Raw genomic sequence first — 144,179 nt, forward strand, 5'->3', positions numbered from 1 at the left:
AATATAGTTTTAGAATGTGATTATTCAGTTCTAAGCTCAACCTTGAAATATTTTATAAGGGAGTGCTATATTATACACTTGGGATATTGGAAAATAAGGTAAATAAAAATAGCTATGAGCCCATGTATTCTGCTCAATACCCCCCCAATTTTATTTTTATTTATTTATTTTTAAAGATTTTATTTATTTATTCATGACAGAGAGAGAGAGAGAGAGAGAGGCAGAGGCACAGGCAGAGGGAGAAGCAGGCTTTATGCAGGGAGCCTGATGGTGGGACTCGATTCGGGAACTCCAGGATCACATCCTGGGCCGAAGGCAGGCGCTAAACCGCTGAGCCCACCAGGGATCCCCCCCCAACTTTAATAGAACTATCCCATTTATAAATGTTATAAAAACCTAAAAACAATGAGATACAACTACTGGTCTATTATCATGATTAAAATTTAAAAAGCTAATAATACAAAGTGGTAGTGAAGATGCAAAGTAGTCAGAACTCTCATAGATTGCTGGTGGGAAAGCCAAATGGTACAGCCAGTTTGAAATTGTCTTATGAAGGTAAACATACCCTTTCCATATGACCCAGCAATCCCACTCCTGGGTATTTACCCTAGAGAAATGAAAACTTATGTTCACACAAAAACTTGTACTTAAACATTCACAGCAGCTCTGTTCACCAAAAGTAGAAACAACCTAAATGTTCTTTAGCAGATGAATGGGGAAACTATGGTACATACATCCAATGGAATACTACTTAGCAATAAAAAGGAACAAATATTGATATACACAACTGGATAAATTGAAAAAGTATTATGTTAAGTGAAAGAAGCCAGTCTTAAAAAGTTACATAGTGTATGATGCCATTTATTTGGCATTCTCCAAAAGACAACACTATAATGCCAGAGAAAGTGGTTGCTAATGGTTAGGTTTGGGCAGAGGGCATGACTACAAACAGATAGTATGAGGGAGTTTTTTGGGATGAGGAAATTGTTCTCTATTTTGATGGTAGTGATGGTTATATAAATCTATCCATGTGTAAAAATTCATAGAATTGCACATGAAGTAGAAAAAGAGTAGATTTTGTTAAGTGTTAATTTAGAAAATAAAATAAAAACCTAAACAATCATTAAGAACATGGGTTTGTCTGAGAAAAAAAGTGCAAATGTTTAAATTGATAGACAACAAAGAAAAATCTTAAAATCTTGATTGTAATGATTTCTGCATATAGTAAGTTGTTAGTTTTTCCAAGCTGAGAGGTCATCACCTTGATATGAATTCAGAAGGTACTATTTACTCTATAGCCAAGAAATTCTTATCTGTTAATGAAATATAATTAGATTCAGATAAAAATAAAAATTATAGCCACACTTTGAGCAGTTCAATTAACTAGCGCATGCTATATAGTGTTAAAGGTACTTCAAGGATTAAAAAATAAGATTTATTTTGGCTCCCAAGTAGCTCATGATCACATAGGGAGACTATGACAAGAAGACAAATAGCAATAATACAAGGCAGTTTAGGAGCTCAATTAAATAAGGTTGCCAAGAGAAACACAAAGCACAAAGTATCCCTGAATGTTGAAAGGAAGCAGAGGTCATATCAGAATGGGGATCCAAAGTCAAACTGAACTCTTCATTTACTCATCTTATTTTCTGTAGTCCGTGTTTGGGAGAAAGAAGTAAATAATAAGTTCATTTCAGAGATTTTATTAAAAAATAGAAAAGAATTATTCATACATACAGTATATTCAAGTAATTATGGAGTAAGCCCTATCTCCAGGGAAGATTGTTTTTCATGGACTATGTACTGGGCCTAAAACACTCTGAGTGATGCTTTATAAGGCTCAGATAACTTTCAAAATAGCTTTCTGAACATTTGGATCCTGGTGTGTATCAGGAGATAGGGAGGAGGTTTGGGCTAATGCTGAGGACTGATCCTTGCAAGATGGAGGGAAAGGGAAAATGGATCACTGGCTCAAAGATGGGAGAGAATGGTCCTCAGGAGGAACTATGCTCTCATGCCAACTTTGGCTCCATTTTGGAACATGGGTGGCTAGTTCTCTACTAGATTTTACAGCCTATAAGAATAAATTCACCTGTTTATTAAGCCTTCAACAAAGATGTTCATTCAATGGCTTCCCAGCTCTACCCTAGAACCAAAGAACTTGGGTTGGGATGAGCCTCAGAGGTCATCTAAGTATCTACACAGACCTCCCTTTAATTCAGACATTGTTTTGTGTCCAAATGAATTATCATCCTGCCTTTGCTTGAACATACCCAGGGCCATTATCTGCTTTTTGAGGCAACATATGTCATTGTTGGATAGCTCTGGTTATTAATACAAAGAACAGCTTTCTAAATTGAATTTTTCTGCCTTGTCTTTCATCTTTTGGGTCTCATCACACACTCAGGGCCATTATAGATGTCTATTCCTTCCTATAGGATAATGGGGAATTACTTCGTTTTTTTTGAAACTTACTTCTATAGAACCAGGGCAGAAATATCTTTAGGTATTTTGTGATGATTAATGAAGTAATATACATCAATCATCTAGCATGGTAGCTGATACAGCAGACATTCGATACATTTTAATTTCATCTCCCTCTCTTGACATAATAGCCTTTCAAATAGTCATTATTAGATGTCCATGTTTTCTCTCTGTAAGAGAATCTTTCCTTGTTCATTCATTCATTCATTCATTTATCCATCCAGGTATGCCATGGAGAGGAAGAAAGGAGGAACTTTTTCAGGTTCAAGTGTGTTAATTTCTTGAGGCTATTTTTTACAAATTACCATAAACTTTGTAGCTTAACCTAACATAAGTGGATTTTCTCATAGTTCTGGAGGCTGGAAATCTAGTTCGGCTGCTCTCCTTCTAGGGGTCATAAGGGAGAATCAGTTCCTCATCTCTTCCAGCTTCTGGCAGCTGCCTTGGCATTTCTGGGTTTGTGGCTACATCACTCCAACCCCTTCCTTCATCTCTCTCTCTCTCTCTCTCTCTCTCTCTCTCTCTCTCTCTATATATATATATATATATATATATATATATATATATAAAATCATGTTCCTTGCTGGTACATAAGTTTTTAACAGAGTGCTTTCTTGCTCTCATCTCCTTTCACACTGATTTTTTTTATCATGTCTACTCTTTCTTTTCTATATCCAAGTCATCAGCCATATTCCACCAACTTTGTGTAAAGAAAAATCAAATTCATTTCATTTATTACCCATATACTATGTATATGTGCATATAAATATCTGGTTGCATAAGTATTTTCATGAAACTTTTCCTATAGTCTCTTTATTCCCCTAGCTTAGACTACCTGATACACAAATGAGTAATAAATCTTGGTCAAGAAGGCAAGAGTTGGGGCAATACATCTAATTTCAGGTAGGTCTGTAGTGTATGAGTAGTCCTTGTAATTTTATGTCCAATTCAGACTAATCCCTCTTTTAGGACCAAATGAGGCTGGACAGAAACTAAACATAGTCAAGTGACTTTATTTAACAGGGAAGCACCTTGGACTCAACTATACTGGCTAGGAGGGGCTGTAGAGCAAAGGGGAGAAACAGGACTCATATCAGGCAGCCTTTCCTCCTTCCCCTTCCCTCCTGACCAGACTTGGTTTAAAGACTCTCTTTTGTTTTATAGACATAGTTTCAATAACCCTGAATTTTAAAAGCTTTAGGAAGACTGAGTTAGTGCAATTTCTTTTAATTTCAACTTTATTGGAGCCTGAGAACTGAGGAAGTCTATTGGACAAGTATTCAGTTACTCCAGATGATACAAATCAAGAAATGAGAAACATATTTTCTTTCCTTTTTCCTTCTTTCTGAAGGAAAAAAAAAACCACTGAAATTCTAGGATACCGCATTTTAATACGTTTTCAACGTATTTTCGGCTCACAAATAAATGCCTGTAATTGCTTTCCTTCCAGCAGACCCAGTTTAGTTCCTCATGCATTTCTAATGTTAAGTAGCAGCCCACAGTCAAGGATAGAATAAGTCTTATGTTTCTTCTGAACCCATTTAAGGACTTAGAACTGGGGGTGAATGTAGGTGGAAAGGTGAATGTAGGTGGAATGTAGGTGTAAAGGTGGAAAGGCAGAGGGTGTTTCTTCTTGGAGCCTCCCTCCTGCACTCCATGCTCACTATTCTGGGAATGAGAGAACATTTCTGAGGTGTTTTGTGTGTGTGACCAGGTGTGTGTGTGTGTGTGTGTGTGTGTGTCCATGGGAGTTATGACTTCATGTCAGAGTTGCTTTCACCTGTGAAGAGGTTGTGATGCAGGGGGTCTTAAGAGTAGTATTCTATTATTATTTAATTCATTTTTCAGCCCAAAGACATTGAAAGTTTCTTTCCATGGATATCTGGAACCCATTAAGGATCTTTTCCATATGTATATTGGAGGCTCAACAAGTGCTGTCAACTCTAATGCACTTTGGAGGCTGCAAATTCATAAGAGCAGCTGTGATCCTTAACAACATTCCTCCCAGCTTCCTAGTAAAAGTAGGGCTGTGTCCAGATCAAAATGGAAAGTTCTGATTTGGCATCCATATGTCTTTGCAATTTGATATTTCATATCTAGATTTTTAAGAAATCTAGGTGCATGACTGTTGGGATAGTTGTTTGATTTTTGATAACTGCCCAGAACCCCCAAAATATGTGAACTCAGACTGTTTACACTTTTAGAAAGGGTTTATTGCTGCCCTTGAAAAGCCACCATAATGGAAGGCAGTGATAGGGTGGATGGATACCTGAGTGTGCTGACTGACCAAAGGAAAGAAATGAAAAGAGGGCAGATAAGGAAGGAGGGGAGAATATAAAGCTGTGCTACTTTTACCCCCTGTCCTCTCAGAGATAATCGAAGTATTTCATTTATTTCTTACATGTGTATTCACTATTCAAAATGCTGATGACATTAAGACAAAAGTGACATGGTCCCTGCCTTTAAGGAATGGAATATGGGGGAGAAAACCTGAAAATGAACAAAGCCAATGGAGCACTGTGGATACTGATAGAAGTATCTATAGGTTACAGCAGTGGCAGAAGGAGTAATAAATCTATTGGGGGTGGAGATGAGGGAGGAGGGAAAAGTACTCATGGGAAAAGTAGGCACTTGTCCTTCAGGAAAATACTGGCAGACTGAGGACTGTTAGGAAGCAGCATTACTATGTATGAGAATCAGAGAACTTCCACGGTAGTTTTCAAAGAAGCCTATGTCTTCTGCAGTAGAAGGGAAGATATAGCTGAGAGGTAGACTAGATGTAGCTGAGAGGTAGATTGATGACCTACTCATTAGAGTCAAAGAGCTCTGAAGACATGTGAATGTTCAGCCAAGGAAGGTCTGTTATACAAAGGTTAGGGATCTGGTGGAAAAATGTGTAATACACATTGGAATAAATACACATTGGAAAAATACACATTGGAATAAATATGGAATAAAGACATCTGGATGGTGCCCTGAGGGTGTTGACTCTGAAGCCTTCCCAAATCCTCTGGGCTTGCAGAGGTGTCCCACCTTCAATAGTAAGGCTAGTGGTTCTATGGTGCTGGAATATGTTGTAGAAATCTCACCTCCAAAACAGGGCCACCTTCAGGACTGTTCCCTCTCCCCTTGCTAGTCAAGCCGTTAACTAGGGTTAAGATAGTGTACTATGGTTGAGGTTATGCTGGGCCTGGTAAGTAAAGAGACTCTATATCCAAAGAATTGCTACTATTAGTCATCATGTATTTCTAGGAGCTAAGGGAATACTGTGATTAGATTTTGAAGGTGCTTGATAAAGGGGTCTGGAATAGAAGATGGGGTAAGAAAGAATCAATTGACTCAAGAGATCTTTCTTGAGGGATGGAATTTAATACCCTAGTGAAGTTATTAGGGGATGGGACAAACTCATTGTTGGGGTGGCTCTTAGAAGGCTGGATAATGCAATTGCCAACACTCATGAAGTTGCCCTGGCATATGGAAAGGAAGGAATAAAGAAACTGAAGAGGTGGGCATGATGGAATGGATATATTCTATGAGACCAGAAGATCCATCAGAGGATAAGAAATGTGCTGGGAGAGGGGCACCAACATCACTGGTTGCTTCCTCTGTATACTAGAGATTATGGTAAGAGAGGTAGTCACAGTGCTGGGCTTGTTAACATTCTTAGGGATGATAGAACTCTGGAAAGCCATGCAAGTACAAGAAAAAACAAAGACAAGAGTGGAGGATCAGGAGGCTGAAGAAAATTACTCCCATAAAAAGTTGCAATCCTTCACTTGATTCCTCAACTTGATCCAATTTTCAGATCTGGAACTCACTGACAAAAGAGGTGGCCAGGTGATTAGGAAGATGGACTTTTTAGCACCATGCTATGAATATATTGTGACAATTCCATCGGTTCTTTTCCCAAGAGACTGTGTCCATTAATCCTCAGTATGTCTGGTTATCCCCCTTTCATCATTGGAGTAAGTGGTCATAAAGTTTGAGATGACCAATACTTGGAGTTGCAAAATATCATCATGGCACCCTTTGTTAGAGTGAGGGCCTATGGGGGCCAAGGGATAAATAGAGTCCTGGAGGATTACAAAATTGGCATTGTTATGTTTGGAAATTGGAGAAACCCCCACACAGGGTTATGGTCCATGGAATACGAGTTATCATTGGAAGACCAAGTAGAAACTTTTGAAATTTACCACCCCTCTTCCCCATCCAAGATAACAGATTCCAAAAATATCATATATTGGGGTGAAAGGATGGTAGAGATTAGTGCCATCATTAAAGATCTAAAGAATGCAGGTGTGGGATTCCTACCATGCCTCCATTTAATTCACCTGTCTAGTCCCTTCAGAAACTGGATAGATTCCAACAGTTCTATAGACTACCATAGTAATAGCAGTCTCAAGTACAGCTTCTGTGCCAGAATGGGAGTCATTCCTGGAGTAGACTGTAAGGTCTGAGGCTCATGGTATATAGCTATTGTCTTGATGAATACATTCTTTTTCATTCCAGTTAGAAAAGAGGATCAGAAATAGTTTGCATTCTCATGGGATGGAAAATAATACTCTTTTACAGTTTTGCCTCAGTTCTGTTTTTTCCCCTATGTTTTTCTTGTCCTCTGGTATGGTATAGTCTGCAAAGGCCTTGACCACCTGGACATTCCATAGAACATCACACTGATCTATTTCATAGATGACATCATGATGACATCATGACAGTTGAACAAGAGGTGGCTATTATGAGGGCTTTGATAAACTATGTATGTCCTAATAGGGGTGAAGATTCAGGGTCAGACACCTAAATGAAGATTTTAGGGGTCCTATGCTCAGAGAAATGCTGGAATAGCCCCTTCAAAGTGAAAGACAAATTATTGTATCTTGCATTTTCTATCACAACCACACACAAAAGAAAATGAAAAAAAAAAGAAGCAGTATTTGGTAGGCTTCTTTGAGTTCTAGAGGCAACACACCCCACATCAAAGATATTGCTCTCAGCTCTGTCTCAGGTTACATGGAAGGCTGATAGCTTTGAGCACAGTTCAGAGCAGAAAAGCATATTATGGCATGTCCAGAATGTGGTACAATCAGCCTTGTCACTTGGGTCATATGGCTCAGGAGGTCCTATGGTGTAGAAGGTATCAGTGGTGGCAAAAGATGCAGTATGGAGTTTATTACAAGCTCTAGCACGAGAATCATAATTCAGACTGCTGGGATTCTGGAGTAATTCATGGCATTTGCAGCATTACTCTTTGAGAAATAGCTTTTGGTTTGTTACTGGACTCCAAAAGATGTAGTGACTGTGCAGCTGAAACTGCCCATAATGAGCCTAGAGCCACCAGATTATAAAGTCACATGGCCCCAAATCAGTCTATCATAAAATGGGAATAGTATATCTGGGATTGAGCCTAAGAATAGCTAGCAGACATGAGTAAGCTGCTTGAGCAGACGGCCCAGATTCCGTGTCATCCACCACAGTTGTACCCGTGCCACTTTCCCAGCTTGTACCTACTGTCAAATGGGTGTTCCAATATGACCAGCTGAAAGGGGAAGAAAAAGCCAAAGTTTTGTTTATGGGTGGCTCTGCCTGGTACTTGGGTAAAGGCTGGATGTTGGCAGTGGCTACATTAGGGCTTCATTCAGGTATGGCCTTGAAAGATAGGGAGGAGGAGGGATTTTCCCAGTGCGCTGATCTGTGAGCCAGGCTCCCAGTCATTATTCTATGTGGAAGGAGAATTGGCCTAAAATGAAACTACAGATCCTGGGAAGTGGCCAATGTTCTGGGTATCTGATAAAGGACTTGGAAGGAAAGGATTGGAAGATTGGAGATAAGGAAGTCTGGGGAAGAATCTTGAAACTAAACATTTGGATGTGGGCACAAAGCATAAATATTTTGTTTCACACATTAATGTCCATATGAAAGCATTCACCATGAAAGGAGCACTGAACAACAAAGTGGATACAATTATTTGGCCAGTTGACGTTAACCAGACTTCATCATTGGTTACCCCAGCACTGGTACAATGGACACATGAATAGAGTAGAAAAGATGGAGTGAGATGTTGGTCCAGTAGTTTGGGCTTCTTACCAGGGCAGATCTAGCTAATTCTATCTATGAATGTCCAAATTTTTAGCAACACCGAGCCTTCCATATGGCACTATTCCTTTAAGAGACCAACTGGCTACCTGGGGACAAGGTGACTATACTGAGACCTTTCCATCCTGGAAGGGCTGGTGGTTCTTTCTCACAGAGACAGATACCTGCTATTAGGATAGACTTGCTATATCTGCCTGCAGAGCCCTATAACAGCACTACTATTCAGGGACTTCTAGAATGCCTGATCCACATGCGAATAATTCATTCTTAATATCATCTGACCAGAGGAACCACTTCACATCGAAGGTGGTGCCGGAATGGGCTCGTGTCCATTGCTTGTATCACATACTGTACCCATAGGCAGTCAGCCTCACAGAGTGCAGCAATGTCCTTTGAAAGCAGCAGCTGAACTGTCAGCTTGGAAAAAACACCCTGAGAGGATAGAGTGTCATCCTTTAGGATGCAATATATTTATTAAATCAGAGACTCCTTTATGGTCCTGTGTACCCAGTAGAAAGGGAACATGAATCAAGGAATGAAGGGGTGGAAGAAGAATTGAGCCCATTTACCATCACTCCCATTGACCCACTGGGAGGTTTTGTGCTTTTTGTCTCTGCTAATCAAGAAGAGCACATTTTTGCTAGAAGACACAGCAAGGCTCCCAAAGAACTACAGATCATGGCTGTCATGAGGATACCTTGGAAATCCTGTGTTCCCTAACCAGCTGGGAGGAAGAAGACTCATCACTCTAGTACAGGCAATTGACAAAGATCAGTGAGGGAGGTAGGGCTACTTCTACACAATGGGACAGGGAGGAATAGAGGTGGAACACAGATGATCTACTTGGATGTGTCCTGGTACTCTTGACCCACTGTAACTAAGAAAAAAAAAATGTGTTGTCACCCAGAGCTGTGAAGGATATGATTATCAAGGGCTCAGATCATCAGGAATGGAGATTTGGGTCACATCAAGAGGTAAGCCACCAAGATCTGCTGAGGTGATAGCTGAGGATATGGGGAAGAAATTTAGAATAGAGACTGGGGGAGGGAGAGGAAGAAGACTAGTTATGGTCTTGAGATGAACTGCAGTGGTGAGGGTTGTGGTTCATCCATTAACCTCCCTCATTTGAGTTTTTCCCTCAGGATGAAAGGCCTACAGGGAATGTGGAAGAGAAGCTGCCTGAACCTAAGTGAAGTGGGTATACATGGCACAAGGAGTAGGCTATGAGAATGAGCCTCATAACCCCCCTACCTTAAGGAGGGTAATGGACCAGGGATTCAGGCTGCTGCACTCTGACATCCATTGCCCTGTGCTGCTGAGGTCTTTCTTCCCATGACTAGCTCCTAGCCAATAACTGAGAGTGGTAGGAATTCTAAAGCAAGCTTGTTCCAGATGGTCCACCTTGGCTCAAGGACCCTTGACAGTCTTGCCAAACTTTTCTTAGACTGCATAGGGGTCTAGCATGCTTCCACCCAATCTTCCCTCCCACTCTCCTTCCCTTAGGGGTCAGATTTTCATAATGATCTGACAGTTCCTCTAGCTTTTCCTATCTCCCTTCCCATTTTCTTTCACGGATATTTCTCCTAATAAGACCCTTTCATGTTTAATCCCATTTTGGTCCAAAATGTCAATCGTCCTGAAGTTGAGAAACCCCGGCTTACAGAGATAATAACAGTGGGAATTGAGTATCAATATTGGCACAATTACTCAGTGATTGCCTGGAGTTAGAGCTCCTGGGGATTGGTCCAGATGGCAGATGCTACACCAAGGAAAATGATGTTTCTGAGAAGCACTTGGATGAACATTAACAGTATTCTGCTTCCAACGGGTTTGGTCAGAACTGATTTGCTCTGGGAATGCCTAGTCTTAACAACCCTTGTCTACTCTGGCTTCCTTCCTCCCATCCTACTTTCTTCTTTCATTCCTTCATCCTCCTGCCCCCTTCTCTCTTCTTCCTTCTCTTTTCTGGCCCCAGTGACTTTTAGTCTCTTGCCTCAGTATTGTATAGTTAGTAAATGGCAATGATTACTCAGTAGTTCCATCATGAAAACATAATTCTCATGCAAGCAGTCTATGAGGACTTTTAGTTTGAAATTTCTCATGGTTCAGTTTCGGATAAAAGGTAAATGTTCTTGGAAAGTTTGAACTTAATCAGAAAAGTTATTTTAGAATTATGATCTTAGAGTAATTGTTGGGCTTTTAGAACTGGAAATATTTTCTTACCAGTTATTGTCCACTCATTGCTAGGAGATTTGGGTTAATAAATTTATCACTTAATAATTTTTTCTTCCTCTTCAGTTCTTACACATTTGCACATATTTAGTTTCACTTCTACTGTTAGCACTGCACCCCAAAATTAAAGCCGATTTTAATCCAACCTAAGGTTCTAACTGGGTCAGGTTTGCTAAGAATCAAGCCCACTTTTATCAACTATTTTCATAAAATTGGTCTGGGTTTCAAGAACATAATGAAACCAGAATGTGGGGGAGTTTAGAATATAGTCTGGTCTCAATTTGTCTGCTCTTTGAAAACCACGGTCTGGTTTCAACCCAACTAAACTTGGATAGTTTAATTTAAAAAATAGTGACTAGAAAATCCCATCAATCCTTGGAATACAATAGCACCCTCCTAAGGACAATGAACCCAAAGGAAAAGCAAGTATGGCATATTTCATGTTAGGTTTGCCAATGAAGTAAAGTTATTCTAAAATAAAAGTATCAGAATTTATGAGTGCTAGCCTCTTCAGAACATGATCTTGGCATCCAATCAGCCCTATTTTTGTCTCATATCTCTATCTCGATCAGTTTTCTTCATCTGGGTTCCCAAATGTCTTGCTTCACCTGCAGGCCCTATTTTACCTCAGTCCTAACTAACGTTTTAAGCGTTTTTAAAATTTTCAGTCCTTCACTGAATGAGCCTTAGCGTTAGTCACTATCCAAGACTTAGAAATAATGAAGCTCTGACCACTGGACTCTCACCCTGGGAAATGGCTACTGGGCTCCTGTCATACTCAGGTAAGGTTTAGCATTCTTCCAAGTCCCTTTGCTGATATCTCAGAGGACTGAGTTTCTGCTTTGAGCCTGTTGAGTGTCTTGCTCTGTCTTACCTTCTCCTGAAGCCAGAAGCCCTTACCTGACCTCCATCTTTTTACTGTGGGGCCTGAGGCTCATCAGTCTGTCGCAGACCTTCTGAATAAATATCAGGCTACTATCTACCTAGATGCCTACTTTTTGTACTCTACTCATTGTGTACAATCTCTTTTCTTTGACTCAGTGCTGTTACTTAAATCGTGTCTTGTGAAGGTTTGGCATAACTCACCATCTGATCCCCCAGAGGCCTGAAACTCAGCTGTAGTTCTCCACTAGAAATGAATAATGAGAGAATCAGCCTTCTTCTCCACTTCCACTTACTTTGTGTGGCCATGGAGTAGGATCACACTGCCCACTCAAATCCAAGATGCCCATCCCTTGTTCTACTGCTGCCACCATTACTGAAAATGTTCTTGTATTCAAAGGCCTGTAGCACAATCCTTCCAACATCTCCAAAGGCAGTGCATATTTGTTGTTTGAGAATCTGATATCCCCACAACAACAATGTCCTCATTATCTGAGGAACGTTGGTCACCAAAACCAAGATATGATCATAAAGTAATAGGACACTGCATTTTTTCCCTCTTCCATAAAAATGAGAATTATTCCAAAGAGGCATCCCCAGGGATTTTCTGAATAATGACAGTATCACTGGAAAAATACAGTCTTCCAAGATGACATATTTAAAGTCCTGCAGTTATTTGAATTTGCAGTTTTATGTATGCTCACGTCCACATGAAGACAAATCAATTGAACCTTTCCCCACTGAAAGTTTTTGTTTTGTTTTGCTATTTAGCTATAATGGGCTGTGGGGAGTCAGTTAGCCTTACATTTTCTCGGGATTCTCCTTATGACACCTAGAGGCATCTTCTTTAGTGTAGAGCCTCCTGTGGGAAAGTAAAGCTGAACTTCTTTCTCTTGTTTCTTTCTGCCAGGGAATAGGCTGGGGTGGTTGGGAGCCTTCGACTGTACTCCTATAGCACAGAGAGAAAAGTACCTTGAAGGAGGAATATAATTCTGACAGAGAGGAATTGGCCAGATAATTTTAAAAATTTCTTAGAATTCATTCTTTGATTTTTCCACCTCTGTACTCTCAAGAATGTATCTAATTTGTATTACTGAATATGGGAATTTCTAGGAATCTCTGATATCTGATTTCAACAGGGTTTCCCTGTGATGCCTGAAATCCATCTTAAACTGAGAGTGATCTGTTTGAATGATCTCCTTGGTGTGTCTTGTGTGATTTCTGTCAGTTAGAAACCAAAGACATGCATTTAGAGAATGCAAAGTCTGCAGTGGATATGAAGCCAGGCATATCTATCTGCATGTGAGGATCAGTTTCTCCTTTTTACAATGAATCAGAGGTCAAAAGATGGACCTTAAAGTCCTGATTCCCATATTCAAGATCTCAGTGAATTAGGGCCTGCATAGCTCAACAACATTAAATAAACTTATCTTCCTCTTCTAAAATTTACCCCCTAACATCTCCCTCCCATATTGATCACATAATCCACTTATTTGCATCTCCAATAACCATGCACATAATATTACTTATCTCTGGGGAAAGGAATGTTTTTCTTAATGTGTACAATATTTTTCACAGTATTCTAGGGAAATTAACAAAGAAGTGCTTCAGATTATTGTGATGCCAGTGAGGTAACAAAAGTAGAGAAGCTGATGGTACAATATGTTGCACTGGTGAAATTGCTTCTTTGGTTGATATTTCAGAAAACTAGAGTTCTCTTATATACTCATCTTGGATTTCAAACCTCTGCTTGAGAAAGAAGAGGCTAAATTCATATCATATGGTCTTCAAACTTCCCCAAAACAGAAATGTTTGAGTTCTGATGAACTGATAGTGTTCTATAAATAAAAACACTTTAATGTTTATTGTTTGTAATATATAGTTTTCTAATCACAAATCATACACATACATTTAAAAGATGGAAAGTAGAGGTAGATAAAATAAAAAAAATAAAAATTCTATAATAATCAGTTAGCATGCTACTATATTTAATTCTGCATGTATTTTCACTTTATTTTTACAAAATGAATCATATTCTAAATATAATTTTCTAACCTGCTTTTTCCATTTACATTTCACAAAGGGGAAAATATACAGATGAGAAAATTAAACTCTAGTGAGATTATATGATTATATGATGAAAGTGATTTCCATTTAGGTAGCATTAGAGCTACATCTACAATTCAAAACTCTGAAATCCCATGTAACCATTTTATGCATTTTACTCTTTATTTGCCATAACCAAATCTGAAACAATAAATCAGAATTAGAGTGTGAAGAAAATCTTATCTTCCCCTGATGTGTTTTAGCTTGGCTGAATGTTTGGTAGGAAACAAAGTAGTAAAGATCTATTGGCTCAGAATTTACTGAAAATACCTCATAGAAAATGATTTGTAAATTTTACTGATTTGTTTTCAATCTTCAAATTGAAGTCTGCATGCAGGAAACAACCAGGTTTGAGGCATTGAATCTTGGTGACATCCCAAACTCCTATAAATCTATAAAAAAAAAAATCACTGTTTAACCCAGTGTCATTGAAATATGGTTAAATCTAAGAGTTTCCTGGCTTAAGTTGGTGACTTAAAAATAAAAAACATTTATGCTGCAGTAACTTGAGTTAAAGACTTTTTAAAAAGGTTCTAGGAGTCTTATCAATCACAATCATTTTATTTGCTAAATTTAGTACTGAGTGACATTATCTGTACATTCTTTGTATAAAAACATCTAGTAGAGCATCTTTTTTGGGTTTTGTGATTTCAAGAGGTTTTTGGAATTTTATGAAAGTTCCACCCACAATCAGAACCAATGTTGTCTTATGGCTGATTAATTCTGTCAGATGGGTCAGAATTGATATTTCTTTGAATATATGCAAATTATACTTCATTTAAAGTTTCTGTTTTGTCTTTCTCTCCTCCGTTTGCTTCTCATTTCCCTTCTTTCTTCTCATTTTCCTCTTTACTTCCATCCTCTTAAAATAAAAATCTTGACGATTTCCCCCCAGTTTTTCTTTGCTATGGGAGATACTGAATTCAATGAATGTATTCAGATTTACAGAGTACATTCACTTACATAGACATTTTATGATGCTAATTAAAAGAAGGCCTGGATATCTAGAGAGAGTCAGAGAATTTGGAAGTAATTTGTTTTTTCAAATAAAAACAGTGGTTACAAATGATAAGAAAAGAAATTGCATTTGCTCAACAATACTTACCACCATAAACTTACTGAATTTGTCCTGTAAATCAAAATAATAAATTCCAGTACCAAAGATTTAATTTTTTAAAAATCAGCTTCCTTTAGCTTTTTTGTATCATGAATTAAAAATTTCTAACAACCTCATATGTTCTTCAGTACACATTTGTCTATCTTATCCAAAGGGTGAAATGCAGGGCATGTAGTTAACTGATGCTTCTTGACCTGCTTATATTTTGTGAGAACAGGAAACAAATGTTTGTGGTATATTTTCCTTGTTGATATTTTTTAACCAAATAACACAAATGGCCAGAATTAAAAAGTTTGCACGAAGGGTAGGAACCTCATATGATCTAATGAACTTAAATAATGTTGAGAAATAACCAAAATACAAGCAATGCATTTTTTAGGATTTTAAAGTCAATATCATTTCTGTAACATGATTCTCTTAGATAAGCACAGAAGCTGGGTTCTATGTATGTGCCAGACAAAAACGGAAGACACGTTTTGTTTCAGTGCATTACTCTTACAGCCTTCAGCAGGTCCTGATGTGCTCATGTAAGTGAAATTATTTAGTTTCCTGCTCATGGTTGAGGCTCTGGGACAGAGATTTTCCTTTTAGAGCATAATCCATGATATGGGGCCTGCTAAGGAAAGCTGCTAAATGCAACCAGCTGCTCCTAAATTATATTCTCCTAAAACACACTTGAATAATACAGTTCACTGAGCCAAAATTTCCAACATGGCCTCTCTCCATCTCATTTAGTTATTCCACAACTGAGTAACCTGTTAGAAAATTGTGCCCAGGGAAAGGCAAAGCCAAATGATCCATATCTCAGATTCTGGCTGGTTATGATTCAGTGTGATGTGTGGTCAGAACTGTAGATGATGAGGAAAAACAAGAATGTTTCTCCCTTGCCTCAGCCAGTTAATGATGCATTTACCAGTTCATTCTTTTTATACTTGGAAAGAAGCCAACTTGGCTACAGATTTTGTCCAGATTACATTCAGAGAAGAGCAAAAAGCATGGCCAATACATATTGTAAGACCAACGGGATGCTTTCCAAGATTGCGAATGACAATTGAATCCATCAGTCTGACCATATTTGTGTGTGTGCGTATACATATAAAATTTACCATTTTAAACATTTTAAAGTATTTAATTTAGTGATATTTAGTATTCACTAAGTTGTACAACCATCATCACTATCTAATTCAAGAACATTTTTATCACCTGTACTCATCAAGTAGCCACTCACCATTCCTGCCCCTCCCCACAATCCCTGGCAATCAATAGTCTGCTTTCCATCTCTAAGGACTGGCTTATTTTAGATATTTCAAATATATGGAATCATATAATATGTGGCCTTTTGTGTCTGGTTTCTTTCACACAGCACAATGTTTTTAAGATTCATCTGTATTGAAGCAGGCATCAGTACATTCATTCCCTTTTATGGCTGTGTGATATTTCATTGTGTAGATATAGCACATTCTGTTTATCTATTCGTCAGTTGATGGACCCTGGGGTTGTTTCCAGCTTTTGGCTCTTGTGATTGGTGCTGCTATGAGACCATAAGTTTTAATTTTTACTCAAAATTTGATTTGCTGATTTGTGTTTGTAGGCACCTAAAACCTACCAGGAAGTTTGGTAGTGCTGGGTTTCAAGTTGCAAACTTGCAGGAAATTAGAGCCAGAAGCCATGTTAGTTTAAGAGGTCTTGGGAAGATTGTGAAAGATGGTGAAGTCAAGTGAGTAGAGAATTTGAGTTAAGGACTCTAGAGCCTCGTCTTGGTTCTGCCACCAACAGGCTGTGCATGTGATTTTGCATAGATCATTTCACCCTCCAACTTGGGCCTTCGTTTCTTCATTTACAAATGGGAGAACAAAGCTCACTAATGTCTCTTTTAGGATTCAATGCTTGTAATAGGCTGTGTGAACACACTGTGTTCCTTCTTATCCACATTTCTCCACCATCACAACTGCTACTGCTACTGCTCACACTGCAAAGGGGTAAAGATGTTTCTTTTGTATGCTTAAGGTGTGAATATAACAGTTTCCTATGAAATGGAGGCGTGGAGAAGGTCATGGCCTGAAATCATTCAAATGCTGCAGTAGCAGTAGGTCTAGAAATAATACGGTTCAAAATATGAAAACAGTGATTGTCTCTGTAACCAAGAAACTGAAATAAGTGCTTGAGGCTGAGATTATACCAGCCACAAATATCATGGGGAAAATAGATCCTGTCAAATGTTTGACACTTCCAGTGCTACTCTTTCGAGGGAGCATGTAACTCTTTGGTGTTGGGTAGGTTATTCAGCATTAAAGAAAATTTTTAATAACACTCCAAGCTTTCCTACTGCTTGTGCTAAGGCGAGTAAACAGACTTGTGACATTTGCTTTGTAAAGTAGAAATGATACTGGGCTAGCTCAACTTGTTCCAGATGGAAATCAGGTACACTCTGAGGGCACCATTCAAGTGGGGTGAGCTGGGGTGCATCACAGGTCAAATATCAGACTATTTACCTTTCCTTTTCTATTTCTTCATGATGATAAAGAAATAAGATCTAGAAGCACAGGAATAAAATCGAAATGTGTGAAATGTGTGATTCTTGGCAAGTCAATGAACTTCTCAGCATCAGTTTTCTGGTCTGTAAAATAAAGAGGTCACCAATTTTGAAAACACTTACTCTTGTGTTTTGATAAAGCTGCTCACCCCAATTATTCATGGCTGGCTATGTTGTAACAGGGGTGAAGGATTAAAGAATAAAATAGAATCCAACTTTAATTTTACTTTTACTTGTGGGAACCTGAGGAGATTGAGGGATAATGGCTAAAACCAGAAATATAATAAGAAACCATTATAGATAAATAGAAATAAGATATTCAAAAGGTTTTAAATTATATAAAGTAAGGAACTTAGACAAATAAAACACAGATTCCCCCTACAAACTCCTTAGACCACAGTTGACTTTGTCATATATTCATTCAAAAATATTTATTTTCATCTCTACATATGAAAAAAGCTCTGACAGGTGAGGATTAACCTTCAACTGAAGCAGCTTCAACATTTCATTTTGTCATTCAGATCAGCAAATAAAATTTAGCTTCCCTGACACCTCTTTCCATTTTCCTCCCAGCGAGGGGACAATGTAGACTGAAAGGCCAACAGGAATTGATTCTATTTCCCCACAAAGGGGTTGTTGGAAGGTCTACAGCTCAGAAGTATCCATTTTTACCTGATTTTATGATGTAGATGACAGTTCCTTAGGGATTGAAAATTAGTCTACCACGTTTATTTAAGTGAGTTCTTGTCCAGCCCATATTTTCACCCTTTAATGGCAATGAAGCTAAAATTTCTTTCCAGTCACTTTGCATATCATTTCCTTTCTCTTAGCTCTCTTTCGAAGTGAGATGATTGACAGGTCCTTCTTTAGCAATCACTTGGGTAGATGATTTTCTTTTTCCTTTGAAGTCGATTTTGAAAGGAGTTGTACTGTGATGAGCTAATTAGCACAAAAGCAGAGTATATAACCTTAATTAGGCATGATAATAGACTCAACGTAATGGGATGTCCTGAAACTGCATGCTATGCAAATATTAGACTTTTCATTCCTCCCATTACATCTGAAACCATCAAGCAAAGGATGTTTTGCAGTATGTACCACAGTCAATGCCAGGTGCATGTCTTTCAACAAAAGGTCGGTTTTTTGGGTGAACTCGCTGGGGAAAGGATAATATGAGGAGGTTTGGGGGGGAAATAAACTTAAAAAAACTGAAAAGTCCAATTAAGCTCAGAAAGAGCTTTAAAAATCCAGAGGAGTTATACAATTAAGTAAAAATAATCCAATTACTCTACCCAAACTATTTCTCATCTGGAATTCTAAACACACTTTACTGCTGGCATCACTGTAAATTATGCAAATCTCGAGAGATCATTCAAAGCCAGTAACCACTAAGAGTACTACAAAACCAGTCTGGGGTTTGCTCAAACTAGTAGGATATAGGAAGATAGCAATAGGAAGACAGGAAATGAAATCACAGTGAATCCTCAAGTCCTAATTTTAGCCAATTATTTTCATTTCCTTTACCACCAATCCCCTCCTTTTTTTTTTTATTAGAGTGGTAAAACTAAATAACAAAATTGACTTTCCCCTTTCTACCCTGAAATGAAAATATCCAAGGATGGAGTGCCCCTAGACATTTCAGAATTCAACCACTGAATAATTGAGAACTCACAATATATAATTCTCAGATTATGTCTAGAGTTGTGAGTTTTCAGAATCAAATAGCTTATTGGTAAGTTATTTGGTTTCAGATAGTGATCGGAATACTGATAGTAGCAAATAGTGTGTATTAGAATTGTCAATCCCTAACTTAAGTCTGATGTACCATCCCTTCATTAGAAATGATAATGAAAGGGTTTATATAACAGCTGAAGTTTGAAATCCATAGTTTTCTCTGTATTTAATATGTAAGTTAACATTTACCAAGCACACACTGCATTCTAGGCAGTTTTCAACATTTTATTGGCATAGTCTCATTGAATCATCACAGTAACTCTATAAGATAGCTAACCATAATTAGCTATATTTTACAGAGGAGCAAGCTCGGGATCAGAGAAGTTCAAAAGCTATATCCAAGATCATATATCTAGTAAGCAGTAGAGTCAGGATTTGAACTCATGTCTGACTCCAGCCATGCTCTTCACCACTGTGCTGGGCAATTAGTGTCTCAGTCTCCTGATCGAATCCTTATCATTTTCCCCAGAGCTGGAAGTGAGATGGAAGAAAAAGAAAAAGGATTGAGACCTAAATTAAAATGGAGAAATTCTTCACCACCTGTTATGTACAAAGGAGACCCTAGTTGGATGCTGTATGTGAGGGAGAAAGTATGAGTATTGTGGAAATAGAATTTGAAATAAGGGAGACAGAATTGCACACAGTTGACTGTAATTAATACAATATGTTATTACTGTACCTGAGATAATAGGGAAAAAATAAGTACTAAAATGGGAAGGAGACCAGGATTTAAATCCAGTTTTTGCCACTATCAGCTGTGGGGACTGGATCAATCAGGGATTTTGCAGGAAAACAGGTAGTTCAAATAAGAGATTCAGCAAAAGGACTATTTTAACAGGTATAAGGAGGGTGAGGAACAGAAAATATTAATGTACGCAGATGCTAGAAACACTGGAAGCTTGTCCACTCCCAGGGCTGAAAGGACCAAAGGAAGAAACAGTGAAAACTGGCTCATGGGAGGGGTAGGGGGTACCTGACAAGAGCTGTACTGTTACTGCCAGAGATAAGATCCTGAATCTGGGAGAGAGCAAGGAAGAAATACCCTGACCTCCTTCCCCTTGCCTTTGGATCTTCTTTGGGTACTTCCTATTTGCCGATCCCTCCCAGAAGCCAGTCTGCCAAGGAACCCAGTGGTCCACGGGGGTCTGTCTCCCGGGTGGAAAATAGATATAAGGAAGAGGGAATGGAGAATAGCCCTGAGCAAGTCACTTCTCTCTAAATTACATTTTGCTTATCTGTGGTATAGTGCCTACCATAACAATAGTGGCCTTACAATTTTTACTTTCAACTCTTTATTTCAATCTTAAAATAATTTATAAGAATAGTGCCATGAACACACAGATATACTCTTCACTTAGATTCATCAATTGTTAACATTTTGTCACTGTTAATTCTTTTTTTTTGTCAGTTAATTCTTTTTCTCTTTGTAATAACACAAACATACACACATAATCTTGCTGAGCCATTTGAGAGTTATTTGCTGACATCTTGAGACTTTACCCCTAAATACTTAAGTAAATATCATGTAAAAACAAGATGTTTCCCTATGTAACCCCAGTTTCATGATCACACCCAGAAAATTTAACAGCATAATGTTATGTAATTGTCAAATATAGTCTATATTCAAATTTCCCAAGTGTCTCAATTAACAATTCTAAGTTGTTTATTTTTTTAACTGAGGATCATACATTGCATTTTGATCTAGAACAATTTTCTAGTTTTTTTTAATCTTTCATGATATTAACATTTTTGAAAAATTATAGGCCCATTCTAAAGGCCAGTTATTTTGCAGAATGATCCCAATATAGATTTGCCTAATTGTTTTTTCCATGATTAGACTCAGTTAATGAATTTTGTCAGTCATACTACAGAGGTGTTGTATTCTCAGAATATTATATCTGGAGTCACATGATGTCAAAATGTCTCATCATGGGTAATCTTTAGCTTCAGCACTTGGTTAAGGCGGTATCTGCTAGATTTGTCTATTATCTTATCCCCTTTCTATTTATCAAGTAATCTATGGAATGATACATGTGAATATATCTTTTTCACCAACATTGTTTTTACCTAATGTTTTTCAAAATGATTGATTTTTCTTGCTATTGCAGAAATAGTTTCATGAAAGTGTAATTAGGGTACCTGGCACTTCTTTGAAAGTTTCTATTTCAACCCTCATGCTTTCTTATATTAAACTGTTTTCATTCATTTATTCATTTAACAAATCTTTATACAGTGTTAATCTGTGAAGACTGGCCTGTGAAATTTTCTTTTTTTTTTATTTTATAAATTAATTTTTATTGGTGTTCAATTTACCAACATACAGAATAACACCCAGTGCTCATCCCGTCAAGTGTCCCCCTCAGTGCCCGTCACCCATTCACCCCCACCCCCTGGCCTGTGAAATTTTCATCAGTGGCTTTATGGTTGCCTAAACTAATGTCTTTAGCTTAGATCTTTCTCCTGTGTTCCAGACTATATTGGCAATTATTTTTGAGTCTCTTCATCTTACCATCTCTATAAACTCAATGTGCCCAAATGGAACTCACCATCTTCACTTCCTGATCTGCTCTTCTTATGTTCCTTATTCTAGGAAACTGTACTTCTGTTTTCTCAATGACTCTAGAAATAAAAAGGACTCCTATTTCTTGAATGTCCAGATACCATAGTATATCTTTTATGCATGCTATATGAATTATCTCATTTAATCCTTGCAATAGCCTTCAGATATTGTCACTATTTTCTGTAGGACACTGGGCTCCGAGTCCTAGATCAACCTAGCAAAGTCTTCATGCTAGGATTCAAATCTAGTTCTCCTTGATCTTAAATTTTTTGCTTTAGTGTAGTAATTAACAGCATCACTGGCTTCAAACCCTGGCTCTACCACTGACTATGGGGGATTGGATAGATCTCAAGTCTCAGTGCCTTGGTTTTTTTCTTTCATAAATTGAGAAAAACCATAATCCCTGCCTTGTTGAGTTGTTTTGAGACTTGAGTGAGATAATATTGACAAACATTTGAACGATTCCTGGCAGCACCACAGTACCTTCCAAGCCATAAATCTGGTGTTCTCCATCTATTCATTTCTTTTGGATTAGTCCCCTCAGGAAATTTGTCATCACTGTTGTCATTGCCTTAGTTTTGACCAGGAATTGGCAAACCATGGTCTGCAGGCCAAATCCAGGCTTTACCTGTTTTTGTACATAATGTTTTTTTTAATTGGGGTATAATTGATATTGTGAATAATGTTTTATTGGAACAAAGCCATATCCATTCATTATGTATTTTCTGTGGTTGTTTTCACGCTACAACAGCAGAGTTGAATAGTGGCAACAGGGACCATAAGACCTGCAAAGCCTAATATATTTACTGTCTGCCCTTTTATGGGCCAACTCCTCATTGCCTGGTTTTCCTGGTTCTATCTACTCCTTTTCCTGTGTAAGGGGGGATTTTCCCTAGGATTTGAACTCAGACATGCTAATTTTCTCCTTTTGGTGCATTGGCCTTCAATGCTAAGAACATTAGCTTTCAACTACTATTGATTCCCATACTAGATTTGACCTCTGGCCACAACAAGTGCTTTATGCCCTTTCCAATCTTGACACATGCTATTCTTTTTGTCTCAATACCCACCCCTTGCTCTTGTCCTCATTAATAAGCTCAGGTTTTACTTTCTCTGAGACACACTTTCTGACTTCCATAGGCTAAACCAATGGCTTCTGCTCCTCAGTGGCTATGTGACATGCTTCAATTCCAGCATTTCTCTACTCTATCATGATCATGGGTTTACCTATCTGCCTCTGCTATTTCTGTAGGCTCCTCTCAAAGGCCTGAACATACATTTTCCAGTTTTGTATCTTCAGTGCCCTCTCTGGGATCTGGCCCTTAGTAAGATCCCATGGGTTGCTTTTGCCTGCTAACATTTCAGCTGGGTTTGAAGGCTTATATAAGATTGGGGGGAGGGGTATAAAAAAGGGCCTCAGGAGAAGCTCCTTGAGGAGCTGTCATATTAGTTAACTGCTGGAGGAGAAGAAGGAGGTTTGGATAGGATAATGGGAGAAAATAGGCATTGGAACAGCATGAGTAAAGTTGATGAGATCTGTAAGAGTTATGTTGGACAAAAAGAGGAAGGGGGCATGTGAAGAAATGCTGGAAGCCAGGCTAAAAAGAGAGGCATTAGGCCAGTATTCCACAGAGTGTCCTCTTCTGTGCTGAGCTATATGGACAGTGGGAAACCATAAAGGGCAGGAATAGGCAAACACCATATTCCATGCTGTAACTGTCTGTTTGCCTGTCAGTCTCCTAGAAGTCCCTTAAGGCATTAACTGCATTTTGTTCAGTCATCTTTCAATCTAAGTGCATATCCCATATCACTGGCATATCACAGGTTCTCAAGAAATGTCTCTTTCATTATTGAAGTATATAAAAACTCCTCAGTATTAAGTGAGGTAGTCCCCAATGTTTAGTATTCTCTTACAGGATGAACACTGGTCCTGTTTACAGTTTTCATAAATTTAAGAACTTCAGTCATATTTAGCCTGAACTCTTGGATTTTATGCTTGAAGAGTTCCCTTTAGAAAGAAAAACATGTCTCTCCTCTTATGGAAGGTTTGAATCTCTTGGATCATTTTGGCTGACTTTTTTTGGACCTTTTCCAACTCTATTTTGTCTTTGTTAAGGCTTTTAAGAATACCTGAATTCTTTCCTAATCTGCAAGCCAGAGGCAAATTCATTTATTTCCCATGATTTGGGTATTTTCTCTCAACAAAATGCTAAATGGAGCTTAGAGAAGTAAACTCTTATTTGTAAACCTGCCAGGGATGGTGAATGCAGAGCTTTTATTAATGATGTTTATGGACTAAAGCTGTCACGGGTCAAGGGCTCAGACCAGCAGCTTAGCAGCTTTGGAGATGTGAATGAAGTAAATTGGCTGGTTAAAGATGCCTAGATAATTGGACAAATTGGGACCTAGGAAGACTCCTGCACTCCAGGAAATTCTCCAAGTCTCCACTTATCCTCAAAGTGAACAAGAAGCTTCAGTTTCAAATTGAGTGCATTTTCCATCCATGGATTGGCTTGTTTTGTTCAGTTTTACTTTGAGTGTTTGAGGTTATCTTTTCGACGTAACAGCTAAACCCACGGCTTCCTTTCTCGTAAAACCAAAACAAAAAGGCTTTCTATTCAGGTGCCTTCTGTGTGTGCACATGTATAGTACATACCTGGGATCAAAGCCAGCTATATAAAGTCCTTGATTCTGTGTGGGTTCAAACACATTTCAAAGCTTCAGGATCCTGAAAGGTTTCACTCTGCTTCCTGAAGACCTGAACACTGCTCCATAAAGCCATGGCTGGCTTTGGATTCCGGAGGCATGGGGCTCAACCGGACCTGGCTTCTAGGACCTGGCCCTGCACTGCTCTGTTTTCTCTTCTCTTTATCCCCATCTTCTCCAAAGGTGAGTGAGGCTTTTGGAGGATGAGGTGGAGGAGGTGTTTCTCCCACCTGTGTTTCATTTCTTTCAGCAGTCAAGGACAGTGATTTATAACCAAGCCAGAAGCCAAAGGTAAGACTCCAGCCTCCTAGCTCGGATAGCTCTGTATTCTAGGGCAGGCAGGGAACAGCTGGCAGCAGTAAATAAGCAGAGATACATCTCATAAGGAGCACCAGGCATTGACGAGGAGCTTAATGAATATATCTGAGTTGGTTTGGGAGATGAGCAATTTCAGACATTTCTGTAAGATTGGGAAGAAAATACTGTAAAGTTAAGTGACTTAAGAGAGGAAAGGTATCCCTAGCCCTTCACACGTTTAAGTTTGGAATCAGGGTGAACTCAGGTATTTCCTTTTTGCAAAACATTGATTTAAGTGAATCTTTTAAGTTTCTTTCCTACCCAATTTAAGATTTTAAGATCTTCTAATTCACTTTTATAAATGAATCCGCTTGTTTAAAATTTAAGCCTTCTTTACCCGGTTCAAAGTTTTAAGGTCCTCAGTCAATTCTATAAAATAGTTCGCTAATTACTTAAAAAGAAAAACAGTTTGAAATTGTAAAACAAACAAACAAACAAAAGAAATAAGGGGAGAAAGAAAGAAAAACAAAGAAAGCCATCAGTCTGTTTGGCGTAGGACACTTAATTTCCATCTAACCTATCTGTGGACTTCAGATACAGATTCCCCAGGTTTCAGATGAAATAAAACTCTTTAGAGGTTGATGCCAGGTTTGCTATAGGACATAAATGATGAGCATTCTCACTGAATTTCAACCTTTACCTCTCTCTAGACCATCTCAGTTAAGAAACCATGTAGTTTATATGAAATATATTAGCTGCTCGAAAGATATTTGATGATTAAATTATTACCAGATAAGAAGTATTCATATACACTTTCCTATTCTATATGTTTTGAGCATGTAAAGATTAAATACTCTTAGAATAAATTATCTTTATTTTGTAGAAAATTTATCTCAACCTTTAACTTAGTTTCTCCCATTGAAAAATGAGTGTGACCAGATTTAGTGGTGATAACTGGGAACCTGCCTGGGGGGAGGGCAGGAAACTTGGGTCTTCAGGCTTAGCATCAATACAATAAAGACTATTGAGTGCTCATATGGGCAGGTTCTAATGGAGACTCCCAGGAGTTTATAAGCCAAAGGCAGATGTTGCAAGAGGTGTAATTAGTGCACAAAAAACTTTATTACAGGGTGGAACTTGATTAAATACTGCAATGGAGTTATAACAGTGTGAAGAATGCTCAGAGGATGCTCAAAGGATCCTCTAATAGACAGGGATGATATTTGGGGAAAAGACTGTTACCTATCCAGCCAGGGCTGCTGGATTAACACTCTCAATGGCTGCTACCGTACTATTCTCTCTTCCGAGGACAGATGTTGTCCAGTGCAGGTACTTGGGAGAAAGGACTAGTGATAGAGTGATTTCTATAGAGTGATTTATACACTCTAGAAACTCAGACTGGAGTGATAGGTTGGGATTGGATCATGGAGGACATAAAAAACACTTTATTTGTTTTTGCAATCAATGGTATGTAAAGCATCAAAGGGTTTGAGCAGAATGAGTGACATGGTTCATCCGAGTTTTGAGTGTCACTGTATGCTTGACTAGAGAGGGGCCAGGTTAGTTACAGGAAGGTAACTTGACACAGGCTATCATTTTTTAGATGACAGAAGCCTTTTTGAATGGAGAGCTGGCCTCCTTTGTCTTGTAGAAGCCAGGAGAAAGAACAAAGAAGTATGAAGGTGTTAGAGTGAAGAAGGGAGAGTGGCGGAAGAGGTGGTGGCGGTGGCAGGGGAAGCCCACAGAAGTTAGCAGCAGGGTTGCCTCAGCCTACAGAGGAAACGACCTGGTACCCTCTGCTCTGTGGCTCCCTTCATTTATTAGCATCCCTCCCCCTGATAATAATGCCTGGGAATGTAGCAGCTGGCACAATGATCCAGGGTTCAGCCACTGTGGCTGATAGGGGTACAGGGCCAAGGAAAATGTAGGCAGAGGTTTGTGAGGTATGCATTGAGGCAAGATTCTATACTTCAGCCTCCAAAATTTCCCCTACTACTCTTTTTTAATTTATTTTTTATTTTTATTTTTTATTTATTTATTTTCCCCTACTACTCTTTATAGTTCCTGTAATTCTATGATAACCCTAGAATACCAGAGGCGGAAGGCACCTGTTATCATCTGCCTACCTCCTACTGTGTGTGAGGGAAAATGAAGGTTACAGGGGAGGCATGACACATATTTCAAATCACATATTTCATGGGAGGGTCAGGCCTTCAGTTTGTCACATCAGAGTACTTTCTGCTATAGGAAACTCTTGTCCAATAAGAAAACGCCTTTTGGAGTTTAGCTGGAAGATAGCCAAGAGATTGAGGGGACAGGTGGGGGGAGAGGGAAAGGATGAGGAGTGCTTGTTGAAGGGAGAGAAGCGCTAAAGGTGAAGCTGGAGGGTACCCATCAAAGATCAACTTCTGCTAGCTGGAGATTTTGCTTGAGCCTGGTTGTGGGTGATCATGAATTTGCTGAGTTCCCTCTAATTTTCCTTTATTAGGGATGCATGTGGCTCAGCCTGCAGTGGTTCTGGCCAGCAGCCGGGGTGTTGCTAGCTTCGTGTGTGAATATGGGTCTTCAGGCAACGCAGCCGAGGTCCGGGTGACAGTGCTGCGGCAGGCTGGCAGCCAGATGACTGAAGTCTGTGCCGCGACATACACAGTGGAGGATGAGTTGGCCTTCCTGGATGATTCCACCTGCACCGGCACCTCCAGTGGAAACAAAGTAAACCTCACCATCCAAGGGTTGAGGGCCATGGACACGGGGCTCTACATCTGCAAGGTGGAGCTCATGTACCCACCACCCTACTATGTAGGCATGGGAAATGGAACCCAGATTTATGTCATCGGTGAGCAAAACCATATCACTAAGCTGACCATTTTGCTTTGCTGTCCTCTTTGCATGAAAACAGTTTTGTTCCTTCAGGTGGTTCATTTTTAGGATTATGGAAATTCTTTTTAAGAATTCTTTGCCATACCACACATAGTCTGGTTAACATGGGTGTCAACCCAAACAGCATTCTGACTAAAAATAAAATGGTTTGGGGATAGTGTTTTTTCTACTAGAGGTTGGGGCCCTCATTCTGGAATGATAATCATCGTGAAGTTTATCAAGGCCTTGGGGCATTGATAGGACATTCCTGGGGAAGTGACTCCCATTAGACAGACTTACCTGTGAACTAGCAATACTATTTAAAGGTGGACACCAAGGTTGGAAGCTCTTCTAGAACCTCTTCCTTTTCTCACCAATGGGGACAGGGAGTAGGGCCCTAAAGTTTAAAGAGTGTTTCAAGGAACCTCTGCTTTGTTTTCTGTCACAGATCCTGAACCTTGCCCAGATTCTGACTTCCTCCTCTGGATCCTTGCAGCAGTCAGTTCGGGCTTGTTTTTTTATAGTTTTCTTATCACAGCTGTTTCTTTGAGCAAAATGGTGAGTGCAGTGCTGACAACATACCACTTTTGGTGGGGATGCCTTTAGTGATAGCGACTGACCAAATGACGCTGTTGAGTTCAGTTTTCTTGAGATGAAGCAATAAATGAAGACCAGTGGTAAAGGAAGGACAGTGGTAAAGAACGCACTAGAACCCTTAGCATTGGCCTTTGAGGTTTCAGGATGACTAACATTTTAGATGAGTGTGTTTGACATTGAATGTTTGTGTGCTCCTCAACAGGGTTTCAGTTTGAGTAACCATTTGAACAACACAGGGCAGCTGTTTTGTTCTTTGTCTTCAAGACAATTGTACCTAATAACTCTGAAACATAAGATTAGGTTGGGCAAAATGCTGCTATAGAAGACCTCCTGGATGGATTTTATTCTCCCCCTTAACATCCCTCTACTTCCCCTGGAAGCCATCTCTTGGTGCTACCCTGCTTGTGCCACAATTATCAAAGCTAGAGTTGTCCACACCACACCAGGCCGGGGCTTCCTGTTATCCAGTCTGCTCAAATGGGAAGTCTTGCTTTCCCCTCCAGCCCAGTTTTTATTTATTTGCAGTTGCTTGTGGAAGAGATGTAGGTATGGAGTTAGGGATCCTGTCAGGCTTTCCTTCTGATGGTCCCTTTCAACCGCCTCTGCCTATGGTTGTCTTTTTCACCACAAACTCTCCTTCCTTGCCTCTCTTCTTCTCTTCCTCCACCTCCCCTCTCCCCCAACTCAATTCCAAGATCCTCTGCTCAACTGTTCTATTGCTGTAGATTCTTCCTACCTCATTTGCTAGAAACTGTCACATAGAACAGTAGACTAGAATCTCAATTTACTGAGGTGATAAAAATTGGGAACTAAGGCAGACAGACAAAAAAGTAATAAAAAGTATAGAAGGAGTGAAGATGAGAAATACAGCTCTAGAACAGAATAACTGAAGTTTATTATCTTATCAAGCTCTTCTCCTCACAGATAAGATGTAGTCATTTACCATAGATATTTTGGGTGTTCTTTCTAAAGCTTTCTCAAAGTCTCTTGCAGCAGTGAAAATGATTACTATTTTACATCAATAGCACAGAGTGATTTATCTAAAGTAAATTATAAAAGCTAAATCAAGAAAATCTCCTGGGGCTTATAATTCTGTACATGTGCATTCATTTTTTCCAAAGGAGTGGGGACCAATATTTGTTGAGTCCTGTTATAGCTAGAGACAGCTTCTGTATTTCTCAATAATAATTACTGCTTCTTTTTGTGTTTGGCAGCTAAAGAAAAGAAGCCCTCTTACCACAGGGGTCTATGTGAAAATGCCCCCAACTGAGCCAGAATGTGAAAAGCAATTTCAGCCTTATTTTATTCCCATCAATTGAGAGATCATTATGAAGAAGAAAGAATATTTTCCAATTTCCAGGAGCTGAGGCAATTCTAACTTTGTGCTATCCAGCTATGTGTACTCGTTTGTATATTTTGGGGCGGGGTTTCATCTCTCTTTAATATAAAGCTGGATGCAGAACCCAAATGAAGTGTACTACAAATTCAAAGCAAAGGTGCAAGAAAACAGAGCCAGGATGTTTCTGTCACATCAGATCCAATTTTAGTAAAAGTATCACTTGGGAGCAATATGGGGATGCAGCATTAGGACATGCGCTCAAGGATATAGGTTAGGGAGTGGTGCGGTCCAAAGAAAGCAAAGGAGAGAGAGTCAGGGAGAGGATGATATTGTACACACTTTGTATTTACATGTGAGAAGTTTATAGCTGAAGTGACGTTTTCAAGTTAAATTTTTGTGCTATGTTATTTTTCATAAATGTAAAATCACATGAAGACTTTAAAAATACTCACATGGCTATATTTTAGCCAGTGATTCCAAAGGTTGTATTGTACCAATATATATTTTTTTATCTGATAGTATTATGCATGGGGGCCACATGTGCTTTTGTGTATTTGCTGATGGTTTCAATATAAACACTATATGGCAGTGTCTTCCCACCAGGGGCTCAGGGGAAGTTTTATGGAGGGATTCAGGACACTAATACGCCAGGTAAAATACAAGGTCACTTGGTAACTGGCTTGGAAACTGGATGAGGTCATAGTTGATTCTTGTAGACGCGTTGGGCTAAATTGGTGTTGACATGTGCTTTGGGCTTTTATGTTAGCTCCTTTCAAAGATTTGTAAGGGAGTCAAAACTGGTATATCTGATTTAACTCCATAGAACACCATCGTCAAGTAAACGGCTCATTCCAGGAGTCTTGTTGGTATGAACTTCAAGGAAGGTCTAGTTTCACAAGGGCCCCAATTCCTCGCTCATGGTTAATGCCATGGGCAGAAAACAGCAGCAGGTGGCAGAACAGGGTGATGAAGGTTTCCGAAAACAAACACTGTTGGTGTTTTTTTAACTCACTATTTTCTGTGAAAATGTAACAACATGTATAATATTTTTAATTAAATAAAAATCTGTGGTGGTCATTTTCCAGAGTTGTTGTTATCTTCCTTGTATTTGAATATTGTCTTCGAGGTTGCTTTTAATGGATTCATCTGGCAGTTGATGGAGTCTCCATTATTATGAATACTGGGAACAAATTGACAAAAAGGCAAATAATGCTTCATAGGTCAGCTGCCACCAGCCATTACCAGCAAGCCATTTTTGGAAGGAACTGAACTCCTCCTCTGTCCTTTTGTTTCTTCACAACTATTTGAAATATAAAGCAGGTTTACTGCAGATAATAGCAGACCTTCAGAAGTCACAGAGCATTCTTTCTAGCACAAATTCTTCATCTCTTTCTTGCCTACAGATTTCTCAGCTCAACTCCTACAGTTGCCATGGCAACTCCTGTGTTGTCAATCACGTTCCTAGCAGCCATTTGATCTGCTTCCATGGTAAAAGGAGCTTTCCTTTACGGCTTCTCAATGGACTATTTCACACATGGGGGGGGGGGGGAATATACCCGTGGTCCTGTGTTGCTATCAGCTGACAAACCTGAGCCTGGCCCACTGAACCCTCTGTGATTCTTGGTTAACCAATATGTGACCTCAGGCTACTTGGTTTCCTTTCAAGTTTTCATATTCTTGACCTCTATATCCTGTTATTGTCTTGTGAAATGATTCTCAGTGTGGCCAGGGACCACCTATAACTGAATCAACTGGGTCACTTACTAAAAATGTTGATTCCAGTGCCTAACCTCAGATGCATTGAATCAGAAGCTTTGGGTTATGGGGCTCTCCCAACAAGTTTCCCAGTGCTTCTTATACTCATCAAATTTTGACAATCACTGGGTAGATAGCCCCCGCCCCTCTTGCTCACTATAGTGCACATGCACTCTCTCTCCCTTTTTTCCAGCAGGTGCTAACAAACAAATGAGACAGTACATAGTGAGCATTCCATAAAGATTTTTTAAATAAAAATGAATGTGTCTTTCAAAATACAGTAATCACAGTTACCTAGAAGGAGCTCCTACTCTGTAGAAGACTGTACCTCTTGCTCTCTTGGACTTTGATTAGAAGCCATGAAGAAACACACAATTTAGGAGCCCCAGTGGATAGTGTGATACCATTTCTACTTCTTTAAATATCTTTAGAGAGATAATCCTTTTCCATATTTGATGGAAAATGTAAATGACAGAGAGGGCCTTAGACAGAAGACCTCTCAGGTTTCTTTCAGACATCATTAGACAATGGACTACTTTGCATAAGGTTAATATCTCCTCTACTGCTCCCTGAAATTCTACCATTAGCTATTGAGGTAAGCATTGCCCTCTCTACTCATTATCAATTTTGATTGTTTTGTTTTTTAAAAAGATTTTATTTATTCATGAGAGAGAGAGAGAGAGAGAGAGAAGCAGGCTCCATGCAGGGAGCCCAATGTGGGACTTGATCCTGGGACCCTGGGATCACGCCCTGGGCCAAAGGCAGGTGCTCAACTGCTGAGCCACCCAGGGATCCCCACATTATCAATTTTGAAAAAAATATAATCTTGCTTAAAAAAGTTTCCCCTGTGGCAGAAGAAAAGGGCAAGAACGACTGTGACTTGGGCTTCCACTCAAAAAGGAGAAAGCAAGTGGGGGAGTTTCTGGGTACCAAATGAAAGCCTGTTCTGATCCCCATTTTCTTATGAGAATAGATCCTTTACCTGCAGTAATCAGAGAGAATCACTGTTCCCAAATCAGAGGAGCAACTTTTTCAGGGCATGTCAAGCTTCATCATTATTGTCAATTCTGGCACCAGGGTCCTAGGGAAGCCCAAAGATTCCACTCATCTAAATAGGGCTTAGTTCACCACGGAGAGGAAGGCTGGGCACCATTACCCTTCTCTCTGGAACCACTGGTATCAGATAGGAATGTGGATGACAAAGGGAACATGGTAGAGTGACTAGTGCTGCCTGAGTCAGCCTCTACTCCTACCAGTTCCCAGCACATATCTCTGCTCACCTCCCTTCTTCCAACATGGAACTCTCATTTCTGCCACTTTCTGTTTCCCTATTCCTCAGCTCCAAATATCTCCAGCCCTCATTTTCACATCCAACAAGACTCATCTCAAATTCTGCATCCAGCATCAGATCCACTGACATTTCAAGCCCACGTTGATCTCTCCCCTTCTGTTTCATAGCTATACTTGGTTTCATCCCTAATAATTTCAAATGTGCATGTCTTTTCTCCCTAGATTCAGTGGGAACTCCTCCAAAATAGGAATCATCACAGCTTTAGGCACAGAGAAGATGCTCAAATAATGTATTGAAAAGTTGGGGAGCTAGGACGCCTGGGACTGTCTTCTATGTAGAATCTGGCTGTGTTTTCTTGGTCTCAGTCTAATGTCTTGCTTATTTGATCAGCAGAACTATGTGTGGGTCAGTCTATCACTTGGCTGAAACCTTCAAGACTCTGGAATATGAACTCCAGCTGGCTACTCTACTTCACACATTTTGCTTTTATCTCAGTCCAGTCTTCCAATCTTTTTTTCTTTTATAATTTCTTTTGAGAAGGGAAAGGAGATGAATTCTCATTGTTACTCCCTTTCTCTTTTTTTTAAACCGTAGGTTGTTGCTAAAACTGACTATATTTTTATACTGAGGCTGAGCCTTCTTCCACCCTCACAGTGGATACCCAATTTACTTGAAACTGAACTTGCAAAATGTTGATGTCACTGTGCTGTAATTGGAGCCAAGCCAGTTAAGAAGTTTAAGAGTTTATAAATTTAAGTTATTGTTTTGGGAAGTCTCAAAGCAAAAGAGAAAATGGTTTTCTCTGGAAAGTTACTTCGATTGCCTCGCTTCTCTTTTTGCACCTGGTTAGATATGTGACTCAGGTGCCTTGGGGGCCTTGTTTTATTTATTTATTTTTTCTTATCTTAGGTCAATTTTATCCAGTCTGACCAGCAAGATGACATACCCTGTTGATGGAGAGAGAGGTAAGGTTTTTTTCCTTTCTCCTTTTTGTGACCTTGCCTGCAGGTTAGGATAGTAGTCTGTTGTAGGTAGGTTTGCCAGATTCAGCTTGCCACCCCCAAACAAAAAAAACCCCACAAAACCCAAAAAACAGGATGTCTTATATTTGATCTGACAACTCTATCAGCAAGAAAGTTAATACACCTAATGTGGTGTGAATAAAACATTCTGGAGACCCTCCCCAGAAGTTTCTGGGCAGGAATAGCCTGAGGGTTGCTGCTGTTTCCATTCTAACACATTTTCTAATTTTCCTGTTCCCATTCCTGGGTGTGTGGGGGTCTGATACCCAGTGTTGCTGGGGGCTAATGGGTCCCACAAAGGGGATAGCCATTAATTTTCTAAATATTTTTCTTAGGAGATTTCAACCTCCTCTGGTCTATATGGTTAGAAGTCTGGCATTCAGACCCTTCTTGAAAATCTTTGCTTTCCAGGGTATACTCTAGTATAGCTATTCTTACATTTATTGTGTACAGTAATTATTTGGAGTATTTGGAAAAAAATGCAGATTGAGGTGCCTCAGATCCAGAGCTTCTCATTTATAAAATTGGAAGCAAGATCTGGGGATTTAAATGCTCCAGTAAGTCTTTGGATCATATTTTTGGAAGCCCTGGTCTAACTCAGGAGCCTATCATCATAGACGATTAAGACTGGAGAAGAGATTTGGGAATTATTTTTACATTTTATAAGAAAATGAGGCTCAGAGACATTAGGTTTGATCAAGGCTGAGAATCAGGTCTCTAGATTTTCATATCAGGGCTGTGCAGTGGGTGACACTATGAAGCTTTCCACCCAGGGGCTGTCCTGCAATATCACCATTCCAGGCTACCCTAGAAAGTCTGCTTTTCTTCCCACCTCCACCCCAGCCACTTTGGGTGATCACTACCATTGTTTCTGGCCTGCTGTCAGCTGTATATCTTTTCTAGCTCTCCCTTAACTTTCCAGGACACTAGTGAGAGTTTCAGGTGATGTAGCCTGTCCTCAGCAAACCTACAGAAGAATGCTGCAGAGGAAAACAGAAAACAAACCACTGCCAAGAGTTTGCCAGCAATACCAGCAGTATGCTGAGAAAGCTTCCAGATTCTGCGGGAAGTCATGTAACAACTCAGTGAAATGATATGTGCTCTTTTTTATCACACACAATCAGGTTGCCATAGCAACCAACAATGTTTTAAAAACATGATATTAGTCCCACAAAAGAATATTATCTATTTGAACAAAAAGAGACTCTCTCTGGGAGAAATTGTAGGAAATATGCTTCAGGAAACCATTTCAAATTTTAAAAAGCAATACAAAATGATTTCTCGTGAACAGTACTTTTCCAAGGATGTTTCCTTTTTCTTCTTGCTTCACCTTGACAATACTTTAGTCCATGCTGCAGTCATCCCACTTTAGCTTATTTTTTTCCAACTTGTTGAAAATGAGTCTTGCTTTCCTTCAAGTTAACTTGAAATGCAGACAAAGTTTCTAGCTTCCTATAAACTTTTTTTTTCCCCTGACACATCAAAGTTACCACTAACCATGACTGGACTTCGAAGACAGGAAGTTTGGATTCGTGAACAAAGAGCAGCATTCTTTAGTATTGCTCTCCTGTTGAGAAAGCTGCCCGTGGTGGATATGGTTCATAAGGTCCTTATTCTGAGTGAAGAGGGAAAAGAAACCAACTTTCATACTGCATAGGGGATACATTAGCTAAAGTGATTTTCACAGTGTCCCTGCAGAAGAGGTATTGCCATCATCCTCATTTTACAGATGAGGAAATTGAGGTTCATAAAGGTTTTATTACTTGCCCAAAGCCACATGCTAGTAAGTGGCAGAGTCAGGATCAGAAATGATGTTGAATTCCAAAGCCCACTTTCAAACAACCATACCTTAATTCTGGGGGTTACCTGCAAAAGGAAGGGGACAGAATGGCAAGTGAGTGGGGATTGAGAGGTAGGTGAGTAAGGCATGTATCCTGGGGGCTACAAATAAGTGTTAGAATGAGTAAATACTCTTTGGACGAATGTTGTAAAAGGTTTTTGGGAGGTGCTCATTATGAGATTAGCTGTAGCAGTTGAGTTGTAATCAGAGTGAGAGGAAAACAGGAAGTCGAAGACATTTAACAGTGGACCTGTAGTTTCAAGCCACAGTTGTAGCAGTAGCTAATTTCCCATTCACCAGCTCTGAAGTTAAGTGTAGCGACACAGCTGGCTGGTTTCAGGTATTATAGCTTCTCACTCGGAAATGGGAGATGATGGGAACCATTCATTCATACAGCCCATGAGAAGAGTTGATCTTCATACAACCTGTAGGGTGCTCCCTGCAAATGGGGTCAATTCTGCATTCAAAACAGGCTGGTAATAGAAAGTAATGACCAGTGCAAGTCAGTAGGACCTACATAGTAGATACCTACTATGTATCTCTATGACCCTTGGAATGGGGCTAGTTTGTGAAAGAATACTAATCAGCCTGGAACAGAAGGGGAGGTTGGGGATGGGAGTAAAGAGAAAGGAGAGTCTCTGAGTTGAGGTTGAGGGATGCTGGAAAATAGCAACAAGTCCCTTGAGAAAAACAACAGACAGAGGCCTAAGGATCCCCTCCACCCCAAACCAGATGGCAAATGAAGTGGGCCAATAATCTGGGGCCAAAATTATAGTGCAAGGCCCAAAGCCACAGGCCACATGGAAGATTGAGAGAAGCTCAGGTCAGAACAAGGGCACTGTCTAGCCACGATTGTGATGGAGGTAGCTACATAATTTCTACCAGAAGTCAGTGTGTGCGAAAGCCTGAGCCCCGAAAGAGAAAAAGACTTTTCTTGCCAGGAGTGATATTAAGGGCAATGGTTCCACTCTGGATGGATGGTGATGGAGGCAGGTGTGTGTGGTGTGCGAGTAGGCACTGCACAGAGGTGAAAGCTTGTTATGGGAGAGCAGTGTCGGAGAGTATCACAAAGGAACTGCTAAGTGCTTCAGGCCTATACAAAGCTAAGTATCATGACTGTACTTGTGCCAATTTGAGTGTTTATAGTGTTTGTAATTTGTGCTTGAAGAGAAGGTTCAAGGAGGGCATGAGACATGTGTTCAAGATGTGAAGGGCTATTATATGAAAGAGGAATTAGATTTGCTGTATGGGCTTCCAGAGCATTCAGTGCTAGTGTTCCACAAGGGCATAATGATAGAAAGGGAGATTAGCATGATTTTTCTTCCTATATGTAGACTTGGGTTCAGAGCCAGGCAAAGGACATTTTATTGGATCATATTGCAGATTAGCTCAAGGCAGGGCCGCTGGATCCTCATCAACATTGGCTGGAGGGGAAGGGAAAGGATCAGGGCATTGGGTGGGGCAGGGGGTTGGGGAAATAGACCTGATCGAGGAACTATCTCCTGGCTGAGCAGACAACTCTCCTATGGACTGCATCTGAGACTTGTGATGGGTGCAGGCTTCATTCAGGCAGGTGTCACTCCCCATGGAAGCTAACTTGGCAGGTGAGTGCCATAGCACAATGTGATATGGTAGGAAATATCCAAAGCCAGATGGTCATTGCTGTTCTGGAGGGTCAGTTGGTTCACAGTAAGATTCCTACAGCCATTTGGAAGCAGAGAGATCAAGATCCCAAGGCTGGGGGTGGAGGGCTAGGAAGGGTGTCAGGGAGAACTGGCATGCTGGGCAGGCAAACTGGGGCCAGAGTGCAGTTGAACTTCATAAGTCAAGGAAGACCACATTCTTGTGGAATATTCTGCCTATAAGAATGGCCATAGACTAGGTCTGGGATTAACCCTACACTGCTGAATGCTTTTCAGCACAGTTTCCCACGGCAATCACAGTCATGACACATGGCACTCAAAACATCAATGATAATCCCAGGGGTTGTAGCCTCTTCTCCCTTTTCTAAGACCCAGCTCCAATGTTCCTTCCTCTGTAAAGCCTTCCTAAACCCCTTTCTTCACCATCACCAAACTAGTCCTTCCCCATTAGCTCTCACCTCTCTTCAGTATCAACACTTGTGTCTTCTCCAGATTGAGCTCAGAGGGAGCAGTGGGAGAGAGTCCTTCTTACATCTGTCTACCTCAACTTTGTATGATTTCCACTTTTTCCAAATAACTTGCCCAGTATTTCATCACAACAAGTGGCGGAGATGGATTTGAGTTCAAGTCAGTTCAAGGTGTTCCTTTCAGCACCTTGGCACTGGCTTAGGAGGAGAACAAAGCTGCCTTTGTGAGCCTAGACAGACCTATGATCAATTTCATGGCTGGAAGTAGAGTTCCCAGCTCCGCCCTCAGAAATACATCTCTGTTGGTGTATTATATACACTGGGATCAAAGAAGTTTGGATGAATTTGACTTCTGACAATCATCCTAACACCTTTATTCAGTCACAGCTGAACTATCTCTAATTGGCTGCCTAGCCTACAAATTTTTGCAAATCAGTTGTGTTTATGCCTAGTGAAACTGAAGAATTATTTTATAATCACACTCTCTGGAAAAAAAAAACTCAATGGAAATGTTTAATAAAAAAGAACGTGGTAGAAACACAATTTAAAGTCATGAATTGGAAAACATGTGGCAAAATTTTTATCCACGGAACTCTACAGTAGTCTGCGACCATATGTGGAGATTTATAGTATTAAATTAGATAAATGCTGGTTTTTCTGTTTGCAGAACACAACAGAAACCTAATTGAAAACCACACAGCAATATCATAAGACCAAATGTGATGTCTCTTCAAGGTCAAAATGCACGTGCAATGCAAAGAAAATCCTTTGCTTTGTCCTTGAACAAAAAGACCTCTCTGTTAATATTTGTATCAAGTATTGCATGTTTCTAAGAAAGTAAACATAATCATCCACTGTAAGTCTAACTTATATTCAAAAATGATGATAGAGACAAATGTGTAATGTACAAGGTTAGCCTAACTTTGCTTATATTCTGTTGTTTGAATGTTGTTCTGTGCATAGATTTACAAGTCTGTGTTCAGTCCCTTAAAAATACCAGTCACTGATTTTTCCACAGAATTATGAAGATGAGTGCAGAAAAATTGCTTCATTCAAGAAAAGAGCATATCAACTTATTGTGGTCTGGAAATGAGAAGCTGGCTAAGGGTGACCTCCTGGGGTCCTGTGGAGTGAAGAACCACATCCGTATTTTGGAGTCCTGTTCCCAAGGAAATGTTTATGGAGGCCCGAAAGGCAAATTGTCAAGGGCAAGGGGAGCTGGGAGGCCCAGGTTCTGCTCTTGGCTCTGCCCCAGCAGGTTTACAGTCGCTGAAAGCCATTTCAGGGTTAGGTGCTGTTTAATAGTCACCAGGTTGCTCCAGCCCCAGCTGAACCCCTATCCCTAGAACTCATTCTTGTGCTGTTTTGTACTGATGTAATTTATGAGGTAATTGTTGGTTAGCTCATGTAATTAAGTTTTCGTACATTAATATTCCTATCTCCCCAAATATATAATGAATCTCTCAGGGATTTCTTTTACCGCATAGAGGCAGTGTGGAGCAGTGGTGAAAGTACACGCTCTGCTGCCAGGCAACTGGGCCAATCCTACTCAATACTGAATGTCCCTGTTTCCTCACTTATAGAACAAGGTTGCAGATTCAATGAGTTGGTATATATAAAGTGCTTAGAATGGTCCTGGCATAGGCTAAACACTATATTATGTAGTGATATACCTAGTACGTATGTTGCTCCAGCGTGCTTTTATGATCTCTTTATGACCTGCAAAATACTTGGTGCAGTGCCTGGTACGGGACAGTTCTGTAGTTTTCCTGTTTGTTTTCTTTTACCTTTCCTTCCTTTCCCTTCAGCAAATATTTGTTAGGCAAATAAGATATATATTGGTTTAAATGGAGATGCTCATTTTAATGGCAATGTTGGGTGATTGAACTAACTATATCCATTAGTTAGTTCTTCTCCAGATCTACCCTCTATGCTCCCTGCTTTGCTATGTGGGGAGAAGCTGACATGAATGGATCACATCACCTGCCTTCCTTGCTCTCTGGCTTTTAGCTAGTGGAAGGCATCAGAAGGTGATGGGGGTGACTGGGGTATTTATTCCAGTCATCCCTGCTTTGACACAGCATCTAGGATAGAGTTGTGTCCTTCCTGGACTACAGCTCTGGTTGGGTGGCTCCTCTTTGTTTCTTGCTTTCACTGAACTCTGGTCACTATTTTTTTCCTTTTTTTCTGTAAGCTCTAGGGAAAGTAAAGAATTTTTGCTGTTGCTGGTTGCTGGGGATATCCACTGTTTTCCCTTAACTCTGTCCGCAACTCTGTAAGTATTCCCTTTATTCCAGTTTCCTTAGCTGAACCATCAGAAGTGAATTTTCTTTAGTGCTAAGATCTTAACTGATACATCATATATCCTTGGAAATGTCCTTGTAGATCTCCATGGGAGTTGATCAGACTATCTCCAAGGTCCCTTTGGAGAGCTTATAGAACTAGCATTAGAATTCAGAGTAACCTTGATAAACTGCAGAGGCTTTCAGATACAAACAAGATGAATTTCAATTAAGAACAAGTGTAGAGAAGCACATTTGGGAGGAAAAATAAATGATTGAAATGTCAGGTGATAAATGCCTGGCTGTGTGTGAGTACATCAGCAAAAAGACTCAGGGATGAGTAAGCAGTACATGATGCTGCTCAAATTGAGTAAATCTGGGGTATATACACAGTGCATGATTTGTAGGAAGTGCAAGGCAATCCCCCAGAGTACCTTGTCACTGTACAAATCAGACCTGGGTGCTGTGATTTGATTTGGCTCAGTAACTTAAAAGAGAAACTTAAGAGAATAGAGACTCAAAGGCATATTGGAGATGGAAAATGGCTTATACAAAAGTTAATTTCTTTTTTCTTCTTTCCTCCCTTTGTTAAAAGCCTGTAGGTAAAGAATTAGGGTGCAGTCCTCATTCATATGAAGGAACATCTCAAGTCCCTGTGCCCTGGATATGAACTATGTTGAACAAGTTGCAGCTTGGCTAATTTATGAGTATAACCTTAGACATAGATTGCAATGGTCAGGGATTTGTGCGTCATTAATGGGTTTGTCAGTGGTGATGGTAGGATCTTGAAACAGTTTTTCACACTGCCCATTTTTTCAACTGTAACAGACTGGACACTGAACAGTGACTGGCAAAGAGTAGGTTTTCAATGAATATCTCTAGTGGAATGAGTACCTGACCGAATACGAAAAAGGAGCTAAGCCGTTGAATGAATCTAACATCAGTATTAAAGAGAAACCCTCAAACATTTGGAGAGAATTGGAGGTAAGAACCTGCAACCTTCTTTTTTTTTAAAGATTTTATTTATTTTTTAATGAGAGACACAGAGAGAGAGAGGCAGAAACATAGGCAAAGGGAGAAGCAGGCTCTATGCAGGGAGCCCGACGTGGGACTCGATCCTCAAACTGGGATCCTGCCCTGAGCCAAAGGCAGATGCTCAACCACTGAGCCACCCAGGCGTCCCAACCTGCAACCTTCTACCCAGGAAATGATATAAGAATAAGTTGTATTCTGGAATTCTGCATTTTTAAAGAACAAGCCTCAAGTACAAAATTACATTAACAGATTCCTCAAGTGTCTGCAAGCAGACCTGTCTTATGGCACATGCCAGAGGAGGGGTTATGTAGAGCCGGGCGTGGGCAGAAACCTACATGCCTCCTTGGTGGATGACTTGGGGAGGAGTATGTCACTCACAGAGGGACAACCTAGGGCAGTGTCTAGGTGTTTCCCAAATGCTGGTTTCAAAGGAAGATATTCAGCTATTTTAGAGGATCCCTTGAATAGATTTGCTTTATATTTTGATGTTAAACTCTTTCAGTCCTTTTGGGTGGTAAAGGCCTGAATATAGTGCTTAGTCCTAAAGCATGTCTTTTAAATTGCTATCTTGGTTTCATGATTGGTTCAAAAGGTGAAATTGCAAAGGTAACAGCATCTAGGGAGGAAATACTGCTAAGTAACAAAGACAACTAGCTCTGAGTCCCAGAACCCCAGCACTAATTAGCTGCCAGTTTCATACAACTCATTTAACTTCTCCAGGTGTGAATTTTCTCAATATTGCCCATTTGAGGAATACATCTGTTCTGAAAGCATTTTTATATACATTGCTGAAATGTAGTAGTGAAGGAAATGGTAGTTCCTTTGACCATCATAACTGCTCTAAGAAGTAGGTAGTGTCAGACTGGTCATGACTTATTTAGACAGGAAGGACAAGGTTTAGGGATGTTAATTAACTTAGTTTAGCAACAGAGCCATATTAGGCCTAGACCTTCTTCTGGAATGTTTTTGTTGTTCAATCTGTTTTCAGCTTTATTTTATGGTAGTACTATTCCTGTGATATATTTGCAAAAGAATGTAAATGTTAATATGTTGTCTGGTAAGGTTTAAAACAAGTAAAATGTAGTAAACACAGGTTATAATCACAGTATCTTCTTGCTAGAATGTTAATTTTTATTATTGAATGAAAGGAAAGTCATGTGATTTTTAAAGTAATGTCTTCTTTCCCCCTTCTTCCCCACCTCTAAACCTCAGAGCTGTGCTTTCTGGAAAGAACTCAATACATAAGCTCCACAACACATTAGGCTCTCAACAAATTAGACCGCACACTTGGAACAGTAAGAATGGGTTTGGTGAGGTGTGCTCATCAAGAGAGGAAAGGAGCACAATTCATTTCTGAATTGGTTATCGAATTCTTCTTGTAAGTGACACGATTGAAACTGCCAATTGGCTTTGCAACCTGCTGAGTCCATATTTCTACATCTGTGAAAGCTCAGCAAATGAGCTCTTCTCAGCAAAGCAAGAGGGTTTCACCAGCAAGAAATTTGATGAGGTGTTGCACCCTGTGGCCAACCATTTCTCAAGAGACCTCTTTCTGTTTCACCCTAATGAATTCCTTTATGATTGACAGGCAGCTTTACTCATTACTTAGATTTTCCTTCATGTTATCTCCTTAGCAAATCTGGTCACCACAATACTTTTTAAAAACACAGTCACATTACTATTGTGGAATCATTCAACACTAGGGCCTGAAGTCATTCAGCTAAAGTCCCTTCTCTCATTCTGTTTTCCTATGTTGAACCTTTATCAGGTGAACCCAACCATCCTCTACATTTCTGTTGAAATAATCCATCAGGAAGTTCACTTAGTGCTGTTCATAATCTTAGGCTCCCTACACTACAAAATGATGACTTCAATGAAAAGATGTTCTACTAAAAACTATGATAACAAAGATATTGATTTCCTTTGAGCAGGAAGATTAGTCTTGTCATTTTTAGCATTTGGAGATGAACAGAACCATTATTCTGTATTCCATAAAGGTAAGGCATTATGCAAAGGTCTATCAATGTTTCAGTAATAAAGAATAGGAGCTCATCCACTTAGACTCAGTTTTGGGGTAGTCTTTTACTCTTCTGGTAACTACATCTTTCATAAAGATGTTCTGAGGAATAAAATGTATTTAATAGTTGTGTAGAGGGCAAAGAATATCAAGAAAAAAATGTTATATGCTTAATTTTTTGGTTGTCTGGGTGTTTTCCTTCCTTCCAGACATTAAAAGTCTGTTTCAAAGACACACTTCTAATAACAGAACAGCTACAGCTACATGAATAAACACATTGTCCATCTAAGAAAACACCATTCAGACTGCTGAAAACAGAGCCAAGTTAAACAATAGGTGCATAGAACCAATAGAGTGGCATTTTGCCACTTAATGAATTACAAGAAACAGATGTGAGGTTTTTTTTTTTAAAGGGATTCATAGCTTGAACTTGGCCCATTTGTCAAGAATTAGCAAAAGGATTTCAGATTCAGGATTCAGAGAAAAGTCATGGATTCATTTGTGTGTGCACGTGCATTTGATGATCCATCATATGGTTTGATGGCTTTTCTCATTCAAAGATCCATGTATAATTGGAGATACTTCATGCTTTTGCTAGGCTAGGGTTGGGAAAATGAGGAATTTGTTTGGTACCACTTATTGTCACCATATTATCCATAATATTATTAACCACATATAGAATTTACTGGTCATCTTCTTACAACATAGTAGGGTGGGAGTCTGTTGGTCCTAACAATAATTTCTAACTGGGAATTATAGTCTCCTTGCCATAAAAATCTACTGCTATCATAACCCCTGGTAGTCTGTTTAGCTTTAAGTCTCAGTATAAGAGAAGAAGGTAGAGAGAGAAGGGAAGAGATGAGCACGGGTTCGTTTTACTGAGATTTAGCCATGCATTGAGATTTCCTGGAACAGCTTCTACCAGCAAAGCTATACTTGAAAAGTCTTCAGCCACCTTCTCATTGATTATGCATCTAGTCGAAGAGCCTCAAATGGTCTCTGTCCAGCTGCAGAGTCAGCATTTTCTCTTGTTGCTGGTAGATTGGCAGATAGGACTTTCTCAGACTGAGAATGGGGGGATGACTTCTGGGTCAATGGGGGTAAGCTTACATTCAATTGTTATACCTATGAGTTTCCTGTTGACAAAGAAACAGTAAGTGAAATGGTGATCATAAAGGCTGCTCTGTCCAAGAAACTTCAGGGAAAATGATGGTGAACTCATAACACTAAGAGAAGACTGACAAAGAACATGTAATTAACCTACAGGTTCTAGAGCAATCATGATTATATCCATTGAAAATGGCATTTCTGGGCAGCCCAGGTGGCTCAGCGGTTTAGTGCCGCCTTCAGCCCAGGGCATGATCCTGGAGACCAGGGATCGAGTCCCACATCGGGCTCCCTGCATGGAGCCTACTTCTCCCTGTGCCTGTGTCTCTGCCTCTCTCTCTCTCTCTGTTTCTCTCATGAATAAATAAAGAAAATCTTAAAAAAAAAAAAAGGAAAATGGCATTTCTGTAATACTGGTGAGTGATATTTTTGTATTTGTGTGTGTTTAAGAAAAACCCATGAGTCTTCAGGGATAAAGATTTACAAATATTTAGTACTAGCTATGAACCAAAATGGTTTTAAATACTTAACATTGAATTATTTAATTTTCATATGATGAGGTAGGAACTACTATTACCTTCACTTGTAAGATAAGAATTGGAGCAGTGGCATCACAGAGACACCTAAGATCTGTGTGATTGCGTGGGCATTAAGGGAAAAGGGACTATTTCAGAGACAGGGGCAACTAATTTCAAATGACCTAACTAAGCTTGTGGAAGAGAATCTACACTAGGTAGTCTGAGGGCATTCCTATCCTTGTCCCAAAGTCAGAACCTATTTCTGATTTGTTAGATAAACTTGGATCCGTGACTTCTTTTCTTGTTGCTGTCTTTGAAATTTAGAGGCAGGAGGTTCTTGTTGGTCATTTAGCTTCTGCACAGCTTTTTCTTTGCATTCTTCTAGGAGTGGAGTGGATAGTCAAAACTGATTGCACTGCTTCATTCTTTTTGCTTTGGGTTTAATGTACACAGAAACCAGTAAAATCATCTGTGCAGGGAGCTAAATACAGCTAGGACTTAAAACTTCAGTAAGAAAGACAACCTCATTAGGATTGATACTGAACTAAGACCTAGCATCACAACCCTGCCATTTGTGACTGAGTATTAAAATCATGTCCCTTTCCTCTTTTCTTTCTTTATACTTCATGTTCCAAGCCCCATTAAAAACATGTATTCTAGGGAACCCTGGGTGGCACAGCGGTTTGACGCCTGCCTTTGGCCCAGGGCGCGATCCTGGAGACCCGGGATCGAATCCCACGTCAGGCTCCCGGTGCATGGAGCCTGCTTCTGTCTCTGCCCCCCTCTCTCTCTCTGTATGACATTTAAAAAAATTAAAAAAACACACACACATGTATTCTAAAATAAAGAAAGCAAAAAAACAGAATTTGTGAGTAGTGAGTTGGTTCTTTGAGGCAGTGACTGTTAAATATTTGAAATGTGAAATCATGTCACTTTCAGATAAGAAGAGATGTAGAAGCTGTCGTTTGAAAGTGTGTCTTAGCCAGGAGAAGAGAACCCTCTGCAGCAACAGACAATCCAAACGGCTGCCATTCAGAAGGTGTCTGGTGCCTTTCCTAGGGTTTATCCTGAACTTCCAGTAGGGAGGTGGTTATTATTCAGCTATTGTTTAAAATACAACAATAATTGTATAAAAAAGGAGAAACTCAGGAGTACTTTTATCAATATGAACTATAATGCAAAAAATAATGAAGACCTAGTACTCTTGAAAAGCAATTTTCAAATTCGGTTAACACCTGGGCATGCCTTGTTATAACACAGCTACCAAGGGTGAACTTCTCATTTCAAAACACAGCATCCCAGATTTCACAGTGGTCCTAAAGTGTCAAAACTGTTAATGCTTTTAGTTCCCGTAAAACCACATATATCAACTGTCTACCTTCCAGGTCAGCTCTCTGGTGAAAATGATTGAATTCTTGCAGGCTAGATCTTTGGGATAATCTGAGGAAATGAATCTGGAAAAAAGTATTATTAATGCCCTACTCTTAGATCACATTTTACTGATTTGAATGGTTTTCTTTCTTTCTGTATTCAAATTAGCACAATAAGATAAAAGAAGGGAGTTGTGTCAGTGCTTCATTAACTATGCTGGTCATTTAGACAACTAGCTAGCAAGCAAGAAATATTCATAGAAGCTCCTGTATGCCATGCATCACCCTAGGTCCTTCAAGGATGTCTAATTCACAAGAAATACTTCATGAATAATCATTGAACTCCCCAGTATTTTGGTAAATTCCTACTGGAGATGCTTGTATATGGCTATACAACACAACACCCTATGGATGTAGAGCAGCTATGAATCTTAGGGAGGGATAATGTATATTTCAGTTCATTTTCTTCATTTTAGTAACTCAATTTCAGATTTTGATTTATGACTACAAGCTTCATTCTGCTAGGCTAGTGGAAAGAAATATTAACCTCAGTCCTTCCTGGGGTTTCCCCATCTCTCCCCAGGATTGTGTCACACTTTTGGATCTTGTAATGTTAAGATACTGGGGTAAGCTGTCATCAGGTTCTCCCACACCTGTCCAATTCCATTGCTTCTGTCTTCTTCACCCTTTAGGAAGAGTGGCTCCCAGCCATCCCTATGTTCAGCCTGGGGTAGGGGTATCTTGGGTAAGGCTGTCCCTGGTTCCTTTGGCCTGTGTGTACTCTATAGTCATTCCCTTTCTTTTTTTTTATTTCTATAAATTTATTTTTTATTGGTGTTCAATTTGCCAACATATAGAATAACACCCAGGGCTCATCCCGTCAAGTGCCCACCTCAGTGCCCATCACCCAGTCACCCCCACCCCCCACCCACCTCCTCTTCCACCACCCCTAGTTTGTTTCCCAGAGTTAGGAGTCTTTCATGTTCTGTCTCCCTTTCTGATATTTCCCACTCATTTTTTCTCCTTTCCCCTTTATTCCCTTTCACTATTTTTTATATTCCCCAAATGAATGAGACCATATAATGTTTGTCCTTCTCCGATTGACTTACTTCACTCAGCATAATACCCTCCAGTTCCATCCACGTCAAAGCAAATGGTGAGTATTTGTCATTTCTAATGGCTGAGGAATATTCCGTTGTATACATAGACCACATCTTCTTTATCCAATCATCTTTCGATGGACACCGAAGCTCCTTCCACAGTTTGGCTATTGTGGACATTCCCTTTCTTCTCTACAGTCTTGCTGCTTTCCAGGTGGTGGCACCAGGGAGTGAAGTATTAGGTACCCACTAACCCCAACTCCCCACCTCTTTCTCCCCCTGACCCCCTGGGGGAATCTCTTAGGGTTGGGGGAAATCCTCTGTTCAGGCTCTTTTTTAAGCCTCTTTTTCCCTGAGGTCTTTTGTTAGAAAAAGGCAGAAAGACTAATGGGAGTAGTTCTGCCTTTTTCTCTGACACATTCCAATTGTTTAGGATTGGATGGTTCCAAAAAAAAATAGTGGGCAATAATCAAATCGCCTGTGGGATAACTGGGAAAGTAGGATACCTTTTGGGGGGAAATGGATAGTTAGAAAGAAGAGAGATAACATTTTTCTAAAGTCATTTCTCCTCCTACTTAGTGAAGATAGCACTGATACTCTGAGTCAGTTGTTCTAAGAAAGATGGTTGGAGATCATACAGTTTTATCATTCAATTTTCTAAAGGATGGAACGTTTATAACACTTTCCCCAAATTGTCTAATCTATATTTAGTTCTATGACAAGAATGGAACTAAACCCAAGCCTTTGGGGTCCTTGTTTTTTTGTGTTCTCCAGAACATTCTTATATATCACAAAAATTAGTTTATTCTAAGGAGAAGAACAAACTGAAAAAGCACATCTTCATCAATGCCAATACAACACTATTTTTGTGGGTTTCAAGACAAAACTCTTTGCCAATATAACTAACTGTTCCTGGCAGTTTATTTCCAGGAACTGAAGATGTCATCTAAGGACTTGGATTGCACACAGTGAATCACCATTATGTTCTCAGGCTCAGAAGTCCAGGCCAGCTGCATGGCCAGATGGCTCACTGGTCCCAGTGGGCCTATCCTGTTGGCCTGAGAACTAGAAGCAGAACTGAGAGGGAGAGGGAGAGGGAGAGAGAGAGAAAGAGAGAAATTATAGCCAGTGGCTGCTGCAGCTCCAGCTGTTGATATGATTCCAGATATGAACACAATGATGATCTGGCTGCCAAAAGAATAACACATATTCTGGCCAGAAAGAGAACTGCCAAGAATCTGATGATTTGCTTCAATAAATGTGTTGTGTCACAAGCATCCAGAAGACAAGTGAAGCTCAGTTGAATTCTTTCTTCAGTATTATTCAAAGGGATGCATTTTGTGATTTTTGTTGACTTTGTTATTCAAAGTATGGTTCATGGTCTAGCAGCATTGGTGTCACTTAGTGTTAGAAATGCAGAATGATTGGCTCCAACCCAACTGCAAACCCAGTGATGCAGATTCTGCATTTTCAACAAGATCCCCTGGTGGTTTACGTGCACCTTAGGATTGAGAAGCTTTGGAGGCAAATTAAGTCAGGTTGTAGTACTGGGTCAATAGGATTGGGTAGCAAACTTGGCTGTGGGTAGCAAACTTGGCTCATCCATTGAGGGATGCAAGGAAAACCAGATTGAGAGAGGGGACCTGGTTCTAGACCCAGTTCTGCCACTTTCCCTCAGTGTGATCCTGGAGAAATCATTCCCTTTCCTTAGGCATTGATTTCCTCTTCTATAAAATGGAAGAATAACATCTGACTTGTTTACCCGAGGATTATGATAAAGATGAAATTAGATAACGCACCAAGAAAATGATCTGTAGAGTAGAATGCACTTTTCACACGCAAAAGGATGAAAATTGTTATACTTGTTCAGATATACCTAAAATGGAATTTGGGCTTTTTTGACTTTTGAAATGAGTCATAGCACGTTTAAGTCAATTATGACGAAAACATACATGACCAGCAAGAGCAGCCCGTGAATCAAGGAAACATACCCTCTGAACCATGTTCCTCAGATGAAATAGAATTCTGACTCATAAAAATGGATATAGTTAAGGTACTGTTTATGAAGTTAGTGGTTCTTGGGCTCAAGCTGTTCATTACAACCACCTGGGGGATCTTTTAAAAACTATTGTTGCTTGGGTTCCAACTCAGACCAATTGAATCAGAACCACCAGGGCTGGGACGCAGGCATTATATTTTAAAAGCTGTCCAGGTGATTCTAATGTGTAGCCAGAGTTCAGAACCACAGATGAAGTGCTCATTCGACAAGTTGCTCTGTGCAATTGAGCATTCTTGTCATGGCCAACTGTGGAATAAAACTAGGACAGGGAAATAGTTCTGCATTTCCTACTCATGTCTCCAGAATCCCTCTTACAGGAATTTATTTATTTATTTATTTATTTATTTATTTATTTATTTATTTATTTATTTATTTATTTATTTTTAGTTTTTATTTATTTATGATAGTCACACACACACACACACACACAGAGGCAGAGACACAGGCAGAGGGAGAAGCAGGCTCCATGCACCGGGAGCCCGACGTGGGACTCGATCCCAGGTCTCCAGGATCGCGCCCTGGGCCAAAGGCAGGCGCCAAACCGCTGTGCTACCCAGGGATCCCAGGAATTCATTTTAAAATGTGAACTTGGAGAACTGAGAAAGAAGCCAATGACCTCTTTTTACAGCACCAGCAACTCTGAACGTAAGACGTTGTTTGGGTTGTCTGCTATCATGTGATATGGCCCAGGTGGGGTAACACAGTTCTGGTTTATTAGGCTTTTATCAATGAGACAAGTCAACAGAGGGATCCTGAGAACTAAGGAATGGGCATCTGGACCAGAGGAAGCCCAGGAAAAAGGAAAATCTGGTTAGGAAAGGACTGAGGAATATGAGCCAGGAAAGAAGACTCACTTAAAGATTACCCAGCATTATTTGGGATGGCACAGTAAGTTACTTTGGAGCCAAGTAAACCTTCTGAGGCCTTGTGTCTCTGCTCTGGGTCACCGAGGACATAGACTGTTTTACAGAGTTCTTATTTTTTTCACCCTAAGGACCTTTTCTGACTAGAGTTTTAGCTTAGCTGAGGATGTGATTGGCCTTTTTCACACCATTCCCAAGGAATGTGGTCAGAAAGCCTCCATCTTTTTAGTATAAGCCAGTTCCTTAACATGGAAGTGGTACTCCAAGAGCAGAAACCACAGTATAATGGTTGGATGGTCTCTATCACCTAAGACTCTTTGTCTTCTTTAGCATGAAACGTAGTGACATTGGCTATGTGAAGCGTCATTCCTTGTCTTACGTGTACACAAACAGATTTACTTCAGTTTCCTTTTCCCCAGTCTTTGCCTATCCCTCCAAATACCCAATGAGTCCAAGATCTACTTGGTCATCCTTCGTCAATTAGCATTAACTTGTCTTTCTTGCAGAGGACCTCATCGCTTCACCCAACATCTGAACCATGCTGGTCAAGAATCAGATACTTCATCTTTCCCCTTTCACAACTGGTGCTGGCTCATGGCACCAAAAACACTAGTCTTAGACCACGCAAAGCAGAAGTAGCAATACATCCTTTCCTGCTAAGGGTTATTAATTCAGCCTCTCCCACAGATCTTTTCTTATGGGAGTATCTGCCACTGGCTATTGTATGAAAACCAACAAGAATTGAGAGAAACATTTCATTTAAAGTTATCTTCCATGGAGCACATTTATTAATAAAGCAAAAAAAGAGGTATAGTTTATTTTTTTCTGTACCATTTACCTAGAAAAAAAAGAAAAAAAAATTGATAGATAAGCCTCTATCTTGAGGGTTGTTTTAAAATGTAAAATATGATTAGTACTAGATTGCATATTACTTGTTAATATTTTTGATACTTTACTAATATCTGGCACTTTCTTAGTAACTAGATTTAAAAAGTGTAGAGAAAAAAATGAGACAAATGTCTTTTTAAGTTTCCTCTGTTTTTTCTTCTTGTCCTTTCCCCTTTCTCAATTTTGAAGAAATGTATGATGGTAACCAGAAAGGACAAACCATCTAAAGTCAGAAGAACAGCCTTACTTTGCAGCCAGGCTTATAAATTAATGACACTTTGACTTAATTCTGTGTCCCACTTTCTGGTCTTATTTAAAAGACAGAAGATAATTGTACCTACCACCCAATGTTATTGCGAGTTTTCAAGGTAGTAATGTCTTTGGCCTTCTCAGTAGTAATTTGTGTTTAAGCAATCACAACACAAGTGATTTTTTCCCCCTTATTTATAATTTATGCAATCATGTCTCCAAATACCAGAGCATTTAATTATTATTTTAAAACCCCACAAACCTTTATTCCCTGAGATTAAAATATGTAATATACCTATTTTAATGTAATAATATTGCCTGGAAGACCATTAGCCAAGATTCCTGACTCCATGCTTACTTCCTTTACTATTGTCTTCCCATGGTGTAGGGTCTGCAGTTTGCTCCTGCTGGTCTCCGAAGCTGTGTGCCAGTTACTGTGGTAGTGAGACTGCTCTGGAGAGGTGCATCCAGAGAGGCCAACTCTATTAAGCTGAGACTAATTCAGTTCCTGGACAATAGCCTAGACAGTAAACAGATATTGGGCATTTCTACCTCTCTCTCTTTCATTGAACTTATAGCCCAGTTCCGAATAGCTGCTTCCAGTCTTTTACTCCTTGCCACAATTCTGAAGGAGGTCAGGCAACAAGACGCCATTTCTGGGACCTTGAGAATCAAATGCCCTCTCTCTCTCTCTCTCTCTCTCTCTCTCTCTCTTTTTTTTTTGATTTGTCAGAAGATAGAGAGATGAATTCTTAGGTAGGTGGGGGTGGTCAAATGCACCCTTTGGGGAGGTTTCCAGGTACATTATTTGGTAGGAAGAAGGTTGTCAGCCTAGAAGGGTGTAACCAGATTTGATCTCCAAAGTGTGGTAATTAACCAACCTCTCTTTAATTTTTTAAAAACAGGATATGTTGCTCAGGTGTGTTACATTTGTGGTCTTACTGGGTGTTCTTAACATCGGTACTGGCACAAGCCATAGAAATAATGGCCAAGCCTCCTTCCTGTCTCTCGTTGGACTGTAGGCTACATAAGCCATTTGATGGCCTAAAAATTCACTAAAGATGCAGTCCAGGCAATGCGTTCCAAAATGTACTTTTCCTAAAAATAATCCCTGTTCATCACACAAAAGTTTCAGAGGAAATTGTATTTAAGGCCATGCATAGAACCTTCATTTTCATGAGGCCTCTCGATTTCTTTAAATAGTCAGTTCCTCATCAGTCTTTCACTTCCCATTAGAAAGTGCTGACATTACTTCTAACCTTTTGCAAACTTACTACTCTATGCGACTTCTGTAGAGCTCCTTATTTTTTCTTCCTGTTATTTTGATTTTTGAACATTTACAAGGTGTTAGGTGTCAACACCAATTAACCCCAACTATAGGCCTTTAGTCTTTTCATAGTGGGGCTCCAAGATCTTTACAGCCATGAACAGAGAGCTCTGTGGTTTGCCAAAATTCCAATCAGTAAGTAAGAGCTCCTCTTCCACTCTATTTTCTATTATGGGTTTTCCCCCCTTTTTGCTCTACTACATTTGGGAGCACAAGACTTTGGGGAAATGAAAAATGGCTCCTTTTCACCAAAACTTGGGGGCTCTCATTTTCAAGAAAGACCAGAAAACTTGGTGTTATTCTCATAAGACTCTCTGCTTTCCCAGAATCCTTGTTATGATTTAAGAATAAATCTCTCTAAGCCATAGCTTACCTTTTTTTCTTTTTCCCATTTCATTCTTAAATGTCAGGATTTACATTTCAAATTCTACTGTAAATGAGATTATTATTTTAGCTCTAGTTTATCCACCTTCTTATCCAACTCCAAAAGAATAGGGTCAGGAAGGAGGTCTTCATACATTTTCTTTCCCTGGTACCACAGTCCTCCATAGCTTCTAGGCCAGAGGCAGTTGTCAAATGTGGATATGTTGGGGTCCACATGGGTACCTCTGCCTCCCTTTAACCCAGACCCAGAAATCTCACATATTTGGTAAAATATTATTCAGGTATGTCTGTGAGGTTGTTTCTAGATGAGACTAACATTTAAATTGGTAAACTAAGAAAAGATTGGCCTCCCTAATGTGAGACCTCTTCAATCAGTTAAAGACCTGAATAGAACAAAAAGCTGATCCTTCTACCGGTAAGAAGGAACTTTTCTTTCCTGATTGCCTTCAGACTAGAACATTGATTTTTTTTCTTGCCTGCATTTGAAATGTAACACCGGATCTTCTTTTGTTTCAAGCCTGCCAGTATTCAGACTGGAACTTTACATTGACTATTCTGGGTCTCCAGTTACCTGACTACTTGTCAGTATCCATAATGGAGTAAACCAATTCTTTATAATCTCTCTCTCTTTCTCAATCTCTTCCTCTCTCAATCTCCCTCCCACCATTTATCTCTTATCCTATTGGTTATATTTCCTTGCAGAACACAGTCCAATACACAGATGTAGTGATTTTATGCCTGGATATAATAAAATCTCTTGATATTCAAAGGAAAATCTTGATTTCTAGGTTTTCATGTAAGTATTGTTAGAGACTTTGTTTTCTAGTATATAGACCTTGAATCATGTGAGTATAGACTTGGATTCAAGACCTGCTTCTAATCTCATCTCTGTCATCAAGTAGTTGTGAGATTAGGGACAAGTTACTGCTCTCTGGGTTCCATTTTCTCATCCATTGTATGAAGAAATTATACCATATTATCCTTACTGTCTCTTTCACCTCTAGAATCCTATATTTTTCAAAACTAAAGTAATTAATACTCATTTAAATCATCTTTATAACTTAAAATGTGAGAGGGGATTGAAGAGGATAAAGAGAAGGACAGGGTATCTAGGGATCTGGAGAAACATCTGCCATCTTATTTCTTCAAGTATTCTCTTTATTGCTCCTTTCATCTACTCTGAACTCATCACCATCTGGAACAGTTGGAATTTGGGCTTTGAGAATAGGTAACTGGAAATGCTGTAACAGATTGGCTTAAACAGTGACAAAATTTATTATTATCCTACATAGCAGAAAGATCAGAGGCAGGATGGGCTCCAGACCCAGTGCAGTTAAGGATCTGGTTTCACTTCCCTGTGGCCTCCTGGTTCTCCCTTCTCTGTGTTGACTTATATGGCAAGATGGCTATAGTAGTTACTTGAGGGCAGTAGAGATGAGGAAACTTCTCGCAAGAGCCCTCAACAGATTTTCCCTGTATCTCATTGGCTAGGTTTGGCCATGCTTTCTTCTAAAGCAGCTACTGACAAGGGGAATGAAGTTGTTATGATAGGCTAGATAGGGGGTTGGTGAACTATAGCTTGTGGGTTATATCCAGGCTGTGGCCTATTTTTATATGGCCCATGATCTAAAAAAGGTTTTGTACATTTTAGAAGGGTTACAAAAACAAAGAAGAATATGCAATAGGAACATATATAGCTGAAAACCATAAAATATTTACTATCTGGCCCTTTAAAGTGAAAGTTTGTGAACCCCTAGCTTAGATGAATCAGGATCTACCTCTAGAGCTGAGAATAGGGTCAGTTGTCCTCTGAGTTACATGAAAGGGAAGTTGGATATCTGAACAAAATTGAGTCCTGTTATAGGAAGAGAGAAATGGATGTTGGTTGTGTGGGCAGCCAACTGGGTCCGCAAACACCACCTCTTCTCAGCCTCTTCATTTGTCTCAGATGTGGGAGGTAGGTCTACACTGCCAAACTGAAGTCCTGGCAATGGATCTGCCAAATACAAACTCTGAATATACCATTTCTTCCCAGATGGGAAGTGTTTTCTGTCCTGAATGTTCCACTTTCTCTGTTTTTAAACAGATTTCCATGTAATGGTCAGCTCTTTTTTTCCTGGTGGAGATCTTGAACAGATTATTTTCAGAACATAGATGCAGACATATTCTCCCAGGCACACACTCACTCACACATGTAAGCTGACACATGGACATATAAAGAGATACCCACCCCGAGCCACTCAGAACATTCAAAGAAACTTCAGGAAGTTAAATTTGTATACACTATAATTAGGGCTTTTTTTAAAAAAAAATTTTTTTTATTTACTCATGATAGTCACACACACACACAGAGAGAGAGAGAGAGGCAGAGGCACAGGCAGAGGGAGAAGCAGGCTCCAAGCACCGGGAGCCCGACGTGGGATTCGGTCCCGGGTCTCCAGGATCGCGCCCTGGGCCAAAGGCAGGCGCCAAACCGCTGTGCCACCCAGGGATCCCCTATTATTAGGGCTTTTAAAGGGAAAGGCTAATTGTAGTTCCTGGTTCAGTTTTGGGTAAGCACAGATTGTATTAGGATTAACTGAACCTGCATTTAACTGATACTTTTCTTTTTCTTTAATTAATTTATTTGAGAGAGAGAGAGCAAGAATGGGGGGGGGGGACAGGTAGAGGGAGAGAGAGAATCTCAAGCGGACTCCCCACTGAGCTTAGAGCCCAGTGTGAGACTCCATCTCATGACCCTGAGTTCATGACCACAGCCAAAACCAGGAGCCAGAGCTCAACTGACTGAGCCACCTGGGCATCCCTAACTGATAATATTTCTAATTAGACACATGTGCTCTTTTCTGAGTCCCCTAGTATCCCACTGAGTGTAATCAGTTGTTAAATATATCCAGAAGCTAAAGAAGACCCTGTAAACACCCTTTGAGAGTGCTGGTGTTTGAACATTGTTTATGACCCTAACAGAGCTTATACTGGGGATTAGAATTCACAGACCTGAAGAGCTGAATACTAATAAGCATTCATTTTCTTTAAGCCTGTTATTGACTTTGGCATATCATTCCATATTCTGCAGTTCTATAAATTCTTAAAACCAAGTGAGGACACTGTCATCACAGCCTCTGCATAGCTGGCCAAGAATAGTGAGAGTGAAGCACAGCCTGGCTATGCCACCAGAAATTCATAGCTGAAATTTATTCTGCATATGCTTGGCATGCTGAGCAAGGATATGGTTTTCCTTGCCCTCTACTAATACTTTCAAGGGGAAAGTAAATAGTAAAGTACTTTAAAATGATTATTCATAAAGCAAAGCACCTTCCAGTTATTTGTTTATTCATTAAACAATATTTATCTACTGTACTGATATATGGTAGTTCCAGTTCTAGGCTCTGTTGATGCGGCAGGAAAGAAGTAGAGAAGGATTCCTACCCTCTTAAGGCTTATATACTAGCAGTCTGGAAGTAAAGTTTTGAAGTTGCAGTATCTATATGATATTTAAAACATGAGACTGGATAAGATCACCAAGGAATGAATGTAGATAGGAAAGATATTTGCAGTGACTGAGGCAAACTAGCAACACATGGTAGGGTAGATGAAGAAGACACTGAGAAAGAGCAGCTTGTCAGATGGAGAAAAGCCAGGAGAGTTAGCTATTATGTAAACTAAGTGGAATGTTTCAAAGAGGAGAAAATACACAGATGCATCAGATGCTGACAGGTTGAGTACAATGAGGGCTGAGAATTAACCATAGAATTTCATTACATGGAAGTTATTGTTGATCTGGTAAAAGCAGTTTTGGTGGAAGGGTGGGGAGAAAAGATTTGACTGAAGTGTGTTCGAGAAAGAGTGAAAAGAGAACTAAATGGCCAGGATGGGGGTGTTGGAGGGAAAGCTTTATAAAAGCATGTTCTATAAAGGATGTATTATTTATCTAGTCTTTTGCTCTATTTTTTTTGGAATACCAAAATCATGACCATAATTGAAACATGTAGGCTGCTAGATAAAAATATTAACTTTCAACAATTCTCAAAGTTTTTTTTTTTATCTTGGAATTTTAGGCAAGGGTTGTATTAGGATACTAATTTGGCTGCTATACTAAAGACCAAAATAGTAATGGAACAAGATAGAAACATTTCTCTCTTACTTAATGGTCTGAGTGAAAAGATTCAATGATTTTGGGGATCTGGGATCCCTCTTTCTCTGCCATGCTGGACACCTGGCTTCCATCTTGTGGTATGTAATGGCTACTGTAACTTCCACCATGACTTCTACTTTCCAATAAGTAGGAATTAGGGAAGAGAGAAGAGTATATTGTTATTTATCTTTTTAAGGTATGACTTGTAAGTTGCACATCACATTTCCTCACTTCCTGTTGGCCAGAATCTAGTTACATTCCATGCCTATGTGCAAGGATGGCTGAGAAAGGTAGGCTTTAGTTGTGTAATTATGTGCACAGATAAATCTTTCTATTACTAAAAAGAAAAAGAGAAAAGACGTGTGTGTGTGATGGTGATGGTAGCAGGGCAAAGACTGATTGAAAACAACTGAACCATGACTATAGAATGAAAACTTTATATTTTTTTCCTATATAGTTAACTTGAGCATAATTATATTTGATAAGTAATGAATAGTTTACAGTAGGGTTTTAATATTAAACTTCAACTTTTCCCCATTAGGAATTAGCCATCAGGTCATGCTGCTCATTTTCTGTGCTACAACAGTTATTTTCTTATGTCAAGTTTTCATCTTATATCTTATATTTTCTTATGTCAAGTTTTCATCTTATATTTCAACTTATAAGATGAAACTTATAAGTTTCATCTTTTGTATAAAATTCTTGTTTTCTGAAAATATAACTTTTTGTAGTATAGTCTACAAAATTCCTTCTGTTAGTTATTTAATAAGACACAACTTCTCTATTTTTCTATCTTGAGATCTTTGTTACTTCTGACCATTGTTTCTTACTTCAGTATCTTCCTAAAGAACACTTCTTAACTCATTTTATGACGTAATATTACCCTAATACCAAAACCAGACAAAGATATCACAAGAAAAGACTACAGATAATATCTCCTAAAATAGATACAAAATTCCTCAACAAAATATTGGCAAACAGAATCCACCAGCATATATGAAAGATTATACACCAGAACTAAGTGGAATTTGTCCCAAGAATGCAAAATTGGTTCAATATACAAAAATCTATCAATGTAATGCACCATATTAATGGAATGAAAGATGGTCTCAGTAGATGCAGAAGAGGCCTTTGACAAAAATCTAATGTTCTTTAATAATACAAACATCCAACAAAGTAGTATCAAAAGAGAACCTACTCAATGTGATCTATGAAAAATCCTAGCTAACATGATACTTAATAGTGAAGGATACTTAATAGTGAGAGAGTTTTCAGAACAGGAACAAGACAAGGAAGTCTTTTTTTGACACTTCTAATTAACATTGTTCTAGAGGTTTTAGTCAGGGAAATTAAGAAAGAAAGGGAAATAAAAGCACCCAGATTGGGAAGGAAGAAACAAAACCTTCTCATTTGTATATGACATGATCATATGTACAGAAAAACCTAAAGAATCCACAAAAAAACCTATTAGCACTAATACATAAATTCATATATGAGAATGGGTTGAATGTACTCAAAGCACGATGAAGGTTAGGAAGTTTGCTTATTTGGAAGAAACAATCACTTGCTGATGGGGGTTCAAACTAAGAAGACTCTGCAGATACACATACCAGGGTACTTCCTATGTAGCACTATGAAACCACCCTGTGCTTGCAGCATCTTGGGCTCTTCTGTTCAATTTCATGCTCTCAATAGAGTCATCTAGTGGTTTTCAAATGCCAGACCTACAAGGAAGAATGTTTTTCTTTGACAAAGTTTCACTTGTCTGTAGGGAGATGAGAAAAACACAATTGATGTAGTATACTTTTAATTCCATTTAAAGAACTGTCATTATTTTGAGAATGTATTCTTCCTAACATTGTAATATCCAACATATTTTTTGTATGACTTTGTCATGGTAGTTTACACTAGGATCTTTGTAGTTTTAAAATTTTATTGACTTAATGTCATTACTTGGCAAAGTGAAAAGATAAAGTCCTCCATGGATTTATTTTTGAAAATTTACTTTGTGAAACTCAAGAGTCTGGGAACCACAGGTGGAAGCTATATTAGCTTAGCTGTGTTTACTATATTCGCAGGGCTGCATGACAACTATATTTTTGTCTTTTCTGGATAGCTCTTCCTTTTTATCTTCCTCTTTTTAGTTAATCTAATATGGTTGTATTGTCAACTATTTTGTCTGTTATGAACTAGAAAATTGTTGGGGATGAGGGAAGAATGACAAAATAACTTGCAGAATTTGAGATTGCTTAACTTGGAGCCTTAATATTATTCCTCAGAGATAGAGAAGTTGTAATGCAGAGGGCATGGACCTTAAATATTTTTGGACATTAAAATAGGAAGAATTGGGTTAAAATTGTTGATCACATGGTTGAGCAATCTGAAGGAATTCATGAAATGGGGCCATCATTAATCTTGGAACAGCCTACCAAGATACAGCGTGGAGTTTATATCCTTTTGGAATGCTGGTCATGTGAGTTCACATCTGCCCAAGTCTCAGACACTGAAGAGGCCTGGTAACCCCTAGAGAATCATTCCAGCTATTTGATTGCAAAATATTCTGATGACCTATGTAAAATTCCTGTATGATTTTTATATTATAAAATGTATGACTTTCCATCATAAGGAATTTTCCAAGCTCTTTAGGAAAGGTCTAGAAATCAGCACTGACCCCTGAGCTTAAGAAATGTGCTTTGACCAATGAAGTGACAAAAACAAAACAAAACAAAAAAAGTATTCATAGTTTGAACTATTTCATTTTTAATGTTCTACTGACTTCAGTTATTTCATGATTATCTTATTCATAAAGATAAAATCTGGTAAACCTGTGGGCAAGCCAACAAATTTTTGGAGGGCCTGAATTTTTTTTTTCCTTGTCTTCAGTGTAGTGAAATAAATATTGCTATCTAAAATGTTATATATTTTTTCAACATTGGACTTAGAATCATAGCAAGGTGCTCTGAATGGCACCTTGTTTTGCATTTTTTTTTTTTTTAGCTAAAAACCTGTTCTTAAACTTTCTATTCATGCCAGTAAAGGATTGAAGGCCCACAGGGGTTAACCATCTTGCTTAAAGTAAGGCAATTAGATTTAGAAGCCAGATTTCCTGATTCCTAGCTTACTTTTTTCCACAGCATCAAATTGTCTTCCTCAGGATTTCTGCTCTGAAAAGTAGACAGTATAGAGAAAGATTTAAGCAGGGTGAGAGAAATTATGGCCCACCTCTGACAGGCTTTTCATTTTTGATGATTTAGTTTGCAGAAAGTGAGCTCTGGCACTGTACATTTCAACAAATGGAGTTATTTGATCAAACCTGTGTTCATAAAACTGAAGTGTTGGAGCCTGGGGGACTTCGGAGATTGTCTAATTGAGGAGATCCCAAATGATTCAAAGCTGTAGAACTCTTTCTTCAATAAAGCCTTCCATAAAAACCCACTAAAAGCAATTATAAGCGAAGCTTATCTCACTGAGGTAGGGGCAGGAGTTGCGATCTGTGCCCTGGTCACTCTTAGAACATTGTGCTCTGTAGTGAGTAGTTTCAACACCAAAGTCCTATCTTTGCCCCTCATTTTGCCTCTGAGGAAATTAAAGACATACTTTTGCTCTCTTAAGTTATATCCTCAAGTAAATTATTAAAAAAAATATTTTTTGTCTCACAACCCTGAGATCATGACCTGAACCAAAATCAAGAGTCAGATGCTCGACTGGCTGAGCCACCAAGGTGCGTCTATCGTTAAGTAAATTCTTAAGAAAAGGTGCATGAAACGCAAATATCTGATCTCTTGCAAGTCTGAAAATATTTTTATTTTGCCCTCACATTCGATTAAGGATATGTGAGTTGAGAATAATTTTGCTTCAGAACTTTGGAGGTGTATCTTCATTGGCACAGGAGTCTGGGGCCATCTAATTTTCTCATTTCTCATGTGGTTCCCTGTGGGGAATATATTTATTCCTTCTTTCTAAAGAGTTAGAATCTGATTTTAATTTTTAAATTTTCTTTTGCTGCATTTGGTCTTTACTATTTGTAATTATTTGTATTATGTGTAGCACACACATATAAGTTTGTGTATGTGCATGAATACATGCATTTCTTATCACCCTTAACATGTTAGTCTTCCATGTAGTCCTTACTTTTTGGATCTTATTTCACCGATATGTTTCTGCAGAGGAATGATTCACTTCCATAGTAGGCAATGTTATTAACCCCCTCTCCTATTTCTGGAGATGAGAGTACCTTACTGTTGCTGTCCTGGAACCAACTTTAAAAAGCTACCTGAATCTTTTAAATAATCTACAGATTCAGAGGTATAGGAAGGGCAGATGCTATGAAAACAGGAACAATGCAGAGCTATTCTGAAGCTAGATTCTTAGCAAGGACAATTCTTCCTATTTCTATGTGGTTGTGATGGTTAATTTTATGTGTCTATTGGACCAACTTTACTAGGGTGTGGCTATTTGAACAAATATTATTCTGAGTGTGTCTGTGAAGGTGTTTTGAATGAATTAACATCTAAATTGTTAAACTAGGTAAAGCAGATTGCCCTCCCTTATGTGAGACTCATTCAGTCAGATGACTTGAATAGAACAAAAGGGCTGACCTTCTTCTGAGTAAGAGAGAATTCCTCCTGCCTGCCTGCTTTTGAACTAGGACATCTATTTCTTCTTGTCTCAGACTCGAACTGAAACATCAGCTCTTCTTGAGTGTAGAGCCAACTGGCCTTCAGACAAGAATTACATTGTCAGCCCTCCTGGTTCTCAGGTCTTTGGACTTGGGCTAGAGCTACACCATTGGTTTTCCCATGTCTCCAGCTTATTGACTGTGGATCCTGGGGCTTGTCAACATTTATAGTTGCATGAGCCAGTTCCATATAGTATATATACATACATATGTTATACACACACACACACACACACACCCATCCTGTTGGTTCTGTTTCTCTGGAGAACACTGACCAGTACAATGATGTCCAAATTGACATTTATCTGTATGTTTTAACATTTATTTTGTCTCATTGACTAGAATTCTATTAATTAGTGCCTCATGTAGTTTATCAAGCATTTTTCTTTAAAAAGTAAAAAAAAAATCAAGTTTCTAGTCCAGCATATAAGAACATAGAAGTTGCCATTCCATCATAATAGCAAGCAAAAGTGCAACAGACTAGAAAAACCAAAAGCTTTTCTTATATCCATCAAAGCGTTGAGGTTAGAAGGTCAACTGCTGTGCCTAAAATTGTAAGGCAGGCAGATACAGATAATCATGACTAACCAGAGCAGAGACACCTGATCAGAAACCTCTGTGGGAACCAGTGCTAGGGTGGGAAAACCTGAACTATAATTGATGTATTGGTGGAGGCTTGGCGTAGAGAGTTAAAAACTCCAAGGAGACCCAGTCATGGGTGGGGAGGGTCCCCTACAATTTTATGAGTTTTACCTCCAGGAGATCAACCAAGTTTCACAGTGAGTCTTGGAGAAAAATCTCCTCATCCTGTTGGCACCGGGAGGAAAAACAGGAGGAGAAGAGAAGTGAAAATCATTGGAGAAGTTCATAGTACAAAGGAACACATTACCATTTACATGAACACCTTTTAAAATGAAATACTTAGGTATATGGTATAAATCTAATAAAATATGTTTAAGATCTATGTGAGAGGGGCCTCTGGGTGGCTCAGCAATTGAGCACCTGTCCCTGGCTCAGGGCGTGATCTGCGGTCTCAGGATTGAGTCTCACATCAGGCTACCTGCCTGGAGCCTGCTTCTCCCTCTGCCTACGTCTCTGCCTTTCTCTCTCCATGTCTTTCATGAATAAATAAATAAAATCTTAAAAAATAAAAGATTTATGTGAGAAAAACTACAAGGTTCTTATGAACAAAATCAAAGAAGTAGTAAATAAATGAAGAGATATTCCATTTTCATTGATAGACACGATATTGTCAAGATACCAGTTCTTTCTAAATTGATCCATAGATTCAATGATATCCCAATTAATAACTTAAAAAGTTATTTTGTAAATATGGACAAATTGCTTCTAGAGTTTGTATGGAGAGCTAAAAGATATAAAATAGCCAACTCAATATTGAAGGAGAAAAATAAAGTTGGAAGATTGACAATACCTGATTTTAAGACTTACAATAAAGCTGCAATAATCAAGACAGTGTGATATTGCTGAAAGAATAAACAAACAGATCAAGAAAATAAAATGGAGAGCCCAGAAATAAACCCACATTAATATAGTCAACTGGTTTTGGCAAGGAGCAAAGGCAATACAATGGAGCAAAGGTAATTTCTAGTACAAATTATGTTGAAACAACTGGGCATTCATATGGGAAAAAAAAAGTAAACCTAGATACAGACCTTAAACTCTTCACAAAAATTAACTCAAAAAGGAAAACAGACCTAAATGTTAAACCTAAAACCATGAAACTCCCAAAAGATAGCATAGGAGAAAAACCTACGTGATCTCGGGTGTGGCAATAACTTTTTAGATATATATCAAAGGCAAGATCTATGAAAGAAATAATTGATAAGATAGGTTTCATTAAAATTTAAAATGTCTGTTCTGTGAAAGACAATGTCAAGGGAATGAGAAGGCAGGCCACAAACTGGGAAAGAATATTTGCAAAAGACACATCTGATAAAGAACCGTTATCTAAAATATGCAAAGAATTCTTAAAACTCAATAAGAAAACAGCGTGATTTAAAAAATGGACAAAGACCTGGACAGAGACCTTTCCAAGGAAAATATACAGATGGCAAATAAATATATGAAAAGATGCTCCACATCATAGGTCATCAGGAAATTGCAAATTGGGACAACTATAAGATACTACTACAAATCTATTAGAATGGCCAAAATCCGGAACACTAACAACACTAAATGCTGACAAAAATGTGGAGCAACTCTCACTCATTGCTGATGGGAATGCAGAATGATATAGTCACTTTAGAAGACAGTTTGACATTTTCTTATAAAACTAAACGTACTCTTACCATATAAACCAGCAATTGGGCTCCTTAGTATTTACCCAAATGAATTGAAAAATTATGTCCACACTAAAACCTGCACATAGTTATTTATAGCAGCTTTATTTATACTCACCAAACAAAAAAGCAACCAAGATGTCATTCAGTAGGTGAATGTATAAACTGGTACATCCAAATAATGGAATATTATTCAGTGTTAAAAAGAAATGAATCATCAAGCCATGAAAAGATATGAAGGAGACTTAAATGAATAATACAAGGGAAAACTATGGAAACAGTAAAAAGATTACTAGTGGCCAGGGTAAGAGAGGGAGCAATGAATAGGTATAACACGGAGGATTTATAGGGCATCGAAACTATTCTATGATGCTATGATGATGGATACATGTCACTAAACATTTATTAAAATGCATAGAAAGTACAGCACCAAGATTGAATCCTATTATAAACTATGAACTTTAGGCGATAATGATGAGCCAATGTAGGTTCATCAATTTTGTAACAAGTGTATCACTCTGGTGTGAGATTTTGGTAGTAGGGGAGGTTGTGCACTTTTGGGGACCTGGGGTCTATGAAAACTTTCTGTACTTTCCAGTCAATTCTGCTGTGAGTTTTGAACTTACCCTAAAAAATAAGGTATATTAATAATTAAAAAATATATAAAGAAATATGTTTGGGATAATATGGGAGTTTTAGTGATTATTCATATTTTAGTGTGAATTAGTTTGGGGCAAATGTCTTTTTTCTTCTACCAAGGGGGAAAGTGAGTTTTAATTATGAGTAGGGAAAGGAAGAAGATGGTAACTTTAGGGCTTAGAGAAATATAATAGTATCAAGCCATGAATGGGTAGAAATAGGTGGTAGGGAGTAGAGGAATTAAAATGGACCAATGTAAAAAAATAAAAATAAAAATAAAATGGACCAATGTTAATTTTTTTCAGTTAAAAAAATTCATTTGTGTTGATATATGTAGGTTTATTTTTCTTATACAATTCGATTATTTGCATGTGTAATTTTGTGTCTTACTTTTCAAGGGTCTCCTTAATTCCTTTTCTTGCCTTATTGCATTAACCAGAACTTCTAGAATCATGTTGAGTAACCAGAGAATGATAGAGAATTCCTAGTCTTGTTCCTGACTTTACTTTGAATGTACCCAGAATTTTAATCTTAAATATAATGCTTACTTTTTATTTCTGTTAATAATCCAGGATTAGAAAAACACATCCATAACAGTAAAGTATACTAATAACTTCTCAGAAATGGCTATTAACTTTTGTCAAATATTAAAATATTTTATTTTTGTTTATTGTAACTTGTGTATGAATTTCTTAACTATTGGGGTGCCTGGGCGGCTTGGTGGTTCAGCATCTGTTTTGGCTCACGTCATAATCCCAGATCCTGAGATCGAGTCCCACATTAGGCTCCTTGCAGGGGAGCCTGTTTCTCCCTCTGCCTATGTCTCTGCCTTTGTCTCTCTCATGAATAAATAAATAAATCTTTAAAAAATTTCTTAACTACTTATACATATGCTTATACACATGCATAATTTTCATAGATGCCTGAGTATGTGATGTCTGTACTTTTTACATTCTTACCATACTTTCTCTTATAACCTAGAGGAACAGTTTAAAGAGTATATCCTTCTATTTTCCACTCCCCAAATGATATAATTCATCACATATGTTCATTGCATGCACTCTTTTGGGTTTGGCTTTTCATTTTCAACAATATTTCATGGAAATGCCTCCAAGTTAAACAGATGTTACATTTTAGACTTGCCTCTGGTATTTATTAATTGGCTGTCCTTGGGTAGGTTAAGTAACCTTTCTGGCACAGGTTTTCCCACCTAAACATGAGGATAATTGTTCCTTTCTCTAAGGACTACTGTGAGAACCAAATGATATCATAGATATAGCACTAACACGAAACTTGGCGAATCCTAGGCTCTAAACCAAGTTTACTTGATTTTGTGCCCAGCAGTGGGAGAGCATTTAATTCCCTTTCTTTTCCCTTTCAGCAGTCATGGCCTTTGGCCTGGGGATTTGTAACTCAGCAAATGCCTGAGCTCCTGCAGAGGGGCGGGGAGGGTGCCCTGTGGGGGGCTTTGGTTCACAGCAACAGTTTGGGAGCTCCTTGGTCTGGTTTTGAATCGGTGCTCCATCTCTTTGTAGTTACATTCATTACTCTGGATGGGCTTCTTAGCCTATGCCTCATCTTCAAAATGGAAACAACAGTACCTGTCACACCTATCATGGGTGTAAATGGTAGGATGCATGTGGCACACCTGGAAGAGTGATTGGTGCACTGAAATGGGGATAGGCAGGTAAAGTGAAAGGACACAGGTCTCAAAGTCCATCAGCTTATCTTTGCCGTGTATTGGCTGTGTGACTTTAGGGGTTACCATGAGCCATCTAATCCCTCTAGATCTGGAAAATGAGCTTGCTTGAGAGTACTAATAAGGTAAGGAATGGTCAGTGGTGGCAGCATGTGCATTTTGTGCTCAGTGTGGGCTGCTTCCCTCCACCCCTGCCTATACGGTCCAGCCTACTGTCCTTCACAGTTCTCACAATTCCAGACATGGACCTGCCAATGAACGTCCAAAGTGCATGCTCTCAGGGAGTTGGAGCAGGCCTGCGTTCTGAGTGTTCTCTTCAAGTGGTTCATAACCAATCCCGGGGGGACAGGAGTCATGTCATGCTCTGTTCTCAGTAGCCTTTGCTACCGTTTTGTTCCCTTCTTGCATGTGGAAATATGCATTTGTTTTGAGTTTCAAGAACTTTCAAGAGCAAGTTTATCTTGCTCTGTACACTGCAGATTTACTGCTGGTCAGGCAAGCGCAGGAGGAAAACTATGAAGTGTGTCTGCAGTTAGAGAACAGAGAAATGGAACCAAGATGAGCCTGGTAGATGCATATCCGTATCAGGTGGCTCTCTGATCTTCACTGGGATACTGCAATTTGCCAAGGACATCTCAGTTTCCTTCTCAGATCTCTGAGTGGAAGCTCTCCCATCATCCGCCAAAGCAAAACAAGACCAAAAAAAATGCATAGGTTTTCAGGCAGTCACCTCATTCAATGCAAACACAAAATTCTTTCAACAGAAAATTCAAGGGAAGGAATCCCTAACAGGGATGTATCTGTCTCTTCTGGCTGAGATTTGCTTGCTTCTGTTGGCAACACGGGGAGTTGCTGAGTTAGCTTTATGGGACTTGTTAAAAAGCAAACAACCTTCCTCTTACACTGCATTGCACGCGTGCCTATTGGAATTAGTTGGTGGGGGTTTTATTTCATTTTTTAATTTTACCAGTTAAGTGTGATTCAGCATCACCCCCTAGTGGCGATATTTGGAAACTGTCAGAAGTTGTGAGGTATAAATGACTATTGGGGATTCAAAGCAGGAAACCTATAGAAATACCTAATTTTTTTCTTGTTAGCACCTAATAATATAAGCCACCCCGACACCCCCAAATACTTCTAATTACACAGAACTCTTTTTAACACTACTTTGTTTTTTCTTTGGGCAACCCAAATGAACAAATAGGAACAACTGCATGCCTCTGCTTTGGCCATCGGTAGGTTCCACAAGGTCCACACCCGCGCCTTCTCCACTTAAGCAGCACAGCCTCAGGAAGCAGTGACCAGTTCTACTTTTTCATTAAAGAAGATTCTATCCTTCAGCCATTGGAGTGGGTATTGTCGAACACAATGGATTCTGTATTTGACCACAGGTAGCTCCATTTGGGTATCACTTTCTTTTTTTTTTTTTTTTAATTTTTTTTTTTTTTTATGACAGTCACAGAGAGAGAGAGAGAGGCAGAGACACAGGCAGAGGGAGAAGCAGGAAGCAGGCGCCATGCACCGGGAGCCTGACGTGGGATTCGATCCCGGGTCTCCAGGATCGCGCCCCGGGCCAAAAACAGGCGCCAAACCACTGCACCACCCAGGGATCCCTGGGTATCACTTTCTATGCTATGGATGCCAATTATTTGCACTACTCGTAATAGGAATTATCCCAGCTAACCACAAATAGGTCAAATGCTTCAGTTTCTCAATCAGACATTCTAGATAATTAAGAGTTGCCTTATATAGTCCTTACATTGATGACTAGGTTTCCCTAGTCATCCCTTGGGACCTAACTAATTTTGTGCTTTGTACTAAAATGACACCATTTTCTTCCTTCAGTAACTGAAAAGACACACCAGGGTCATCATCAATTATTATAAAACCCACTGACGGATGTAATCTCTATAGTATAGTACCAACTTTTGAAAAATTATTGAGTGTGAAAAAGCTGATAAAATGAAACACATCTGCAGTTGGGCCAACTGAAGAATATATAACAGGAAGAGTGAAATATGTGAATTCCAGCCTCCACCATTTGCTATCTTCTTGAGCTTCATTTTTTCATATCTGAAAAACTCTATGAGCATCAAATAAGACAGTGTATGTTAAATTCTTAGCACAGTGTGTAGAAGCTTAAATAAACATCAATTCTCTGACTCTATGTCATATAGAAAAAGAGAGCAAAGTTGAAGCAGAGTTTACAGTTGGTAAAGCTTGAGCTGTGGGTTTTGAATTAACTGATGCTGTGGCTTTGAGAAAGTGTAGTGGTTATGAGTCTGGACTCTGGAACATGCCAAGTGGAGTCTATGTAGTATCTTGGATGGATCCTGGAAACAAAATAAAACAAAATCAGTAGAGAAAAGGGGTAAAATGTGAGTATGATTTGTAGTTAATAGTGCTGTATCAATGTTAATTTTTTGGTTTTGAGAATTACACTACGTTATGTAGGATGTTAGCTTGAGAGGAAACGAGGTGGAGATTACATGGGAACTCTACACAACCGTGTAACTTTTCTGTGAGTCTAAATTTGGTTCAAATAATTTAAAAAGTAAAAAGAAACAGTAGAGGCACTTGAGTGGTTCAGTCAGTTAAGCGTCCACCTCTTGGTTTCAGTTCAGGTCACCATCTCATGGGTCTTAGGATGGAACCTTGCACTGGGCTCTGTGCTCAGTGGGGAGACTGCTTGAGATTCTCTCTCCCTCTGCTCCTCCTCCCACTTGCATTCACTCTTTCTAAAATAAAATAAAATAAATAAATAAATAAATAAATAAATAAATACATAAATAAATATCAAAAAAAATAGAGAAACAAGTGAATTTATCTTTATTGTCTTATTAAACTCAATAAATCCAAAATATTATTTCAACATGGAACCAATATAAAATTGTTAATGAGATTTCATGTTTTTTTTTGGTGGGGGGGCATGGTCTTAAAAAATCCACTGTGTATTTTATGCTGACAGCACATCTCCATTTTAACTTCATTTTTAAGTGTTCAGTAGTCACACGTATCTGGAGGCTTCCATATTGGATAGTGCAGGAGTAGATGCAGTGAATGGGATGTCATTCAGGGGCCCAGTGACTCCTTGGTAGCTTTTCTCTGGGGTGACACCTCTTCTAGCTCTGGTCTTAGGCCTTTACCCCAGGGCCCCCAGAGATGATTAGCCTCTAGGAGGGGGCTCAGGTTGACTAAATCTGGTTAACATTGTTTTCTGGTTTAATGAGAAAATGTATAATGTGTCAAGAGCACAGTTCTTTCTAAGGAATGAAATGCTCATAGCCCCAGTTCTCTCTAAAGGAATGGGTAGCATTAATTTTAAGAGGTGTAAGAAAAAATGACTTTGGGTGGTATTTGGACTTTAAATAACATTGACTCACAAAGTGAAAATGTTTTTTTTCCATTTCAATTTTCATTATTTTTTATTACATCAAAAAACAAGTCTCATTTAGTCCCCTAATATCTTTAGCACATTGCTAACATATGCTAATCTCAAACTCTCTTGCTAGAATTTAATGCATTATTTGTTTCCATTTTATTTATTTTTGTCATTGCCTTTTTTTTTCTTGGCAATAGAACACTCTTTAAACTTTTTTATTTAAATGAAAGTCTTTCTTTTAACATTTCATTTGTTTACTTATTTTTAAGTAATCTATATGCCCAACCTGAAGCTTGAACTCAGGAGCCCGGGATTAAGAGTCACACGCTCTAACAACTGAGCCAGCAGTGCACCCCTCTTTAGGTTTTTAAGAAAAATGATATAAGGTCAAATTTAGTAAAAACATAAATATTAAGATAATCATAGCCCAAGTGGCTTTGGGAAAAAGAAAACCAACAGAAACAAAACCAAGCAACAAAATTGTCCCGTGACTACAAGAATGTTTCAAATTTTGGGAACTTGTAGATCAAATCTCCGTTTCAGAAGGACCTCCTTTTATAGAAGTTCTAAGAAAACATTTAATTCTAGAAAGGCAGAATGGATGTATTCTCAATATAACAGTTCCTTTGTTAAATCTTTCTCTAGAAAGATTAGTTTTCTTCTCACAATCCTCTGTTCCTCTGGCTATTGTCTCTCCTTTCCTCTTTTACTTTATTATTTCTCATCCCTGAGTTCTTTCTCTGTCCCCTCTCATGTTTTCCTCTCTCATCTCGCACACTCTGGCCAAAGTTCCCCTACTCCTCACCCACCAATCGCTGCTGCCTCTCCCTTTGCATGTCCTGCCATCTGATGAATCAGGGTGCTGCATTGGACACCTTGTGCTTTCTTTCTGGCTTCCTCTGAGGTTTTCAAAAGAGGATTCCTACACACAAAGGACTCTCCTTGGATATTTTGAATCCCTTTAGGGTAACTTTAACAATTTCTGGGTTCAAATTCTGGACAACTGGAGGACACTATTATCCAGAGAGAATCACCCTGTCCATGACACTCTAACTCTTGACTTCTCTTGGACCCAATGGGCAGGTTTTTTGGGTTGTGGTGCACACTGTTTTATCTATTTTATGCACTGCTAGGACGGTACAATGAAACTTCTGAAATCTGGCTTGCATAACGTATGTCCTTGAAGGGTTGATATTATTATTATTTTTAAAGATTTTATTTATTCATGAGAGACACAGAGAGAGGCAGAGATATAGGCAGAGGGAGAAGCAAGCTCCCTGTTGGGAGCCTGATGCGGGACTAGATCCTAGGACCCCGGGATTATAACCTGAGCCAAAGGCAGAAGCTCAACCACTGAGCCACCCAGGTGCCCCAGGATTGATGACATTGCATTAAATTCTGGGGGTATTTAGGGAAGGCACTACCAACACGAAACTAAATATATCCAACAAGGTAGTCAATTTGAAAATGATTTAGGGGAAAGTCATGACTATTTCCCTCTTTCCCACCATTGTCATGGATGGAGTTTGGTAGGCAGGAGAGAATCAAGGGAAATTTTCCCCACTATGAGACAATATAAGAAAACCTTTCATTCCAGATCTGAAGGTGATATCAAGTGCTACATTTAGCTCCTTGGACATCTCTTCTTTTTACTCACATTTTGCATGAGTTGAGTTATCTTGTCTCTATATTCAGCTTTTGAACACACAATAAATGAATAGTTTTAACTTTTTACTAAATATGACGGTTTGAGCCAGAGAAAGTTGGAGGTGATTTTTTAAAAGGTCATTAAGCAACCCCTGCATCGTCAGAATGAACCCCACTGAGAAAGCTAGTGTCACATACACCTCACCCCCTTGCAGGCCCAGCTCAGGGCCTCTAAAAGACAACCTGCAGTAGTGACCAGTTAACCATGCAGGTCACAGTGGAGACCTGTGGATAACAAGAGAGATGTGTATTGTTTCTCTGCTGCCTTAATGCCAGCGGCAGCCAACACCTCTCCACCAGTTAGATACTAGTAGAAGTACTTGACTTGTATTAACTTACTCAATGCCCACAACAAGCTAATGAGGCAGGCACTGCCATTATCTTCATTTTACATTTGAGAAAACCCAACTCAAGTTCTGTCACTTGCCTGTGTACCTGCAGCTAGTAAGCCAGGGAAGCTTGCCTTGAGCCCAGAAGGCATGTGCAAAAGGCCTGCTCAACCCTGCTCTTCACCCTGGCACCAGAAGTGGGTCTCTCTGGGTGGGGTACTGCTGCCTCAACAGAGTTTGCAGCCAAGGAGACTCTGTGAATGGAATCCAGTTTTCCCTTTTGGGAATCAAGTTGTATTCCACATGAAAAATTACCAGGCACTGGGGGTAATAAATACCACATTTGAGAATGAGACAAAACTTCTAATTCATATGTATATGAAGAAAAACTCATATAGACTATCGTTAAGAACATGAAGCCTCACTAAATTAAGTAAAAACGAACAGCTCTGGAACTTGAAACTAAGAGACAGTATACAACAAATGACTCTATTAATAGAGTTTCTGTCACAGATGACATTCTATTTTTGAGCCTGAGGTCTCTAAAACCTAAGCAGTTTGGTTTTGATTTTCATCGAGTTTGTTTTTTTAATCAGTCCCAAACCTAGCTGATGCTTTAACATTTATTTCTAAGGCAATGGGTTCCCAAACACAAATTTCAAAAGAGAATTCTATTGCTTTTTTTTTAAGTTCCACTATAGCTGGTATACAATATCCTATTAGCTTCAGGTGTATGTCATAGTGATTGGATATTTTTATACATTACAAAATGATCCCCATGATAAGTCTAGTTATCACTTGTGGGCATACAAAGTTATTACAATATTATTGACTATGTTCCCTAAGCTGTATATTACATTCCCATGACTTATTACTTTTTAATAATTGCTATAGAAGCAGGAAGTATCCCGGTAGTCTTTACTCCTATAAAGAGAAAACAGTAACTGTGATTGTCTGGGGCTCTTTGTTTTGTTCTCATTGCTGTTTAGACTTTCCCTGTTCATATAGGGCACTGACCAACAACAAACTGAATAGACCACTAATCCTTAGCAAGCGAATCCTGCAAATTAAAGGGTTTGGGTTAGGTCAGGATATGGGCTCCAGAAGACCCTGCAGTCTCAGATAAGGCTCTATGAATAACCTTTGTTGGAGTAGGAACACCTAGGGGCTGGGTAGGGAATTGATCTCCACAATCCAGGAGCCTTATTGTACCTTATTTTTTACTGTTCACATCAGTTGAATTGCCATACTGTGCCATCTGATCATTCTTGCACAGTATCATTGTGTGAGAAGAGAGATCATATTAAGTCCTAAAGTGCCAGGTCCTTGTTTTGAAATGGAGCTTTGTCCGAATATTCGGTGGGATGGGCAGTAGCCCAAATGTAGGTTAATTCCCCAAAATGGTTGGGAAGTAAATGCACTGACAATTTTATAGCCCCAAATGATGGATCTGATGGCATATAGTGATGAGTAGATAGGTAACAAAATGGCTTGCCCTAGGGTTTATATATACAGGTTTTAGCTTCATGATGATAAAGCAATGGAATGATATGTTTTTCTTGGTCTGTGAGGATGCTTTCTTTTTATTCTCCCCCAGAAGAGGAGTCTTTACTTCAGGAACCTTGGGAGATGGGTATATTAGTTTGCTAGGGCTGCCGTAATGAAGTGCTACAGATTGAGAGAAATTTCTGTTGTTTATCCAATTTTGGAGACTAGAAGTACAAGATTAAGGTGTTGGCAGGATTGGTTTCTTCTAAAGGTCCATGAGAGAAAGATGTGTTCCAGGTTTCCCCCTTTGGCTAATGGATGGAAGATTTCTTCCTGTTTTCGCACAGTCTGCCCATCTGTCCTAATCTCCTCTTCTTATAAGTATACCAATTGTATTGGATTAAGGATCATTCACCTGACCTCATTTTACCTTGATTACCTCTTTCAAAGTCTTATCTCCAAATAGTCACAATCTGAGGTATTAGGGGTAGGACTTCAAAATATGAAATTTGGGGGAGACACAATTCAGCTCCTAACCATGGGTAACTCCATTTGTTCTAGGCTGATAGAGACATTTAGCTTTAGAGCTAGCCCTCAAAATTACACATCGAAAAAGTCTGTCTTTGGTGTACACAGTCTTTTTTTCCCCTGAATCCTGTCTCCACTGTGTTGTCACCATTTTCTTTATCCTTCTCAGATTCTGTGCCTCACTGTTCTATCTCCCTCTATCATCAATGCTATCTCTCAAGAGAGAATCTGACTTGTCATTTATATGGTGGAACAATTTTACCTCAGGGCAATTTGCATGCTGTGTCTTCCCCATAATAGTGTAATGAAATGCTCAGTCTCCATTTAAAGGAAATCCACCCAATAGTGAGTAGATCAGTATGATCTGAATGTCTTCTCCTTGCCCCACCCCTAAAATAACAAGATGTAGCCAGAGACTGACTAAATTCATCTCTTTACAGAACTGGTCCTTGGGATCAATGAGGTACCCTCACACACTCACCCCCAACACCAAACACACACAAAGAAAATAAGAAGTAAACACAAGCAGGAGTAACTAAGAAAAGTTTAATAAAGAGACTATTTGCAAAGGAGTGAGCAGGGTTAAGAAAAACCAGTAAGGGATGGATAGACATCCCAGGGCAAGCAAAAGCAGGAAGCCATTACCACGTCTAGTCTGAACGTCAAGGGGAGGGAATGCTTGCCAGAACTCAGAGTCATAGGAGTAGCTGTAGATGTGAGAGGGCAGTGGGACAGACGCTATGGTTTTGAAAGGAGGGAGCTTAGGGAATAGTCAACCTTCTTTCCTCCTACCCTGAAATCTTCTGCAGGTGCTCCCTTGGCTCAAGGCAAATGGAAGCCAGAGGTTGAGAAAGTCAATGTGGTCTGTAAGGTCAGCCTCCCAAAGCACAGAGCAGAGTGGACAAGGTCCTTTTCACTCTAGGCATTTCCCCTGTTGTGGCATATGAGGAACAGTGAGAGCTGATTCCAGGCTCCCATTTTCTCCTCTCTACTCTTAATGATGAAATGACTCTGTTAATCATGGTCAGTTATTTAGTCTAAAACTCTTGTTATACATCCTACAGCAATGAGTTTTCATACTGTGCCTTGAATATTTTATCAGCAGTGTCAAGATGAAGGAAGCATTTTCCCATCTGTGCAGACTTCGGCTGTTTTTGCCTGCCTAACATTCCTTATCTTTCTTTCTGGTAATAGCACCTTGGTTTTCTTTTAAGGGCCACTTTCCTTGGACTCAGCTCATGTGGTTGCGGTGGGCCTGATCTGGCCCCTGGGCTCCAGGGCTAAGCACAGCTCTGTATCTCCTTTGCCATGGGATTATTTTTTTTAAAGGCATGTGCCTCTCAGTTGTGCATCAGACCATGACTTCTGCTAGTGCTATATATATTTTAAGATTTATGTATTTGAGAAAGAGAGAAAGCACGTGCAAGTGGGGAGTGGTGCAGAGAGAGAGAAGCAGACTTCCCGCTGAGGACAGAGCCTGAGGTTGGGCTGGATCTCACCAGCCTGAGATTGGGACCTGAGCAGAGTCCAGTATACTCAACCTATTGAGCCACCCAGGGCCCCTAGGCTCTATAAGCTGTCACATTTGTAAAGCTGGCAGGATGGTAGGATGTAAGCCCAGAGTTCATTAAGTTCAGGGTGAAACCAATACAGGAAACAACAGAAAGGAGATACAAATAAAGATAGATTTCTGAATCTATCTATACCTGAAGTTCTCTTGAACTTAACTTTCATGAATCATAATTCCTTTTCTCTTCTTAAGCCAATTTGGGTTTCTGTCCCTTGTAATGAAAATTCCTAATATATTCTTTGTGATCTTAGAAGTCAATATTGCTTTACGTAGGGTTCTATATCTATTATTTATCATCAAGTGGTCTGGGTTCAGTCCTGTGCTTTAGTGTTGTACTACAGTGATAGGTGGATTAACAATGTTGAATGTACATTTTTTAGCAGAAAAGTAAAATTCTACACAGACTATTAGCTGGCATGTTTTTGTGGGAATAGAAGCCACTTATCCATTGTAAAGAATAGCACTTGTTTGATGAGATAATGCAGAATGAAGACATGGGCCATCTACAGGAATATGTAGCATTATTTTTTAGGTTTTTTTTTAATATATACAATAGCAACCAGGTTACTGGAATGATGAAAAAGATAGCACATTTAGAAGTTGCTCTTATTTCTTATACATCTTTAAGTTGCATTAACCATAGTCCAAAGCCGCCTCTTCTCAGTCTGAGGAGAAAAAGCAAAATCGCTCCTATTACCTTTTCTATTTGTTTGGCTATTATTCTCTGTCTGACCATACATAGGTTTTGGCTGTTTCTAGGACAAAATTTCAAACCTCGAATAGGTATTACCCTGGCACATAACTCAACACTAAACAATTAAAAGAATAAAAGTCAATCCTTTGGATGATTCTAAATGGCTATCCAGAAGATAAAACAACATCTGGCTGTTTGCAGTTGGTGTAGACATAACTTCATTTATAATGTGGATGTACATCTGCATATGGGCTTGATGGTCCACTGGAGCTTCAGTGGGGGCCCTGAACTGTTTGGAAATATTTGATAAAATGTATATTTTCCTGGGAGAGGCCACTTGATCTGGAGACTGTGTAATGTGCTTCAAGACTTGTGATATTTATTATCAACTTGCCCTAAGGAAGGTTGAATCAATGTTCACTACTATCAGCTAATGATAAAAGTTCCCATTTCCTATGTCCTGATCTAAAACTGAATATTAGATTTCATTTAAAATCTTTTAGACATTATTTAATACCTTTTAAATATCATCTAAATATCTTTGCCAACGTGGTAGGACAAAAATGTAGTCTTGCTTTCCATCTCGTTTCTCTTCGCTTACTAGGGAGCTTGAACTTTTTTTCCTTGATATGGATTTTGAACTTTTGTCTTTCTCCTTGTGTGAATTCCTACTTGAGCCCTTTATCTACTTTTTAAAGTGTTCATCTTACCATGAATGACTTGTAAGAAGTTTTATACATTGAAAATACTGGCCTTTTGCTATCAGTTACAAATATCTTTTCTGCCTTCACTGTTGACCTTTAACTTTAGATTTTTTTTTCTTAAGATTTATTTGAGAGACAGAGAGAGCGCATGCGCACATGGGACAGAGGGAAAGGGAGAGAAAGAAAATCTTCAAGCCACTTGATTATGGAGCCCAATGTGGGGCTCGATCCCAGGACCCTGAGATCATGACCTGAGCTGAAATCAAGAATCAGCCACTCAACCAACTGAACCACCAGCTGCCATAACTTTAACTTCAACTGCCATAACTTTAGATTTCTGATGCATGAACATCTGAGTTTTATGAATTAGATTAAGGTTTTTCCTTTTATGTCTTATTTTCCTTTTGTTTTTAGGTTTAAAATACTTTCTTCACCCTGAGATCAAGCATGTAGTCATCTATGTATTTTTCCAAAAGTATCTTTATTATTTTTTTCTAACATATGATTATTAATTTAAAAAACATAACATTACAATGAAGAGAATGTCTGAGAAATAACGATGAAGGACTTTATCCTTCTAAGCAGTTAGGATATACTTTTCTCATCCTAAATTTTCTCCAAATTCTTTTATGGTTTTTTTAAAATTTAGTTTTGAATCAGGAATTTATTTTGCCATTTTATGTGAGGTTAGAGCCTCACATATTATTTAATGAAATAACTACGTATGTAATGAAAAACACATATTTCCTCCACACCTTAAATTTATGTATCATTTTGCTAAATTCCTTTTGAGTTTCTGAATCATCATTTAATTTTTCTATTCGAAATTAATTTTTACATGATACTCTTAGGGAATTGGTAGACAATAGAGAGAGAAAACAGGGAGGACATAGAGGAAATCAATTCAGGCTAAACAAAGGTATGACTGGTCTGGATAGAATAATTAAATATTATATGAAGTTATATACTCATACTTTGCATGTATACATTCATATTAAAGCCTTAAAAATGATCTGCTAAGACATTTATCTATTATAAAGTATATCTATCTCTAATTCATGCTCAGTCATTCCAGAATATCTTAGAATTAAATTTACAAGGTTGGTTTTAGATGTGGAGGGGCAATATCACAATCTCTGTGTTCTTTAATTTGGCCATACTAGGTAGTATAATTTCATTACTGGTAAATAAAAATCCTAAAGGAATGATAGACTTTTGATATAGGTGATTGGAGAGGACAACCATAACTATTCATTAACAGAATAAACTGTCTAGCTTAAGAAAGAAGTTAGCAAATATTTATGCATGACCTTAAAATTTAAGTTAAAAAAATAAAAATAAAAATAAAAATAAAAATAAATTTAATTCAGTCAATGAACATATAATGTACTATTGGTTTCAGAGGTAGAGGTCAGTGATTCAGTCTTATATAACACAACACATCATGTGTTTTTTTTTTATTAAAGATTTTATTTATTTATTCATGAGAAACACAGAGACATAGGCAGAAGGAGAAGAAAGCTCCCCGCGGGGAGCCCAATATGAAACTTGATCCCAGGACCCTGGGGTCATGACCTGAGCCAAAGGCAGATGCTCAACCAGTGAGCCACCCAAGTGCACCTCACATGCCCTTCCTAATAGCCATCACCCAGTTATCCTATTTCCCCATTGCCCTCCATTCCAGCAACTCTGTTTCTGATGATTAAAAATCTCTTATGGTTTATTTCCCTCTTTGATTTCATCTTGTTTTATTTTTTCCTCTCTTTCCCTATGATCCTCTGTTTTGCTTCTTAAATCTACATATGAGTGAGATCAAATAATTGTCTTTCTCTGACTGACTTATTTTGCTTAGCATAATATCCTCTACTTCCATCCACATTGTTACAAATGGCAAGATTTCTTTTTTGTTGGCTGAGTAGTAGTTCATTGTGTGTGTGTGTGTATATATATATATATATATATATATATATATATATATATCACATCATCTTTATCCATTCATCTATTGATGGACATCTGGGCTCTTTCCATAATTTGGCAGTTGTGGACATTGTTGCTATAAACATTGGGGTGCTGGTGCCCCTTCAGATCACTACATTTTTGTCTTTGGGGTAAATACTCAGTAGTGCAATTGCTGGGTCATAGGGTAGCTCTATTTTCAACTTTTTGAGGAACCTCCATACTGTTTTCTGGAGTGGCTACACCAACTTGCATTCCCACCAACAGTGTATGGGGATTACCCTTCCTCCGCATTCTCACCAACATCTGTTGTTTCCTAACTTGTTAATATTAGCTGTTCTGACTGGTGTGAGGTGGTATCTCATTGTGGCTTTGATTTATACTTCCCTGATGCTGAGTGATGTTCAGCATTTTTTCATGTGTCTGTTGGCCATTTGTATGTCTTTTTTGGAGATATGTCTGTTCATGTCTTCTGGCCATTTCTTGGTTGGAATATTTGTTCTTTGGGTGTGGAGTTTAATAAGTTCTTTTTAGATCTTGGATACTAGCCCTTTATCTAATGTGTCATTTGCAAATATCTTCTCCCATTGTGTCCGTTGTCTTTTGGTTTTGTCAAGTGTTTCCTTTGCTGTCCAAAAGCTTCTTATCTTGATGAAATCCCAATAGTTCATTTTTGCCTTTGTTTCTCTTGCCTTTGAAGATGTACCTCGTAAGAAGTTGCTGTGGCTGAGTTCAAAGAGGTTGTTGCCTGTGTTCTCCTCTAGGATTCTGATGGATTCCTATCTTACATTTAGGTCTTTCATCCATTTTGAGTCTATTTTTGTGTATGGGGTGAGGAAATGGTCCAGTTTCATTCTTCTGCATGTGGCTGTCCAATTTTCCCAACACCATTTGTTGAAGACACTGTCTTTTTTCCATTGGATATTCTTTCCTGATTTGTCAAAGGTGAGTTGACCATAGACTTGAGGGTCCATTTCTGGGTCTCTATTCTACTCTATCGATCTGTGCAACTGTTTTTATGCTAGTACCATGCTGTCTTGATGATTGCAGCTTTGTAATAGAGCTTGAAGTCCAGAATTGAGATGTTACCAGTTTTGATTATCTTTTCCAACGTTCCTTTGGCTATTCAGGGTTTTTTTTTTCCTGGTTCCATGCAAATTTGGGATTATCTGTTCCAACTCTGTGAAATAAGTTGATGGCATTCTGATAGAGATCTCATTGAATATATAGATTGCTCTAGATTCATTTTGTAAATTCTTATGTTGTGTGGATTTGCTTCTGGACTTCAGATTCAATTTAGCAAATTCTTACACTCGTTCTTGGGGCTCAACCACTTTGGCATTCCATATTCTAGTCGACTAATTGTTTTGGTTATTTTCAACTTATTTTTTCAAAAGAATTCTAGAATAATTTGGTAAGAAATTTCAAAGATCAAAAATCCAGTTGGTATTTTGTTGGAAAAACATTATAAGTTAATTTGGAGAAACTGATATTTTTATTGGGTGGAATCTTTCCATTCAGAAATATTGTGTGCCTCTCCATTTATTCACATCTTTTGTTATATCCCTTGGTAAGTTACATAGCTTTCTTAATATAAACTGTGTATACATACTGCTATTTTCCCCTTATACTTTTCTAACCATTTTTTTCCCTGACATATAGAAAGCTACCAGCTTTTCTTGTATTTATTTTGCTTTTGGCTGCCTTACTAAATATATTAATCATAAACTTACTAATTAGAATGAACCTTTTCAGCTCATTCTCTTGGATTTTCTTGATAATCAACTACTTCAGGACACATATCTGATAAAAAGAAAAAAGAGAAACAGTTAAGATTTTATTTATTTGAGAGAGAGAGAGAGAGAGCGAACAAACAGGAGGAGTAGAAGGAGACAGAGAAGCAGACTCCCCACAGAGCAGAAAGCCTGATGCAGGTCTCAATCCTAGGATCCTGAGACCATGACCTGAGCTGAAGGCAGCAGATGGGTAACCAACTGTCACCCAGGTGCCCCTGTTTCTCCACTTAAAAAAATGTATAATATCACTACTTCTTTTAAATATCTTTCTGAATATTGAAAAACAATGGGAATAGTACCTTCCTCCAAACCTTGGAGATCCCTTCATAATTAAGCATGATAATGTCTAGTGGTATGAGATAGAAACTTTTCATCAGGTTAAGAAGTATCCTTCCAGTTCTGATACATTAGTAGAATTTTCTTTTTAAAAACCATGTATAGGTGCTGAATTTATTGAAGGTCTTCTCAGTATCCATTGAGATGATTGCATATTTATCCCCTTTAAGTTTATGAGACATAGATTTCTTAATATTAAGCAATTCTTGCATTTTGGAAGTAAATCTTATTTGGCACATTATTCTCTTAATAAGTCACCTAATTAGGGGCATCAGTCAATTAAGTGTCTGACTCTTGATTTCAGCTCAGCTCATGATCTTGGGGTCCTGGGATCAAGCCCCCGGTCAGGCGGTCAGGCTCTGCACTCAGCGGGGAGTCTGTTTGTGATTCTCTGTCCCTCTGCCTCTCCCTCTGATCATGTTCACTCTCTCTCTCTCTCAAATAAATGAATAATTCTTAAAAAAAAGCCACTGAATTAGATTTTTTAGTATTTAATTTAGAATGCTTGTATCTATATTAAAAAACAAAATTGGCCTATGGATCTTCTTTGAGTTAATTTTGTTATTTTTTAGCATTATTTCAGTTTCACAAAATAAACTATGTTTTCAATCTTTACTTCTAGTGGTCTGGAATAGTTTAGATAACATGGGAGTTATCTACTTTTTGAAAATAATTGAACCACTCACTTGTAGAATAGTGGGGGTTCAGCTCTTTTGTTTGGGCTAGTTTCTTGGTTCCATCTTTATTTTTTTCTTCAAAGGTTATTAGTCTATTCAGTTTTCTATTTGTTTCAATTTTTTATGTCCCAGAAGATTGGCCATTGCAAACATATTTTAAAAAGGTACATGATATTAGATGTTGTATTTTTTTAAAAATTAAAATATCTCATCAGTATTTTTCTTTTCTTCTAATATTGTGCATGTATATTTTCTTTCCCTCAAAGATAGACTTGCTCAAGTTAATGATTTTTAAAATAAAAATAGAACTTTTATTATGTATAATTTGTTTTCTAATTCATTATTTTTTCTTTGTAAATATATATTAATTCTATGTCTCTATTTTTAAAGGCTTAGTTTTTATTTTTGTATTTTTTATCTCGATCTAATTGATTAGCTCATTAGTCTTATTTTATTATTATTTAATAATAAAAAACTAAAATTATATGAATGCATTTTTTGCCAATAATAGCTTTGACCACATCAAATATGTTTGTGTAAGTTGTGTTTTTATCATCATTTTCCCCAAGTAGTCTATAATTGCAATTTACTATTACTCTGACCAGAATTATTTTAGAGAGTGATTTTTGAAATTTTCAAGTAGACATTTTTAACACTTAAACTTTTCTTACTAGTTTTTAATTTCATAGTGATCAAGGAAAGTGTATATTTTCTGCTTTTGAATTATACTGAGGGTTTCTTTGAGTCAATACACAATCTTTTTTTATAAGTATTCCAGATTTTTCTTCGGAAAAAGATATATTCTCTAGTAGACAAAAAGTTTAATATGTATGTAATAAATCAATCTTTATAATTTGTTACTCAAATTCTATCTTTAAACTTTTTACTTATTTGAACTCTCAAAAAAGTTTCTCTCTTTCTGACACTTGTAAGGGCACTAATCTGAAGCAAGTATTATAGGAGTTCTGATTTTGACTCTGGCCTAGCTAATTTGGACAAAATATTCAACTTCTCTAAGACTCAGATTTCCATTCCTACAATATGGGAATGATAACTGTTCTGTGCAAATCATTGGTCTTTAACTGACAGTGTATGTGTAGGTGTCATGTTACCTGTACCATGCCATACAAGTGTAAATTAACACATTTTCTGTCTTTTATTATCTTTTACCTACCTTAATCATCAAGATATTCTGCTCTATCTTCTTCTTTAAACTTTTCAGCTATCTCTGATTTTTCTTGCCCTATCATGAATCTAAAACAGCTACTCATTTGCCTTAGTTATCATCACTCATTTACTCTCCTGGTGATCACCATAGCCTTTGCAAGATCCTTGCCCTTCTCTTCTTGAGTGCACTCAAGACTGGGGAAAACTCTTGTTACATGTTAATTTCCTGTAGCCACTAATGTCTCCTTAGAACATGAAATAGTGCTTAGGAAATAAAGATGGACATTGATAAAAAAATATGAGATTATTTATATGTGCTAAATTTTCATTGGACTTTTAAAATAAAATGGTTAATGAAAGCTATGAATTACTAGGCTGTAGGATCACCCTGGGATTAGAAGGAGTAAAAATAGAGGTCTGGGCACTCAATACTGTATTGACTCAAAATCCCAATAGGATTTGAGGTGTGAAGATGTTGGACAGAAAGAACTTGTGAACATTTGACATGATTTTCAGGTTCATTTGGAAAATAATTAGGTAATAATAGATATTTTTTAAAAAGAAGAGCAAATCAGAAGTTTCATCAGGCCAAAATATAAATCTCATTATGAAGCTATCTAATCACTTTTGTCCTTTAGGTATTTTGCTTCCTTATGCTTAAGATAATTTCATAAGACTTTTACTAAAGAAAAAAAAAGTATTGCACACACATGTACAGTGTTTAGTTAGTCCCATTATGAGAATGATACATGGTCACAGGAAAAGATTTCAAAAGTGCAGAAGAGCACAAAGGAAAAACATTTGTTGTACAAGCAAATTAATTTCTGGTGCCTATTATTTCAATTTTTTATATATGCTTTGTATTTTTTATTCATAAATTTTCATATAAAAATTTAAACATTAACTTCATATATATGTAATACATATAACTTTCTTTTTCCACTAATTGTATCATGAACATTTTCTCATGATTCCATGGAATCTTTGACTTGTACCTCTAGTAATTATACTAGTGTAATTGACAGTGTGGGACTCTGCAAGATGTGTTTTTTTCTTGTTTCTGGCTTAAAAGATGAACGTTTTTCTTCTTAAAAAGAAAAAGCAGATTTTCAGTTTATGCCAGTAGGTGTCATCCGTTCACACAAAGCACAACCCAAGAAACCTAATGTAATTTGACTTAACCTCCATAATTTCTACCAAATTCCAGTATTGTATTTTAGCTACCTTTGCCCTTAGGGTGCTAGGAAAGAAAGACGAAAGAAGAAAGAAAGAAAGAAAGAAAGAAAGAAAGAAAGAAAGAAAGAAAGAAAGAAAGAAAGAAAGAAAGAAAGAAAGAAAGAAAGAAGAAAGAAAGAAAGAAAGAAAGAAAGAAGAAAGAAAGAAAGAAAGAAAGAAAGAAAGAAGAAAGAAACAATTTTACAATGGAATAAATTCTGTAAGCTTGAAGTTATTTTACATCCTAAAAATGCATTAATTACTGGGAAGAAGTTATTAAAATCTTACTCTGAGTAGCCACCCAAAAAAGGTCAATGATAATTGCCATGTTTTCAGAAAAAGAGGGTCACCAATCTTGATCCTGTGTTTAAAATTTGAGATGTGTCAAATATAATAAAGTATTTTTAAAATATCAGAAATTTATGGAAAAAAGTCATGAAATTTAAATGCTATATGTAGTAATTAGATTTTTGGTAGCATGAAATAGTTCTTAAGAGCTTTCAAATCCATTAGTTTTTGACCCTCACAAGAATCCTCTGAAGTTATAAAAAGTAAACTTCTGTTTAAAGAAGTCAGGGGTCTTGCTTGGAGCCACACAGCTGGTAAACGATGAAGTAAGGTCTAGAACAAGAGTCTTCTTACTTCATATGCATATGTATATGTATGTATTGCCAAATGAGAGTTATCTTTTAAAGCGGAGGTTAAAAATTGATAGTCTGTGGCCAAACTGATTGGATCTTTACATATTTTTTCTGCCTCCTTTAGTGCTGGCTCACACTTTATTTTAAATTTTTAAAATAAGTTGCAAAATTTAAAAATCAGAATATTTCCCCACAGCTAGACTCGGAAACGTATTTGGAAAAATCCAGCAGATATAGCTATATTGGACTCCTATTCTATTGTAGCACCGTATAGGGGGATCTAATCAGCTGCTACTCCTATGTGCTCTTGAACTTGCCCCAGTTTCCACCACTCCCTATTGCCTCATACCAGATCCCCTTCATTCATTTGTTCCATCTGTCTGGCCCCTGTACGCATATGAGCTTGTGAGTCTTTTGAGTTTCAGTCTTTTGGGGAAGATTATGTACTCATTTCAGCAATGCTATTATGGTTCAAACATTTGTTTTGATAGCTTTCATAATCACATTAAGAGCCGCAGAAGAGACATGGGGCATGTATTTTAACCCACATAATTTTTCTGATTAACATGGTGTTATCTGCTTAATCACTTAGGTGGAGTATATAGAAGGAAAGCATAGGACTGAAGCTTCAATTCTGGGGAATATCAACATCAACACTTAGGAGAACAGAGACGTAGGAAGAACTGGCAAAAAAGTCCAAGCTGGAAGGGGTCTAGAGATGATGAGTGTTAAAAAGAAGACAGGAATGATTTTGACTGTATATGGGGAAAATGAGGGGTTTCAATGAAATGTTTGAAGTTAGGAGGCTAAAGGTTTCCTTCTGAGTGTTAGACTTTATTCAACACAGCATAGGTTAAACATATGTGAAATAGTCTAGAGTTTAATGGTTCTTGGCTGTGATAACTCAATCAGGAATGGGTGGTACTATTTCAAGATAAAGTACGTATGACATAAAGGAGTATATATAGCATCAAATGATGCAGAGATGTCAAAAAAGAGAAGAATGAGAGTGTTGGTTGGAGTTGGTATTAAGGAGCTCGTGGGTGGGCTCAGGAAAAGGAGTTTCAATGGAATGATAGAAATAAAAACCAATCTACAGTGGATTCAAGAACATCTAGGAAGTAGTGATGAGTAGAGACTGAGCATGGACATCCTCTTCCTAAGAAAGAAGAAAGAGCAACAGATGGCAGGGGTTGCGGGGTCTGAGGAAATGTGTTTGTATGTATTAAGGACTGGAGAGATCCTAGCATGTTTTTAAATGAAAAGGAGGGAGCTATAGGAAGGTGGTCCAGGGGCGAAAGATGGAACTGAGGGGACAAGAACCCTGGAGGGGCTGAAGGGAATGAGATCCAGGGAGTGCTTTATGATATTTTGAGCAATGGCACTCATCAGGATGAAGGTCTTGTTTGCCAAAGTGACTAAGTTGGGCTATTTTTGCTAAAAATATTAATAAATCACTAGATAGTCACAGCTTACACTGACTGTTTTCACTATACTTGGAAATGTGCAATTAGTTTTCTCAGCTTCATGAATTAATAACTTAAGTGAGAAATTATTTTGTTGTTAAAATGGAATGTCCTTTTGTTGGTTTAGAGATGGACAAATGGTCAAATAAGAGATAAATCAGGATAATCATATTTATTGAATTAATTTCAATGTGAAATACAAACATCTTGATAATTTTCTGCTCTCAAATTATGATTCAAAGAACAAAGTGTTAATTGGTGATTGTTCCTGAGGTAATAGTGTTCATTCAAAAATTAAGGATTCTTCAAACACTCATTCATTCAACAAATAGTGATGAAACATCTACTATGCCCCAGGCATTGTGTTGAGCATTATAGATACTGATGCAAAGAAGCCATCTTCTTCGGACTCTAGTTATGGAAGTGGTTGGTAGTAAATGGATCAGGAAAGGGCTTATTTGATGAGTTTATGAGCTTGTAAGCAAAGGCTTGAAGAATGGTAGGATTCTTGCTGGAGAATGAAGGCTAGGGTAACGAGAAAAGAGAGTAGGAACAAGAAGAGGGCCCCCAGCAATGGGAGGAAGAGTAGCTTAGGGAATTTGTAGAACATGACATCATTCAATATGGCTGAAGCATTTGATGCAGAAGGAAGAGAGCAAAAGTGGCAAGAAATGAGGCTAAATTGGGACCCTATTGTAAAACAGCTTATAAAGAGTTTGGGCCTTATCTAAGACTAACAGGAAGCCAATGGAGGGTACTAAGCAGGGAAGCAGGGTGAATTAGATTTACATTTTACAAAGATTACTTAACTCTTGTTGGAGTATGGAGACAGAAACGGGGCATGTGTGGGGACAGAAAAATCAGGAGAGATGGTGGAGACCTGGTCTAAAGCAGTGATCCTGACAAGAAAAGAAGAAAAACAACATGGCAGACAGCCAGGAAGTAAGATAATAGGGCTCAGTGGTGAATTCCTGAGGGGCAGGAGGGGCTGACCACAGGTTCCTGGATGATTTAGTGACTGGAGGGTGGTGCCACTCAACAACAGAGAGAAGCTAGGAGGAGAACCCATCCTGATTCGGGTGAACACTTCTCTTTCAATGCTTTTCAACTTGAGAGTGGCAAACCAAGTTTAGGCGAAGCACAGATAACTTTGCAGGTGCTTTTTAAAAACCCCACTGTTTGAGCTCAGTGGTTCTTCTCCACATGCAAGTATTGCCTTCAGTAAAGTTTCAAGCAAAGCAAAAGAAAGATATTCACCTGTGGAACTTCAAAAAAGCAAGCCCACAGCATCGCCAAGGCTGGTGCCCGCAAAGCAAGGAATAATAAACATCCCATTTTTAATGTAACAGATTTTCCATTCCCCGCCCTCACCCCAGGCATCTGCACACACAAATCAAAACCCTCTTAAGTCATGGAATGAAAAAAATGAAAAAAATGAAAAAAAAAAAAAAAAGCAAACAAAAAGTGCTTCCTGTGGTGTGAACGGAAATTGTTGCCCAGTTTATTTTCCAAGCACATGAACAGTAGTTCTGAATATTTAAAACCACAAGTAATCATATTCTTAACTGAGATTTTTGAGAAGAGGTGGTGCGGACAGGATCACTCATAGCGGTCTTTGACATAAAGTACATTTACGTTGAAGTAAGGCCTGCTCCCCTTCAACATCAGTTATCACCAAGTGTCTTACAAACAAAATTGTGTTGGTTGGAAAAAAGCAAACAGATTCAGAACAAATAAATATGCCTACCTAGTTGAACTAAAGCCAAGCCATACCATCACATGTGTTTTTGCCCCTTGAGATAGAAACATTGCACCTAAATTTTATTAGGAAAACTCTTTTGCATTAGAATATTTTTAGAACTTCATCTAGGATCTAAGTACCCTTCTTCCACCAAAATATGAGGCCCCCAATTCACATTGGCCGGTAATTTCTGGCCAGATAAATGAAGACTAGCATGTGAATATAGTGTGGTAATTAAGAGTGTGGAATTCAGTTTCTTTCTTGTTTGTTTTTAAGACTTGTTTATCTACTCTTTGAGAGAGAGACAGAGACAGAGACAGAGAGACAGAGTGAGCAGGGGGAGGGGCAGAGAGACAGAGGTCCTGAAATAGATTTCCCACTGAGTGGGGAGCCCACTGTGGGGCTTCCATCCAAGGGCTCTCAGATCATGACCTAAGCTGAAATCCAGAGTTGGTTGTTAAACTGAGCCACCAAGGTGCCCATGGAATTTGGTTTCATTGTCTGGGTTTGACCTGACTCTATTACTCATTGACCATGTGAGCTTGGACTCATTACTTAATCACTCTCTCAGTTTTATCATTGTGAAATGGGAATAATAATGAGATCTCTGTCACAGAGTAGTTGTGAACATGGAAGAGATCATTCATGTGAAGCACAGTGTCTGGCATATTGGTATGTACTCAATAAATGTTCATTATTAGATTCCTGCCCTATTGTCCTCTGCAGAACTATATCTGAGCTCTAGAATTTGTGGTAATTTTTATTGGATGAAGTAAGAGCTCTCCAGACTTAGTTCCAGAGCTAGGCCACAGCAAAGTTAGAAAAAGTCAATTATTCTACACTGCCTCCTTTTTGCTGGAAAAGGATTCAAGTATGGTAACAATGGATCTGGAGGCATTTCCTCTTGATGCTGTCAGGGATCACAGTGGAAGGGAAAAGAAGGAAATCAGGGTAACAGGTTCCCAGTGGTCTTGGTGGCCCACTATTTCTCTCAAGTTAGCTCAACACCTCAAATAGCGTCTTTTACACTATTGAGGCCTAGGAGCCTAAAAAAGGTCACTGGGGAAACAGAGATGTAATGGAATCACTGCAGGATCAGCCTCCTACCTTATCTTTGGAACCCCTTGGCTCTGGTCCAGTATCCCATATTGCTCTTCTAGAGTCCCAAATCTGGATTCTACTTCAGAGCCTGGACATTGGACTGAAACCTTGGTTGCCCTGACCTCCTGATTTCAGCTTCTCACCTGAATATCTCCTCTGCAGGCTGATAGTTGGTCTTACCCTGTCTTCCCCATAAACCCTGGATCCAGCATCTTGGAAGCTCGTTCAGACTTTTAGATTGTTGGCTTGAGTGGCTCTACCTGTTTTGGTTAAGAGTGAGAACTCTGGAACCATACTCCTCAAATCCTAGCATTCCCACCTGCTATTTGACTTGTGCCAGCACTTTACAACTCATGCCTCGGTTTTTCTTATCTGTAAAATGGGAAATACTAATTTCCCCACCTCATAGAATGTCCCCACCTCATAGAATGGTTAGGAGAGTTAAATGAATTACCATATGTATAAAACATAATATAAATACACATACACAAATAATCCAGGTTAATATAATATTAGCTATATTCTATTCTATACATAATATATATTATTTTACATTTAATTTTATGTACACTTTACATTAAGATGAATATTTCATATAAACACTTATGTACATACAAATCTACTTATTTATATTATTATTACTATTGTTGTTATTGTCTGTTCTATTGCCCTGCAGAGATGGAGACCATGGGTAGGCTTTTCAGCTTTTTTGTTTTCATCTGAAGCTATAGGTACAGAATTCCTGGTTTCTACAGACTCTTCTGTAATATGCTGAACAGAGTTTAGGTTGGATTAAAATAGATTGCATCATTTGGAGAATTACCATCTACAGAGAATGTGATGTAAATATTTCTCTGATTTCTGTGTTGCTCTTCTTCCAGATAAATCTGTATTTCAATCTCTGTAAGAATTCCCTTTATTTCTTATCCTGTTTCAAAGGCTTTCTATCTCTGGAGCAAATAGCAGAAGATAGGTGTCAAAAACGTTATTTATCATGTGGCTATTTTTAGAGTTTGTTGTTCCCCAGTAACCATTGATTCAGTGGAGTGGGATGGTTCTGAAAATAGGCATGGTCTCTTTCTCTTGTTTTATTGGAATCAGAATGAGGGTAAAGTTTCCCTCTGTTTTCAAAATTATCAGCAATCCATGGATTAAGCTGAACCCTCCCGTAAACCATTATGCCGCTCCTATCGCCACTGACATCAATCGCAAGACACCTCCTTGCCTTAATGGTAAGTGTGACACTACATAAACCCTCACAAAACCCACTTCCTTTCCAGCAAATAGAAAACAGTTGAGAACATGAATTCACTGTCAGCTTTGAACACTGGAGGGGATTGCATCTGTTTTCAGCAAACATGAAGTCAGACCTCTGGTATTTCCTTCTCTTCTGCTTTCAAGTTGAAGCCATAACAGGTGAGTGGCCCATCGATTATTTTTTATTAAGTTATGATTCAAGTGAATATTAAAAAACCCAAAAGGTAGAAAAATCAGGCACCCAATAGAAGGTCTTTGTTTGTTTTCTGTTTTTTTTTTTTTGTTTTGCTTTTTAAAAAAAAATTTATTACTTATTTATTTTTTGAAAGTGGGAACAATTGCAGAAAAGTCCCAAGCACTTTGCGCTGGGCTTTTGTCACCATGTCACAGCTGATGCCATGGAGTTTGTACTGCTTCTTTTGATATTGTGTTTTTTAAGATGAAGAAAAATGTTTCATCAGACCATTAAAATTTTAAATTACCTGCTTGGAGTTACCTGTTAGTAGATAAAGTAGAAGAGTGGCTTACTGTTCTCAGAGAAAGATGAAAGGCAAAATGACTTGTGTCAACTGAATGAAGGTAAAATAGTCGTGGCATCTGGGCCGCGAATTCTTTTAGAAGGAGAAAATAAAATGGAAACACTTTGAAAAAGAGGATTTTGATTTTAATCTTATCTGGGTGATCTCTTGTTAGAATGGAAATGTCCAGGCTGCCACAGAGGTGTTTTTTTTTTTTTTTGGACCCTAAGCGTCAGGGTCCCTCTAAAAGGCCAAGGAGTTGTGGACACTATAAAAAGGCTCCTAAGCCCATGGAGACATTAAAGAAAAACAAACCAGCATTCTGAAGTCCTCAATTCTCTCTCTTAGATGGTATATATATCAGACTATTTGAAGGATTTAAATAATGTGACCTACCACTAAATTAAAAAATGTGTCTCTGCTGTTTCTTATTTGGTACATTTTTGTATTCCCCCCCCCCCCCCACTCTGAGCCATGTTCTTGAGGCTGGCACAAACAAAGTGAAATTATATTGACTTGGAAAGTTCTATTAACACTAAAAGGGAAAACAGAAATCTAGTAGACATAATTTCATCTAGACACACATTTTGCAGTGGTACAAAGAAATAGATTTTACTTTTCTCTCCAAAGAACTAAAAAGCAATAGCAGATTGGTCAAATCTTTCATCTCATAGTAGTTCAAGGTGATTCAAATGCTCTTAAGAGGAATGAAGAGTGAACATTTAGAGAGTCTGCTTATAAGTTCCAAAGTCAGCTTGGGGCTACTTGTTGTTTATGCCGGGTCTACAACCCAGTGAGATCTTTTAGTAGCATGAACAACAAATGAATAGCTTTGGAATTGATATTCATTTATTTATTCATTCACTTATCCATTCATTCATGCACCACCAAGCACTTGCCACATAGGAGGTACTATGCTAGCTGCTGTGTGTGCAATGATGAACAAAACTGCATTAGTCCCTGCTCTCAGGAAGCTAACTGAATGGTTGGAAGAAAGACATTAATTAAATAATCTCATGAATTAATAATAATTACGGACAAATTCAGAGAATGTAACAAAGAAGCCTCTCTAGACTGGGTGGATATGGGGGAGGAGTTGGGGAGTGGTGTTCATCAAAATCTTTTTTGTGGCAGTGCCACTTGAATTAAGATTTGAAGGATAAGTAGGAATAAATGAGGGGGATGGTGTCAGAGGGGGAAAAACATTCTGTACCAGGTAAAGAGGAAGGGCAAAGGATCTGTGGCAGGAGGAAATGAAGTAAGGTCAGAGAACTAGAAGAAGGTAGAAATGCCTGAGCATGGAAGGAAAGGGTTTGGAATGGTACAAGAAGATGCTGGAAAGAAAAGCAGAGGCAAAACCATTCAGGCCATGTAAAGGATTTTGGATTTTTTTCCAAGAATATTGGTACAAGTCATTGAGGGTTATGCTGTAAAAAGATATCCCAATACGCTAAGCCCATATGGGCACTTACGGTTGATAGTGTGTTTATTATCAGTTTGAGATTTGAGTTAACAATCATGTTTTTTTCTGTGGAAGGATAGATCCAACCTAGGTAGAATTATTTCAAGTTACTAGACTAACCTGATGAAATTGTGCTTCTAGAATGATATTCGTCTTAGGCTCTTATAGAATAAAACCAACGTTCACTGTTACCACACAGAAAGCTATGCCATGTGATAAGCCATTTTTCGGTTTGAGGGATAAGTGACTAAATGGAGATTGTAAATTGCTAATGGTCTCCATGTTCGAAATACCATCACCATGCATTTATCCAGCACCTATCCATTCTTCAGAGCCTACACCAAGCACATGCAAGTCTTTTCCTTTTCCTTTGCCATCTTTTTAATCCTCCCAACTATGTAGGCTTCTCATCCCACAAAAAGGTTAAGTTAGTCTTACTTTCAGTTCATGTTTAAAGAATCTCAGACCAGCAAAGGCTAAGTGATTTGTTACATATAATTTATGGCAGAACCAAGAGAGAACACAAATGTAATGTATCTGACTCCAATATTCACATTCCGTCCACATTGTGTTGAAGTAGCAAGACATATAATGTTAAAGGGGAGAAATTCTCATTAGTGTTGCCTTTAGTTGGTGAGTTAATTGGTTGGAGATCTTGGGGATTTCTTAACTATTACTCTCAGTGTAAAATTTAACAAAGTCATCTTCTCAATGATTCTGGAACAATAGGAAGCTCCTCTTTGTAAAAGGATCTGGAAAAAATTTGAACCTTTACTAGTGTTTAGAGGACCCTCTTTTTACACCTAATGGGCAGTGAGAACCATGTGGGTGACTTTATGATTTCTAATTTTAGGAAGACTGCTCTGAGAGCAGAGTGGAGGCTGTACATGAGTAAGAGTGATAGAAGTCAAATGGTGCTTAATAAATGTAGGTCTCATTTTGGTGGAGGATAACCTTCAAGTTCTTTTTGAGCCTTGCTTTTATTTCCCAGCCATCAAATCCATGATTCCTAAATCCCATCACCTTAGGAAAAACAGCCCTTTGGTGTCTGCAGATGGGTCCCTCCTTAGAGCTCAGAGGGAATTCTGTGGGATCTGTTCCTCCCACAACTCCCTTTAGGTACTCATGTTGGATTTCTAAAAATCCAAATTGTTAACTTTTGTCCCGCATAGATGAATTCAGGCCATTCCCATTCAGTGTGATAAGCCTGTACTTGATTTTATGCCTTCACTGTTATGTTTATTTCTATTTATTTTCCTTTGCTATTGTATCTTTTTTATTTTGGTTGGCTTCTTTTAACTTCTCTCTTTGCCTCTGTAATTTGGAAGGTTGACTACAGTTCTTAACTGAGTAAGTCATTATGTTTGGAGCACCTTGAATGTCTATTTATTTATTATTGGCTTAAAATAAATAATGAGAATGGCCTTGCCTGATATGCTGACCGCACACTCCTCCACCGACCTGAGAACTTCTGAAGGTGCTTCCTGTCCCACTCTCATGCTTTCCTGTTAGTGTACCCCTGCCCCAATCTTGGGCTTTGTTGAAATAATAATTGAAGATCACTGCTAGTTTCCTTTTACAGTATTTCTCTTGTTTTAAGAATCCCTTTAGACTTCCTTCACCTATTTTCAGTGACAGCATCACTCTTACCATCCAGCCCTGTCCTGTGATTTCTGTTCTGATATAGTCATCAGAAGATTTCCATTACTTTCTTCAGATACCCTGGACTGTAAATTCCAGCACAGGTAAAGAAGTCTTTCTTTTAGTCTGATGCGTGACTAATATCTTTTTTGGGAATAGGATTCCTGGACTGAAGTCTTTTCCCTTAATTGTCTGTGGATCTCCCTCCACTGTCTGCTGGCTTCTAGGACTGCAGGTGAATAATTCCATGCTCATCTGATTCTCGTTCATTTGTAAGTGACTTAAAAATTCTCTAGGATCTTGTAAACTACTTATTTCTATATTGGAATTCAGGAGTTGTGTCAAGATATGCCTAGCTCAGTGAAGATTTTCAGGAACATTTTTTTGGGACTGGGTGAGGCTTCAATATGTGGACATGAGAAGTTTTTTTTTTTGTTTGTTTGTTTTTTTAAATTTGTCCCATAGTTGTTTAATCTTATGTTTGTCTTTTTCTCTTCTTTCTAGGCATACCTATTATTCTTTCAAGTCTATTATTCTCATGTAAGATCTTGAGTCCCTTGTTTTTCATCATTAGTGGCTTTCATAACTTGCCATTGCTATTAGCAACTGCCTCAGGTGAAATGGAATATTTATCTTTGTTAGCAGGATACTCCCATTTCCTGGTAGAAACAGAATGTAGGTGCATAGAGAGGACCTAATTCTTATCTTAGTAGAATGAGACTGTAGGTACACTGTAAGGTACATAGACTTCTTTGACTTAAAAAAAATTGGCCTCAATATTCACAGTTGTAAACTGTGCAAAACCCACATTTATGCTACCTTCCTATCTTAAGGATATGAATTTTATATGTTAAAGAATTTATTAAACTTTGTAAATTAAAGAAATCAAAAATCCTCTGTTTCCTTCAATACCCTAGCTAAGGTTCACATTTACTTCATAAAAGGCATTTTTATGTTACTGCTATTCTAATAAATTGGATCTTTCAAATGGCACTTTTTGGTCATCTTAAGTAAAATAAGACGTTTGACATTTGAAACCTTCTTAGGAAAATTTAAAAATATATTTTGGAAATTGGAACTTAATAAGTATGTAGAAAATATATAATTCAAATGAAAACTGTTAGTCAAAACGTGATTTTTTTCCATTGGTTCAGCATGTGAGGCTGATCAAAACAGACCAAGATTTGCGAATTTAGAGTCAAATGTTGGGAATATGGACCTCCTCTGGGTCACATATAATGTATTGAGCCTGCTTCTACTTTGCTTGAGGAAAAGCTAAGAAAAATTAAGTTGCCTTTAGGGAGGTTGACAGACTCAAGAATTTTGGTTCTGTCAACCACTCATTCTGATAGAATCTTTTGTTTGTCTGAGCCATGATGACATAAGCATGGCACCTTCAACAAGCAATTGGAGATCACTTAAATGTAGTGTTTTAATTTGAGAAATCCAACTTTTTGCAGCTAACTCAGCACCGGAAAAAATCCATTCATGGAAAACAATAAACAAATAAAATCTGTAATGCACTCACAATTAAAGTTTATTTTGTACTATGTAGGTCTAAAGCAAAAAATCTCATAGTACCCATCTGTACTTATTTAATCATGAAAGTTTGTGTATGTGAATCCATGTTTTTACATGTCTCCAGGCAGATAAGTGTCAAAATAACCATTAAGAATTTAGACCTTGTCAGAGCAAGGAACTAGACTGTGTTGCAGATTCAAATACATAGGGCAGCTCAACACATATGGTTGATGAATGAGGATGTCTAGAAAAATGAGTGTGTCCAGCACAAAGTAATTTCATATGTAAGAAATTTTTTTATATATTTTTGGTGTGTGATAACTTCTCAAATCACAGAATACATATGTGGCATCAATGTAAATAGTACTTCAAGTACTCGAGACATTAATATACCCAATACACTGGAAGGAAAGAAATACATGAATATAACTTCCCAGACAAATTTAATGTTAAAAGAATCTTTTTTTCTTTTCCTTTTTCAGCAAGTCTCTTTGGCTTCTGTGCCTTAGCTTCTAAAAAATTAAGGGTTGGACTAGATTATTGGACTAAAAGACTCCTTAAGAATATGGATTCTGGTCTCAGACTGTCTAGATTCATATTATGGTTCCATCACATATTAACTCAATAATCTTGGGGGCAGTTATTCAAGCCTCAGTTTCCTCAAAATAGAAAATGTTTCCATTAAAATAGAAAATCTGACATAAAAGGCTGTTATGAACATCAAATTGTATATTTAATGCAATTCATTTAACACAGTATCCAATGCATGAGAAACTCTCAATGCTTACAAGTTGTTCTATTATTACTTGGAAGCTTTTGAGGACTTAACTATTTATTTAACTTCCTGACCTATTAGGCTTCAGAGAACTGGCTGGGCATCATTCGGTTTACGTATTTGCCTTTGGCCTGGGAAACAAGTGTTCTCCAATATCCAGTAAACAGAATCTCTTGCTCTACTTTTCTTATTCTTGTCTTTAGTCCACTATGGGACATTTGCTAACCATTCTCAGCCTCCATGTTTTTCTAAGCATTCATTTATTTCATTGAGCTTCTAATATATTCCTGGTCCTAGGTGACCATACTACAGTACTTATCCTTGTGAAGCTCAGGTTTAAATGAGAAAGACAGACAACACAATTATGATCCAAGCTGATATGCACTATAAATATATTGGCATAAATAAAGTGTTATTGAGAGTATAGAGATAGGAGTCTTTGGAGTCTTGGAGACCAATCAAAAATGATTCTTAAAGAATGAATGGGGGTCTCTAGGAAGATAAAGAAGTACTAGGATATTCTAGTTTATGGGAACAGTTTAAGGATGTGAGAAGAATGACCAAAAAGTTTAGTACAGCTTGAACATAAATGGCTCACAGATTGTGAAAGGAGTTTGTGTCAAGCTAACACAATTGTTTTTTTTTTTTAATCTCATAAGCCGCAATATAATAGAAACTTTAAGCTGGGAAGTGAACACAATTTTGGGAGCAGCATGGAGGATGGACTTGGAAGGGGAGAGACTGTTCTTGAGAAGGCCAGTTAAGAAGATTCCACAGATGAGGGAAGACATAAAAGGATCCTGGATTGGCAACAGAACTAGAGAAAAGCAACTGAATTCAAGAGATGTCTTTGAGCTAGAGTCAGCTGGAGTTGGTAGCCAGTTGGATCAGGAGAGTCAGGGGAAGGGGTTAGACTACTGACTCCCTTAAATGATGGCATTTGGGTTTGAGAGTTCAGGTTGGAAATGTTACTCGTTATCTATCAGAAGAAATCAGAGGTGTTGAAAGGAAATCGGAAATAAGGGATGGGAGCCAAGGGAAGGGGTGGCTGAGATAAAGGTGTGGGTTAGTGGAGTAGAGATGAGAGCTGGAGCCTTATATGTAGCAAGTTCACCCAGCCAATGCCTTGTTTATGTGCCCAAAGGGCTTTACATGGCAGCTGAGGGATGGGAAGTAATGTGGATATTCTTGGGTTCCAATAACATTCTTTCTCCCTCCCCTTCTGTGGTAGAGACTTGGGTTCATTTAATCTCATGTGATTTCCCTGGTAGGACAGTTTCAAATCAATGACAATGAATTAACTAACAAAATAACTTGTTTGCAAATTAAGTACTTCATGAATATTGCTTCAAAGTTTTATAACCTATTTGGCATTCTTCCATTTTCAGGAAGAAAGTTTTTACTAGAAGAAAATCAGTCTTCCATTTTTTTCTTATTATATAGTAAGATGCACATTTTAGAGGACCAAGGGTTATTTTACCCTATCTCCCACCACCCCACAAAGTTCCTTGGAGAGTAGAAACAACTCATACATTTAGTGTGTGTGTGTGTGTGTGTGTGTGTGTGTGTATGCTCTTACGGCTTTTTTATTTTCTCCTCACTTTTCTTCTTTACATTTTTGTCTTTCTTTTCTATAAATGTTAAGAATTTAGATCAGATTGCTTATTTTGCCTATCCTCCTTGCTGACTTCAATCAACTCTTTAGAGTACGGATGCCTTTGAATAGTAATGTAAGCATAGAAATGATGCATGTATAAAAATCCATAATCAGGATTCTAAAAGTTTTAGCCAGTAGATTCATAAGAAATGACAATGCTTCTAAGAAAGGTGAAAAAAAAGGGGTAAATGCAAATTTTTTTTAAAAAGCCAAAATTTCTTAGTGTAGCAAAACCTAAATAAACATTGCAATTTTTAGAGCTTCACCTCTTATGTCACATTCATGAGCTGTGCTAAGCTAAAGTTTATTGTTTGATTACAGAAAAATATGTTTAATAAGCACTATCAATAATTGCGAACTCAGGAGATCTTATCTTTCTATCACTCTGAGATCTTTGTGGAGGTTTGTGGTTAGAAGTCTGAATTGAGGAGAATGAAATTGAATTGCTGATCTGTCTCACATGCTGCAGTTGTGTGGGTTTTCTAACATGTTTTTACCAAAAGGTTTTCAACTGGGGCTAATATAACTGCTTATAAAGAGTCCTGGCAGGATGGGTTCTAGCAACACCACCTTATACTGAAGAAATGGAATATTAAAAGAACCAATTTACAAATAAACTCTTCTGAGTTTACAATTCTCAGGTGAATGATCTTTTTTCCCAGGTTTGTTTATTTTTAATACCCCCCACCACACACACACTGCCCCTGCCCTATGGATACAAACGTTCTTATCCTTTAAACAATTTAGAAACCTAAAGAAATCACCTAATATAAAGATTCTGAACTTACTCTTGAAGTAAGTAAGGTTATAAAGTAAGGTTATAAAAATCATAGTTAGCAGTGGTTAACAGGTTTGAACCTCTATTGAGAAGATTGTACCCTTTAGACATGATAGTCTGTGATTAAGAAGACACAGTACCTGTTTTCTAGAGTATTTATAATCTAAAGAGTACCAACAAGAGGTATATAGATATGATAGCAAAACTAGACTAATACTTAATATTCAGATTTTAAGACCCATCACCAGGACTCAAGAGAACATATTCTTATTGTGTTTTTAATAATATATTAAATGCTGAAAGATACAACATGGTATTTTATCACAAGACACTAACATGCTGTGATTACAAACTATCTGGATATATTAGAAAAATCACTGGTCCAGGGGCCCGCGTTGTGGCCATACATTGGGAAAATTTAAGGAGTATGCTCTCTGGAGGATCTAAATAATCAACCAGGCTTAAACTTGTCCTTTCCTCTATAGATAAAAAACAGTTAAGAGAATCATCAATCATCTAAACAAATCTTTATGAACCTAGTGAATATTTACAGATAAAGAACCTGCGTCTTTGAAACTCAGAATTTTCATTAGAATCTGACATTTCATTTCAGGGGATTGATTGATTAATTATACATTTTGCTTGATTATACATTTGCACATACTTGTTTCCAGAAGAAAGGCAACTCATGGGATCATGTCCCAGCTATGAGCTCTGTTTAATCCTGGGCAAGCCCCTCACTTTTCTGTCCCCATTCTATCTTGGTAAATATAAATATAAAATGAAAGGCTTAACTGATCATTTCTGAGAGCCTTTTTGGTTTTTACATTGTATATTCTATTCATCCCCCCCCAGATTTATAACATCATTGAGATATACATATTCATTTATTCATCTGTCCATCCATCCAATAAATATTTATTGTGACTAAATACATACTAGGTGCTATTGTAGATACTGGAATGGATTGGTAAATAAGATCAACAAGGTGCCTGATTTTAAGGCTGATATTATAGTGGAGAAGTCAGACAATAAATAAATAAACCAGATAACTTCAGACATTGATAAATACCTTATCTCAGGTTATATGATAGAAAATTCCATTGGGGTGTACTTTGGATTGAGTGGTCAAGGAGAAGTAAGAAGAAGAAGTAAGAAGCAGTCATGTGAAGATTGGAGAGAATATTCCAGGTGAAAAAGTGACATATTTAACAGCTGCTTATATTTGAGGGATAGAAAGAAGAGCAGTATGACTTCAGTGTAGTGAGTGTCTGGAATAAAATGATGTTAGAGAAGTGGGTAGGTCATGCAGGCATGGACACCAGGCTAAGGAGTTAGGTTTTATTCTAAGTGAGATGTATGTTTTATAATCAGGGCAATGACACCATTTGTGAATGTTAGAAGATCATTCTGGGTTCCCTGAAGAGAATAGATAGTAAATGGGCAGGAGCGAGAACAGAAATTCAGGAAACCCTTATAGGCCTACAGAGAGATGATGCTGGTTTGGCCCAATTGAAGTTTAGATGCAGGAGCAGTGGATAACTACCAGACATAAAACAGGTATAGGAAATTAGGCTTTCTTCCTGTAAACAGATTTTAATGTGATCCTGTAAGAATCTATAGTAATCATGAAGTGTCTAGCCTCATGTGGTTGCCTGCTTCCATTATACTTCCCATGGTTGTTGCTCGTGCACTTCAGCCTTAGAGTGAACCCAGAATCTTATGCACCCAAGAAGTTGTATGACCTTAGACAAATAATCTAACCTGTTTGGGTCTTCAAATGTCTGTACACAAAAGAATTAGACTTGCTGTATAATTTCTAAGTTTACCAGGTCTGATTGTTTTTGATGCTGGGTGGAATTTGAATCATGTTACAGGAAACACAAACGTAAAGGAGGTGTTTTTGAGGTGTCTGAAACATAGGCAGTGTCTATGAGCACCTATGAGTACTGGAGAGGGAGATGGGATGTTAGGGAAGGTAAGTAACATATCAAAGACTATGAGAAGGGATATTTTTTTTAATAAATTAATTTTTATTGGTGTTCAATTTACCAACATACAAAATAACACCCAGTGCTCATCCCGTCAAGTGTCCCCCTCAGTGCCCGTCACCCATTCACCCCCACCCCCTGCCCTCCTCCCCTTCCACCACCCCTAGTTCATTTCCCAGAGTTAGGAGTCTTTATGTTCTGTCTCCCTTTCTGATATTTCCCACACATTTCTTCTCCGAGAAGGGATATTTTGGAAGGTGATTTTATATTAAGAGGTTGCAAGTGAAAAAAAATGAAGCTGAGAGAAAAGAAGAAAGAACAAGAAGGGGTTGATTGCTGAGGCTAATACTCACAATTTTAACTTGTGGTATGTCAGCGGAACTGACCAAACAGACCTGATACTTAACCAAAACAAACACTAGCTATAAAAATGGGTGCTAGAATACTAGCACTCTTGATTGAATGTTAGATTTGGAGATGAGAACATCCAGGGAGGGTGGAGAAAAGATTCTAGCTGTTTCTGCAGTTATAAGAAACTAATATATTCAGGTTTCCCTTAAATTATCTGCCATCCACTTAATGCTTTAGCCCTGGCTATAGGGACGATCTCCTTTTGATACTATTTTTTTTTAAATGTCATCAAAGGCTAAGGAGTGTTTATAATTAGATATTTGAGCCTATCTGTTCTACAGGTGCCAAAGTAATTATGAAGCAACTAATTTAATATAGTACCTGGTTCCTTTAATGAAAACATTCAAATTGCAGGCTTAGAGTTGTCAAATTGTTTTCCAGATGAAAAGCTTAAGCAATAGGTACATACAGAAGCCAGGTGTCTTATCACTACATTTAATAGTAAGAAGATCACCTAGTTTTTAGATTAAAGTTTTTAGATTAAATATGAAAAAATGAACAGGTTAGATAGTATCCAGCAGAAAGGAGACTCTGGAATGCCCAGTTACTCTTCTGCTGTCAATGGCACATGCCTTTGGCACTATCACTCAAGAAAGATGTAGGTAATCTTCCTAGCCCTACCTAAATACTTTCACAGGCAATGTGAATGTATCATTCATTTTTGTTTCTCCTGATTCCTTGGACTATCCCCATAAGATACTGGACCAGAGAGAATTATGGGAACAACAAAGTAATAAGCTTTCTAGGTTGTTCGCAGTCTCATCTGGATATGTTTTGATTATGGATCCTTATAGAGTAAGCGTTGGAAGGAACTTTATGTTTTGGTCTTACTTCTTCAATTCACAGATGAAGAGACTGTAGTCCAGAGGGGTACCAGAGTCACAGACTTGCTCATGGCAAGGCCAGAATTTTCCTCTGGTTTCTTCTTCTTCTTTTTTTTTTAAATATATTTTTTAAAGATTTTATTTATTTATTCACAATAGACATAGAGAGAGAGAGAGAGCAGAGACACAGGCAGAGGGAGAAGCAGGCTCCATGCCAGGAACCCGACGCCGGACTCGATCCAGGGACTTCAGGATCGCACCCTGGGCCAAAAGCAGGCGCCAAACCGCTGAGCCACCCACGGACCCCCTTCCTCTTGTTTCCTTGGGAATCACTGCATTGCACTTCCACTACTCTGCAGTGCTTCTACATTTCATCTTATGTGAGGCTGTGGGTCATAGTGAGGGCACAGGGCAGAGAAGCGAAGCTGCTGACAAAACATCTTCAGAAACACAAGACAAGCATTTCTGTCTACATGTTTATATGGGGGCCACAGTCACTTTTGCTCCAAGATCTCTTTGTGGTTTACTTGCTGTCATTCTAAAGTCCTTGGGAACTGTGCTCTGAACATTTCTAAAGAAACTGAGAAAAAGCTCATTGATTTTATCATCAGCAGTAAACTATATAGACCTAAACATCAGAATAATAGTCATGCAACATAATTTAATTTCAGATAAATAAGTCCCCAAGCAAAAAACAAAAACAAAACAAAACAAAAAACAACTTTCCTTTTAATCTAATGTGGACTACACCTATGCTCATGCTCAGTTCTGTCCTTTTTGCCTTTTGTTTTCTCTATTTTTAAAGTGAAACAAGTACTATTTTCCTTCTATATGCCTAAAAAATTTTTTTATCCTAGAACAAAACATCTATACAGAAAGGTGAACATAAACATACAATTTAATGAATAATTATAAGGCATTCTACCTTACTCTCATAATCACCACAGATCAAGAAATAAGGCACCCAGAAGCCTTCCCACCCCAGTGTTTTCCTTCCTGATTCCAACACTTCCTTCCCTTTATCCCAAACCACTAGACTGCATTTTGTGAAGTCCACTTAGGTAATATGTTGTTTCTATTCTTTTAGTTGTTATGCACGAAATAACATGCATGCATCATTTATCGAAGTTTCTTATTACATATATCTTTACCATTTTTCACTTTACTTTTTATTGTTAATGTTGAGATATCACCCGTCAATCTAATAGTTCCTTTTTTGAAGGTCATCAGTCTCTTTTCTCTGGCAGCTCTTAGGCGTTTCATTATATGTCTAAATGTGCATACTTTAAAAAATTTGCTTTCGATTTGTTGGGATTCTAAATATGAATGTGGATTGCATTTCAAATAATTTTTCTAACCTAATTTTCTAGTTCACCAATTCTCTCTTTAGCTCTAATATGCTTTGAACCTATCCATTGACTTTTATTTTATCCATTGACTTTTAATCATAGTTATTTTTTTTTGCCAGTTCTAGTTGATTCTTTTTCAAATTAGTTGGCTTATTTTTTAGTTTCTTGTGCTTTTAGATATTATTACAAGTTTATCTTTTATTTATTTATTTATTTATTTATTTATTTATTTTACACGTTTATCTTTTATTGCTTTAAATGCAGTAAGTTCAATTGTTTATATTGGGGATCTGATAATTCAAATATATGGTTTTTTGGAGGGTTTCTGTCATCAATTGTTTCTGTTGTTTTATTTCCTTACATGTCATTGTTTTTAAATACTATTTGCAGATAGGATTTGAGGCCAAGATGTAAATCTTTTCTTCCTGGAGTAGTTTTATTTTTACTATCAAAAGCATAAGGGTTAAAATAATAATCCAAAATCACTGTAAACAAAATTCAAAGATTTAGGTTTTCTGGACCATTGAAGTGATTTGAAGGTGAGCTATAATCTGCATGAGGGCTGGTTTTCTTCTGCCTTAATGTAGTCCAAGAAGGAAACCCTTTGAGATCCCAACTTATTGAGGAGAGGTCTTCGAGAGGCTCTTCTACTAGATTTCTCACTTCACAGACTCTGGGAGTTGAGACACGAAGACAAAAGTTTGAACCTAGCAGAACAGCAAATGCTCTCAAAGTAAAAGCCACTTCTAAACTCTGCTCTCATTGCTCTGGGTTCTGGTTCTTCAAATTTAACCTACCAATTTCTCCTCTTTGTGAAATCTTATTAAGCCTTTTATTTGTGGGGTTTTTTTTTGAAATCTTATTAAGCCTTTTAATAATATTTTTGGACCTTTTGTTCAGCATTTTTGGTTGTTTTGGTGTGGGAATTTATTTGGATCTGGGCTTCCATAACTGAAAAATTAGAATACTTGTATGTATTTTCACAACCAAATCCCCAAGTTGAAAATATATTTCCCTTGTAATATAAGAGTTATAAATTAAAGCCTACAGACATTAAGAAAAATAACTATGCTAAGTCTTAAAATTATGGCAACTAGTACAAGTAGAGTTGTGGCAAATGAATCCACCTGTATAATGCTAGTCCTCTCACAAATTGGTGTTCTTTCAGAAAGCAATATAACAATCCATAGTGTTGTAATCATGTTTAAACATTTTGGCCACATGTCATAAAAAACAAAATGCTAAAAACAACCATAGTATTCAACATTAGTGAAATGCCTTAACAAATTATATATTATGTCCTAATAGTCATTAAAGAGGATACTTGTGACAACTATGTAAAAAATGGAACATTTATGATTTACCATTAAATGACAGTAGCAGAACACAAAATAATATGTTTTCTCTATAAAGCATATATCTGGAAGGTAAAGAGCAAATATATGTAAATGGTATTTCTATTTTGCTGTATGGGTGGGCAACTTTTTTTCCCTCACATTTGTTATACCTGTTATATACTCTTTTCAGGAATAAAGACAGATTCCAAAACTGAAGCAAAAAAACTGTCATGCTAATAGTTTTCCCAAACAATTTCAGTGAGAAACTTTTATATTAAAGAAAAAGAAAAAAGGAAAGCAGAGAACAGTTTGAACTTATAACCCAGGAACTCAGAATATGCAAGTAGGCTAAAACCTTTTTCCGTTCTTTTTTCATGTGATCTCTATGTAGCTTCTAAAACACCTTTGGCTTCCTATAAGCTTAAATTTTATTGAAAAAAAAAAAGAAGAAAAATTAGACAAAAATCTGGGGTGTTAGTGCCATCATCAGATCTTGATTGAATTCTCAGTAGATCAAGTTCAGAGAAAACATTTCTATCATTTGAAGATGATTCATTTGTTGTTTTGCTGTCAGGAGGGTATAATATGAATATGTATTTATATATAGTTGTTCATTTTTAGTGTAAGCTATTTGCACTTTTTAATGCACTAAAAAACATCATCATTCCCAAATCTCATCCCAAATCTTCCTTTTTTTGACTAAGTGCTAATCTTCCTTCAATTTCAATTTTAAAAAACAAAAGTACATTATTTGATTCTATAAAACAAAATTAAAACCCAACCCCACCACCTTTATTTGAATAGCATTCCATTCCTAGCATTAATTAGGGTGGTTTATTATGTATTTACCATCTGTCCCCAATATGAAAGGGCAGGTACCATATCTGTCTGATTATACTATGTAAATATACTATTTAATATATTATATATTCTATATTCATATACAACAAGCCAATTTCGGTTTAGGTTTTTTCTTCTTTCTTTTTAAAAAATATTTATTTATTTGAGGTAGAGATAGAGAAAAAGAGAGAGAGCTCATGAGCAAGGGGAAGGGCAGGGGGAGAGGGAGAAGCAGATTCCTCACTGAGCAGGGAGCCTGACACGGCGTTGGATCCCAGGACCCTGAAATCATGACCTGAGCCAAACACAGATGCTTAACCATCTGAGCCACCCAGGTATTCCCTGGTTAGGTTTTTTTCAGAGGCACAGTTTTATTTTTGTCATGTTCTTTTTTTGGTTGTAAAATTCTTTCATCTTGGTGTAATAGTGGTGACTGAAGAGATTTCTTTTGTGTTCAAATATAGTTATTAGAGTAACATCTTCTTAAAAGGTCACTTTTGCTTTGTTTTCTTCCTTTTTATCCAGGAGAAATCAATGATTCTACCAAGTCTGAGATGTTTACATTTCACGATGGAGGTGTACAAATTTTATGCAAATTCAATGCGATTGTCTCGCAATATAAAATGGAGTTGCTGAAAGGGACAGAAGTACTCTGTGATCTCACTACGACAAAGGAAAATGGAAACACAGTGTCCAAGAATCCGAAATTCTGTCAATCTCAGTCATCCAGTGATGGTGTCTCCTTTTTTCTGTATAACTTGGACAGTTCTCATGCCAGCTACTATGCCTGCCAACTGTCAATTTTTGATCCTCCTCCTTTTCAGAGAAAAAATATTAGCAGAGAATATTTGAATGTTTATGGTAAGACATTATTTTCATTTTTCAGGCTTAAGAGGACATTTGCATTTTAACAACTTTTCTCACTAATGAAAACAAGTAAATAAGTGCCTTTTGTAGAGTTTATTTTGGTGAAATTGATGGCAATCATTTACTATGAAAATATGCGGGGGATTAATAATAATTAATATTAATCAGTAATATGCAATTTGATCATGTAGACTACTATGTCAGAAATAGATCATTTCATTTTTAAAACACATATGCCATTGGAAATCAGAAAAAAATAAAGACAAATTACCCAGATCCATGGCCTAATGGCCATTGCCTCTATTCACATAAAGTTTAAAGTTTTGGTTTGTTCTGGGGTTTGTGGAATGAAGTAAGATGATTGAAAATAATAGTTTTATACCATTACCATTCCTATTTACTTTTCTGCAAAAAAAAAAAAAAAGACAGAAAAGTCCTTTCTATTAAATTCATTTGTAAACATATGTGTCCATAGAGTCTTTTAGGTTTTAACTTTTAAATTCTTGCTATGGTATGATGTTATTTATAATTTATTGGATTCCATGATTGTGATGAAGCCAAGCTTCCTTTGATTAAATCACTTTAGAATTTGGTAAAAGAACTTGTGATTCAGCACTGAAAGAGGAGATCGGATTTTCTCAGTTTTCCCTTAACATGTCTCTTTTCCAACCCAGAATCACAGACTTGCTGCCAACTGAAGTTCTGGTTACCCATAGGATGTGCAGCTTTTGTTGTAGTCTATATTTTTGGATGCATATTTCTTTGTTGGCTTACAAAAAAGGTGAGTGATGTCTATTTTTTCTTGCATTTGCTTTATTGACGAATATCAGTAGTTATTTACTCATCAAAGCACATATCGCTCTAGCCAGAGTAATTTGATTAACACAGACAGTTTTTCTTTTCCACAAGATATGTCTACTAATTAAACTATTAACTTGGCAGAGAAGCTTATTTATTTTACAGCTGGTTCAGCCTAAAAAAGGATTTGATGGCTTACAGAGAGAGCTGTTATTGTTATTACTCAGAAAAGATAGAGGAGCTAGGGCCAAGAAAGGATAAAAAAGGACAAAGATTGAAACACAAAAATAAAAAAGTAGATGCTTCTAATTTCTAAGAATTATTACATGCAGGCTGCACATTTGATTTTAAGTTTCCAGAGTCAGGGCAAAGATGAAACAACCAGTTTTAGGTTTCCCTCAACTTGTCAATTAAATAATCAGTGAGAAAGTCTTATAAGATGCCAATAGGAGCTGAGAAGGAAATGGTCAGCTTCTTCCTATGATAAGTTGCTAGGACTCTGTTTTTAAAGAACACCACAGAAAATCTAGGGAGATAACAATGCAAAACAATCTCTCTGCTGGGGGATATTCTTCTCAGTCTTTCACAATACAGATTCTCAATGAAAAGAAGTTACACCATTCTGCATATTGTACAAGTATATCCACAGTGTGATCATTGGCCAGATCATGGAATTTGGAGAGAAAAAGAGGGAAGACAGTGAGATAGGGCCCATGACCTAAATCTACAGAGAAAGGAACAATAAAAACAAAAATGAGGCGGGAAATTCAGCAGAAGCCTCTTTATTTAAAATCCTTTTCATATTGTTTTCCTACTTAGTTGCAGGTCAGGAGCCTGAGCCATATCCTAACACTTTTGTCACTTATCACTTCAATGAGGAGTGAAAAACGAAAACAAAAAAAAAAAATGAAAAACAAAAACAAAACAAACAAAAACCAGGATGGAGATGAGGAAGAGCAGATGACAAACCATGTTTTTAACTTTTCTTCCAGAAATATCGATCCAGTGTGCATGACCCTAACAGTGAATACATGTTCATGGCAGCAGTGAACACAGCCAAAAAACCTGGACTCACAGGTACCACTCCATCTGGGGCTTTGGGCAGAGCAGAGTGTTCTTCACATTAAGCCTGGGATTTTTTTTTTTCAAATTTTAGTGGAAGGGCAAATGTCTCAAAGGTCCAATTTTAGATTTTCTGTGAAAATTTGACTTTTCACTTTAAGTTTGTGCTCTCTGCAGTACATTGAAAACAATAAGTCTATAAAACTCATTAAAAATAAACAAGCAAAAGATTCATAAGCTACTGGTGTATCAAAGCAGTTTACTAAGTGATATTTCAAAAATGGGATGATTTTAAGTCTTCCTTAGTAAAAAGTTCTTTAAGTCATGTGATGAACATTTATTGGGTGTCAATGAAGTGCAAATTACTGAGTGAGGCATGGGAAATACACAAACAAATGTAGGAGGGTTTTGGACAGAGAATTGGAAGAGAGATCTGGGCTGGTGCTCCCCAGGGGAAGGAGTTAGAGTTAGGGAAGCTGGTGTTAATCTGATGGAAAGAAGGTGCAAGTTCAGAGAGTCTGGATAATTGCACAAGACTAGTTCGGTGTGACTTTGACTTTTTCCATTCAGAATGAACATTGTCAATTTAAGGGTCATTAAGCTGAGGAGCATCTAGAAAGTTTGAAGCATTCCTTGTGGTTGGAATGAGATGAAGGATGCAATGAGATAGAAGCCCCTGAATTTCTGCCACCATTCAGTGGTGAGATGACTTGTATAAAGGGATATAAACAGCCTCTGTAATCTTGGAATTTGAAGCATGGAAGGGAGCTAAATGCCCCTTCAGTCTAACTCCTCATTTCTTTGGGTGAGAGAAATTGATGCCCAGGATATTCAGTGATTCCTTTGGTCCCCTAAAGATGTACCATAGGGACATCCGGGTGGCTCAGCAGTTGAGCATCTGCCTTTGGCTCAGGTTGTGATCCCAGAGTCCCCGGATCGACTCCCACATCAGGCTCCCTGCATGGAACCTGCTTCTCCCTCCGCCTGTGTGTCTGCCTCTCTCTGTGTCTCTCATGAATAAATAAATAATCTTTAAAAAAAAAAAAGATTTCCTACCATAGCTTTGTCACTAGCAAAGAGGTTATGTTTCATTGTTTTGCTTTTGAAAGAACAACAACCACCACTTTTCTTATAATATCTGTGCCTGTAATAATGTGTCTATTTTAGTTTGGATCCCTGAGAACAGACCATGAGGCAGAGACTTGAGTATAAGTAATTTGTTAGGTGACTCCAGGAAAAAGGGGTGAAGGAACAGGGAGAGTGAGACAGGCAAGGAAGAAAAGCAAATGAAAGTTGCACTACTGAAATCTCAGCTTGAGACCACAGAACCTCTGAGAAGTGTTCAGAGGTCTCCCAGAGTTGTTCTGAAGGATAAGTGGGGTATCTATTTACTGGCTCCCATCCCCACTAGCTTGGGTTGCCTTTGGGGCTCATGAGCTTCCTCTGGTGCATCCTGGAGCAATGCTCTATGCTTGAAACAGTGTTTCACAAGTCTTTAGAGAAAGCCCCAAGGCAGAAAGCAGAAAAATGCATGGTGGGGCTATTGTGCTAGAATGGACACCATGTGCAGAAATGTCTATCCCGGCTGTGGTTGGGATGAGAGGTCGGCGGTTTCACACCCCACCCACCAAGTACAATAACTGAAAATAGCCAGAGTGTAAGCTTCTTGAGTGTAGTAGGGTCTCTCCTCTGTATTCTGAAACCACTATGCATACACAATTCTAAGCAGAACATGCCTCAGCACCTCTATCAAATATTTATTGTAGGATAATTATGCACCATAGTACCATGCTGAGTAATCTGTGTTGGGCAGAGGGAGAGGGAACTCAACACAGTCCTTGTCTGCAGTCTAATGTCATTTGGGAAAGCTGATATGTTTGCATAGAGGGTGGAATCGTGATAGAGTGAAAAGTACTCAATTACTTCTGAAGTGTAGAGTTCAGGTAAGGTCTATTACGAGAGTCAAGAGTGGGCTGGGAAACACTTTATGGGTGTAGAACGGGTGCTGAGTCTTGAAGCATGAAAAAGAGTTTGGATGGAGTGTGTGTGGAACTGGCGCTAAGTCTTGAAGCATAAGGAAGAGTTTGGATGGTGTGTGTGAGTGTGTGTATGTGTTTGTACAAGAGGCAGATGAAAGGGACAAACTTGCTGAAGGGTAGTGGAATAGAGTGCTTTTACAATTTTTATGCTACATTTTGTTACAGGTGTGACTCATAATTTGGAACTCTGTGGCACCCAGGCATGAACTACATTGGCCAGTTCCCTCCCACCTGAAGTACAAGATTCCCACGTATCCCGGACCACAGAGTCAGACTTGATTTGAGTACATATATCTTCTGTTGGTGTTTTGTTCAATCTGGACCAGCGACTATATCAGTCAAAAGGGATTTTAGCAGGCTGCTTCGGTACTGTTGGGTTATCAAAACATCTTCTTGCAACTAGTTATAGAAAGCCCAGCTTGTGTCTGTTTACCAAATAGAACTCACTGGGATGGAATTCCTATCTTCACATCTGCTTCTAGAAATGCACCAGACAGTAAAACAAACACATCTACAGATATTTTTTAAGAGATGCCAAGAGTCCTGAATCTGCAAGGCAAATGGGTAGCCAAGGGTCAGTATCTGTCTGCATTTCACTAACAGACTACCTCTTCTTCCCGTAGAATGACCATTCCTTTTTATTCAGATACTGGAGGGAGATATTTCAAAGTAGTAGCTATTTTATTTGTGAGGCGTCGACGAAAAACGGTGTTATTGTAGTATATTAGTACACGGTACTCTTTTTAAACTGCTGAGCCCCAGTCTCCCACTCCAAGAGTTTAGATGCCTTCATCTGCCTTCAATTTTCCTTTTTAAAATAATCCTACATGATTACTTGACAGACATTCTGAGTAGGGAGCTAGGTCTACATTTTCCCCCTCTACTTCTCAACAAAACACAAATACTATATATTTAGTTGCAGCCTAATGAATATCATTTGCCTATATTCTCCCTATAAGAATATTTTTGCTCCAGAAAGACATCTTATTTTCCCAAATTCATTAAACTGATTTATTTTGTTGACTTGTTTCTACCACATTAGTGGTAGAAAACATTGCCCAGAATCAGGAGTGACTTTATTTTATGATTCTGTTTTTTACCATTATCTATGTTTTCATGGTGCTATTAATAACAAGCCAGGCTGTTCCTGGAGATCATATTAAACTTGCAAACAAAAAAACCCCAAACCATCTTTCACTGTCAAGCATTGTCTTGGAGGTAGAGCCAATGATCCATTCAGCAGAAAGCTGTAGTTCCGGGAGGTCACTTCTAAACTATAGCCACGCTGACCTCTGGGCTTGACAGGTTGAAATGGCCCCATCAGCCTGGAGCAGCTATCAGATGTGGGTGGAATTCCAAGGTTTAAGAGGCTCCCCTGAGCCAAGGACAGCCAGCTGCTCTTGTTCCCAGAGGCTGAAGTTATTCTGGGGACCACAGTGAGTCTGCCTGCATTTGTACTTCCAGAGTCTGGGACAAAGCACAAATGTGCCAAGGAACATCAGCATGATTCCCTCTCCTAGAACTCATTCAGCCTGGAAACTGGCCATGGCCCTTCAGGATAGTCTTTCTTTGAATACAATTTGCCTGGAAAGATTCCTAAATGTGTGTAATATGTGATTAGTCTTAGCTGTAATATTTTCTCACTTCCCGTTTGCGTGCCCAACGCTTCTGAAGCAGCCAATGTATGTGCAGCAACATTTTTAACTTTAGGTTAAATGAGGTTATTGAGTAGTTTTAAAATTTGTTGGTGCCTGCTTATAGTTTACTTTTAAAGTGAGACCAGATATGTCATTATGCATACTTATATTGTTGTAAGCATGTGTAATGCTGGATGTGTACAGTACAGTACTGCATTTGTAATTTGAATCAAGTATGGTGTTCTCTTTCCAGCTGACTTGGACAACCTGGTTGGCTCTGCAGAGATGTTGCCTGAGTTGTTTGCAACTTTCTGGGCGGTGGGAGGTTGGAATGGGGAGTAGAGCCTTCATGTGGGGTCCACCTGGCTTGGTTGTTCAAACTGTGCTTTGAAGCATCCTCATCCTCAGCACTGGACATTTCAAAGTGAAGTATTAAAAGATACAATTTCTGTGAAATAAAGACTTGTTTTAAGAGGAGCTACTCATAAAATAGACTTTAGCAGTAGTAGGAACCTAAGGAATAAATGTTTGATATTCAGCAACTGAAAATTGCTGTGTTTTCTTGGGGGAAGAAAACGGTTACCTTAGCTGTAGTTGGTGCTTACAAACTTGACCTTCTTGAAAGTATTCCACTGCTTAGGACAGTTGTTCATTTTTTCTTTTTCTTTGTTAAATATTGAAACAACCACAGACTTATAAAAAAGTTGAAAGTCTAGCAGAGAGACTCTTCCTCAGTGAGTTTCTGGCCTCATGCCCTATTCACCTCTGAGTAGTGTGCATTTCCTATAGACAAGAACACTCTTTTCTCCATAACCACAATACAACCACCAACATCAGAAAATTTACACAGCTACATTGCTGCCATCTCATCCCCAAGCTGTATTCAAGTTTGTCCAGGTGTCCTCCTAATGTATTTTCTAGCAAAAGATTATATTCAGAATCTCCCTTTGTAGTGGTCATATCTTCATGCTATCCTTCAGCCTGGGCAGTTCCTCAGTCTAGATTTGGATGGCCTTAGCTCTTGAATATGACAAAGAGTTATTTTGTAAAATACCCCCTTTATTTGGGTCAGTCTGATGTTTCTTGATAATTAAAATCAAGTTATCCATCTTTGGCAAAAATAGCCCAAGAACGATGCTGTGCATCCTGTCAGGTGGCTCACAATCTTGATTTGATACATTACTGATAATGTTCATTTTGATCTCTTGACTAAGAGAGATCAAAGCTTCTCTGTCAAGCTTCTCCACTGTAAAATACTCTTTAATTAGTTAGTTAATAAGTAGTTTATGGGGGTACACCTGGCTGGTTCAGCGGTTGAATGTCTGCCTTTGGCTCAGGGCATGATGCTGTGGTCCCAGGATTGAGTCCTGCATCTGGCTCCCCACGGGGAGCCTGCTTCTCCCTCTGCCTGTGTCTCTGTCTCTCCCTGTGTCTCTCATGAATAAATAAATAAAATCATTAAAAAAACTAAGTAGTTTATGGGGAGGTACTTTGAAATATTCTAAATCTTCTGTTCCTTGTCAAAATTTTCAATTTATTCATCTGTTCATTTTTATCCGTACGGTTTCCTGTTTTATTCAATGGGTAAAGATTTGTTACTGTCATTATTTTTTACAATATCCCATTCCAGGCCAGCGGGAGCCCTTGTAAAACTGCTTGTGATGTCATTCTACCACATTCTCAACATTCTTTCAGCACGTCCTTGCTTTCTGGCAGAACAAGATACTCTACGCTAAGCTAGTGTTTTCCTATCCCAGTGCAGGCATCAGCCATTTCTCCAAAGAGTCCTGCTTTCTTCAAGTAGGCAACAGTTTTAGAAGCCAAGATCCAGGCATTAGTAAATGCTCATTACTATCGGGATTTCCCAGCTCCTATGCCCTTCAGTGCACAGAACTAAGATACACACACAAACACACAGATGTAAATGTGTATGCGTGTATAGGTGTAGATATGCCAATATACATGTATGCAATATTCACATTTATTATCCGAGTATAGTTGACACACAATGTTACATTAGTTTCAGGCATACAACATTGTGATTCAACAAGTGTGTACATTATGCCCTGCTCACTACAAGTGTGGCTGCAATCTGTTCCCATACATCATTACAGTATCATTGACTATACTCCTTATGTTGTGCCTTTTATCCCCATGATTTATTCATTTCACAAATGGAAGCTTGTATCTCCCACTCTCCTCCACTCGTTTTGCTCAACTCCCCACTCCCCGCCTTCTGGCAACCATCAGTTTATCCTCTGTGTTTTATCATACGTATATTTAAATATAGATGTAAATGTGTGTATATTTGCATATATGCCTATATATGTACATATGTATTATATATGATATGTACACATACACCCACACATACATTTGTATCTATATTTGTTTCTGTATCTATCTATAGATGTTGAAATACACAAAATCATACCTATGCCTTTAATTCCAGTATAACACTTCAGGGTTCATTCTAGATTTATATCTTTCTATTCTTGGCCCTCTGAAGATGGTAACCTGACTCCTACCATCTTTAGGATGTTCACTTATTTGCTCAGTCTCACAGTATGAATCTCCCATTTAGGTTGGGCCCTGTCCCTGATGTGATAACCTCCCTACTCTGCCCAGGCTCTGACTCGTCAATTCCAGGTTGCCCAAGCCTAGCATCAGTCACTGAGTTCTGACTCCTTGCACTGGGCTCTCCCAGTTCATGGAGGTCCTTTTCACCATGTTTGGGCTCTAACACTCCAGGATGGCTTATTCCTCCAACTTCAGCTTGGGGCCACAGTGGCTCCACTTTGTCAATTCCAGTTTCTTTCCCATTATATCCACCAAAAGGAGCTGAAAACCATTGGTTTGCTTACTGATTGGTCCACTAAAATAAGCATATCCACCAAGAACAAACTATACTTGGGAGTCATTACAGTCTGAACTCCTGTTAAGAGAGGACTCAGTTGCCTCACTTAAGCCAAGAGCTTACCCTATCCTTTGTCCCCATCACTGTGAAATAAAAATGTTTTCTTGCTTTGTCTGGCAGGGCCTTCCAGAGTCCTAAAAGAAGTTGACATTAGTTTTTAATAGCCGTTTACTTTATTAATGTGGGAAATAGGCTAGACTTAATGAAATTATTTTGGGTCAGAGTTTCCCCTCTAATGGAAATCAGGGTGGGGATTTTCTACTTGCCTCCATCCCATAGTATATATTAAGTGCTGCGGGGTCCAAATTTATTTCCTAGCAATGGTCGAGAAAAATGGCTATTTCTGGGAAGCACTTCTCTTTTAATACGAAGAAACCAAAGTGAATGAACATGAGAAATATGGGAACCACTGATGCCTTCCAGTTGAAGCTTGGATCCAGTCTAACTTTTCCCAAACAGAGCTGTGAGAATAAATCGTATTGGTATGTGAGGACTCAAGGAGTGATTTAAAGTAATCAAAGTGCTTCTTTATCCTTCTCTTCCTTGTTTAACCCACTTTCTCACCTTAAAGGAACAACTACTTTATATTGAATTCTGGATTTTAAGCAAACTGTTACAGAATTCCAACTGTCCAGATTTTCAAATGTCTAGAATAATCAGTTTTATATGAGTGAAGGCAAGGTCTGAGGTTTCAAATCTGATGACAAGGAAAAGCATATATAAAGTTCAATGGAAAAACCACAGAATCTCCACAGGCTATTTAATCACAGAATTTCCAAGGATCCATAGTCTAGCTGCATAGATAGTCTGAAGAAAAATGATTTCTCATGGTTATCTTCTGAGTGGGGATCAGAAGTAGACTAGAAACTGTTCTTTTTGCTTTTGACACACTGCTTATCTTTTTCCATTTGCTTTACCTCACCTAACCCAACTTCCCAAACCTAATTTCCATTCCCTAAACACTCATTCTCCCCTCTTATCTTCCACTTTCTGCCATCCACCAAGGAAGACTGAAGAAGTTAAAGAAGAAGGATCCGTGGGCAGCAAGTAGAGGAAACCTTTATGATGGAAGATTTGTCAATTCCAGTTTCCTTCTCATTCTGCTTCCTCCTCACCATACCCCCATCTCCAAGCCTCCTGCTTGCCCTCCAGGGCCAGTGTTCTCCCAACACCCCTGACACAAGAGGCACTGGTGTAACCTCCTTCCTTCTCCAAGTTCTAGCCACATTTGAGAAGCTCTGGCCAAAAACTGTTTTCGAATGAAAGGATCACCAAAGACGAGAGCTAGATCTCTGAGTTCTGGGACTCAGGCCTCCTCCTTTCATTTTCTACTAAATTCTTCGAGTTTATTTGCATCTCTACTGATCACCATCTTTGCTAAAATCTGAGAGTTATGCAGATACTTCATCACTCCAGTGAGAAATAACTTGCCAGCCCTAACTTTGGTCTCTAAGCATTCTGAGTAAGAGAAATGGTTACTGTCAGTCACTAAAGTTTCAGACTTCTACCCTATCAGGGTCTATGATTTACTCTGATACCACAACTCCAGCCTGTGTGATCCACTTATGTAACTATTAATCTTCAGGTTCTGGGCCTGCCACTGGTTTGGATATATGAAAAATATATAATAAGCACAAATGAAAAGATGTTCAGCATCATATTTATCAGATAATGAAAATTAAAACTACGATAATACTACTCACCCACTGGTATGGCTAAAATTGAAGTATGGAGATGGATATGGAGCAACTGGAACTTTTATTCATTACTAGTGGGAGTGCAAAATGGTAAAGCTGCTTTAAAAACAGTTTGGCAATTTTGTATGAAGTTAAGCATACTCCTACGATATGATACACATTCCACTAGCAGGAATCTTCCCCAAAGAAATGAAAATATATGTCTTCACAAAAACCTATATGAAATGTTCATAGCAGCATTATTCATAGTAACTGAAAACTGAAAACCACTAAAATATCTGTTTATTGATGATGATGATAAAGCTTATGATAGCTTTACTTGTAACAAACAAAGAAATGATCCATTTAAGCATTAGATGTTTTAGAATCTCAAGAATTTACAGAATAGAAGAGAAAAATGACCTCTGCCTAAGACGTACTCAATGATTGAAGAATAAAATGGAGAATAAAGTTCTACTCAAAGCCTGGAACATCCAAAAACTGAGGGAAGATGGTAATGCTTTGAGGATATAAGCAGAGAAATCAGTTTTCACTAGACTCCTAGGAAGAAAATATTCTGACACATTCATAGGAACTTCTGTTTAGAGATCTACTAAGGCTAAGACTCTGGCAGACAAAAAAAAATGTAGAGAGTAGAATAACATCTTTTCTAGGAAATGGGTTTCATAGGCTCAATCAATTCTACCTCAGGAGGTAGGGGTAGCAGCCAGTGGGTCATAGGACTGAAAATGCTTGCTCGGAAATGGGTGTAGAAATGATGGTCTGAATAGATACTGTGCTAGTTATGGCGCCAGGCACCAGAAACGAAAGACTTGAAGGGGAAGTGGAAATAAGATCTTGTGACTGGTACAGTAACCACTGTAAGTTTCTACACTTTCTAAGAAGGCTACGATGTCTTCAGTACCTCTCTCTGAGAAAAGCTCTTGGATGCTATCAGATTTTCGCTCAAATATGATATCAACCTCTTGGGAGAAATTAACCTCTTGTGAGAAATTTCTCCCAGTTGGGTTTAATCTTATAGTTATAAATTTTAGATAATTGACAAGTCGTAGCATCCTAGAAAGACTAAAATTGAGACCTTCTCCTCTCTGACTTCCCTCTTTTCCTCAGTACTACTGGTTTGCTGCCTTGATCTTTGGCCACATTAATGTGGGTCTAGACTAAGGTTGAGTTCAGAAAACAGTTTTCACCTGAGAATAACTTTCTAGGAGCTGGGTTTTTGTCTTATTTTAAATTTCGTGCGTGTAGTGCTACTGCTGTGAATCTGGGTGTGTCTTTGGGTTCTTTAAATGTTGGGGAACACAAGAAATTATGCTCATTTCAGTGACAAAAATCTCAGGCAGCAGTGGTTGAACGAACCCAGACTCTAGCAGATATCTGAGCCTACGTCCTTTCACTGAGCCTAAGTAGAATAAGAACTGTGGAGAAGGAATTAAGGACATTAATTCTTTCACATATTAAATTATTTGGATTCTAACTTGCAAGAGAATTTAATCTTTGGACTTCAATTTCCTCTGGGAATTTCAGAATGGCACAGAGTTTATATGCAAATCTCAGGCACCTTTATGTTGCTGCAAATTTATTAGTGGAATATGTTAGTGTTGCTATTTAATCATATTGCCTAACCTCTGGTGAGCTATATTGGGCGGTGTAGTTGGGTATAATTTGGGATGGGAAATAGAAGAGGGAGCAAATTCTTAGCTGTGGGTACAGTGTAGATTTGGAGTTAATCTAATAAATGTACTATTGGGAACATTTTTATGCTTCCTACCAGTAGTCACAACGGAGTAACAAAGGAGCAGTATGTGGTATTAAGGAAGCAGCCCATGAAGGTGAAAACAAGATTGCCTTGATGAACAGCTGATTTCCTCTTTTTCACAGGATCATCACTCCCTTGTTTGTTATAATTCATGGTGAATCTGAGAGAATAAGGGAAACAAAAATAAGAAAGGATGCGGGAACCCTTCCTTAATTTTTTTTCTAATATGAGGTCTTTAGATAACGCCCATGTCTTTTACCCATCTTATTTCTTACTCCACTCCTTATGACAATAAGAGAATCTATTAGTCCATGTAGCTCCATTTGACAGTTGATTTATTACAAAGTTCGAAGAACTGGGGTGCTAATTCTTATTATTTTTCTCCCCATCCTGGCTCAGTATGAGGCAGAGATCCTAGGTAGTGTTTTATTTTGCAGGTCTAAGCTTTTCCCTTTGGTGGGCTTCTTTAAGGTCTAACTGGGGTATGGATGGGAGCCAATATAGTAGAAAGTGTCAGAACAACTTTTTTATTGTGTAAATTGACCACATACTCCACCCCAGTTTTCATAAGAAGTTCAACATTTTTTAAAGATTTTATTTATTTGAGAGAGAGAGAGGGAGAGAGGGAGAGCAGGAGCAGGAGGGAGGGGTAGAGGGTGACAGAGAAGCAGACTCCCCAGTGAGCAGGAAGTCCAATGTGAGACTTGATTTCTAGCCCCTGGGATGATCTGAGCCAAAGGCAGACCTTTAACTGACTGAGCCACCCAGATGCCCGTAAGTCTAACATTTTGATCTCCATTTTTCTGACTGCAATTGAGAGTCTTTTTTGTAATTGTTTTTTTAACTCAGGTGAGGAGTAGAATGTTATTTTGGGGGATTCTCTCAAACTAGAAGCATCAGTGCAATATCACAATGATAGTAAAGAGAGTTTGTTGGAGACAAGGAAGTGATCTGAGTTTGTATGAAAATAGTGGGAAACAGCTAGGAAATGTATCTGGCCCTAAATACGAATTTATTTTTTTATTAGCAAATGTGAGAAGCATTGAAGGTATTTGAGCAGAACAGAAACATTGCCAGAGATGGGTTTTCCAAAGAGCAACTTAATAGCAGTACGCAAGTTGACTGAAGACAGATGAAAGGAGATGACCAAGGGGAGAGGTTAATGGCTGAGGAAACAGGGAAGAAGGAATGATAGTATCATAGAGGTGTAACTTGGAAAATCACCTCTATTGAGGGTGAAAGTGTTGGACCCTGGCTCACGGGTGCCAACGTGGCCCGGTGGACGCCCCAGAGACCCAGACCCCAGACAGGCAGATGCAATTAGCAAGAGGGTTTATTGAACGTTTGCGCAAACGGGCTCTCCGCCTCCGAGGAGGAAAAGAGCCCCGATTAGCAATTACAGGGATCTTTTAAAAGGCAAAAGGAAAGAAACTGCCTAAAGACAAAAGAACCGTGGGAGTCGCATGGCATCCAGGTTGATTTCGGGGAGGGTCAACATGAACCTATTCAGGGACATTCCAATCAGGGTGTGTGTGGGGAAATGGTTTTCTTATTGTAAACAGAATGCTTTTAGTTGCTAAAATTTCAGGAAGACGCCTGGATGGGCTGCCTCTGGATTAGGGCTGGCCCTACTTACAAGGGGGGAGGTTTCTTCAAAAGGAGTGCAGTTGTCAAAATAATGGAATTGTTCAGCTTTGGAAATTTGGAGCAAATTTTAGCAAACTTTTTCTGTAAAGGTCCACATAGATACATATTCTAGGCTTTGTGAACCCTACAGTCTCCATGGCAACTATTCAACTCTGCCACTGTAGCATGAAAGCATAGCTAATACCTACATGAATGAGCAAAGCTTCATTCCAATAAAACTTTATTACCTAAAACATCCAGTCCGCAGGCCATGGCTCACCAATCTCTGGTTTACAAGATTATAACATCAGAGCTGGTTATTAAACTATCTACTTTGAGCTCCAAACTCACTCTGTTCCCTGCCCTGGGATGTTGGGACTGGGACTCTGCAAAGCATATTTCTGTTTTCCCAGCAGCTCCCTATGAAGTCTGGAGCAGGGAGAAAGGATACACTCCTTCCTGTTATGGTTGCTGTTTCCTGTCAACTCATCACCACAATGTTCCTTCACCTTGGCAGCTGCAGTTGGTTCTGGATTTCCAGTTTGTTCTCATACTCCCAGAACCAGACGTAATAGAGCTGCCTCAGAGATACCACATCAGCCATCTGGTAGCCCCTCCACAGGAATTTGAATCTGGCATCATGAGGAACCTCTTCTGAGATCCTAAGGCATCAGTACCAGCCATGCGGAGCTCTCATTCTCCAGATCCAAGAGTCTAGGTCCTAACAACCATAACCTCTTCCCTCTGCTCTACCAGCACTACAAGTGGTAGTGGCTTCCTGCATTAACTATCTTTTTGTTAACCCAAAATTCCTTTTTGCTTTCTCTTTGCAATTCTCCAATGCCTGTTTAACTTATTTCTTGTATTAAATTCTTTCTATTAAAATAACTGGTATGATTTCTGTTTCTCTGACAGCATCCTAATATGGAACATTCTGTGTAGAATAGGAATATACATAGGAATATAGATAGGAAATAGGAGAAATATAGTCTCAAAAGGGGTAGAGGTTGAGTATGCTTTTAGAAGTGATGAGTGTGAAGTACTGACAAATCACTTCTAAACTTCTAGCTGGTGTTGGACCCTGGCTCACGGGTGCCAACGTGGCCTGGTGGACGCCCCAGAGACTCAGACCCCAGACAGGCAGATGCAATTAGCAAGAGGGTTTATTGAACGTTTGCGCAAACGGGCTCTCCGCCTCTGAAGAGGAAAAGAGCCCCGATTAGCAATTACAGGTGTCTTTTAAAAGGCAAAAAGAAAGAAACTTCCTAAAGACAAAAGAACAGCGGGAGTCGCATGGCATCCAGGTTGATTTTGGGGAGGGTCAACATGAACCTATTCAGGGACATTCCAATCAGGGTGTGGTGGGGGGGAACGGTTTTCTTATTGTAAACAGAATGCTTTTAGTTGCTAAAATTTCAGGAAGAAGACTGGATGGGCTGCCTCTGGATTAGGGCTGGCCCTACTTACAAGGGGGGAGGTTTCTTCATTGGCAGTTGGATATTGGAAAAAGTCATGGATATATTATTCATATAAAGGTGCTATTTCTATGAGTAGACATAAACAATTAGGAAAGTATAACTAGAATGGAAAAGATATAAATGGGAAATATCTTCATTTTAGAGAGAAATGATGGGGAAGAAGAAGGACAATGAACAGGACAAATAAATAATTGTCTTAGAGGCAGAAGAAAAACCTGCAGAATACAAGAATCCAAGAAGGAGTTTTAAGAGGAAGGTTGCACACCTGCACCCCAATGTTTCTAGCAGCAATGTCCACAATAGCCAAACTGTGGAAGGAGCCTCGATGTCCATCGAAAGATGAATGGATAAAGAAGATGTGGTCCATGTATACAATGGAATATTCCTCAGCCATTAGAAATGACAAATACCCACCATTTGCTTCGACGTGGATGGAACTAGAGGGTATTATGCTGAGTAAAGTAAGTCAATCGGAGAAGGACAAACATTATATGGTCTCATTCATTTGGGGAATATAAATAATAGTGAAAGGGAATAAAGGGGAAAGGAGAGAAATGAGTGAAAATATCAGTGAGGGTGACAGAACATGAGAGACACCTAACTCTGGGAAATGAACAAGGGGTAGTGGAAAGGGAGGTGGGCGGGGGGAAAGGGTGACTGGGTGATGGGCACTGAGAGGGGCACTTGATGGAATGAGCACTGGGTAATATAATATGATGGCAAATTGAACTCCAATTAATAAATAAAATAAAATAAGAATAAACAGTAAAATTTAAGAAAAAAAAAAGATTTGTGTGGAATCAGAAAAGACCCCGAATAGCCAGGGGAATATTGAAAAATTAAATGAGAGCCGGGGGCATCAGAATGCTGGATTTCAGGTTGTACTATAAAGGTGTGATCATCAAGACAGTGTGGTACGGGCACAAAAACAGACACATAGATCCATGGAACAGAATAGAGAACCCAGAAATGGGCCCTCAACTCTATGGTTAACTAATATTCGACAAAGCAGGAAAGACTATCCACTGTAAAAAAGACAGTCTCCTCAATAAATGGTGCTGGGAAAATTGGACAGTCACGTGCAGAAGAATGAAACTAGATCATTCTCTTATATCGGACACAAAGATAAACTCAAAATGGATGAAAGATCTAAATGTGAGACAAGAATCCATCAAAATCCTCAGGAGAACACAGGCAACACCCTTTTTAAACTTGGCCACAGCAACTTCTTGCAAGATACATCTATGAAGGCAAGGGAAACAAAAGCAAAAATGAGTTATTGGGACTTAAGATAAAAAATTCTGCACAGCACAAGAAACAGTCAACAAAACTAAAAGACAACCTACAGAATGGGAGAAGATATTTGCAAATGACGTATCAGATAAAGGGCTAATATCCAAGATCTATAAAGAACTTATTCATGGGCAGCCCCGGTGGCTCAGCGGTTTAGTGCCGCCTTCAGCCCAGGGTGTGATCCTGGAGACCCAGGATCGAGTCCCACGTCAGGCTCCCTGCATGGAGCCTGCGTCTCCCTCTGCCTGTGTCTCTGCTTCTCTCTCCTCTCTGTGTATTCTCATGAATAAGTAAATAAAATTTTAAAAAAAGAACTTATTCAACTCAACAGCAAAGAAACAAACAATCCAATCATGAAATGGGCAAAAGACATGAACAGAAATCTCACAGAGGAAGACATAGACATGGCCAACATGCACATGAGAAAATGCTCTGCATCACTTGCCATCAGGGAAATACAAATCAAAACCACAATGAGATACCACCTCACACCAGTGAGAATGGGGAAAATTAACAAGGCAGGAAACCACAAATGTTGGAGAGGATGTGGACAAAGGGGAACCCTCTTACACTGTTGGTGGGAATGTGAACTGGTACAGCCACTCTGGAAAACTGTGTGGAGGTTCCTCAAAGAGTTAAAAATACACCTGCCCTATGACCCAGCAATTGCACTGTTGGGGATTTACCCCAAAGATACAGATGCAATGAAGCACCGGGACACCTGCACCCTGATGTTTCTAGCAGCAATGTCCACAATAGCCAAACTGTGGAAGGAGCCTCGATGTCCATCGAAAGATGAATGGATAAAGAAGATGTGGTCTATGTACACAATGGAATATTCCTCAGCCATTAGAAACGACAAATACCCACCATTTGCTTCAACGTGGATGGAACTGGAGGGTATTATGCTGAGTGAAGTAAGTCAATCGGAGAAGGACAAACATTATATGGTCTCATTCATTTGGGGAATATAAATAATAGTGAAAGGGAATAAAGGGGAAAGGAGAGAAAATGAGTGGGAAATATTAGTGAGGGTGACAGAACATGAGAGACTCCTAACTCTGGGAAAGAACAAGGGGTTGTAGAAGGGGAGGTGGGCAGGGGGTTGGGGTGACTGGGTGACGGGCACTGAAGGGGGGCACTTGACAGAATGAGCACTGGGTGTTATCTATATGTTGGCAAATTGGACTCCAATAAAAGAATACATACAAAAAAAAAAAAAAGAGGAAGGTTGCAAATAGAGGCAAATCCTACAAATATCAAGGGAGATTTCTGGTGACTTCCCAAGGGAAGTTTCAATAGAACAGTCAAGTTAGAATAAGAATTGGTAGGAAAAATGAGGTCACTAAGTTCTTTTTTTTATGATGATAAAAGGAAGATGGGTGATTATATGGAGATCTACAAGCCTAAATTTATCAAATCAACTAATTAATTAAACGAGGAAAGCTTGAAGTTTTTATGTAGAGAAGTTATTGGTGGTGAGGGGTAATGGAATATGCAAAGAATAAGGGAATAAATAATATGTCGAATACATAAATGGAAAATGGTAGGTAAAAATAGATGGGACAGAGAATCCAAATGATACAAAGATAGTACATCTCTTTCTCTGAGGTTCAGATAAATTGCGTATCAGGAGGATACAAGGTGAACTTGTTTTGAAAATGGGAGCTGTCCTAATTCCTTATTCCTGTGTTAAATAATGGGACCAGACATGTTTTCCTATTCCTATGCTAAACAGTGCTAAGACCAAGCAATGACCAAGGCTGCTTGTTTAGGGAATACATGTTCATGGATGATGAAACCATGGACCACCCTGACCAGATCCCTCTGCTCTTGCTGCAGGTGAATGCTATTGGCAAAAAGCCTTTATCTGTCATCCCTTCAGAGATGGCCTCAGCTGCAGAGGGCTGCCTTGCCCATTACTTCCTTCCAGAGGTAGCCCACGTCCAATAATGTGGTCCAATGTGGGACATTTCTGATACCTCATTTTATAAACAGAGCTCCCTGTGGGGATTTCCTGAAACTAGAGATCACAAGCTTGACTTCTCCCCCTGGCCATTCTGGGTTCCTCTCCCTCTTATTGCACAGCTGTTGATCTTAAGGATACTCCCTAGTAAGCATCCTGAATATTAAGTGGTGCCCCCAAAGTCTGCTTCACAGAAAACCCAACCTACAATGCCAGCTCAACGGTTTACTTCAGGACTTGCTTTAACATCCATGCCCCATTGTACCTACCAAATCAAGTTATTTTGTCATAAATTCAGCCCAGTCTCATCCATTTTCCTGCCTTAGAGACCTTGCCTTAGAGTCAACCAGCCTGGGCCCTAAAACTCTATAGATAACTTGTTTCCATTTTCTATTTTGAGACTGGCAAGGTGGTGTCCTTCCTTACTTCAATATGTTTAATTAACTAATTAGCTTAGCTTTGCTTGATTAACAGGTTTTACTGAGGGTCTTCTGCAGAACTGATATCTAAGAATTTTCATCAGATGTCATTATCAATATTCCTATTTTAGAAATAGGAATTGTCCTAGGAATAGGAACTGGTAGCTTCAAGGGAAGAGGAAAAGTTTAGAAAATATGTTTTGCCTAATATAATAAGGAATCAACTAAAAAACCCTACATTTTCTGTCTGGACTTGGGATTTTATAAAGAATAATGATCTCCTTGGGATGGAGAGATGGTGGGAGATCTATAAACTTGGGCTCAGATAACATGGCATAGGACAGTTGATAGCTACTATCTTCCTTCACTATTGGTGTTCCCAGAAGTTCTTATCACTCTCATGGAGCACATTGGGCTCTGGCGAAAGTGGAGTCCCTGGTATCTGCTTATCTTATACTCATTAATGTTTTCCCTTGGGTTGGGATGGCCCTGATTCTGAGCACTTTCACCTCTGATTTCGTCTATTCTCCTAGATTTCTCATCCCACCTCCATCCTCTGCTGCTTGTAGGCTTAGCAAGAGATGCTTGTGGTCAGAACAAGTTTTTCTTTCTTCCTTCTATAAAAAATATTAGTAGGAATTTGGGAACACAGAGGAAAATACAATAATTTTCCTTCCACATAATCCCAAGTATATCATAAGAGCAATTATATGTGAGATTAACTTTAATGTGTTCAAATAGGATATGATATAGTGAAGTACAATCTGTTTTCTTGCCTTCTATTCTATTCTTTAAGTACTCAAAGATGGATCTTCCTATATAGGTATTTTTCAGTAATTTTCCTCTAGGATGTGCTTATTTTTGGAAATGTAAACCAGTTTATTCTTGCCATTTATAGCTCACACTATTACTGAATGCCTGCTAGGACAAGCCTACTGACCCACTCATGATACCATGTTATATCCCTGAGATGGTTTGTAAACTTCTTCTCTGGTTCCCTTCTTTAAGTCAGATGGACCTAGTTTTTTCCTTTACCTGACTTCCAAAAAATGGTTTCTATTTGTCTTTTTTGAAGCATTATTGGTAAAGGCAGAGGTGGGACATTAGTTAAGTTCAGCCCACAAAAGATCCTTAACTCAAATTACCAGCCTCTTAGTGTTGAAACTTTTGAAGTTTAGGCTTATTTGAAGTCATTTGGGTTTTCCCCTCCTTTTATTATCTTCCTTATCAACAGCAAATTCTGGTGCCTAGAGGCACTAAATATTACCATTTGAAGCACCCCACCTAACTCAAGTCTGCTGGGCCTGTGAAAAGCACCTTGAAGCTGGCTATGCGGACACCTGGAAGCCATTCTTACACAGAGGTGTTGCAAAGATAGGACACAGTACTCAGATAATGAGACTAGATTCAGGTGCTTATAATCTAGAAACTGCCACCCCCACAAAGAACAAAACAGAAGTTTTTTGCTAAGCAGAATTTGCTTTTCTAAAGAAGTGGTACTTTGTGTTGCTGTAGATCAAATTAACATATGAATCTTTAAAAATGACAAACCTGAATTCAAAATGACACTTAAAGAAATACATTAAGACACATTTTTAATTACATGCTTGAAAGAAAGTTCATAATGTAGTTATACAATTTTCACTAATAATTTGTCTAAAATTAGTCAATTTTCTATTTTTATAATCATGAGTTTTTTGGCTTTCACATCTTACATCTCTTCATTTCCCCACGTTATCACTAGCTTTGAGTTTTCAAGTTTCTTTGTATTGCCACTTTCATTGTCACCAACTTCTTTGTACTTAGGCAGAGGAAGCCAGGAGCATGCCATGGGTGAGCCTAAACTGAAACTCAGGGTCTTTGCCAATGAGACCATTGCATTCCATAGAAATGGGATTACACCCAATTCCCTTTAATGCTAACCTTTGCACATAATTTTTCCTATTATCTGAAGCATGTTGCCTTTTGTCTGTGCATTTATCTTCACACACTCAGTCCTTTCACTGCCAGTCGAATACACGTGAGGGCTCATTTTTCTCATTTACAAAATAGTTTCTGAAGTCTCTACCTCTACAATTTTACTATTCTAGCATTTAAAAATCTTTAGCTCCAAATCCAACACTTAAATTTCAACATTTCTTAAAATCTTTCCTGGTTCTAATTCCCCTGGAATTAGAACACAGAGTCTGTGATGTTTTAGTTCAGGGCTGCAAACTTGTACTCCCAAGGTGATCTTTGTATGCAAAAGTACCATAATTATATCAGCAAGATGAATTCCCATTAAAACACATTTATATAAGATTTTATATTCTTAAAGCTGCACAGTCAGGCTTTTTACAATTTATTTTTCTTATTTCTGGGAAAGTCCTAAGGCTCCTAAAAGTCACTAAGGAAATCACCCAGATCATAAGATATTTTCTACTTCCATCTTCTACCCTTTGTTGACTTGCTCAGGGAAAAGGTAGTCTTCAGATTTTACGTTATTCTGAAAGTTCCCATTTTCCCATTTTTAGTATTTTCATATTGTGACTTTTATGGGTTTTCCCCCTGGAAAGTTAGATGCGAGAAGGGGGTTATCCCAATGAGAATGCATACAAGGGAATGACTGCAAATTAAATAAGCGGTTTTATTTGTGGCAATCCTACATGGCAAATATGTTTGAATTAGCAACCACCTAATTCTTAGGTTTACAGAATAAGAATATATGCAATACAAGCTTTGAAAAAGTGATTTCAAAAGAAAAAGGTCTTTTAAAATGTTATAGATGATAGTCAAAATGCTTCCTGGACTTAAATAGCAATTACAAGTGAGTAATTTCAAAATCAGAAACATTTGGATGAAATTTCTCACAAAACATAGTAGAGATTTTATAAAGAATATTTCAGTGTAATCACTGTCTTTTGTCACCAGCTGCCAGTCTTTTGAGAATTTATAGTGATTTATGCTTCATTGGAAAAACAACAACAAAACAGCATAGTCTTCCTTTTGAGTAAATTCAAAAACTTAGTGTAAGAGACAAAGCATTTTAATCTCTCACCCTGTTAGACCCAAAGAGATCATGGCTGGCAATGGGGAAACAGAGGAGAGTTTCTGAGCTGTGTAACTGTACAGGGAGCACATGCATATTAGAAGAGTGAGAGGAAGCTATCCAGGACTGCACAAGTAGACTCACACGTTGCATCCAAGGGTAAGAGTAAGTCAGAAATGTCTCGGCAGATGCAGAAATCAAATAGGATGTTGAAGGAATGCCTATTTTCCTAAGAGTTAACGACCAGGGTGAGTAAATGCAGATTTAGAAAAGTTGTTTGAGAACTCTAGTATCTGGAGGAACAAGTGGCCATAAATGAATTAGAGCTGACAGAAACATAAGTATATTAAATAGTATGAAAATGTGTTCACATGGAGGTCCAAACTAAATCTGAAGACAAGAAAGTTATTCACTTTGCTCTGCTCCTGATTTGGAGCTTTAAGTTTTTCTGCCTAACTTCTGACAGGACTATGTTTATTTAGCACCTACTATATGGAAGGCACAAGGAATAGAAAACACATCAGATTCAAGAACAACTGTGACTCTTGAATAGTCACAGCATTGACTCATTGCTCTGTCTTCCCTATCTCTTTACTAGTCCTTTCCACCCAACACCTTCTTTATTCTTTCACTGGCTCCTTTGCCATTTCTTTTATTTCCAACTTTTCTTTCTTGATATTTAATATATTCATGAAGATTAGTCTATTTTCCCTAAAGAAGAGGATCACATTTCCAAGTATTTGGATATTTTTCTCTGAATTTCTCTCCATCACTTCATACATTACATGTAAATTATTCAGTACTGGGAGAGGGGTATAAAGATGAGAATGATATCCATTGAAACATTCATTTGTTCATTTATCCAATAACCATTTATTGAGTGCCTAGCAAGTACTAGACATTATTTGAGACACTGGAAATACAGAAATGATTAAGATGAATTTCTTGTTCTTAACAACTCACAGTCTAGAAGAGTAAAACACAAACACTTAAAGGCCCCAGAGACTTATGTGAATACTGTGAAGGGCTAGCAAATGTGTAGAATTGTTGAGAAGTACTTTATTGCCTAATATCACTCCTGTCTTTATCTTACTTTCATATCTTTTGCTAAGTTTCAGAATATATTTCACTTTGCTATATAGTGTTTCTTTGTACAAGGCATTATGTCCTTTTATTTTACATCCTTGTGTATGATATGAAAACATAAAATTAATAAGAGTCTATATTGAAGAAAGTTGATTTTTGAGGTAGGCGTTTAAAGATGGAGTTCAGGCAGCAGGAAGGAGAAAAAGAAGCAGAATATACAGTATGTACAAAAGCACAGGGAGATGAAAATCTTGCAGTGTTCAAATAATGGTGGGTGGTTTTTTGTGAGATCATAGAATATTTGGAAAGAAATGGCAGGGGATTTCTGAAAGAAAAAGAACTGGTCATACTAAGGAGATCAGCTCTTATCCTATAGAGGATGAGGAAATATAAGGGATTTTAAAGGAGAAGAGGGGCATGTTCTGCTCTGTGATGGCAGAGTGAGAAAGGTGGGTTGGAATGAGGGGGGCAAAAAATTAAACGATAACTGTCGTGAAGGCATGGACTAAGGCAATATCAGTGGCAGTAGGTTATTGCTCAAATAACCAATTTGAGCAATATTGAAGGAACAGACTGGTAGGTCTTAAGGAATGATTGCACATAGCCAGTGTGGGGAGAGGAGAGGCAGGCTTTCATTTAGATGGCAGATGATGTCCTTGTTCTCATAGATATTGACTACATGGTCCTTGGAAGGAACTTCAAATCTTTTGGGATAAGAAGGTATCAGCACATGAGAAGCGAGTTAGCAATTATTTATCTTCCCTCACAGTTTGCAATGGCCTACCATGTTCTTGTTTGATAACCTGTTAACGATGTCTCAAGGCAATGCATGATTGAGTGTCAAACAAATGGTTTCAATGTGAGGGCTATGTGTGGAGAGATGGTGGCATGATATGACAAGAATTCTGAGCTATGCAATAAGAGGACATAACATTCGTAAATATTTATGCACTTAACATGGGAACACTGAAATATGTAAAGCAAATATTAACAGACCTACAGGTAGAAATAGACAGCAACAGGATATGATAATAGAAGAGAACTTCAATACCTCACTTTCATCAATGGATAGATCATTCAGATGGAAAATCAGTAAGAAAACAATGGACTTAAAGGACATGTTAGACCAGATGGACTTAGACATTTACAGAACATTCCATCCAAAAGCAGCAAAATATACGTTCTTCTCAAATGCACATGAAATATTCTCCAGGAAAGATCATATGTTAGACTACAAAACAAATCTTAATAACCTTAAAAAGATTGAAATATCAAGCATCTTTCCTCACCACAATAGTATGAAACTAAAAATCAATTACTAGGACAAAACCAGAAAATTTACAAATATGTTCTTAAACAATACGTTATTGAATAACCAATGGATCAAAGAAGAAATCCAAAGAGAAATATATTGAGACAAATGAAAACAGAAATATAACATGCCAAAACTTATGTGATATAGCAAAAGCAGTTCAAGAGGCAGCCTTATAGTGATAGATACTGACATAAGGAAATAAGAAAGATCTCAAACAACCTATCTTCACACCTCAAAAAACTAGAAGAAAAAAAAAAAAAAAACAAAGCCCAAAGTTAGTAAAGGGAAGGAAATAACAAAGACCAGAGTGAAATAAATGCAATACAAACTAAGAAGACAATAGGAAGGATCAATAAAACTAAGAGCTGAATTTTGAAAAAATAGACAAAACGTTAGCTAGACTCACCAAGAAAAAAAAGGACTAAAATAAAGAAAATCAGAAATTAAAGAGGACATGTTACAACTGATATCACAGATATACAGAGGATCATGAGACTACTATAAACAAATATATACCAAAAAAATTGTGCAACCTAGGAGAAATGGATAAATTTGTAGACACATACAATCTTCTAAGAGGAAATAGAAAATCTGAACACATTGATTACTACTAAGATTAAATCAGGAATCAAAAGCCTCAGAACAACAACAACAACAAAAAAGCCTAGGATCAGATGGCTTCATTGGTAATTCTACTAAACACTTAAAGAAGAATTAATACTAATCTTTCTCAAACTCTTCCAGAAAATAGAAGAGGAGAGAGCAGTTCCAAACTCATTTTACGAGCCCAGCATTACTCTGATAGCAAAACCAGATAAGGACACTATAAGAAAATTATAGGCCAATATCCCTAATGAATATAGACGTAAAAATCCTCAAAATATTAGCAAACCAAATTCAACAACACGATAAAAATACCATACACCATGATGAAGCAGGATTTAGTCCAGGGATGCAAGGATGATTCAATATCCACTAATAAATCAATGTGATATACTACATTGACTAAACAAAATAAAAATCAGATATTCTCAATAGATGCAGAAAAAGCATTTGACAAGATTCAATATCCATTCATGATAAAAACTCTTAATAAGGTGAATATAGAGGGAATATACCTCAACATATTAAGGCCATGTGACAAGCTCACAGAAATCGATGGTTAAAAGCTGAAAACTTGTTCTATAAATCAGAAACATGATAAGGATGTCCACTCTCACCACTTTTCTTCAACACAGTACTGGAAGCCCTAGCTAGTGCAATTAAGCAAGAAATAAAAGGCATCCAAATTGGAAAGGAAAAAATAAAATGTCTTTATTTGCAGATGACATATTATATATAGAAAATCCTAAAGACTCCACCAAAAATCTTAGCATAAATGAATTCAGTAAAGTTGGAGGATACAAAAATCAATATATAGAAGTGTGATGAATTTGTATACACTAATAAACAATCAAGGAGAAATTAAGAATCCATTTGAAATTGTATCAAAAAGAATAAAGTGTTGAGGAATGTATATAACCAAGGAGATGAAAGACTTGTGCACGAAAAACTATAAGACATTGAGGAAAGAAATTGAAGAAGACATAAAAAAATAGACAAATATTTCATGCTAATGGATTGGAAGAACTAAAATTGTTAAAATGTCCATACTACTCCAAAGCAATCTTCAATATAATACCTATAAAAATTCCAATGACTTTTTTCATAGAAATAGAACAAACAATACATCAAAGACAAATGCCATATGATTTCACTCATATGTAGAATTTAAGAAAAAAAAACATGGGGGGGGGAAGGAAAATAAAAAACCTGACTCTTAACTGTAGAGAACAAACTGTGGTTACCAGAGGGGAGGTAAGTAGAGGGATGGCTTAAATAGGTGATGGGGATTAAGGAGTATACTTGTGATGAGTACTGGGTGTTATAAGGAAGTGTTGAATCAGTTAACCATACACCTGAAACTAATATTATGCTGTATGTTAGCTAACTGGAATTTAAATAAAAACTTAAAAAGAAATAGAATAATCCTAAAATTTATATGGAACCAATAAAGACCTTGTAAAACCAAAGCCATATCAAGAAAGAACAACAAAGCAAGAGGACCATCTTTTCTGATTTCAAACTATATTATAAAGCTATAATAATCAAAATAGTATGGTACTGGCATAAAAACAGCCACATAGATCTGTGTAACAATATAGATAGCCCAGATGAAACTCACAATATACAATCAATTAATTTATGATGAAGTAGCCAAGAATATATAATGGGGAAATATCTTCTCAGTAAATGGTGCTAGAAAAACTGGACAGCCACATATAGAAGAATGGACCACTATCTTACATCATACACAAAACTCCTCTCAAAATGGGTTAAAGACTTGCACTTAAGACTGGAAATCATAAAATTCCTTGAAGGAGACATAGGGGATAAGCTTCTTGACATTGGTCTTGACAATGAGTTTTTGTATTTGACACCAAAAGCAAAATAATGAAAAGAAAAAGTAAACAAGTGGGACCACTCCAAACTAAAAACCTGCTACACACACACACACACACACACACACACACACACACAATGGCAGCCTAAAGAATGGGAGAAAATATTTGCAAATCATATCTAATAAGTGGTTAATATCCAAAATAAGTAAGAACTCCTATAAATCAATAGGGGAAGGAAGGAAGGAAAGACTGCGGAAGGAGCCTCAGTGTCCATTGACAGATGAATGGATAAAGAAGCTGTGGTCTATGTATACAATGGAATATTCCTCAGCCATTAGAAATGACAAATACCCACCATTTGCTCAACATGGATGGAACTGGAGGGTATTATGCTGAGTGAAGTAAGTCAATCAGAGAAGGACAAACATATGGTTTCATTCATTCGGGGAATATAAAAAATAGTGAAAGGGATTAAAGGGGAAAGGAGAGAAAATGAGTGGGAAATATCAGAGAGGGTGACAGAACATGAGAGACTCCTAACTGGGAAATGAACAAGGGGTAGTGGAAAGGGAGGTGGGTGGGGGTTTGGGGTGACTGGGTGACAGGCACTGAGGGGGGCGCTTGATGGGATGAGCAGTGGGTGTTATACTATATTTTGGCAAATCAATTAAAAATATACAAAAAAAAGAAGGAAAGGAAGGAAGAAAGGAAAGGAAGGAAATAAGGAAGGAAGGACAATAGAAATAGAAGAAAAAAAAAGGAAATCCAATTAAGATGGACAGAGGATCTGAACAGAAATTTTTCCAAAGAACATATACAGATGACAAACAGGTACATGAAAAAGTACTCAACATCAGGGAAACACAAGGGGATCGAAACTATAATGAAATATCACGCTTGTTAAAATGGCTATTAACTAAAAGACAAGAAATAATAAGTGTTGGTGAGGATGCAGGGAAAAGAACTCTTGTGTGCCACTGGTGGGAATATAAATTGGTACAGCTACTATGGAAAGCAGCATGGGAATTCCTCAAAAAATTAATAATAGAATTACCCTATGATCCAGGAGTTACACTTCTGGGTATTTATCTGAAGGAAACAGTATCTTTATCTTTAAAAGATTTCTTTTTTTTTTTTAAATTTGTATTTATTTTTATTTTTTTCTTTTTTTTTATAAATTAATTTTTATTGGTGTTCAATTTACCCACATACAGAATAACACCCAGTGCTCATCCCGTCAAGTGTCCCCCTCAGTGCCCGTCACCCATTCTGAAAGATTTCTGCAGCTCTGTGTTTGCTGCAGCATTATTTACAGTAGCCAAGACACGGAAACATCCAAATTGTCCATTGATGAATGACACATGTACATACATACATATGCCAGCATATTATTCATCCACAAAAATGAAAGAAATCCTACCTCTCCTTCCTGCTTCTGTAGGCCTGAATCCCAGAATACTAACTGTAGGGATCAACTCAAAGTACTTGCAGACCTCCCTCTGATTCTAAGGTCTTTTAGGAAATTACTAGAAGGGGCCAACATTGAAGTTGCCGTTTTACAGAAGAGGAGCTGAGGCCCAGCTAATGAAGTCAGTGGTTCCCACACACTCAGTGGGTGAGTGGTAGGGCCAAGGCCAAACTCCACATTTCCTGGCTTCACACTTGAAGCATACTCTCAGCAGCCTCAGGCCTGCTTGCAGAGGCCTGCGCTCTTGCTGGCTGGGAGGTTTCTAACTCTGGGCTTAGGGCTAAAGACTCCTAGTCCTGGTTTTTACCAGTGGTAAGGACAGATAATCTACTAAGGTCTCTCATTCCTCTGGGCTCAGCCATTCATTTCCATCATTCTTTTCCAGATGAACTCTTCTTTGCAACTAGTGGTACATCTAAACTGGCTCTTTATTCCTCAGATGGCCTATAACCCTCCCCTAGCAGCCACAGTTGTCTAGGGGAAGAATGCCACAGGAGGTCCTGAGGGAAGCCTTATCTGCAAACATCTATCTTCTCCAGAATCTATATTGTTCAGAGGAAGTTTCTAGGAGAGTGAAGCTGGCAAAAAGGATCCCATGTGCCATCCCTCTATGCCAAAATATTCTAATGAGGCTCCATTGTTCACAGTCTGACCCTTCCACAGGTCAATCTCAAGTCCACATTAAGCCCAGCTCTCCTTGAGAATCACATGAGCATGAAGGTAACCTGCTGGATTAATACTTCACCTTCCCACTTTCTTTCTCCAACCACTTCCCCTTCAAAACAACAAAAGAATTCTGGGTTCACATTCTGGGCTAGCCCGGACAGGAACTGGAGGTGTGAATTTTATGCTCTTTGGACTTGAGTTCTCTTTACATTTTGTTCCAAGTGGGGCAAAGTGAGAAGGACTCTAGATGACATTTATGTTTTTTCACATCTATAACTTAATGAGTAAATATTCACCTTTCTTCCCCAGGCTAGTTTCCCTTTCTGACAAGTCTGTTACTTCCTGGAAGGCAGACACTGCTGTGTTCATCTCTGGATCCCAATGACCTGGCACAGGGTCTGGTGTAGACTGTGAGGAATTCATTCTATTGAACAAATGGCTGAATAAGTGACTTTCATCTGGAATTAAATTTGCCTCCTGGGATTAAAACCTTTGAGTGCACTGTATCTCCCTCCTCTTTTTTTTTAACATTTTATTTATTTATTCATGAGAGACACACACAGAGAAAGGCAGAGACACAGGTAGAGGGAGAAGCAGGCTCCATGCAGGGAGCCTGATGTGGGACTCGATCCCGGGTCTCCAGGATCATGCCTTGGGCTGAAGGCAGTGCTAAACTGCTGAGCCACCCAGGCTGCCCTCCCTCCTCCTTGCATGACACCCCCACACTCCATTCTGCCCTCGTGGAATTCAGAATGCAGTTTTTCCCTCTAAGTATCTTTGAGATACAGATTCACTTTACAACTCCAGATAGTCACCCATATCTCTGTACTTCACCTTAAGTTTAAGCGATTTTAACTGTGTTCACTTACTGTTGTTGACCATTCCTCCCAAACTCACTCTGTATACCACCACCACATTAAGCTTCCATAGCTTTGTTTTCAAAACCTCAAATACCCATAGTGTTCAGTTATACTCAATTTAATCTGGCTCCAACTTACATTGGCATGATTCTCCCCTGAACCTGTCACTCATGGTCTTCTAAACATTTGCATATTCTTATCTCTGCATGTTGCTTATTAGGGTTTCTCCTACTTACAATGCTCTTCCATTCTCACTACCCACCTGAATGCATTTCATCATCAAGGTTCAGGTAATCATTCCTCCATCAACCTAAAGTCTTTCCAGGTTATATTTTAGTCAACAGTATTTAGTTCCTTCACTCATCTGGCAAATAATAGTATCACATACTTTATTAGGATATCTCTATTGCTATTGTCACACAGTTATGTCTTGTTATCCCAAGCAACTTGTAAGCTCTTTGAGGGTGAGGAATAGGTCTCATGTATCTTTGTGCTCTCTGTTATCTAATGATAACACACTAGCTGACATTGGTTACTTCTATGTGCCAGACAGTATACTAAGCCTTTTATATTCATCCTCTTATTACTCAAAAGCACCCTATGTAATGGGTTCTATTACTATCTCCCTTCTTCAGATGGGGAAACTGAAGTTTAGGAATGTTAAGTAGTGAAGCACCTGGGTAGCTCGCTTGGTTAAGTGGCTGCCTTCGGCTCAGGTCATGATCCCAGGGTACTGGAATTGAGCCCTCCCTGCTCAATGAGGAGTCTACTTCATCCTCGTCCTCTCCCTCTGCCCTATTCCCCACTTGTGCCTGCACTCTCTCTCTCTCAAATAAATAAATAAAACCTTAAAAAAAAAGGTTAAGTAGTTTGCATTAGGTCACTTATAAAGTGACAATTCTGTTCAGTTTTTATATATAGTAGGCTTCCCCAAAGTTGAGTAATTGTCAGGGAAGGTGTCCTTTATTTTTCTTTCCAAGTAGTTGAAGCAAAAGTGTTGAGAAGGTGGATTGCTTTGGGGCAGGATCTGGAAAAGCTTTAAAGAGATTTAGGGGGAGTTAGGAGTAGAATAATAGGCCTGCCAGTGAAAGGTAGAAAATTATAAGACAAGGAAAACCTGTTTCAGACTCAGATCCATATCTCGGAAAGTAACAAAATGTAAAAATACTCTGTTTCAGTAATCTATGAAAAAGGAGAAAGCTTGGGACAAACACTACTGCAAGACAGAGCTTATATGTTTGTTTAGAACATTTGGGAAGCATGGAGCATTTTCAGTTAGATTTTGAGGTGTAAGCTTGCTACTTAAAATTAAGACAAAAAAAATTAAGACAATATTTTGTTGTGGAGAAACTATGACTATAAGTAATAAAATTCAATTATAAGTAGTGGTTTGTATTTGATAGTATAATGTTTTTAGGGCCTAAGAGGGAGCTCAGACTACATTCTGGGTTCACTGTCACCCTTGGGAATTATAAAGTAGGAAAAATAAACTTTTACTTTCCAGCCAAAATACTTCCTAGGAATCTACCAGATTTTAGGATGGGTTGGCAGCCATGACAGAGATGGAGATGAAGGACTTTAATGACAGGCACAGGGCTTCCTTCAAGTCCAGACGATGCTTCAATCCAGTCCTAAAGCTGGAACAGACTCCCGACTCTGTTCTGGCATTGTGTTAACTGACACTCATTTTACAACTCACTAAAGGAACAATGTTATAGGTGACCAGGTGGCCAGTCTCCTTGCCCTGGAAGTGGAGGAGAAAATTGAAAACTATGGGCTTTGCTTAACTCCCTGGGAGGGACCTCTCAAAGTCCAAAACCAAAGAGCTCTGACCTGGAAAGGATGGCAATCGACACTCATCAATAGCTTAGACTACATACAATGTTTGGTACATGTTCTCTCATTTGGTGTTCACACCTCCATGAGGAAATGGTTTTGGGAGGTTAGGGAACTTAGAGAACATCCCCACCTAAGGGGACAGAGTGGAGGTTCATAGCTAGACCTTTTGAAGTACATCCATGTTCTCTTTTGTTCACCAAGATGAAGACTCTTCACCTTGGTCTAAACCCAGCTCTGCTTCTAACTGTTGTACTTTAGTAGACCTCTAACACAGAAGATTCTCACCAAGGTTGCTTCCAGCACTGTGATTATCTCATTATATCATCTAATGAAGGAATGGGAATTCAAATGTTATATAGAAATGGTATGTCCAATTCCATTCTGGTCATTCCACCTACATTTTTATACCATTAAGATCAAATAATGGGCACGCATGCGCACACGTGCACACCACACACACACACACACACACATACAATCAAAAGAGGAAATTCGGGATCCCTGGGTGGCGCAGCGGTTTGGCGCCTGCCTTTGGCCCAGGGCGCGATCCTGGAGACCCGGGATCGAATCCCACGTCGGGCTCCCGGTGCATGAAGCCTGCTTCTCCCTCTGCCTGTGTCTCTGCCTCTCTGTCTCTCTCTGTGTGACTATCATGAATAATTAAATAAAATCTTAAAAAAAAAAAAAAGAGGAAATTCATGGGAAGCCCAAATCCTGGAGCAGTAAAATAGATAATTAGCTTGATAATAAACACACAAGAGCTAGCAGACTTTATATAATCTAATTTCTTCCAATCTGATCTTCCCACATGGACTGGGATAGGCCTGGGATCTTTGGGTCCTTTGCCTTTGTTTTATAGATGAGTGGTATATTCCTGAGTCAACTGGCCTGAGAACTCAAAAAGAATGTAATGGAGGAAGTACAAGGCTATGTGCCCTTTAAAAAATGCAATATTGACTGCCTTCACATGGCGACAGCTGAGATTGTACAGAAATCATTACCTACAGAGGAGCTAATAAGACTACAATAGGAGAAGATAACCCATGGACACAAAAGTTATCTTTTACAAATTTAATGTATTTATCTTAAAATAATACAAAAAGGAATGTAGTGACAAATGCTACAACATGGATGAATCTTGAAAACCTTGAAAATGGGGTGATTTGTGTAAAATGTTTAGCTTTCACAGATACATGAAAGTTCTCAGTCAATGGTGGCCGTGCCAATAGAATTCTATCATTATTGTTACTATTTCTAGAAGTGAAAATGGATATAAAAGAACCTCTCTCAGTGTCTAGTCCATGACTGACTCAATGGAATATTAGCACGGTTTCCACTAGTGCAAATTATGTTTCTTTTCCCTTTTCACTAGAAAAATAAAAACCATTACACTAGCAAAGCAGGCAATTTAAAACTCACTCCCCTCATCGCCATTCATCTATATGAAATGGAGACATTATTCAGATAAATCAGAGGGCTCAGTTTCAAGAGAGAAATTTTCTCTTTCCAAGAAGTCACTGAAATTACATTTTACCCCCTTGTCCTGGTGTGGCCTCAATTCAGGGACTTTACACAGAACTGAAGGCAAATGGAGTGCTTGTCCTGGTTATGAAGTTACAGAAATCATCTGTTTGCTTCATCTGGAAATTTATGTTGTTTTTCTTTAGAAGGTGTTCTGTTATAGACCACATGGTTTCTGACTTAGTCAAGTTCTAGTTTCTTAATCATTCAGAAACTCTCAACTCAATCAGACAAAGCTAATCATGTGCAGAGCTTCTCCTTTTTCCTCAGTAAAATTCCAAAAAAGCCACCAATTTTTGTTTATTTTTATTACAGATCACTTATCCTGCCACTTAGTGGAAGAAAGCTACAAAAGACTTTATCTGGAAAACAGGGTAGTTAAGACTTTTGCTTCTCAAGTTTAGATTTCAGAATTTTCTTACATTTATATTTCTAACTCAGAAGCCATGTATTAAGGAACTTTAGATGAAAGATCTTGCATAAATTTTTACATGGGAGTTCAGACAAGTTAGATAAAAACACGTGGCATGTATAAACACTCAAGTATAGAATATAAAATAAACATATACATGGTAGGGTGTGGGGACTAGCTGACATATGAACATTTCTTTGTTATTGTTACCAGAACTCTGATTTCAGTAGCCATGGTTGTTTGAGGTCTTGGAGGGTGTTTGAGAGAAACAAAACAGACTGGTGCAACTCGCAGGTTCTTGGGGATATATTTTATTTGTGGATATTTGGCTGGACAGCACGGGCACAAGAGTCGTAAACAACTCATTAGAGACAAATCCTTCTCCCCATCTTGCCACACCAGCCTTCATCCTTCACTGGGCTCTCTGAAATCCCCCAGGTTTTTTTTTTTTTACCTGCAATTTCTTGGCTCTTCTGTCATTCAGCTTATTTTTTCCTCTGTGTCTAGCCTTAAAAGATTAAGGACATCAGGCAAGGGAAAAATAAATACTCAGGGCAGTCTTCCCTACCTACATTTTTATGCTTTCTGCTCCCCACTAACAGGGTTATGATTAGCAGTACTCAGAGATACTGGTTTCCAGAAGTCAGCAGCCAAAGGAAAAAAATAACCCACAGAGTTACGTAAACAGAGTCATAGAGCCATTTCACTTTCAGGAAAGCATCCTTCACAAAGTATCAGGGAAGGAAAAGTTCTGAAATATCTATTTTTAAAACTGGTTAGTTTATCCTAACGGAGGCGACTTTAGTCTCAACACTATTGCTTCTTCTCTGTGACTTGGAACTTTCTTCCTATTCCTAATGACAACCTTGTTCAGAACCTTAACTTAGACTATGTATAGCTAAGTGTAATAGATGAGGCACAAAGGGAAAGATTGAGTCTTCCAGAGAAGGGGAAATAGGTGAGAGAAAGCTTTATAGAGGAGATAATGCTTTAACTGAGTCTTGGACGATGAGTCAGTGTTTATTGGAGGGTTATGGGAAGGACAGTCTATCTGGAGCGGATGTGGGACTGACAGGGAGTTATAAAAGATGAAGCTGTTGTAGTAAGCAGTGCTTACATGTTATACTAAGTTAGGATTTTATATTGGGAACAGTGGAGAAACATTGGTGAACTGATCTAGTAACTTTCATATTTCTGGCTTAGGCACCTATGTGCATGATATTATTCACAGAAAGGAAAACATGAGTATGGAACACATTTGGGAGGAAAAAAACCACTCTTTTTTGGGTATGTTGAGCTTGGATAACTTGTGGAACTTCATAAGGTGTCCCAGTAGACAATTAGAAGTTTGGGTTGAAGATCTGGGCCAGGGACTTAAATCTGAGAGTAAATAGCCTACATACAGGTAGTTGAGAAAGTGGTGGCACGTCCCATGAAGGACCACAGAATAAGATGACGACAACAAACTCCAACAAGAGGGACTGGGAAGGAATGGTGGGAGTGAACCAGGAGGGAGCCACTATAATAGAAACTAAGAGAGGAAAGAGTTTCTAGAAAGGAGGCATCAACCATTCCAAATGCTACCAAGAAATGGTCTAGCCATAGGAGTCTTGAGCTCTGTTATTAATGAGCTTGGCAAATGCCATTTGGGATGATGAGATTCCAGAGGGGTAGAGAGAGAGTACTGATCAGAAGAAGATTAGCAAAGGAAGACATAGAAGTTGGTCCTCCTCTCAGCTTTCCATAGTTGAACTAACCAGGAAGGTATGTGACTAGCAAAAAAAGGTAGCAAAGAGTAGAACAGAACAAAGGCTCTATTTGTAGAAACTCTCGTGACATGTGTTGAAGCAGGCAAGAAGCAGCTGGTTATGCTGGACTCCCAGCTTTGGCCCAGTGCCTCAGGAGTCAAAGATGGATTGGGTGGGGTGTAGAGGTCTGACCCTTGTACTGTGATCATGGAGAAAAGAATGATCCAAGAAGCTGTTTGCAAAAAGTTGCACTGGATTTTCTCTGAGGCCTCTTTCAGCTCTAAAATGTTATGATTCTGTGATTAATTTGCTAAATAAATTAATAGTGCAAACAGTATTTCAAGAGGAATGTTTAAATTACTTATGAGAACAAACTTTTTGAGTACCCTCAAGCATCATAAAAACATCCACTCCCATAGAAATAATTGATACACCAAATATAAATCTTTCTTAGCTATTCATTCAAGCAGATTTCCTAAGAACTGTGCTTGGCCACACTATTTACCTAGTTCAAGTTCTTGTTTGTATTTCAAAGCCATCAAACTGCATCTCTTTAAACAACATGTTTCAGGCTGACCAGCCCCTCAGTAGGGCTGAATTATTAAAGTTTTATATTATGTGCAAGATGGGTTCTTGATGAATTAGTTCATCCTTGGAGAAATGCCCATCTTCTTCTTAATTTAGGACACAGCTGTGAAAATTGCAGACTTCATCAAAAAATGGCCACATATACTCAGACAACTCACAGAAACATTTCCTCTCAATTGGCATGGTCTTTGAGGACAAACCACACTCTACAATGTTTGTGTAACAGGAAAATGTGGTGTCAAGATGATCAAAACAAGATAGAAAATAATTTTCACAAAATTTGCATATATTATTTAAAAATACCCAATGGTGCACCTACAAAATGAGAGCATAATAGTTAAGGGAAATAACCTGATAAAAATGCAGGCAGATTAAGTGTGCATGTGATCAAAGACCCACTATGATTTTATTTTATTTTATTTTTAAGTTTGGGAGGACACCGGCAATGCTTCCTACCGCAGCAAAAGCACATGAGACCTCTGCTAATCATCTCATTCTTTGGTGATTTTATGTTTGGATGAAATGTATAAGCTACTTTACTCTCTGAGCCTTAGTTTCTTCAGTTGTAAATTGAAGATTATTAGGCAGGGTCCTGGCAGGCAGAAGTCAGGATATATGAACTGGGTGATTTAAGGAATGTTTAATCAAAGGTTATTTACAGAAGTGTGGGCAGGATTTAGGAAAAGTGATGGGACAATTACCAGAAGTAGCAAGAGCAAAGATCCTGCAAGAAAGCTGTGTGTAGAAGTTACCTGACAGGATCTGTTCTCTTAGGAGAGGGATGCAATCAACCTGTAAAAATCTGGGAGAAAGAACTAGAGACCTCAGTACCCATCCAACTCTCCATATCTCTTTCTGTTGCCTCCAATTGGCAAAACTTACCTAAAGCAAGAGATCAAGGGAGCCAGTTGAGGAAGTCAATATGGACACATCTTCCAGGGCAGAGAAGGAAAGAGATAGATCTGGAGTATCATAGGATGGTGTCCACCATGATGGATAGATAGTAGAGGTACCAACCTTATAAGATTGTTGTAAAAATTAGGGAAGAATGGAGAATAGGTGGTTATCACAGAATCTGACTCACAGTAAGCACTTGGCTTAATAAATATTAGCATCTACTATTATTTTTATTAACAGAGGTATTCAATTGTATCATGGTCAAAGAGGTAGACTCTAATAGTAATAAAAGTAAACTAATTATCACAAACTCAGAATAAATTTATATTGTCTTAAGCCACTGCGTTATGGAGGTCAGAAGCCCAAAGCCAGTTTTTCTGGGCTAAAAATTGAACTTCTTTTTATAGGCTTTAGGAGAGAATCCATTTCCTTATCCTTTCCAGCTTCTGGTGGCTGCCTATATTCCTTGCTTTGTGGTACTTTTGTCCATCTTCAAAGTACATTACTCCAATCTTTGTTTCAATAGTACACAAACTTCTCTCCAACTCTTTTTTTTTTAATAAGGACTTGTGATTACATTTAGTGACCACCTAGATAATCCAAGATAAATTTCCCTATTTCAAGATCCTTATTTTAGTCACCTCTGCAAAGTCCCTTTGGTCATATTAAGGTAACATAGCCACAGGTTCTGGACATTAGAACATGGATAGATTTGAGAAACTTATTTTGCTTATCACAGATGAACCTGGGGTTTCTAGAGCAAAGTGGAATTCATTTGCTATGTGATTAAATAGCTTCCCCCATTGACTCCCACAAAATACAATGTCATTGTCTTAGATTGACTTCTCCATGGAATGAGAACACAAGACAAGTGTTCATGTACAGTTAGTTTATTTTGGAAGTGGTTCCAGAGAGCATTAATGATGGATTGAGGAAAGAGGGTAAAAGGGAAAACCCACTCAGGGATACATTACCGGTTTGACCATCATGGTAGGCAGCTAAGGCTTGATCCAGCCAGGTCCTTCTGAAGACAACTTAGAATGTATTTCCAGAATAGTCTGCCCAAGACAGTGGGACTTGTGAAAGAATACTAGCTCCATCAACCATTAACCAAGAGTTGCCCTATAGAACATTAAATCCCTTGTACCTCAAAGCTGCACATGCTTGAGTCCAGGCAAGTTTCCCTAAGTGTTCCTTGGTACAACAGTCCTGGGGTTAAAAGCTAGAGTCATAAGAGTAATTGTGAGTTTATACCAACTGGTTGTTGCCACAATGGCTGGAGTAAAGTGGTCCAGAAGAACACCAGATGGGACATAAAAGTCTGGTACAGTTAGCCAGGAAATATTAGAGGCAGGACTCTATTGGAATGTATAAATGTGGCTTATTGTGTGATACCACAGTTAAGATGCCAAGATTACTTGCAAATTTTGCCCAAGTCCACTATTTTCTTAGAGAGCATTGGGTCCATGACAGATGGTTACAAATAAAAGATCAAAAGTCTTTGTAACAGGTTGAAATGCAAGGTTCTTTTTGAACACCCACTCATGGTTTGCTTTATAGTCTGGTGGAAGCCAACATTAACATTAAGCAAAAGATAAAGCATAAATAATTAAATATTCTCAACTGTTCTGATGCTGTGTATCTCATCTTGGCGTCAGGGAATGTTTCCTTAAACTATGACTTGAA

The 144,179-nt window shown here is 38.3% G+C and overlaps 2 protein-coding genes across 6 annotated transcripts; both read left to right on the forward strand.

The window, feature by feature from the left end:
- Positions 1-11,542: 11,542 nt before the first annotated feature.
- CTLA4 (cytotoxic T-lymphocyte associated protein 4) lies at positions 11,543-30,622 on the forward strand. Of its 3 annotated transcripts, none has more exons than XM_055345380.1 (4): positions 11,543-11,588; positions 27,230-27,577; positions 28,049-28,158; positions 29,412-30,622. In XM_055345380.1, the coding sequence occupies exons 1-4, from the start codon at positions 11,561-11,563 to the stop codon at positions 29,514-29,516; spliced, it is 591 nt and encodes a 196-aa protein (XP_055201355.1). In that variant the 5' UTR covers positions 11,543-11,560; the 3' UTR covers positions 29,517-30,622. The 3 variants fall into 3 exon arrangements, with proteins under 3 accessions (XP_055201355.1, XP_055201354.1, XP_055201356.1); XM_055345379.1 differs by lacking the exon at positions 11,543-11,588 and adding an exon at positions 24,466-24,627; XM_055345381.1 differs by lacking the exon at positions 11,543-11,588 and adding an exon at positions 24,653-24,735.
- Positions 30,623-40,656: 10,034 nt separating this feature from the next.
- ICOS (inducible T cell costimulator) lies at positions 40,657-112,015 on the forward strand. 3 transcript variants are annotated; one of them, XM_055345393.1, is made up of 6 exons: positions 40,657-40,820; positions 89,983-90,118; positions 105,589-105,924; positions 106,605-106,711; positions 107,721-107,805; positions 109,995-112,015. In XM_055345393.1, the coding sequence occupies exons 2-6, from the start codon at positions 90,061-90,063 to the stop codon at positions 110,033-110,035; spliced, it is 627 nt and encodes a 208-aa protein (XP_055201368.1). In that variant the 5' UTR covers positions 40,657-40,820; positions 89,983-90,060; the 3' UTR covers positions 110,036-112,015. The 3 variants fall into 3 exon arrangements, with proteins under 3 accessions (XP_055201368.1, XP_055201369.1, XP_055201370.1); XM_055345394.1 differs by lacking the exon at positions 89,983-90,118; XM_055345395.1 differs by lacking the exons at positions 40,657-40,820; positions 89,983-90,118 and adding an exon at positions 93,780-93,852.
- Positions 112,016-144,179: the final 32,164 nt, after the last annotated feature.

The sequence above is a fragment of the Nyctereutes procyonoides genome, unplaced genomic scaffold (assembly GCF_905146905.1).
Source record: "Nyctereutes procyonoides isolate TBG_1078 unplaced genomic scaffold, NYPRO_anot_genome, whole genome shotgun sequence".
Classification (NCBI taxonomy): Eukaryota; Metazoa; Chordata; class Mammalia; order Carnivora; family Canidae; genus Nyctereutes; species Nyctereutes procyonoides.

Excerpts from the sequence above, each read along its gene's own strand:
- CTLA4 (XM_055345379.1), top strand. The coding sequence starts at position 24,519 with ATGGCTGGCTTTGGATTCCGGAGGCATGGGGCTCAACCGGACCTGGCT. Across the intron at positions 24,628-27,229 it reads TATCCCCATCTTCTCCAAAG|GGATGCATGTGGCTCAGCCT; the intron begins GTGAGTGAGGCT and ends TTCCTTTATTAG. Across the intron at positions 27,578-28,048 it reads AACCCAGATTTATGTCATCG|ATCCTGAACCTTGCCCAGAT; the intron begins GTGAGCAAAACC and ends TTTCTGTCACAG.
- ICOS (XM_055345393.1), top strand. The coding sequence starts at position 90,061 with ATGAAGTCAGACCTCTGGTATTTCCTTCTCTTCTGCTTTCAAGTTGAA. Across the intron at positions 90,119-105,588 it reads TCAAGTTGAAGCCATAACAG|GAGAAATCAATGATTCTACC; the intron begins GTGAGTGGCCCA and ends CTTTTTATCCAG. Across the intron at positions 106,712-107,720 it reads TTTGTTGGCTTACAAAAAAG|AAATATCGATCCAGTGTGCA; the intron begins GTGAGTGATGTC and ends CTTTTCTTCCAG.